The following is a 144,179-nucleotide window of genomic DNA, read 5'->3' as shown; positions in this document are numbered from 1 at the left end:
CCCTCAGACGGGCTGCCTCATCAACATGCTGGCCAACCAGCGCTGTGATCTCCTCCTGCCGCTGTTTGATGGTGGCCAGGTCATGGCCACTGTGTCCTGCTCGTGGGGTGGGTGCCGCACCTTGATCTATGGGTAGGCCATCGGGTGAGGGCACCTGTGGGCTCCAGCTCCCTGCCATGGTTTCATCGCCAGACTGGGCATGGCTGCTGGATAGTGATGGTGGCCGTGGACTTGCTTCTCTGGATTGGGGGGGCTGGGGGTGTGCTCTTGCATGCCCAAGTCACAGGTGTCCTCCACATCGGACAGTGGTGCGGTGGCTGCTGCCTTGCCAATTGAACTGTTGGCAGCAGACAGTGTGCCCTCCGTGGGTGGTTCCTGTGTTGGGGGGATCACTGCAGTGGGTGCAGCGATTGTTGCTGCCGTAGCTTCACGTCTTGGTGACGTGGGTGGCTTGCTGTGTTTGCCCCTCTGCAGGAGCGCACTCCTCCCTGTGCCCCTTGATGTGCTGGCGGTGTTCCCTGGCTCCTTTGCTCTGGCTTGTTTCTTGGCAGGGAGAGCCTGTGCTGTAGTGTCCTGCTCATTGCTGTCGGTCTTTGAGCCTGTGGGGGACAAAGAGGGGGAAGGCATTGGTGATGGGTCAACGTGCTTCATGCAGATGTTGTTCATCATGCTGTTCTATGCATTGTGACTTCATCAGTGGGCATTCAGGTCATGGGACTGTCGGGTGGGTCATTCATGCATGGGTCTGGGTGGCACGTGTCTGTGGTGATGCGTGCATGTGTGTGTGTTGGGGTGTGTCACTCACATGGGCAGGGTTGTGTGCATGTATGTTTGTGGCCGCATCCATGAGCTGATTCAGGGCTCAGATTTGGGGGGTACCTCACCTTTCACAGTGCATTGTTTTATGTGGACACTCACCTCCATCTGACATTGTGGGCGCACCACGCTCCATGTCGCCGACTCCCTCTATGGATTCAACACCAATAGTGCTCGCCAGTTCTCCTCCCACTCCCTAAGTTTGATGGGTGAATCTCCACCACCTCCTGCGGCCATGGCCAGGTTACGATTGGCAGCCAGTATGCTGCGGACACGGAGGCAGAGATCGTCCCATCGCTTCCTGCAGTCTTTCACGGTGCGGGTGGTGGTGCCCACCGCACTGACTTTCTGGCCCACATCTGCCCAGATGGCCTTTTTTTATCAGGGTCTCACGCCGCATGCAATCGCGAAGACAACATTCGTGTTTGCAGCAAGTGTCCACGTACTCGTAATGGCACGCAATTAGCGTCCTCTTGCCAAGGCGGACACGTTAATAGCACCATGCCGGTAAGGGCAGTATCTTACCGCAATCCGTGTAATGAGGCCCATAGTCTTGTGAGACAAGAAATCAGAAAGCTAATAGAATATTGATGCAAGAAGTTGTAATGGTTAAATGTGTGTAAAAGAAACGTGGAAGTGCAAATTAGTGTTCCCCTGATGACATTTCTTAGAAATTGGTCTTAAATAAAGTGAAAGAGGAATGAAAGATGTTGGGTATTGTATGGAATGTGAGTGAATGGTTATAATATAGGTTTAATGTGAAAAGGTTAAATTGAAAACAAAGTGTTTTAATTGTAGGTTGGTGGTTCTTTAGAGAGAAATCATCAAACACTAATGTTAACTCCACGACAATATGAAATTGTATATTAATAATTGTGATGGTTGTAATTTTACTTGCAAACATGAGGAATTAAAATTATTGAATTGTAAGAATTATTTTAGTTTAGTCAGAGTATTGAGGATTCGGCATGTGGCTCAAGAAAACATTTGTCCTGCGAAGAGTAACTGTTGAAAAATTAGAGCTCACAAAAAAGTGAGGTGTATGTTATATATGAGAAGTCACACAACATAAGGATCTACAACACAAGACTGGCAGAATATTTTATAATAACCTAAGTATTGACTATTGTTTAGGGGGATTATTCCAACCAGTCGATGTTAGGGAGAATTCTCATACATGTGCTAATTCCCTTCACCTTAGAGACCCCCAGCAACTTTGCTGGATTTTGAGGACTTGATTTTTTTGTCTAGAAAGAGTGTGAGCCTTTTTTCCCACTCTTTCATGTATTTTGATGTGTGTTTTACTCTTGTGTTCTTTGATTATGGCATTTTAGATAACTCCATAGGCATCATCTTTTCATGTGTGTTACACAGCCCCTTCAGTGCAGTGACACAGGGATGTCTTTTAGATTTCCAAAAGGTTTAAATACCTTCTCTGGGATGAACTACTGTTTCCCAGAGAATGTAAAGTGAAATTGATTTTACTAGTCTTTCCAAATTCCTAGACCCATCACACACTATCCTACAATAGAGTGCTGGAGGGGTTATAGAGTATTCCCTGTGTCTACATACTTATGTAGCAGTCAAATGCTACCCTTTCCTATTGCAATGGCTGGTGGCAGTAGTTTTACAACGAACTAACATGATTTTTCCAGACCGCAAACACCGGTAGCTAAAAATCGCGGGAGCCATGTTTTTCAAGATGGTGCCTTAAGCCCCTTTGTTTAAACAGGCCCCGGTCTTATTTTATCGCCGTTTATTTTTGGAAAGATCCATCTAGAGTTTATCTCTGCACGCCAAACCAGGTCCGTATGCCTTTGGCGGGCTGCGGGACTGAAAATCGCCTCTTGCGTCTGAGTGTCTAGGGTGGGCAGGAATTGAGGGAGGTGCCCAAAACTCCCTGTACTTAGTCTCCTAGGAGACCCAAATGCAATCTGGCGTGATTGGCTGGCTGACTGTCCATCAAGGACAGCCACCTTGCTGGGTGAGTGACAGCTAGGCTGGAATGAAAGGGAGAAAACTGTTTAAAAGGCGAGTCTCTTGGACTGGAAAGCAGAGTCGACCACTGGAACGAAAGAACCAAAGACGAGCTGCAAGAGGATGGCTGCTGCAACTCCTGGACCATTGGTTTGCCCGGTGAAGCTCTGCTGCAGGTCTGGATTGCCAAGTTCATATCGACAGAGAAGCCCCTTCAAGGACGACTTCTTCCTTTCAGTTGGTGGGACTAAGCCACCTGGATACCATTCTCTGAGCTGGTTAGCTTTAACCAGGGAGAGGGACACAAGCTTGTGTGCTTGAACTACAGCTACTGGAACTGAAGTGACTCCATTTTGTCAGCGTTTTCCGATGATCCATTGCAGTGCAGGAGTCCCCCAACGTCCTCCCTTTTGTCCCCATGACTGAGGCTCAGGAACAGCGAGATCTGCAGGAACCTGCCAGGAACCAACGTCTTCAACTGCATTTTGCTCTTCATACTAAGGTACTGTGCCACCCCGATTGAGAGAACTTACCTCTCAAGGTGAAAGTTTGTAGAACTTTCCTAACTTGAAGGCCTAATCAGCTTGTGACCCATCATATTTTCTTTTTCGTACAAACTACTTCTGAGAACTTTTGCAAAGACTTTACCGTTTATTACAAGAACTGTTCTTTCCCCTCCAAGACACTAGTCCATTGACTTTGGCCTAGGCCTATTGAACTGAATCGAGTCCTCTAGTGAACTGAAACCATTTGCACTGCCTAAGAAAGTATTTGTGATCTATTTGTATTAACTTGTGCCCTTTACTCCCATTGAAAGTAACTGAAATGCCATTTTGCTCCTATTTCAGTGGAGCCTAATTTACTCAGAAACTTATTGGTTCAGTACTGAAGGGTGTTTGTGTATAAAATTAAGTTGCCTCCTTCTAGGGAATGTTTTCTAAATGATGGTGTAATAAATTAATAAGTGTTTTACCAAGAAACATTGATGTTAGGCGGAAACCTGTGCAGTTCCCTCTGGGACCACTGCAAAAGATTTAGGACTACAGGTGTTTGGCAGTAAACCCACTTGGTAGCAGTCTGTACCACGCAGATTCACTTGGTAGCTGTGGCTGAGCAGCCAGACTTCCCTCAAGAAGAGTTAGGCAGTATGAGAAGTATACAAAATAGGGCAATTTACACAGTAGGACAAGCAAACACAGAACAAGGCTTCGGTGTAAAGATATATAGTTATTTATTTATAAAAAACACATCTATGGAAAACACACTGCCACTAATACGGCACACAACTTCAATCACAATTACTATAAGTAAATCAATCCCACTAACAATAGTTCGACAAGTCTAGGTTCAACGGCACCACTTATTTGCAGTCAGAGGTGGATGCTTTAACCTAGGTGGCACTCTAGTATTCGTTAGGACGGGAGAGAAAAGGCAGGGTATGAAATCAACTCGGTACCAACACTTTTACGAACAAATGCAAGTCAAGTAAGGCAGGGTCTACGGTAGATCGCAAAGTTCAGAGGCCAGGCCCAGTCGGAGAGAGGCAAGGCGATATGTCCCAAAAAGTATCACAGTGGAAATGCATTTCGAGTCTTTGTCGCAAATTGTTATAGAAGGATTGGACCAGTTCAGAACAGAAAGTTAAGAAGGCTTGGAGGCGACCCAATGGAGAGGCGAGGATTCAGACACCTCACGCTAACCGACACAAGGGAAGCCAGGCGGACACGGAACCTTGTTTGTGGAGAGACAGCTCTGGCGGGGGCAGTTGTTCCTGGTGGTGGATGCACGTCGGGGCTTTACCAAGAGAAGAGATGATCTCGTCGTCGAAGGAAAGTTGAAGATCATTGCACCACCAGGGAAGAGACCAGCCGCGGAGTGCTCCGTCACAAGGCACCACGTTCTGGTCGCGGTACAGGGGTTAGTGGCTATCCGGTTGCCGGGGTGCTCTGCACGGGCAATTCGTCCACTGCGTCCTGGAACGAAGAAAAAGCAAAGGGGACTGTTGTTCCCACCAGTCAGGGGAAGAGACTCTCCGGCGGGGAGATCTCCTCTGTCGTCGGGAAGTGGTGGGTCGGTTCAGCAGGGCTCCACCGGAGGTGTCGTCGTTGCAGGTCGGCTCAGCTTTACCCTCGTCGGATTCTTAGGTCCTGTGGCGACTTCTGAAGATCCAGTCCCAAAAGCCCTGCTTTTATGCAGAAAACCCCCATTCATTCAGCCTAGCTGTCAATCAAAACACGCTAAGTGGTGAGCGGGGTGGCTCACCACTTGGGCCAATCACACCAGAGTGCGACTTGAGTTGGCAAGGCAACTCAGTCCAGGGTGCCTAAACCCCCTCCCACACCCCCTGTGGTACCCAGACAGAATGGCACCACTTTGGAGGACTTCTGTGTAGAAGCCCGCCAAAAGTGGAACAAAGGGCTCAACCTTTGGTTTAGGAGTCACAGAGGCGAACACAGACGCCATTTTAAAAACCGAGTTCTGGCAGAAAATACCAACCGATAGATTTATTTAAGATAAATAAACCGGTGGTATGTTAGAGATTAACGAGAAAAAGTATTAACCTCCAACAATGGGAAGAATCCCATAGAGTTATATTCGGGGTCGAATATAACAAGTAGTTTCCACTGCCACCAGCCAAAACTCGACGAGGGGGGACGGGACAGTGCCCCCTCGAATAACAGACCCAGGAGTAATCGAATTACCCCTACTAGTACGTCCACAATAGGATGGTTTGTACTAGTTCTGTTAGTAAATTTAGGTCTAGTAAAGCCAATGGTGACTTTACATGCCCGGGGAGACAGTAGTCAGTCCCCGGGTATGGAGTCTATGGTGGAGATCCTCTAGGACGCCCCGGTGTTACGGCACGGAGGGTGCATTGTAACACACATAGCAAAACCTATGAGACCCTATGGAGTAAAAGACCCCATAGCCCATAGAACACATTGACATTCAAAGGAATTAACCACATTCATGTCCAAGAGTGGGAGAAAAAGAGTCTCACTCTTGGCAGGATGGAAAAAAAAAAACTCCAGAAATCCAGCAAAGCTGCTGGGGGACTCACTAGGTTAGGAAATTCAGCCTAAACAGAGAATTCTCCCTAACACTCGCCCCCCCCCCGACTAAGGGACAGGAGGATTTAATCCACTCCTGGATGAATCTCATACCTCTAGTCGATGACATACATCCTAGAGAGACCATCAGCATTTTGGTGGTGACACCCTGACCTGTGCTGAATGGTGAAATCAAACCCTTGCAGGCAGATCGACCATCTCAGTAGTTTTGGGTTTTCCCCTTTCATTTGCATTAACCATCTCAAGGGTTGGTGGTCAGTCTGAATGACAAAAGTAGAACCATACAAGTATGGCCTAAACTTCTTCAGAGCCCACACGATAGCAAAGCATTCTCTTTCGAATGTTGCCCACCTTGTTTCAGGATCCTTCAGCTTGCGGCTATTGAAGCAAACGGGGTGCTCCCTACCTTTCCCATCCAGTTGGCTGAGTACGGCACCTATTCCTACATTTGAAGCATCTGTCTGCACAATGAATGTTTGGCGGTAATCAGGAGCTCTGAGTACTGGGGCTTGGCAAAGAGCCTTCTTCAGGTTTTCAAAAGCCTGATTGCACTCCTCGTTCCATCTAACCTTTTTAGGAAATTTGGGCGAGGAGATGACATTCAGTGGAGAAGCTATAGTCCCATAGTTCTCGATGAAATTCTTGTAATACCCATGAGGCCTAGGAAGGCTCTCACTTGGGTCTGAGTAGTAGGTGTTGTCCAATTTTGCACAGCTTCAATCTTACTGAGCAAAGGCCTTATTTCTCCACCTCCTACCTCATGTCCAAGATAGACTACCTTACTCTGTCCAATTTGGCATTTACTCGCCTTTATGGTCAGATTGGCTCGTCCAAGAGCCTGCAAAACATCTCTCAGGTGGGTTACATGTTCTTCCCAGGAATTGCTGAACACTGCTATGTCATCCAAGTATGCCATGCAGAAGTCCTCCATCCCATTCAGAACCTGGTTTACCATCTGTTGAAATGTAGCAGGTGCATTCTTCAATCCGAAAGGCATTACCTTAAACTGGTATAAGCTAACGGGGGTAGAAAATTGTAATAAAGAGGCACACTTAAATGGAGTTGTATTACCATAACAAAAATGCAGTTTTCTCCTTGGCATGGTCTGTCAGGGCTATTTGCCAATAGCCTGACGTCAAGTCAAATGTGCTGAGGAACTTGGCTGCGCCAAGTTTGTCCACCAACTCATCTGTTCTTGGCAAAGGGTGGGCATCAGTCTTGGTGACTGCATTAAGAGCTCTATAATCCACGCAGAATCTAAGTTCTTTAGATCCGGTCTTTGGTACTAACACAACTGGGCTAGACCATGGGCTAGTTGTCATGCCGCCGAGTTCCTGGCGTCGATGGAGCCGCTGGCGACGCGGAACTTAGTACTGTTCGCTTTCAGCCACGCACCCTGTTTCCTGGTTTCTCTTCCTCCGATTCCTATTGGTTGGGCGCTCCGCGGCCCGGGGTTTTAACCGGCCACTTCCGGGTCACGGATGCATCGCAACGCTTCCGGTTTCGTCCGTTAGCCCTGAGTTGCTTGCTGCCTGTTGCTTTCTTCCGAGTTTCTCGCTTGTCTGCCGGTCGGGTCCTCGTGCCCAGTGCGGCCCCTTCTGTTCTTCCTTCGTCCTTCCGCTAGTCCTATCTGCCTTTCTTTCACTCCCTTGGCTTTGCTTTTACTCGCCCGCCTCCCTTGCCCGCCTTCCAACTTGCTTACCCTCCCTCCTTCCCATCTTCACTTACTGCTTTTTCTCCTCTTGTCTGTTCCGCTTATTCCGCTCTTCTGTTTCCCTCTTCCTCTCGCTCTGCTCCGCCCCTTCCGTGTTCCAGTACCCTGCCTTGTCCTTTTGGACTTCTCTCGCCTACCTTCAGTATTGTTTGCTGTGACCTTCCGTGTACCAGACTCCGGCCTGTTCCCCTGGACTGCCTTTGCTTGCTGTATTTGATACTTCCACTTCTAGCCTTGTGTACCAGATCCTCGGACCGCTTACTGGACTGCCTGTGTTCTGGGGTATTCACTCCACGTGTTGCCTCCAGACACTTTCCACCAGCTCTGACCCTTCAAGGATTCCTGGTTCCACGCCTCCAAGACACCCAACGATAACACAGGGGTTTTTTGTGCCTAAGGGCTTTTTCCCCTCTTGGTCGATCCCAGGGGAGGGGCCCCCTGGTCTCCCCTCTTGGGGGGCACGGTGGCTTCCTTCCGGGGTCGTCCCTATCTACATAAAAAAAGGTGCAAGCTCGAAGAAAGGAAAAGAAGGGTTCTTGGAAGGAAGAAGAAGGTGAGGAGTCGGGGGAGGGGGAGATCTCAGAATCTACACTATCGGACGAAGATATCACCGACCCCGGTGACAGTTTGCGACGCCCCAAAGAGATGGCCACCCCACAGCAGGTACAAGAACTCGTAGCCGCTGTACAAAGTCTAAGTCTGGAGATGCAGAACCTTAAGACAGCTAACGCCACCTTTCAACAGCGTCTGACAGACAGGGAAAGACCTTTAACCGATTTACCTCCACTTCCCCTAGTATCTGGGAAGTTCGATGGATCCCCAAAAAAGGTTAAGGAGTTCCTGGACGCATGCAATCTTCATTTTTCCTTTCGCCCTCAGACCTTTGCCTCAGACCACGCCAAGGTGGGGTTTATGATCACCCACATGACCGGGAATACCCTGGCTTGGGCTACCCCTCTCGTAAACCAGCCAGACCCGGTTTTACAGGACTACAATGCCTTTAAGGCCCTGATTCAACAAACCTTTCTGCGAACAGAGAGTACCTACTTGGCCTCGGAGGACCTCCTTGACACCTGTCAGGGGAATTCTGAGCTACTGACATACATCACCACTTTCAAACAGGTGGCAGCTGAGGCAGGTTGGCGGGAACAGGCTCAGTATGCCATATTTCGGCGAGGTTTAAGGGAGGAATTGAAGGACGAACTAGCCCGAATAGAAGGACCGGTGTCTTTTGCCGAACTCCTGACAGCTACCCTCTGAATTGACTTCAGAATGACGGAAAGACGTCAAGAAAAGAAGAAAACCATGTTAAGTGTACCCCCTCTCTTGGAGACTCACTCACCCGCATCTGTACCCTTCCAACGGACAGCTAAGGAAGAACCCATGCAGATCGGAACCACCAGAGCCCCGCTCACACCAGAAGAAAGGAAACGGCGCAGGGAGGGTTCCCTGTGTATTTACTGCGGATCTTCATCACATTTATTAAGTGATTGTCCGGAAGTACCGCCCAGAAGGTCGGGAAACGCTCGCCCTTGGTAAACATTGGGACGCATTACAGAGGGGCTGCTCTTAGTCCCTATGCGCCTCTTTCTGTATCCTCTACAGAAACGTCTGAGGACTCCCGGTTGATGGTGCTCACAGTTTCTCTCAGAGTAGGCCCCAAGGAAGTAACCACTTTAGCCATACTCTACTGTGGAGCAGCAGGGAACTTCATGGATACCCATTGGGCAGAACGACACGGAGTCAAAAGAATAGCCAAACGAGAAGATCAAAAGGTGGAAGGGGTTGATGGCGATTCTTTGAGCTCGGGTTTGATCACTCACACCACTGAAGCACTTACTTTGTCCATCCAACAACACACCGAAAGTATCACATTCGATATCATCAGGGCTGCTCACTTCCCCCTTATCCTAGGTATCTGTTGGCTACGCAGACACAACCCCAGTATTGACTGGTCTAGAAACTTACTTAGTTTTCAGTCCTCACTATGCAAATCGGAATGCTTGCCAGAACCAAGATTCGAGACCGTCAAGACCACAAATAGCTGCAAAGTCAGAATTGTACACTGTCTCCCACACTACCTGAAGGAGTTAAATGAGGTGGCAACTGAAAAGATACCCGTCGAGCTCCCTCCGCACCGGCCTGAAGACTGTTGCATTGATCTCACCCCAGGTGCATTGGTACCCTTCGGTAGGATGTTTCCACTGTCATTAGAAGAAAAACAATACCTCCGAATGTACTTGGACAGCACCATGGAAAACGGGCTCATAAGACCTTCAAAGTCCCCTGCAGGGGCATCCCTGTTCTTCATCTCTAAAAAGGATTCAAAGGAGTTGAGGCTGTGTATAGATTATCGCGGTCTAAACAAGGTTACCATAAAAGACCGGTATCCTATGCCATTGATAACCGATATCCTACAAGCTGTACAGGGTGCTACCATCTTTACCAAACTTGACCTGAGGAATGCTTATCACCTACTCCAGGTGCAGAAAGGAGACGAATGGAAGACAGCATTCCGGCCTCCTTTCGGACTTTTTGAATACCAGGTAATGCCGTTCGGGTTGGTAAACGCCCCGTCGGTATTCCAACGGTTTATGGACAGACTATTCTCCGATCTCCTGTGCCAAACCACATTGGTATATTTGGATGACATTCTGATATACTCTCGCACTCCTGAAGACCATGTGGAACATGTCAGGGAAGTATTCAGAAGGCTACAGAGTAATCAGTTGTCTGTTAAACTCGCCAAATGTGTGTTTTCAGCCTCCTCCATTCCTTATTTAGGATACATTCTGTCAGACCACGGTATCTCCATGGATCCTAACAAGGTGTCTTCCATCATTGAATGGCCCTCACCCACCTCAGTCAAAGAGATACAGAAATTCCTGGGGTTGGCAAACTTCTACCGGAGATTTATCCCTAATTTCTCTCAAAAGATACTACCCATCACCTCGCTCTTAAAGAAGTCTGCAACTCCATTCAAATGGTCAGCGGAGGCGGAAGACAGCTTTGGTAATCTTAAGGAAGCCTTCTGTTCGGCACCCATGTTACAACAACCAAACCAACATCTACCCTTCGTTCTAGAGACGGACGCTTCATCAGCCGCAATAGGGGCTGTGCTTCTTCAAGAAATCCAGGGTACAGAACATCCGGTGGCTTATTTCTCGAAGACCCTAAACTCCAGTCAAAGGAACTACTCGGTCATTGAGCGAGAGCTTCTAGCCATGAAGGCGGCCTGTGTAGAATGGCGCCATCTGCTTCAAGGAGGAAGGTTCCCGTTCACCATAAGGACCGATCATAAGAACTTGCAGGTTCTCAAACAGTTCGAGTGCTACAACACTCGACAGGCCCAATGGGCTCACTTCTTCGCCCAATTCGAATTCCACATAACCTACATCCCTGGCAAAACGAATGTTGTAGCCGACTCTCTTTCCCGCCGGTGTGATTACCTGCCAGAGACAGATATGCATCTTGAACGGATGTTTCCCCAGTCCAGGACTATTGGAATTATTTCTAAATTCCTTCAGCAGGTACAGGAGGATTCTGGAGGTCGTTTTGAAGTTGAAAGACATTCTAAAGATCTGGCCTATGAAATCAGGAACGGCCTTTACCTTGTCGGAGGAAAACTCTATCTACCCACACTGGCTTTTCGCAAGACAGCACTTGTCTGGTGTCATGATTCCAAACTAGCAGGGCACAGGGGAGTGGCTGGCACTCACGACTACCTTCAAAGACATTTCTACTGGCCTACAATGAGAAGGGATGTAGAGCGGTACGTTCAGTCATGTATCGTCTGTCTGCGGAGTAAGTCATCCCGTAAACGACCAATTGGTCTACTGGAACCAAGTGCTGTACCCAAGTGTCCCTGGAGCACGATATCTACTGATTCTATAGTAGATTTGCCCCCGTCTCAAGGATGCACCTGTGTCATGGTAGTAGTGGATTCATTTACCAAATTGGCTCACTTCTCCCCATTGCCTGGCGTTCCTACTGCAGCCAAGATGGAGGAAGTGTTTCTCCAAGACATATTCCGGTTACACGGTCTACCTAACAAGATAATTTCAGACCGGGGTAGTCAGTACACCTCCCGGTTCTGGAAGGCCCTGTGTGTCAGACTAGGTATCGAAAGAGCTCTCACCTCTGGATTCCATCCACAATCCAATGGGCAAACTGAACGCTTGAACAGAACCCTGGAACAGTACTTAAGGTGCTTTATCAACTCCCAACAAGACAACTGGTGCACGCTACTCCCTCTAGCTGAATTCTCTTACAATAACTCCACACATGCCGCTCTGGGGTTCAGTCCTTTTTTTGGTACTTATGGTTTTCACCCTCGCTCCATTCTTCCTGTCTCGGGCCTCTCTACTAGCGTACCATCAGTAGATTCTTCCCTCTCCCTCCTTAGAGAGACACACAAGAAGGTAGAGGAAGGCCTTAAGTCAGCCCAAGCCCAATATTGCATTCAAGCCAACAAACATCGTAGACCTGTACGAGGATGGGATGTGGGTACCAGAGTCATGCTCTCCACTAGATATTTACCTCGCTGGGTACATCCCTCCAAGTTATCTCCCAAGTATCTAGGGCCATATGAGATCATACAGAAAATCAATCCTGTGGCTTTTCGCCTAAAACTACCCAACAACCTCAAAAGGGTCCACCCTGTTTTCCATGCCTCCCAACTCAAGTCATTTCATGCTGACACATGGGCACGACAGGTTAGACAGGCCCCGATTCCTCAGGGTTCCACTCGGGCTGAATATGAGGTCGCCCAACTCTGTGACTCCAGGTATCATAAGGGCAGGCTGGAATATTTGGTTAAATGGAAGGGCTACCCTTCCTCGGAAAACTCTTGGGAACCCATCACACACATTAATGCTCCTGTCCTACTTCACAAGTACCACTTCTTTCATCCAGGGAAACCAGGGGGAGGAGCCTATAGCAGGGGGCATACTGTCATGCCGCCGAGTTCCTGGCGTCTATGGAGCCGCTGGCGATGCAGAACTTAGTACCGTTCGCTTTCAGCCACGCCCCCTGTTTCCTGGTTTCTCTTCCTCCGATTGCTATTGGTTGGGCGCTCCGCGGCCCGGGGTTTTAACTGGCCACTTCCGGGTCACGGATGCGTCGCAACGCTTCTGGTTTCGTCCGTTAGCCCTGAGTTGCTTGCTGCCTGTTGCTATCTTTCGAGTTTGTCGCTTGTCTGCCGGTCGGGTCCTCGTGCCCAGTCCGGCCCCTTCTGTTCATCCTCCGTCCTTCCGCTAGTCCTATCTGCCTTTCTCTCACTCCCTTGGCTTTGCTTTCACTCGCCCGCCTCCCTTGCCCTCCTTCCAACTTGCTTACCCTCCCTCCTTCCCATCTTCACTTAACGCTTTTTCTCCTCTTGTCTGTTCCGATTATTCTGCTCTTCTGTTTCCCTCTTCCTCTCGCTCTGCTCCGTCCCTTCCGTGTTCCAGTACCCTGCCTTGTCCTTTGGGACTTCTCTCGCCTACCTTCAGTATTGTTTGCTGTGACCTTCCGTGTACCAGACTCCGGCCTGTTCCCCTGGACTGCCTTTGCTTGCTGTATTTGATACTTCCACTTCTAGCCTTGTGTACCAGATCCTCGGACCGCTTACTGGACTGCCTGTGTTCTGGGGTATTCACTCCACGTGTTGCCTCCAGACACTTTCCACCAGCTCTCACCCTTCAAGGATTCCTGGTTCCACGCCTCCAAGACACCCAACGATAACACAGGGGTTTTTTGTGCCTAAGGGCTTTTTCCCCTCTTGGTCGATCCCGGGGGAGGGGCCCACTGGTCTCCCCTCTTGGGGGGCACGGTGGCTTCCTTCCGGGGTCGTCCCTATCTACATAAAAAAAAGGTGCAAGCTCGAAGAAAGGAAAAGAAGGGTTCTTGAAAGGAAGAAGAAGGTGAGGAGTCGGGGGAGGGGGAGATCTCAGAATCTACACTGTCGGACGAAGATATCACCGACCCCGGTGACACTAGTAGAGGGCTCTATTACCCCGAGATCAAGCATCTTGCTGACCTCACCTTTGATGTGGGTTTGTACGTTTTCTGACATTCGGTATCCTCTGCTTTTGACTGGCAGACAGTCACCAGTGAGTATGTCATGCTGGCCCCAAGGGGTCAAGCCTGGTGAAAGCGAGAACAGCGAGGCAAACTGATTCAACATAGATTTGCGCTCTTCTTGTTGCTCGGGTGTCAGATTGGAAGAGAGATTTACTCCTTCAATTTTTTCGTCTAAAGGTAAGCCTCTGAGGAGATCCGGAAGAGCTTCACTCTCTTCTTCTTCCTCGGATGATGCTAGAAGCAATGCTCCTACATCAGGTCTTGAGACATACGCTTTGAGTCGGTTGGTGTGGAAGACTGTCGGAACCTCCTTGGGATTGCCCAAGTCCACCAGATAGTTGACCTCTCCGAGTTTACCCACAACTCTGAAGGGTCCCATCCATTTGTCTTGCAAGGCCCTCTGCCTTGTTGGGATCATAACGAGAACGAGCTGGTCTTGAGCGAACTCAACCATGTTAGCCCTTTGATCATGCCAGTGCTTGACCAATGCTTGTCCAGCTTTCAAGTTATCGCTTGCTTCTGTCATCATGTGTGACATTCTCCTCTGGAGACCTACCACGTAGTCAGTCACTCTGACTGGCTTGGGGGAAGGAGCACTCTCCAACCCCTCCTTAATCAGGGCCAATGGACCTCTGATGGGATGACCATAGAGAAGCTCAAAGGGAGAATAACCTACTCCCTCCTGAGGGACTTCTCTATAAGCAAATAGAAGGCATGGCAGTAGAAGGTCCCACTTACGCTTAAGGGGTTCCTCTAAAGCACCTATCATGCTCTTCATGGTTCGGTTGAACCGTTCTACCAACCCATTGGTTTGTGGGTGGTACGCCGTTGAGAACTTGTAAGTAACTCCACAGGTTTTCCACATGGCTTTCATGTAGTGGGACATAAAGTTTGACCCCCTGTCAGAGATTACTTCCTCAGGAAACCCGACCCTGGTAAAAATACCAAGGAGGGCCTTCGCCACAGCCGGAGCTGTAACAGTCCTCATAGGAATTGCCTCAGGATTCCTAGTAGCATGGTCTACTACAACAAGTATAAACCTGTTGCCTGAGGAGGTTGGAGGATCAAGGGGACCAACAATGTCAATCCCTACTCTCTCAAATGGGACTCCCACAACTGGGAGAGGCACTAAAGGTGCCACATTCTTGGAGCCAACCTTACCAGAGGTCTGGCAGGTGTGGCAGCTCCTGCAGTGTTTTTCTACTTCGGCCCCCATCTTTGGCCAATAAAAGTAGAAAGAGAGCCTTTCCTTAGTCTTCTTAAAACTCAAGTGACCAGCCAAAGGAATCTCGTGGGCTAACTGCAAGAACTGTGGTCTGTTCTCTTGGGGTACTACGAGTCGTTTGTAGTCTCCAGGTGCAGACTCGGTCGGTTCACTGTAGAAGAGGCCATATTCCCAGTGCAGCCTGTATTTCCCAGGCTCTTGCCCTTCAGCCTGAGCTTCTGCCTGATGGCGAAGACCTTCCAGAGTTGGACATTCTCTCTGTCCTTACTGAAGTCTGCCCTGCTGGGCCCACCTTCTGCCAGTAAAGACTGCAGCTCAGGATGGTCAACAGGATCCAGATCTCCAATGAGTTCCTGGCCTTCCATTAGCTCTTCTTCAGAGTCTAATTCTACCACACAGGGTTGTACCTCCCTCTCAGCCTCAGCTGGAGGTGGAGTTACGGGTGTATCTTTGGACAACCGCGGGGAAGTCCTTAGTGGCTGCACTCAAATGCTGGCTGCTGGTTTCGGGGTAGAAGTCTTAGGTTTCCCTTTCGCTTCTGATCTCTTTGAGACAGCAGCGGACAATTCCAGTGGAACAGGAGTAATTTCTTTCTTCTTCATCTCCTGGAGAGTACCTCGCATGGTTCTCTCCCTTGCAGGTCTGGTTAGTTCCTGTAACCGCTTACTAGGAGGTCTGGGGGTATGCGATACAACTCCGAGAGTTTTCAAATCGTTACCCAACAGAACGCGTCCTGGTACCTCACTCTGTATGCTGACAGGTATCTTCACAGTCATGTCGTTACACTAGATGAGAACTGGTAATTGGGGAAGCATCTGCACAGGCCCTCCAGCTAACTTGGTGAGGCATTTGGGTGCCTTAGCAACATCCTCGGCCTGAAAAAACGATTTATCCTCCACAGTTATGCTGGCCCCGGTGTCCCTAATGGCAGGAGTCTCCTGACCATTCACCTGGACACTGTCCTTATAATACTCTTTAGTATTATCGGGGATAGAATTATAGACATCTAAATTCTGTTGTTCCCACAACCCCAGAGACACTAAAGAAACGCTGGCTGAGACTCCAATGGGTTCATCAGCCAGCAGTAGAAAGTTTCCACTTGCCATTTGGACTTCCTCCTCTGGAGCGAAGGCTAAGGAGACAAGCTGGACCCCTGAAGGTTTACCCTTACATCTGGGATCTCCTTTCACGTGGTCAGTCGAGCCACAAACAAAGCATTTACCGAAAGCTTTCTGGAATGGTGGCTTGTTCTGGCCTCCTTCCGGTTTGGCACCAGAAGACACACTATTCTGCTGCGGTTTTCCTTGTGGCTTACCCTTCTGGTTTTGTTTGGGGCCCTCTTTGGAATTTGAGTTATTTGAATTCTCTTTTGAGTCCTTCTTAGGCTGTTTTCCCTCATCCTTTTTCTGAGTTGCCCCAGAATCCTTATGAGTAGCCCTGTTGGCAACCCACAAGTCAGCAGCCTTAGCTAGCTTCCTGGAATCCAACTCCTTCGAATCAGCCAAGTGCTGTCTGAGCTCAGGAGAACAGGCATCATAAATAGACTCCAACATAATAAAGATTCTTCATACCCTCATAAGTGTTCACTTTGTGACCCTTAATCCATCCCTCTAAGTTTTTCAACCCTTCACTCACCCAGGTAGCCCAAGGGGTACCATCATGCTTTTTGAGGGTTCTAAACCTCTTAAGATACTGGGAAGGGGTCCTCCCGAATCTAGCTATCAAAGCTAGTTTCACACTTTCGTAACCCTTCTTATCCGCCTCCCCCAACTCCATTACCACATCAGTGGCAACAGGGGGGAGCCTAGAGAACAACCAGGGAAGTAAATAATTCCCGGTGATGTCCTGGAGCCCATGATTGTACTCAAACAGTTTTAACCAATCCAAAACATCCAATCTCGGTTCATACATACCCACTAATTCCTTCGGCATCCGGGGTCTTTTGGGACTGGAGCTTCTAGAGGAACCAGAGGAGAGAGAAGCATTTTCCACAGACAACTTTTTCATCTCTAACTCGTGTTTAAGTTCTATTTCTCTGAGTCTTAACTCAGCTTGCTTCTGCTCAGCCTGGGCATTCATTCGTCTGAACTCGAGCTCTTGGTTTCTTTCAGATTGAGCCAAGAACCGTTTGTATTCTAATTCGAGCTTCATTTTTTCAAGTTCAAAATAAGCAGGGTTACATGTGGGACCTGGTATGGGCCCCGTAGGTACAGTAGGTAAGGCAGACAGAGGCTCAGAGTGGCTAACTTCATTAGGTTCACTTTCCTCTTCTGACTCATTATCAAGACTTTGATTTAGATCAATACCATTACTGTTTTCGACATTCGCTGGAGACGTTGGTTCCTCTGAACCAGTACCCAGACTTGGGTTTTCCAGCAATCTCGCTATCAGTTCTACTTTCTTGCCTTTTACAGAAAGATTCTCTTGTCTACAGAGGGCTCGTAAACTCTCAGTATTTTCACCTCACAAAGATTCTTGTCTGTAATCTTCCATAGTAGACAGGTTTTTGAAAGTTGCTTTTAATGCTTAGCTTTGTGGTTAGCTATCCTAAAGTGTTGAAAAGCACTCTAAACTGTATACTCGATACAAATCCCACCGCTGTACACCAGTGTTAGGCGGAAACCTGTACAGTTCCCTCTAGGACCACTGCAAAAGATTTAGGACTACAGGTGTTTGGCAGTAAACCCACTTGGTAGCAGTCTGTACCACACAGATTCAGTTGGTAGCTGTGGCTGAGCAATCAGACTTCCCTCAAGAAGAGTTAGGCAGTATGTGGAGTATACAAAATAGGGCAATTTACACAGTAGGACAAGCAAACAAGGAACAAGGCTTCGGTGTAAAGATATATAGTTATTTATTTATAAAAAACACATCTATGGAAAACACTCTGGCACTAATACGGCAAACAACTTCAATCACAATTACTATAAGTAAATCAATCCCACTAACAATAGTTCGACAAGTCTGGGTTCAACGGCACCACTTATTTGCAGACAGAGGTGGATGCTTTAACCTAGATGGCACTCTAGTATTCGTTAGGACGGGAGAGAAAAGGCAGGGTATGAAATCAACTCGGTACCAACACTTTTACGAACAAATGCAAGGCAAGTAAGGCAGGGTCTACAGTAGATCGCAAAGTTCAGAGGCCAGGCCCACTCGGAGAGAGGCAAGGCAATATGTCCCAAAAAGTATCACAGTGGAAATGCACTTCGAGTCTTTGTCGCAAATTGTTATAGAAGGATTCGACCAGTTCAGAACAGAAAGTTAAGAAGGCTTGGAGGCGACCCAATGGAGAGGCGAGGATTCAGACACCTCACGCTAACCGACACAAGGGAAGCCAGGCGGACACAGTACCTTGTTTGTGGAGAGACAGCTCCGGCGGGGGCAGTTGTTCCTGGTGGTGGATGCACATCGGGGCTTTGCCAAGAGAAGAGAAGATCTCGTCATCGAAGGAAAGTTGAAGATCGTTGCACCACCAGGGAAGAGACCAGCCGCGGAGTGCTCCGTCACAAGGCACCACCTTTTGGTCACGGTACAGGAGTTAGTGGCTATCCGGTTGCTGGAGTGCTCTGCACGGGCAATTCGACCACTGCGTCCTGGAACGAAGAAAAAGCAAAGGGGACTGGTTGTTCCCACCAGTCAGGGGAAGAGACTCTCCGGCGGGGAGATCTCCTCTGTCGTCGGGAAGTGGTGAGTCGGTTCACCAGGGCTCCACCGGAGGTGTCGTCGTTGCAGGTCGGCTCAGCTTTACCCTCGTCGGATTCTTAGGTCCTGTGGCGACTTCTGAAGATCCAGTCCCAAAAGCCCTGCTTTTAAGCAGAAAACCCCCATTCATTCAGCCTAGCTGTCAATCAAAACACGCTAAGTGGTGAGCAGGATGGCTCACCACTTGGGCTAATCACACCAGAGTGTGACTTGAGTTGGCAAGGCAACTCAGTCCAGGGTGCCTAAACCCCCTCCCACACCCCCTGTGGTACCCAGACAGAATGGCACCACTTTGGAGGACTTCTGTGTAGAAGCCCGCCAAAAGTGGAACAAAGGGCTCAACCTTTGGTTTAGGAGTCACAGAGATGAACACAGACGCCATTTTGAAAACCGAGTTCTGGCAGAAAATACCAACCGATAGATTTATTTAAGATAAATAAACCGGTGGTATGTTAGAGATTAACGAGAAAAAGTATTAACCTCCAACAATGGGAAGAATCCCATAGAGTTATATTCGGGGTCGAATATAACAAGTAGTTTCCACTGCCACCAGCCAAAACTTGACGAGGGGGGACGGGACAGTGCCCCCTCGAATAACAGACCCAGGAGTAATCGAATTACCCCTACTAGTACGTCCACAATAGGATGGTTTGTACTAGTTCTGTTAGTAAATTTAGGTCTAGTAAAGCCAATGGTGACTTTACATGCCCAGGGAGACAGTAGTCAGTCCCCGGGTATGGAGTCTATGGTGGGGATCCTCTAGGACGCCCCGGTGTTACGGCACGGAGGGTGCGTTGTAACACACATAGCAAAACCTATGAGACCCTATGGAGTAAAAGACCCCATAGCCCATAGAACACATTGACATTCAAAATAATTAACCACATTCATGTCCAAGAGTGGGAGAAAGAGTCTCACTCTTGGCAGGATGGAAAAAAAACAAACTCCAGAAATCCAGCAAAGCTGCTGGGGGACTCACTAGGTTAGGAAATTCAGCCTAAACAGAGAATTCTCCCTAACAATTGACTGTAAGTGTCTGCTGACATTCCCTCTTGAGATAAGGCTGGCTTCTCAGCTCGCTACCAAAAACTGTGTAGCACAGACTTATACCAAAGGTTCGTTTTGCTTACACCTGTAGTCCTAATTGTATGTGGTGGTCCCAGAGGGTACTGCATGCAATTCTGCCTAACAGTCGGTAAGCACCCTCAAGTCTCTAATTTTTGTTGAAGGATTTAAACCGTGTCAGGCCAATCGGGTTCTTCCAGCTACTAGACTGCTGGTGTGGGTTCTTATTAGCAGTAATCATCATTGCTCCTTGCCTCTTCTTCGGCTCAGTTTTTCTTTCTTTATTTTCTATCTGATATCGAGTACTGTCAGTAAAATTCTCAAGTTGTTGAAGGGATTGTGGCAGTATTCCATTAGGGCATGATGACTGGATGGAATATCCTTAAAAAGAAAAGGGGGATACCATGTCTCACCTGATGATGTCATGTTATCCCGAGGTTCGTCTCCCACACGTGGTCCTCCCTCAAATTGCCACCCACAGGGTCAGGATCAGGTAATGGCTGCCATACCCTGGTCACATGAGGAAAGGCTACTTCAGGGAAAAGAGTGATGACATTATCAGATTCATCACAGTGTGCTGTATACAATAACATACCAAGGAAAAAAGTCTGAAACTGTGGACAATATGTGCTAATATTTCCAACGTCAGAATTTCATCTTTCATTGATCTCAGTCGGATGAGAGGCTTAATTTTACCTGTGAACCACAAATGAGCATACGGGTCTTTATAACAGGTGCATTGACCCCCACACTGAAAACGGACCAGATGAGGGCCAACAGAAAAATAACGACTTTGCAGGTGCAGCCTTCTTGGCTTGGAATCTGCAAGGTCGGTCTTCTGTTCCTGTATTCGGACCTAGGTCCCTTTTAACATGCATCCATGCTGTGCCTGGTTTAAAGTGCTGTTTCTAGGAGAAGGTTTAACCATTTGAGGCTACAGGATCTCAGCGGCATAGATCTCAGACAGGCAGTCCCTCAGGAAGATGCGTGTCAGGAAGAGAACAGCACTGTAGCTGGAAGGATCATGGTGTGCTTACATTGTGCATGGTCTGAATGGACAGAAAATAGTCTCTAAATCACAAGTCATCAGTCCTGAGGGGAAAACTAGTAGTGCAGAGGGGGGGGAGCATTTTTAGAAAGAGGTCTAGAAAACTGTACTTTTTAAAGCACATTGGACTGGCATGTGGGCAAAAGTATCAGTTGCACAGTAAAATAAGTAATCAACCTGATACATGTATGCCTTCAAAACACCAGAGTCTTCGGAGTGCCCTTGAGGCATTGCCATATTGATCTACATGCCTGCCTGAACGTCCTAAAACCAAAGATGTCTCGCGTATTGGTTTATAAAATGGTAGACTGTAAAGTTAGAATTCTAGAAAGTCCTGTCAGGCGTTGCTAGGGGATGGTTAAGGAGGCTATAGACCCTGGTCTTTTGGTTGTAGCCCCGGATAGAATCTCAGGTGCTGCCGGGGCTATCAGCAATAGTAACAGCCCATTTAGCTCGGTAATATCATCACATTAAAAATGACTGGAATACACACAAATAGCTATTTTATTGCTACTTTTATAGATAATCACAACTGTGACAGTAGCTGAAATGTTCAATATGAGTCAATATGCTTCATACTTTGTTATTCACAGGAATAACAACATCCAATAAATTAAATGGAAGCCATTGAATAAATGTGCCCGAATTATGCAAATGAAAGGAGCGCAGAGAATGCGTACCTTTTACACAAAGATGACCTGAGCATTTCAGGAGGGGCTGGAGAATAGAGCAAAGATATGCTGTTCAGACCCTTTGCATACATTGGTGTCGGGAGCACGCACCTGACACTAATGTATGGCTAATGTATGGCAGGCTCCCAGCATCCAGCCATTTCAACGAGACGGGCATTTAAGGGCCCGTCTTGGTGAAATGACAGAGAAAAAAAAATGATTTGCATCCCCGTTTGGGGGATGGAAATGCTAGTGTGACAATCATGATTTAAGTCTGAAAACAAATAATGACAGGGTCAGAAATGCCCCAGCCATGGTATTCATCTCCTGTTCAGAAAAGGCAAAGTCACTTGTTTCTGCAATTTTAAAGGGCATTTCGTGTGTGAATTCAGAATGTGTTTTAAAATGCCACCTTATATGCGCAAAAGCACAAAGTGGAAAAAAGGGGAAAAAAGGGAATCTGAATGAGCGCATCAAAGATACACTCATTCACAAGCCCTTTGTGAATTGTGCTACCACGCCGTTTGCGCCAAAAAAATTTTGTGAATATTTCCCAGTTTCTTTAAGAAGAAGGCGCTAAAAGTAGGAAATACCAATTGTTGATGTTATGAAAAACAATCAAGAAAAGGTCAAATTCACTTTATCACAGTCATATCTTGTTATTAGGCTGCTCTGTGTGTAACTTCCTGAAGTAAAAAAAGACTGAGGGCCCGATTCTCAAATGGTGTTAAGTACCGAAAAGGTCATTAAAAGCGTAAACGACCATTTCGGTACTTAAGACCTATTCTGAAGGTGGTGCATTCTTCCGAAGTCGGTAGGAATGCGCCACTTTTGTAATACATGTGGTGGTTGCTAGGATGGGTTAGAAACCAACCTAGCAACTGCTACATTCGTTATCTGACTCTTTAGACTGGTATTCTTGTGGCACTCCTGCAGTTTAATATGTGCACTAAAGTGACACACATATACGGTACTATTTTGGCCCCGTTATTCTGGAGGAGTGCCACAAGAAGCCATGTTGCAGTGCAGTTAAGCAGCTTTAATGTTGCAGGATACAACGTTGAAGCTGCTTACTTTGGTGTACATTAACGCGTTCAGATACACCACAGTAAGCAGCTTCAACGTTGTATCCTGCAACCTTGAAGCTGCTTACTTTTTGGTGTATATGAAAGTGTTCGTATACACCTGTGTTCTGAGCAGCATTTTTGTAAAATAACAAATATGTCGTCATTTTACAAAAATGCTGCTGAGATTTCAGGATTGCGCCTGTTAAGCTAAAAACAAGTGCAATACGAAGACGCCCAGGCCCACTTGAGAATGGTGGAGCCTGGGAGTCCTAATTTGGTGCAGTGAATCATGCTCTTTAGTGCATTAGGGATGTGTAAGGAAGACATGGTATCAAACAGTAAAACAGACACAAGTGACCACAGTTCAAGGGTGTTTATTGAACTTCAATGGGGTTTGGAAAAAGCGTATCTAATCCTAAATCTAAAGATGGGAGCAAGCTACGACCATCAAATAATAATAATGCAGTCCTAGTAGAGTCTGTCAAAATAAAAAAGGGCCTATACTTATAAACCTATTGCCAATCCCTACTTCTAAATACAAATAGTGTGGGAAACAATGTTATGCAAAAAGAAATGTGTTCAAGAAATTACATGGCAGGATATTCAAGCCGTTGACCTCCTTTCCCCACGTTTTCAGCACAGGACAAGGCGGCACACTCGAGTTAAGCATGGTCTTTAGCTTCTCTAGCAGGAGGATGCACTTCAGATCTCAGTATCAGGGCCTTCTCTGTCAGTCTCTTTGCCATTCAAAGTCTCTTACTTCAGAGGGCCTTATGCAACAAACAAACCTTCAAAAGTTCCTTTCTCCTCAGGATTCTCAGGTACAACTTCTTGGGTGAGCCCAGTGGTCGAAGTGAGCGGGGGCGGTCAGGAGCAGTGCTCCTATACTTTTTTAAATTACCTTGTACAGCTCCTATACTTTTATTTTAAAAAGAAACCGTTCCGGAATGGTTTTGTTTTAAAATAAAAGTGTAGGAAGAAGTTGAAACCTTCACTTTCAGTGCACTGCACTGAACGTTCCCTTAAACAGCAGGTGCAAGTGTTTGGGGGGGCGTGTATTGTATGTGGAAGGGGTTGTGGCAATGGGGTTTGCGGGGAGCAGGGGCAGGCCAGCAGGGAACATAGTTCCACTACTTCTTTTCATACACTTCGACCACTGGGTGAGCCTCGACTCACCCTGGGCCTCCCTCCGCCGGCCTCAGACCCACTGTAACACAAAGCTTTCACTTGATCTCCCTTTGTCTGGCTCAGACCAAATCCATGAGCTTTTCCAAACTTTATTTACTTCATCGAAATCGAAAGACTTTCGACTGTGTGCCCAATTTAATTTGACCCATCCCAGGACCACTTCGATTCACATTTATGTCTTCTCTCTCAATTGATCTCCCTCCGCTGGGCTCGGACCAACTTAATCTACTTTTCTCACTTCTTAGCTGGCTACCTTATATAGACCTTCGATTGAGCATCCACGCAGTGCTGGACGTTTCTGTCAAAGGTACTGTAGTTTGCTTTAAACTGCCATCTTGGAACAGCTGTTTCCTCTTGTGCTTTGCCTCGATCAGAGTGTGATCTCGTGCTCCACCTTTCATCTGAGTGGGGAAGTGTAATGGAAGTCAGGTGTGTGTAATGATCAGTAATTGCTTGACCTTGCCTGACCATTATATTGGGACACGTCAGGTAAACAGCTCGGGCGTAAGTCTGTTTTCCCTTAGAGCGGGCTGTCAAGTGTTTGTGTTGTAAAAGGGGGGTGGGGTGTAAAGTTCCTAAATATCCTACCGGGTCAGATGGGGTAAAGGTGTTATAAGGAAGGAGATACTGTGTCTCACTGTCCGGTGTCCCACTGCCACTCCCCAAAGACCCCTCACCAAGGTGATCCTACCGCACTGGTACACCCCCAGGAACTAGATCTAAAAGCTATGGCCATGTCCTGGCCACCTGAATGACAGATCTAACGCGACTAGTGGGTGAGACACCTTCTGGTTTCCCACAGATGGGAGGTGCCAAAAGTAAAATGGGCTGTTTTGGCAGCACTCTTTAACTTTGGTTTATCACTGCCCCTGTGATTCGTGAACCAGGGATAACTGAGGCAGTGTCAGAAGTCGCCAGGGAGTCATCAGGGTTATCAGCTTCTACCTCTGGCAACCCCCAAATGAAGTCCAAGCCGTATCTTGTCCAATATGCACTGAGTAATAAACCCCCAATGTTACACTACAATCATATTATAAATCAGTGAAGAGTCCAGAGCCATAAAAAGCATAATACTGCGAGACAATTGCTTTATAACAGAATGGAACATCTAGATGATTCCTAAAAGCCTTACAATTTACTGGATGGAAGTTGCTTAATCTAGAATAGCCTATCCCACATGGAACATTCAAAGAATTGTGTTGGCCACTGAGGATTTTGTCAAAATATAAAGTATGAGGGCGCAAGCCTTGTCCTTTAACAAAATACAAAATAAATGCAAGTTAATCAAGTACATTTAAATCTGTATGCTTAACAAAACGCGTTTCTCTATAGCACCGTCTACATTTTATTGAGGGGTTCTCAACCCCCTCAGCATACCACCAAGATGACAGATACAACCCACTGAAGCAGCCCCACAGACCATAACTGGATAACATCACCAAAGTAATCATGAAGAGGTGATATGGCTAAACCCACACATAGAGATATTAGCCAGATGCAAAAGAGCACACATGAACTGCATGCAGAAACCTCAAAGCAACTACCATGAACAGCCATGAAAATAAAATGGAATCCACAGCTGCATTGAAATGAATGGAAGGCATTGGGAAGGCTTAAAAGGGAGGCTTGACGCACTGATTTCCAGAGTAATGCAAAGCAGAGTTGGCAGTGTAGTCACTGTGCACAACCTTGCCAATGGTGCTGGGAGATAGTGTTTGAGTCATCAGAAAAGATAGAACACCTGCAAGGGCTTGGAGCTGAAATTCTTCATAAATGCAAACAGAGAAAATCAATGTTATGGTCCCTAAAGACGTGATCTGAACCAGAAATAGAACTGTTGTTCCCATCAAACTGAAGACAGAAGATGTAACAATGTAACACAGCACGAAGTTGGAGACTGGAATGTCCTTGCTCAGATCCAGAGGAGTAAGAGAAGTGGTAACAATAGTGAGAAACAGGCGGTTCTCCCCACCCATCATTTTGCTCCGGGGCTGGTAAATGTCCTAAATTGACAAGGCTCGCACTGGCCTCCCATGGGTGGTGCTAGGCAGAGATACCTGGTATGGCCAGACCAATCAGATCCTCTGTCTCCTATAGGATGTACACATGTCTATACTGTTCACCCAATCACATCTCACCTAGAGCCCAGGAATGTAACTTTTGGTTTGATGTCACATCAGCTTAAAAACTCACTATCAGCCTGTAATGAGTTAAGAATGCATTGGAACGGCAGTATTCTGTGTGCCTATCCCTGCTTGTGGAGATGTATTAACAAAAGCAGTAATTTGTCACATATCTGGACCCTTCTGGTTCTTGGCACACGTGATTTCCCTCGAGCCAGCGTCTGGTTTCTAAATTCTGCTTCAATTTGGCAGCAGAGGATGGATGCTAATGCATTTGGTGACAAATACGGTCTCCCCTGCATTCCTTCCTGCTCCCCGTTGGATGGCCAGAGATCAGAAGGTGGGGTTAGCAGGCTGTGGGGTGATGGCCAGTCCGAGAGCTTCATCAGTTGCACTGAGTTGTTTTAAGTATGGTCCCAGAAATCTGCCAAATACAGGTGGGAGGGAACTTGCAGAACAGCTATGTTTTTTGTGTCTGTTTTGTTTTTCTGTGTAAAGGTTACCCGTTCTTTAGGTGGTCAGTTTGGGTGTTCAGCTTAGACAGTCAGCTTGGTTTACGGATGGAAAAAGACAAAATATTATAAAAAGGTTAACTGGAAATGTAGGCATCAGCTTATATTTATGAAGGAAAAACATTAAAAGGGACAACAACAAAAATGGTTTTCCTGTGAGTTAGACAACATAGCTTGTTCATGGATGAGTATATGATGGTTTACCTGGGTATATTGGTTAGCGGAAGAAGCTACATTATATCATGGAAGGTGGATTTCCCCGATATTACCTTGTGGAGGTGCATCTCTACAAGGCGACGCTATAGAAAAAGGGACCATGAAATGTATTGGATTACCCTGTTAGGGGATAGGACGGCAGCCGTAAGCATGTTATGTTTGCATTGTTATGTTTTGGTGTATTGTGGGGTTTCAGAGTTCCCACAAAGTATTGACATTTTCTCTCAAAGTATTAGTTTTTTTTTTGTAGGGTTTGTGACATCACATATGAGGTTACTGAATAGGACTTAAAGTGCTTAGAAGATAGCAGATTCTATCGTAGTGAATTGGCACATGAATTAGCTCGAAGAGCACATGACAGAATTGTATATTGGCCTTTCAGGGCAGAGAACACACAGAGGGCGGTGTGCAAAGCACACCCTTGTTCATGCTGCTGGAAAGCTAGGCGGGCATGTTGTTATTTTGAGACAAGTGGTTCAACATTTATGCTGATTGAGAAACGTATTGTGGTCCATAGTGGAGCAAAGAGCTGGTGTAGAGCATATTAAGGTTTTGAAGTTTTGCAAAACGAAAAAACTTGAATAAAAAGAAATGAAAAAATAATTGAAAAAAGTGTGAGATTATTGGGGTGGGCTCTAGAAGCATGTGGAAGAATGATGGACTGGCCTATGGCAGAGGTCAAAGTGAAGGCAGCTAGTCGTATGTGTGTTTTTAGTGCATATGAACAGTGGTGTGTGTGTTGAGTGCATTTGAACAGTGGTGTGTGTGTGTGTTTTTAGTGCAGTTAAATATGCAGTGTGTGTTGAGGAATGCATACAATTGTGTGTGTTATATGGTGTGTTTTGAGAAATATAGTAATTGTGTATTTGTGTCATGCAGCAGCAGTCAATCTGGTTATTATATTCATTTCCTTCATTATTTGGGTCCCAGTGAAGAAGGTGGATGGCATAATAGGCTTGGCCTCATTGAAGAAAATTGTTTTTAAAGCACAGTATTTGACTATTTTTCTGCCTGCAAATTTTTGGTTGGTACAGTGCCAGCCTGGTGATATGAACTTGTGAGCAAATATACAGACCACTGTTTGTATTTATTATTTTGCATTGGTTTGACTAATGTCAAAAAGGGAAGGGTAGCGACATAAGAAGAAACCTGCCAACCATCTGCCTTTTTGTGCTTATCCCTTGCATAGTGTGAGAAACCTAAGGGTATTCTCCCAAGTAGACCTCGATAATCCCTTATTCAGGTGGCCAAGGAATGGCTGGCGTGCTCAGATCCCAACCCTGGGGGTGGACGAGTGAGGGAGGATCACCTGGGTAGGGGTAATGCTCGGGGGAATCCCCCAGGCAAGGCTCGTATCATACCAGAGGAGAAGGTGAGCCGGACGAAGTCCCTGAAGCTTTTGTAGGCTGTTCCAAATCTACCTCCCTTCCACCCAATTAATCTCTCTTACCCAAATCCAACAAACCTTCCACATCTGGTAAACCTATTAGGAATTCAAACCTTGTAAACTACATCTTCCAGAATCCCTGTCTTCCTGGTACCTACCCAAGTACTCATAGTCATTCTTCTCCACGTCCCTCTGATTATTATTTCCCGAACTCTCAGTCTACTTTGACAAAACACTACCATTCCCACAATCCCCCTATTCGTTTCACAAACCCTACCAAACTCACCCTTCTGAGCTTACCAAACCCCCTAGGATGAGGGATATAATTTCTTACGACACCTTTTCCCCATCCTGCTTAACAGGATATTTAGAAACTCAACCCCCACCCACCTTTCCAACACAAACTCTTTCTCACAACGTAACAAACAACAGACTAACACCGGCACTGTTCACCTGACATGTCCCAACACATCAGGCAGAGTCAGGCAATTGCTGATACCTATACACACCTGACTGCCTTTTCTCTTCCCCACAGAGATTAAAGATGGAGCACAAAAGCACACACTGAGCAAGGCCAAACGTACGAGGAAGAAGCTATTCCAGGACGGCAGTTCAAAAGGAGGTGAGACCAGAAAGGACGACAAGGAGGGAATTGTCCTTGCTCTTTTCAACCCAGACCCACGAAGCCTCTGAAAAGGGAATCATAAGGCTAAGAGATACAGCTGGCATATGGTGTGACAGATGTCAATGGTACACAGGGTCCTCCCGCACTGATAACCAGGGCGGGGAGAAGTGCTTGCCGCTGTGGTTCCATCCTTGTCTCCAGAGGCAAGAAACTCCAACGAATTCAGCACAGCCGGTGAGTCTGAGAGAACTGATAGTAGACCGAACTGTGCTGAGCCCAAGCGGCAACCTTCTATGAACTGTGATTGAAAAACTACAAAGACCAAGAGGCCTAGGGGAGGCTGATGTAAAGTGTCAAAGTGGTCACATGAAGGTCAAGCAAAAGACCTTGTACAGTTGAAAGTCTTTGACACGTTGTGGACGCCAAGTGAAATGTGTTTGTGGCAAATGTGAACCCGACTGAGGGATGCCTACGAATTAGGGTGACCAGTAACACTCCCGAAAACATTGTATTAATAGAATTTTGTAAAGCCTTACTGGGGGCTGAGACCCAGGATTATATAAGAAGAGAACCCAAGAGGTCTAGAGTGACTTTTGTGTGAACTGTGGCAAGTGTGAACCCAGCGGAGGGATGCCAAGAGAAAGCTAGGGGAAGGGAAACCTGCTTTCTGATGAAATTGTGTAATTGTGAACTAAGGTAAGTGTGAGCCTGATGGAGGGATGCCAAAACAAAGTTGGAGAAGGGAACCCCGCTTTTCTGATGAGATGATAGAACCACAAACTGCGTTAGAATGGCTATGTGAACCCGATGGAGGGATGCCAGGAGAAAGGCGGGAAGTTAACCCTGCATTGTGGAAGTGAAGTGAAGTGAACTGTTGAAAGTAAAGTGAACTGTGTTAAACTGGCAAATGTGAACCCAGCGGAGGGATGCCTGCGAATTGGGGTGAATAGTAATACCCCCATGAACATTGTTATGACAAGCGTGAACCCAACTGAGGGATGTCCACAGTGAGTTGTTGATTTGAGCCCGACTGAAGGAGATTATTGTTGAAAGGATCACAGCCCGGCTGAGGGGGATCCAGGGGCAGAGAGTAATCGCCCAACGTGAACAGTAAGCAAAGGAACCTTTTGTTTGTTTATTTGTGGTCCATCAGGCCCTCTGAGGCAAGAGACCCTGGGTAAAAGAGACTTGGCCACAGAAGGTTCTGATATTGTGTAGAGGAACTGTAAACTTGTGCCGGAGAAGCCCAGGAGTGTGCTATGCTCAAATGTCCCACCTTACCCCATGCTAAAAACATTGGGAAGGGAGAACCCAGCCATAACATCCTGACTTATCATTTTGTGAACACCTCTTTCTTTTCCTCTGAATATTATCCCACACTCTTTTGTAGTATAGCAGTAAGGATTGGCAATAGTTTTTTTTAGTATAGGCCCTTTTTATTTGACTAGGACTGCATTATTATTGTTTACTGGTCGTAGCTCGCTCCCATCTTAGATTTAGGTTTAGATTAGGTGTTTATCTCACCCATCTTTACAGTTTAATAAACACCCTTGAACTGTGATCACTTGTGTCTGTTGTCTTACTGTTGCCACCATGAGTTCCTTACAGTAGTCAAGTTAATCAGCATCAGACTCCCGATACTAGAAGACAGACTACAAGTATTTATTGAATCCATTCCTGCCAGGCTGACATAGACCCTGGTGAACTTACGCTGGGTGCAGATGGAGGAGTTAGCCAGCTGGTTCTGCAGAGGACTGGCCCTTAGTATTCCACTAACAGTCATAGAGAACTTTGTAAAAAAGGACGGCTTGAATAGTGTCAGGCTAACATGATCAGTGAATAGACTGCCACAGGAGCAAGAAAAAATTACCAACTTTTTCCCAATGAACCCCACGACAAGACCAGAATGTCTGCTGGTATTGGCCAGCTCACCTAATATTTTGGCAAGCATTGATAATAATAACTCTTTGATAAACATGTGCCTGAATTTAAGACCGGCATCTTTAGTAGGAAAGTCTCCCACCACTGAAGTACAGGTAACGCCACCTCCCACAAACTTGTAGGCCACGCTTGATCTCAAACAAATATTGAATACTTACTTGCCAGATTTGGTAGATTGGAGTTTGGACATTTCTGAAAACACTACCCAGGATTGAGCTAATTTTAACGACTCTAATGTTATGCCACGCCTGAACACTATTGCTGTCACGATGGATGTGATCTTTGGACTATGTTCCACCCTGGCCAATGAACGAAGAGCAATACAGAGGATTCTTTTGAGTGTAGTGGATGTGATATTGAAGAACAGTGTGGCCGATATGGGCTTGACGGGAGTAAGTGTGCCTGACTACGAAGAAGTAGTGGGCGAAGAGACATTGATTGATCCAAGTATGTTAAACACCCCTCGTTCAATCTCTGATCATTCAATGATGTTCTTGGACATGAATCAAGGGAGGGATGGGCCCAAACAGCCTGTCATCAAGCACCCCACAGGTAGTAGTCCGCCAAAAGTGCCACAGACATGCAGAAAGAGAACACATTAAGTTATGCCCAGGCGTCCCACAAAAACCAAGTCCCTGCAAAACTGCTCAACAATGCATCTGCATTGGGAACAATTTCGAAGGCCCTCAAGATGGTAACATCTATGATTGGTACGAGAGCCAACCCGCTGACAATTGCTAATAAACCCAAACAGCTTAGGTGCCAGTGTGGCACCTTAGAGAAATGGCTGCAATTTCCCAAGGAGGGGTCCCTACCTCTTTTGAAAAAGAAAGGTAGTAACCTACTTAGCCAAAGAGATAAGGGTCAAGCCACTAAGGTACAGCAGACAAAAACAGACACAGGCACACAATGTGTGGTGAACATCGATTGGGAACGTTCATTGAATGGGGCAGTGGAATTACACCAAAGGGTAGCCTAAGTCTCTGCACAAAGATGGGATGGCCCATAGATATACACACACAAGGCTGACATCTGGTGACAACGTCGGTCCCCTATCATCATCTCGGGAGGACTGACATCATAAGTGGACTCATCCATATAACCTGTAGTATGCTAAGCTACCCAAAACTACTTCATATTACCCATGATGTATATGTATTGAGGAAATTGAGCCCACTAGTGACAGTCCATTCCTAAATAGAGGAAACATGATGCTGTTGTTTAAGCAATTTGAAGAGTTGTCCATTATGACTTCACAAGATATTGAAAGAGTAGAATTACCCACTTTTCATAGTCAATCTAATTGGGTGGTGGTTAAGCTGGTTAGTATTACGGTTTCAGAAAGGCTCATGACATTTACCAACACATTTTACTGAAAACAAAGGTGAGACTGTATCAGGCTAATTTATAGACCGCTAGATTCAGCCCTTAGCTAGCAAATGGACAATCAAAAACTAAAGAACCCAACAGTCTTCCTCCCTCTTCTTCTTCAATCCATCTACTACCCGACTTGGTCCATGTACCAAATAGGTCCTGAGTCAATGAATTTCTTTAAATCATGTATCATTTATTTAGTCACTGGGGACATACAAACAAATTTGCCAAATATATATATACAAATATAACACACATACCATTTCAGAGGCACTAATTTACAATATTAGCATCTTGCCTATTCTAAAATACATCCTAAAAATAATGGCAAGTGAAAAACATACATAAAAATATTCATAAAACCACACCCTTCCTATATATACATTTCATACCATGGGCTATTGCATGCAACTTTATCACAGCCTTTCGAATGACGAACAATTTGGGTCACCGGTGTATACCATGGAGGGCAAAGGAACAAATAAATCTGTATGGCAAAAAAAGGAGGGGTAATCCAGGTCAACAATTTAAAGTGGCTCAGCGTACTCAATCTAACGAGTGTCAGTCACCATCCTCATAAGAACTACTTAATTGATCTGTGACCCATATCAATCCGGGTCTTGTTATATCATGGAATATGCTGGGATTTAGATTGTTCTCTTGTCATCCAGCAGGTCTTACTACGTTGAGTTTGACTAAAATCTTTACGCTTCAAGAGACGTGGCTAACAATGACTTTTTCACTAGCTGTAATGATAATTTGGATGAACTATGTGCTCTAATTAAGCCACGACTTAACATGGCGGAGAAGATGGCTGTACAAGGCAAGGATAATTTTCCAATCTTTGACTACAAGATCCACATTGAAAAGTGCCAATTACGTATGAAAGGGATAACTACTAAGAAAAATCTAGAACAAAAAACTACGCTTGGCACTATGTATTCAAATATAGGAACTGGCTACGTAGTCATAAAATGAATGTTGTGTTGAAGTCCAATCCTCAGTTTTGTGTTGGAGTACTCTATGAATTGTATTCTAAAATATGCACGCTGAGAGTGATTCCCATGAGTTGGCATAATTCTATACTGGTTCAAACATAAACGTGGTTCAGGAATTGACCCCAACTAGTAGAGGTTGTTAGCCATGCTAGATGGAAGCAGCAAAGTTTTTTCAACAATTCTACTAGGTCTGCTGGACAAGTAGTGCAAAGATAAACAATTACTTAAACCTTTCCAGTAAGGATTTAGGAAAGGCTATTCTACTGTTCAGGCTATATGGTCCCTGTGACTGTTGGTGGCTGGTCGCCATATCCTATAGGCTAAGCTGGAGAGATGGGGTATAGAAAAACATTTGTTATACTTTATAAAGGCCCTATACATGGATACAACTGTTACTATCTGCCTTTCGCAAGAAGGGGATATTTCCTCCCCCGTGCCCACCAACAGAGGATTGAAGCAGGGGTGTGTTCTTACACCCTTGCTATTCAACCTCTATGTGGCAGACATGGGGCAGCATTTAAGTACAAAGCAAACTTTTCCACCTCATATTAGCGAGGTAGCAGTGCCGTGGATTGCTTATGTGGATGACGTTTTATTGGACCGCACCCCACTAGGTCTGCAAAGAGCCATTGACCACCTGGCTCAGTTTGCAGAAGTAAATCGTTTGAAGATCAACTACGCAAAGACCAAAGTTATGTATATCCGTGGCAAAGGGCATCATATTACTGGGTCTGGCTGATATAGTAGTGGTACCAAATTAGAACTGGTTAAAACCTATGTCTATCTTGGTTTACCGTTCTATAGTGTCCCCACAGGTATCCGGTTATATTTTCGAAAACATATTTTCGAAATTCCATTTTGTCGAAAACAATTTGCCGAAATTATTTTTTTCGAATGTATTCTTTTTAATTTTATATGTTTTTTTTGTTTTGTAAGTTAAAAAAAAGTGTCAATAAAAAAAACAAGGGGTTGGGGGGAAGCCCCCCATTTAAAAAATGTTTAAAAAATATAGCATTCGAAAAAGGTACTATAAACCGTTCCCACATCCTCACAATATTATACATACATCAAAGCTAAAGCGATGCAACGATGACTGGTTTTGAGGGTTTTTATTAAGGGAGTGGAGGATAATATGTTCAGTGACTACTGGAAGTGTTTACTAAAGCAATTGTTCCATGTATTTTATATGGGTTAGAAACTGTTCAAAAAAAGCATGTGGGTTTGCTAGACACATTATAAGGAATACTTCTTAGATCACTTCTGGGCTTACCGAAAACAGTTTTGTTGCTTCTATGAGAATGGAATTGGGTACTATGTCTGTACAAACCCTTAGAAAAATATCAAGCTATGTTTTAACATAAATGAAGCTAGTCCAACAGCTGACTTATCTGATATATTTGCGATGTCTAAGGCGCATGTCCAATAAGGGAGGGGTAACCATGCATGGATCGAGCTGTCAGATTCTAAGGTGGGATTTCTCTACCTAAAGAAAACTAAGGATAGTTTGTGTCAGGAAGTCCAAAGCAAATGTCTGTGTGTGTCCAAAACCTATACTTGCTCTCATGTCTAACTGTATACAATGTGTAGGGATGTCAGCATCAATATGAATAGTGTTCAAAGTAACGTTCAGAGCTTCTTCCAGCTCATGGCTTGCAATCAGCTTCCCCTTTCCCAAGTTCAAAACAGTTCACAAGGCACAGGGGTTCCCTTCCCAAGAGTTTAATGCTTCCAGCTTTTCAACGGAAATTCCTTGGGACAGTTCCCAGCTCTCATGATATTGCTCTTGTCCACTAGTTCACATAGACAGTTCTTTTTTCTGGATTTCAAAACACATAAACGTCTGTTTCAATATAAACACATGCTTTATGGCTGCTTTCAGTGGCTTCTCCATACAGTCTAGGTGCAGTTGTCGGACTACACGGTCCACCCATTACAGGTCATGCAACCAGTCCCCCTTTATTGCTGTACTTACATTAACACAAGGCCACTCTTTCAACTTTCATCAGTGCTCCTTGATTTATCCACCTGTGTCACACTCTCTTGACACTGTATGGTGGCTTCATTGCTCACAATGCACTTGTTACACTTTCTCCTGGCTCTTGCCAATGGGTTTCCCTCATAGCATACAGTTCTTTGCCTTCTATTTGCTTTGGCCAATGCTCGCTTTCTTATATAATACAGTTCCTTAGTATTTTGTGGCTTGTGCCAATGCTCATTTCTTTTATAATATAGTTCTTTACATCTGGTAGATTCACAAACTTTCCTTCACTCTGATTACTATTCACAAGTGCCCACAACTTGCTTTCTGTTTGGTATTCAAAATTGCTTATAATTGCTTTCATCTTGTTCGGTATTCAAAAGTACTTTACTTTCATTTCATTCGGCATTCATCATACTGCTTGGTTCAGTTTAAATCAATCTTCATTATCTGCTTCACATATTTGCCTGCCAGCCCGGTGTTCCCCCTTCTTGGTACACTCACCGGTGGGAGCTTACGGCTTGCTGCAAGGTCCCCGACCTTCTCTCCTTCCCGTGCAGTACCTCACTTCTTCTTCTAGCGGCTCTCCATGGCTATCCTCACCAGTCATGCTCTTCCACAGATTGGGACTTCCATGGCTGTTTCACACAGTCAGACCAGCTTCCCTCTTGCCTTCTGCCACCGGCCTCCCGCGTGCTTCAGTACCGCTTCCCACTGCATAAACTCTGCATCCTTTTACCAGTCTTGAGCGCTCTGCTTGCCACACCGCTGATCCAGAGAGGTCTGCCTGCACCCAGCAGTTCGTATCACTACTTCCAAAGCTGAAGACCTCATTTCCACAAGGATGTCATCTTTTAAAGTTCCTGCCACCATAATTAGACCAGAAAAGACTAGACCATGAACTATGGAAACCATAGTCCGGTCTTGCTTTTCTTGTCCTCTTCCTCGTCCCAGTAATAAACTGGTGTTTCTTGGGCAATATCTTACAGGCAGAACAGGGAAGGGGATGACAATAGTCTATAAAGGCTTGTGGTACAGAGGGTTCAACAGGGGACTAAAGACGTCCTCTCCCCACTCCCCAAATTCCCTCCACCCACCCAGGTGATAATCCCTCGCATATCCACCCCTCGGGTCAGGATCCAAGAGCGATGGCCCTTCTCTGGCCACCCGAGAGTAGGATACAGGAGGTAAAGAAGTGAGGACGCCCTCAGTTTCCTCAACCACATATAGCCAATTATAATATTGCAAAGCAAGAATGAAGAAGATATGACAAGGCATGACAGGCATAAGAAAGCATTTGCTGTCATAGCAAAGCTTGTAAAAGGCCCCCTGCACCCCTACTACTGGCCTCTGTAGCTCCCATATTAGATTCTCACTTTGCTTTGCCACTGCCTGCTGTTTTCTCTCGCGCTCTCTCTCCTCTCTCTTTCTCCCTCTCCCTCTCCCACACCCTCCCTCTCCTCTCCTCTTTCTCTCTCTCCCGCTCTCTTGTAATAAATCAGCAATGATTCCCCCAGAAAACATGGCCTTAGACCCTTCTCATGTGGACACGGAAAGGTAGACACTTCCTGATCCTGACCTTGGGGGTGGTGTTCTGCGGGAGGATCACATTAGGGAGGAAGCAGGTCAGGAGGAATGGGAACACCTTTGTTTAACTTTCACCGAAGCCCCGCTCTTCTAAAGGCTTATTGTAAAATAACCGAAATAAGAAAACCTAACTTTTCCATTGGGGACTTCAAGTCCCATAATTCCGGAAGTACTGAAACAATGAAGAGGGCTGAAGAGGTGCAGCGTTGCCAGAGTAGTCAAATCATTAATGAAAATTATCGACACCTGAGGGAGACTGAGAGGCTTAAAAAGTCCCCTCAGGTGCAGGCAATGAGAGAGAAGAAGAGCATTAGCAGTAAGAAGCAGAAGCAGCGTGGTTTGTACAGGCAGCCCAGTCAGAAGCTGGAGGAGAGAGAAGACGCTGGGACCCTTGTGTGGCATAGATCTGCTGGCTGTCCTGAGAGAGTCTGTGCCTCCCGGAATCTGAAGTGCAGCGGTTGTGCAGCAAGAAGCGTGCAGGAGAGAAGCTTGACCATTGTACACTTGTCCTTCCAGGAGGCTGCTTTAGTTGGCTGGCGTGCAAACAAGTGCCTAGGGGTGGTCTCTGGTGGCTGCATGCATCAGAGGGCCTCCAGAGCAAGAGAAGCTCCAAAAGCAGGTGACGCGGATGAAGGCGGACTACAAGAAGCTGTTTGCTGTGTCGCGAGGAGCCACAGCATCAGAGGTCCTATGAGAGGCGAGAGCAATGGAGGTGGACGTCTGACCCGTGAGTTCACAAGTTGGTAGTGACCCCAGAGTGCTCCATCCCCACTCGCATGTCTCAGGCAGGGGTTCGGTGAGTGAACAACGTTTGCATAGAAGTGAAGGAAGTTCAGAACTCAGTTTTGAATGCCAAACTATCAAAAAAAAGCAGAAGCAGCACTCGCGTAGGAGTGAAAGTGATTCCCTAGGTAATTTTGAATCTCAAACTAATGAAAAACAGCAAAAACATATTGTAACCAAGCCAAATTACTGTAATCTTAAAGAGTGAGTTTGGGGAAAACCCAGAAACCTGAGGGGGTGACTTTGTTAAATTGCTAAGACCTACAAGCATTGCCTGAGTCAAGATAGACTAAAACCCAGGCAAATACAATCTAACCAATATTGCCAACAGCAGAAGCGGGCTAATGAAAGGTTCATAAACTGACAAATGTATTGCCCATACTTTGTGCAACATATGGTGAAAGCTGGTATAAACTCACATTGCCAAAGCCAAGGGAGAAGCAGAAAAAAACCCTATCCCTGTCAGTCTTTGGTTACTGGTGTAGTGGGGAAACAAGAGTGGCAAAAAGGCTGCCCTTCTGGGGAAAAGATATCAGAAGAAGAGGAGCACCATTTGTAGAAGAATATTAAAGCGCACCAATGTGAATCCTGTTTTCCCTGAAGAGTTGTTGAAAGTTCTGAAGCTGCAATTTGATGAATACTGTGAAGTTGTTGTGAACGTCTTGTCAGTTGATTTTAACCCCAAAAAAGTAGTGTTGTTGTGAAAAGCTGTTCGGGCAGGGGAGTATGCCCAGATGGTAAACCTTTAGAGAAGTAGGCCTGGCATGGGAGTAAACAAGATGGAAGTTGAAGAAGTGCTACTGACTGAAACAATTTATGTTGTTTATGGTGCTAATAGAAGAGCAGTGTAAAGCTGTTACAAAGGAGCTATATTTCTTTGGAATTTATCCGTTGTGGCAAATCAACCTGACCAAGATAATTATTGCTGCTTTTGATGCAGTGAGAACATGTTCAAGGAGGAATAAAAGCCTTCTCTGTGTTGGAACTTTCTGTTGACAAGTTGAAGTGGCATAGAACTGTGTTGGAACGTTTGTTGAGAACCAGGATTTCCTTATTTTCTTTTCTTGAACTATGGAGCAGAATCCTGTTTAAATCTGGGGATGTGGAATTCAACAAGGTTATAGAGACTGTGGTTACTTTACAAACTCAATCATCATTGTTTATAACTGCCATGTACTTCCTTGTTTATTTATTGTATGTTAATGTTAAATGTTAAAGGTATTTATACCGCGCACCGTCACCAACGGATTTGGTCCCCAGGCGCACTGGCGGGTCTGTAAATCAAGAAGGTGGGCGGGGTTGGGTTAGTCGGGAGAAGAGGGAGTAGGAGAGTGAGAGAGGTGGTGTGCTGTTGGCGGCTTCAGTATGGTATACACCATGCGCTGAGCTTTGGTATAAGAATTGGACCGGGGTGAGACCTCATGTGCTGTTGGTGCTGTTTATGTGTTGTTGGTTTGTTGTTGATGTATGTATACAGGACAGATATTGTTTGTTTGAGTGTTTCCTTTAGTTTATTTTAGGCAAAGAAATCCTTGTCAGGGTCAAGATAGTGAAGTGTTCATCCATCAATCCAATATAATAAAATGGCATATTTTGAGAAACCTTCACTAAGTTGTCTGCCACGCATTTCTGACCTCTCGCTCTCTCCCTCTATCTATCTACCTCTCTCTCTCTCTCTCTCTCTCTCTCTCTCTTTCTCTCTGTCTCTCTGATACATGAGGATTCCAAGTGTGCAGCCACAGTGTCATTGGCCTTGCTTGATTTCCTTCTTGCATTGCATTCCTCCACTTTTACAGTGTACTTTTCTGCTAAAATAAATTACTTCCAGAACCATGACTAGCTGGGTCCTGTTATGTGTGGTGATGACGCCTGCCCCATCTCAAACCTTTCATAGACATCCTGTGCCTGTCTTACACCCTCTGAAAGAGAAGATACAGGTGAATCTACCTTCAACTTCCCCTGAGCCTACTCTTGGGGGACTACCTCTGTCTCCTCTACCTGGTGCTCTTCAGTCTTCTACAGCACCGCTACCTGAACTCTTCCTCATCCTCGTACAGGGTTCCCCACTCCTCCAAAACCTCTGGTGCACCCTCTCCCTTATAGCTTCTGACTTCTTGCTCTTCAACTTCAAGGTACACCTACTGAGAAAAATTATCCCAGAAGTCTCCTAGAGTCTCCACAGCTACTAAGATATAGTTCTGCATTGCCATGAATTGCCATGGTCTCACCAGCCACCTTCCTGATCCTCCCAACACCTTTGGTTCAAGGATTCTGTGTTCTGACAAGCCCAACTCCAATGGTACTGCCTCTTCCAACTCCTCCACCTATGGTGGTAGAATGATCGCCTTCACCAGACCTGTTAGCACTCCTCTACCTGGGCCCCTATATAAAGGATTCTGCTGGTACAGGTAATTACTGTTGTATCTGTGGGCAACAGACAATTCGACCTATCCCCTGTGATGGGTCAGAAGAAGGACACAGAGTCTGACTTTTGATATCACAGATGATTCTATTAACAAATTGAATGAACATCTACACTAAGGGTTTTCCCTACCAAACAAAATCTAATTAAGGTGCTCGTCAGTCATCAGTGAGAGTCTAAATTAGAATCTGTCCACTCTCCCAACTAACCTATTCTAACCCTACCACTATTAGACCACCATAAATTAGAAGAATGACTCCCTTCTCCTGTAAATTGGCTCTTCACCAAGTTTACTTCAGTAAGCAATTCTCAAATAGTTCTTGGTAACTACTTTTATCAAGTCCCACCATTCTGAAAGTGGGTTCTTCAGATCTCTAGCCTTCACTTGATTACTCTTTCATTCCTTCTGAGAGGGTAACTTTACCCAACCTTTAGGACTTTCCACTTGTCCTCCTGGGTTCTTAATCTTTATCTCATAGTCTCTAGTTTCACTTTGGGTTGGATCTTTATTTCCTATTTCAATCCATTCTTCAGGTATTCTCTGTTCACACTCTTCCTTTATTTGCTAAAGCTCAACACTTTCTCTCTCTCTTTCTTGTTTGTAAGTCTTTCAATAACACTTGTCCCTTTGTATTAACTCTTTATATCGACTGGGATGAGTATGAGCTTTAAGGGTGCAGAAGGGGAAGACTGACACACCAGTGGCATGATGTTTGCTATAGATTTTTATTAGTCAAAGAAATAAAGAGAAAACCTAACGTTCCCTAACTCTAAGAGGGGTTTCCCTGCCTCAACTAGAACACAAAGGGTTCTGTCAGAATTTCCGTATAAATCAATAGTCTACCATCCTGTGTCAAAAACCCTACTTCTGTCCCTTACACTTAAAATAAACTATAAATAAAATAGACCTTCTTGGTCCAGAGGAATAACACCCTTCTGGGCCGGGGATAGACATTTCTTTCCAAGTGTTTCCTTCTTCTTAGGGGAATGGCTCCATTCCCTGGGTCAAAATTGTACTCAAACACACAAGGCAATGTTCAAGCAATTTTCCTTGGCAGACACACTGTCTATCTTTTAACACTCTAAGACCGTTCTTACAACTTTGGTTCCCAGGAGAATGACTCCCTTCTCCTGGTATCTTGGTTCAGAGTTCGATAACACAACCAGGGGGAATGACTCCCTTCCCCTTGTCTTAGTTACCACTTGATTGTACAGTCCAACATCACCAAGGGGAATGACGCTGTTTCCATGTCCTCTACTTTATTTTGGTATCACAGTTCAGCACTTCATTCTTTCAGTTCGAGAGTCCCAGACCCAGGCTCCCCCATCTCCAGACGTGGGCCGACTTGGTTCACTCTCCTGCCAACTACTGCCATGAAGAAGATGAGTCATGTCTTACTTTGGGTCCCAGACCCTGGTTTCTCTTTCTCTTTGGTTAAGCCCACTTGGCTCACTCTCCCACCATGTATTGCTACGAGGAAGATACCTCACTTCTTGATTTGGGTCCCAGACCCTGGTTTCTCTCACTCTTCGGTTCTGCACACTTGGTTTACTGTCTCATTGAGTACTGTGATGAGAAAGATGCCTCTGATCCTCCTCTTCATGATTTGGGTGCCAGACCTCTCTTCTCAACCCCCCACTGGCATAGGCATCAAGCCCTTTTCCTTCTTGGGCTCCTGGACGCACCACCAGTCCTCTTTGGGTGCTTGCTGTTGTTCATCAGGGGGAACAGGGGCTCCCCTGCTTGCCTGGTCTGGCCCTGTGCCTCTCCTTCCCGAGACTAGCTTCCAACCTTCAGTTCTGCTCTAGACCAGCCCCACGCCCTTGGTTTCTTTGCTCCCTCAAGCCCAGATGACTTTCCTCTTCTCTGCGTCCTATTTGAATCTCCCGGGCTGGGTGGTCCTTCACTCTGGTCTGCTGGCATGGCTGTGTCTCTCCCAAATGCAGCTCCTTGGGCTTCAGGACAGCTTCTGCAAGTCCCTTGTCAGTTTCTACCTCTGTCTCACAACCATTCCTCGGCAGAAAGCTAGAATGGTCTTTACATGTACACCAGGGGATCTTCATGGCTCTGCACCTTCTCATCATAGTACTTGTCTGGTACACTTCCTTTGGGTAGTTTATACTCTTCTTCAACTCAGTACTTCTTAGAGCAACAGACTTACAAAGTTACATGGGGGTACTAGGTAAAGTGTTAGGGTCTATAGGGTATGGAGGTGGGTAGGGTGTTGTACTGCACTCTTCCGAGATGTGTTCCATTTTCCCCAGAGGGGGTATCTCTCCCCATGAGATCCTCCCATTGAGTACCAATCCAGGGGGACTATCAGGTAGCTGCCTCACCACACTGGCCTCATGGGAAGGGTCCCCCACCCCCGGGGAGAAGTGACGACATCTCAGGATTCATTACAGAGCATTCCAATAATGATTCTCTTTCACACTGTTCAATACCAATACTTTCACTTCATTCATTCTCAAGGTTCTCTCCTTATTCAATATCAATTCTTTATCTGTACTGGGCGAGTTTGAGCATTCCAGTAACAATTCCCTTTCCTCTTCATTCACTGTTAATACTTTTCTAAACTAGGACGAGTATGAACATTGCAATAATGATTATCTTTCTCTTCATTCACTGTCAACACTTTTTCTCGACTGGCATAAATATGAGCATTCCAGGAGTGATTCTCTTTCTCTCTATTCACTGTCAATACTTTCTCTATAATGGGATGAGTATGACTGTCCAATAATGTCCTTCAGTCCCCCTCCCAGGCCTCCCACTTTCCCCATTATCACTTCTACTCAGGGACAGCTGGTCGAGACCTTCGATCTGTCAATGCCTGCCTATTGGTGATACCTAGGTACCGTCTTTCTCGAGTCAGTGGCCAGGCATTTTTTCCACTGGTAAACTGTGGAATGCTCTGCCACTTACGCTCAGATGCTCTCGGAACCACTTGGAATTTAGACATCTTCTCAAGACGTTACCTTTTTAGACTGGAGCTGGCCGCCTTTCTGTGGGTCTCCTAGCACCAAGATGCCTTTGGGCGAAGGAGTGCTCCACAAAACTCGCTAATATAACATAACAAAGCAGCATCACCAAATTTCTTCTCTGTCACTTGTCAGGTTTGCCTCTGGAAGTGCTTCTGGTATTCTTCTTTCCCATAGCCTAATGCACGTTCTCGCTGGTATCTTGTTTACGGGCTCGTAATTCAAGGAAGTGGTGTTGGCATTGTTCCTGGACCCACTAGTCCACCATGGATTGCATATGGTCACACCACCACTTATCTCTCCTCTGGGGTAAGGATACCTTGCATTCAATTGGGTTTCTCTCTTCTTGTCTTCTTCTTGAAGCCATACATCCGTGATTCTCCTCAGCTTTGTCTTTGGCATAGGACGCTGTGCGTACAGCTTCTCATCTGCATCTGTCTGTGATTGGATTTGTATTTCGCAGATTCTCTCTCTCTCCCCTCAGCTTCCCGTTGCTATGTGTCTGGAGTCTCTCACTGTGCAGTCTCCAACTTTTTCCTTTATGACATAGCCTAATGACATTTAGTCATTAGATGTGGCACATCAGTAACAACATAACATACATTTGACCCATCATTACAGCTAATGCAGAAGAGACAAATTATGTAGGATTGTCCCCCTTTGGGTAGACAACCTAGCATCAATAATCACATACGAGCACGATAGTGCTTGCATTTTTAACACAATATTTTTTAACGTATTGCCCCTCCTGAGATGGCCGGTGCAACTAGTTGCGAGTGACCATTTTGATGTATAACGTTGCTATGACAACTGCTATATAGAGAGCGGAAGTACAGACCCCCCCCAGCCTTTACACTGGTGGCAGCGGTGGGATGCTTATGGTTTTAAGAATCAGTGTATAACCGTGCCACTTAGAAAATATCTGCACTTTGTTAAATTAAGGTTTAGCTGTGTACAAGATAACTGCATTACAAGCAATGGAGTCTATTGCAACTGGTAAATTGACTAGGATGAGCTTAGAGGCTTTCCAGAGTGCTTGTGAAGCCAGGGAGTTAGACTTTGTGGATATGTCTAGGGCCGAGCTGATAGTTGCCCTGGTGGACTACCAGACTGAGGGTGAAACTCTTGAAGGGGGGATACAACCAATGAGGACTCTGCCCCTAGGGTTGTTGCTGAATCTGTTTCTGGGAATGCCACCATTCCTGCTGCCTCTGTTCCAAACCCCAGCAATTCCGTGGAACTTGAGTTATTAAGGATGAAATTGGCTTTGAATACTGCAAGTTGGAAATAGAAGCGGAGCTTAAGAAAGAGGATCTGGCACAGCAAGTGGAACTCAAGAATAGGGATCTTTAACTCAAAGACAAGGACACTGAATGTCAGAGAATCCAGCTAGAGAAAGCTAGAGTGGAGACTTCCGCTAAACCCGTTGAGATTGTCAGGTCCCAAGCCACGACGTTTATGAAAGATTTGATTGGTGTGTTTGTGGAGGGTTCAGATATCCTCCAATGGATTGAAGCGTTTGAAATGGCTTGTGCAATTCATGATGTAGATAAGAAAGATTGGGCTAAGTGTTTGTTAAGCAGAGTGCCTCAGACTGGATATGACTGTATTCTGAAACTGATTGTTGAAGAAAGGGGTCAGTATGAGTGCATGAAGTCTGCTTTGATTGCCAAGTTTGGCAAGACACCTACCCAATACCTTAAAAGGTTCAGGGATTTTAGGAAAAGAGAGAATGTGTCTTGGGTTGACTGGGTGAGTGCTGCGCACATGAACCTGATGGGGTGGATTGATGGTTACAAGGTGAAAACTTTTGTTGAATTGTCCCACCTGTTATTTTTTGAGCATTTTTCTGAAGCCTGTTCACCAGAGCTGCATCAGTATGTTGCTGACCAGAACATTTTGGATCCCTTTAAGCTGGCTAGGTTGGCTGACAAGTGGGTATCCCACCGGGTGTCCCCTAAGGACTCCAGTGGGAAGGACAAGGACAAAGAAAAGGGGACCTCTCAGAAAGCTGAGGAGTCCCAAAAGCAGTCACAGTCGGGTAAACCAAAACCTTCCTCTCCTAAGACCCAAACATCTAGTTGGGATAAGTCATCTGTGGGTGGGAATAAGAGTAGTGGTCCGCCTGCTGCAAAGCAGGCTCCCAGTGGTTCCAGTACCGTACCCCACATCCCTGGCACCTGTTAGGAATGTGGGGCTCTGGATCACAAGAAGGGTGACTCCAAGTGTAAAGGTAAGGCACTTGGAGTACAGGCTGTCAGCCTGACCTACCCTTACCCCATGTCTGAGGTGGAGGCCACTGTCCTCCCCTCCTCTTCAGGAATCACCTTTGGTGCTCCTGTAGAGATTTCCTTAGTGTCCGTTGGGGCCTGGGACCAATGTGCAGAAGTACCGGTCACTATCCCACAGAACACCCGCAGGTTTTTGAGAACTGTCCTCTTGAATGGCCAGCCTTCTACTGATTTCAGAGACACTGGGGCAAGCAAGACAGTGGTGGACAGGGCCCTGCTCAAGCCAGAGGTCTATGTAGGTGCTCCTCTGAGAACCACCAGGTTAGCTGGTGGGCCTCCCAAATTAGCGCCTGTAGCCTTAGTCACACTCATGATTGGAGACAAGACAGCAAAACTTCCTGTCCTGGTCCAGGACAATGTCCCTGCAAACATTTTGTTAGGTAATGATCTAGTAGAGTTGGGATTGATCTCTGATGGTCTCCCCATGACTGCTGCTGCAGTCACTAGGTCACATGTGACACAGGGTCTGGCTGTGAGTCAGGTACCCGAGCCAAAGGCGAGGCCTAAGACAAGAAGAGGGAAGAACAAGAAGGCCACCTCTGCGAGGGGGGCTCCTTCTCTTGCTGCTCTTCCTACAGCACCCATTGGGATCCATGCTCTGGACGGGCTGGGTCCAGTGGAAAACCCAAACTCAACTCCTGAGGGAGAAGAGACAGAAGACCCTGCTGTGGGAGAGGTTCTCAACCCGGAGCACCACCCCGACCTTCAATGCCTGTTGGCTGAAGGGGGACAATCCCGAGCAGACTTCTGTAAGGTACAGAGAGAGTGCCACTCTCTCGAGGGTCTGAGGAAACAGGCCCTGTCCCAGGCACAAGGAGAAGTGCCTAGGACATTCCGGATTTATTGGGAGGGTGAGCTCCTTGTTAGTGAGCCCACTAAGCCTGAACCTGGTGCTCTCAAGAGGTTGGTGGTACCCCAGGTTTACAGGCCCTTCTTACTGCAGTTGGCACATGAGGTGCCCTTAACTGGTCATCTTGGTACCAAGAAGACTAAGCAGAGGCTCTCTTCCCATTTCGCTACTGGCCTCGGATGGGAGTAGAAGTGGAGTCCCACTGCAGAACCTGCCCAACTTGTCAGTTGTCTGGCAAGACTGGAGGCAGTGTCATTGCCCCGCTGCAGCCATTGTCAGTGGTTGGCACACCGTTTGAGAGGATTGGCATTGACATTGTCAGTCCCCTTGGCCCTCCCACTTCAGGTGGACATCGGTTCATCCTGGTCCTGGTTGATCATGCCACCAGGTACCCTGAGGCTATACCCCTTTGGACTGTTACTGCCAAGGTGGTTGCCAGGGCTCTCCTGGGCATTTTCACCCATGTTGCATTCCCCAAGGAGGTTGTCTCAGACAGAGGATCCAACTTCATGTCTAGATACATGAAAACCATGTGGAAAGTGTGTGGGGTAACCTATACATTCTCCACCTCTTACCACCCCCAGACCAATGGTCTGGTTGAGAGATTTAATAAAACTCTCAAAGGCATGCTAAGCACTTTGGAAGAGCCCCTAAGGAGGGAATGGCATCTCCTCCTTCCATGCCTGCTGTTTGCTTACAGAGAGGTACCTCAAGAGGGTGTTGGTTTCAGCCCCTTTGAGTTACTCTTTGGAGATCCCGTGAGGGGGCCCCTTGGCCTGATCAGAGAAGGTTTGGAGGCCACCCCTCCAGGTCCCGTCAAGCAAGTGGGGAACTATGTGTTAGGCCTCAGATGGAGGATGACACAGATGATGGGTCAGGCAACAGCAAACCTCAAGGCCAGCCAGGAACTGAATAAATACTGTAATGAGCTTAAAGCCTTGCAAGTGGATTGGACTCCGGGACAGGAAATCCTTGTGATGGAGCTTACCAAGCCTAGAGCTTTGGCAGACAAGTGGACTGGACCCTTCAGGATCATCTCCAAGATGGGAAAAGTCAATTATCTGGTGGGCATGGGAGTCCATGGGGTAGCCCCTCAGGTATTCCATGTTAACAGGCTCAAGCCTTTCCACAGGCAAGCAGAAGTCTCATGTCTCTTGCTAGCTTCAGAGCAAGAAGAGGATGAGAGTGAGCCCCTTCCTGATTTGCTGCATAGCAACCCTCAGGATGGCTCAGTGGAGGGAGTACAACTCTCTACCGATCTGACCACAGAGCAGCAGAAGGCCTGCAGGGCTTTGCTCCAGCAGTATGCCTCTCTGTTCTCACTGACAACAGGCCTTACACCTTGGTGTAGGCACGAAATTGACACTAGTGATAGTGTGCCTGTCAAAAGCAGGTGCTACCGTATGTCAGGTATAGTTAAGAACCACATCAAGGCTGAGGTTGTCAAGATGTTGGATCTGGGCGTTATTGAACCCTCAACGAGTCCCTGGTCCAGTCCCGTGGTCCTTGTACCCAAGGCAAGTTCCAAGGCAGGTACCAAGGATTGGAGGTTCTGTGTGGACTACAGTGGAGTCAATGCCATCACCAAAACTGATGTGCACCCATTGCCATGGGCTGATGAGCTCGTGGACACCATAGATGCTGCCAAATTTGTAAGCACCTTTGACCTTACCTCAGGCTATTGACAAATAGCTCTGACGGACCATGCCAAGGAAAAGACAGCATTCTCAACACCTGAGGGACTACCAGTTTAGGGTCATCCCTTTTGGGTTGAAGAATGCCTCTGCCACCTTCCAGAGATTGGTCAATTATGCGCTCAGTGGGCTGGAGGCCTTCTGTGTGGTCTACTTAGACTACATTACCGTCTACAGTTCCACCTTGGAAGAGCATTTGGCACATCTGGATAAGGTGTTGCAGGCCTTGAAAAGGGCTAACCTCACTTTCAAGGCCACCAAGTGCCAGATAGCTCAGGGGAAAGTCACGTATCTTGGTCATGAGGAAGGAGGGGGTCAAATCCAACCTCTCCGCAGTAAAGAACAGGATGTACATGACTGGATACTCGCACTACTCAAACCCAGGTGAGAGCATTTTTGGGCCTCACTGGGTATTATCGCAATTTCATGGCGGACTATGGAACCATAGCTGCAACACTGACAGCTCTGACTTCACCCAAACAGCCTAGGAAGGTTAATTGGACTGAAGACTGTCAGAGGGCCTTTGATGGCTTGAAAAAAAGTCTGTGTAGGGCACCTGTGTTGTGTGTGCCTGACTAAAGCAAACACTTTATCGTCCAGAAGGATGCCTGCGACACCGGAATTGGAGCTGTCTTGTCCCAGTTAGATGACAAAGGGAGGGAACATCCGATTATCTTCATCAGTAGACAACTCAAGGGATAGGGAACTTAGGTGGGCTAATGTTGAAAAGGAGTGTTTCAGTATAGTTTGGAGCCTTAGGCGTTTTAGGCCCTACCTTACGGGGTCGACCTTCAAGGTCCAAACAGATCATAAGCCCCTGAAGTGGCTTATGCAAATGAAGGGTGAGAACCAAAACTGCTCAGGTGGTCCATTAGCCTGCAAGGGCTAGACTTCACCATAGAGCATAGACCAGGGAAGAGTCATGATAATGCAGGTGGCCTTTCCAGAAGGTATGTTGACCGTCTGGATGAGGGTGTCTATCTCGTGGGAGATTAGGCACCCTAACTTCAGTCTGGGGGTGGGGGGCGACTGTGATGCTGGAAATGCATTGGAGGGACAGGGCCTCCCTGTCCTTGTCCTGTAGACCTTTTTCATTTGTGTTCTGTGCATTGTTTTCTGCCCAAGAGTCCATGTGGGACTCCTGGCAGTGAAGCTCTTCCTGTTTTTGGTTTGGTGTACAGACCCATGGGATATCCTTATGGCACCCATGCGTGGGGGTGCAACACTGTGCCCCTAGTGTATGTTTTTGGGCACCTGTGTGTGGCCCACAGAGCAGGGTATGGGCTGGTAGCATCTCCATGCTGAATTTGACAGGTGCTCTGAGTATCCTCCATTTTGGGATACCCAGGCCCTGCCATTGGGATCTGTGGCCTCTTGCTTTCTATTGCCTGTTACCTTGTTTTTCCAAAGTCCTGGGAAGTCCTGACTCGGTCCCTTCCCCCTGACTGGCTGTTGGGTGGAAGTTCCATATATGGTGTTGTTTTGAAGTCCAGGCCAGACTGGCTGGAGCCTTCCCAGTGACTGTATGTTGTGGGTACACCCTGTGGGTGGGACCTGGGTGAATCGAGTGTGTGACCAATATGCACTTCTTGTTGTAGATGTCTGGTTTCTGGTATGAGAGACAAAGACTGAGACAGCCCTGTCCAAAACTGGTATGAATGCAGTGTGCAGTGTTGAATGGCTGGGTACTTATCCCAATACACATTCCCTGTTGTGAGTGTCTGAGAGGGAGGAGTATGGCCTGAATGCACTGTATGCCTGATTGGCTGACTGACTGCATGAATGCCCTTCTGTATGATTGGCTGCTGAGTGTGACCCAGCAGTGTGGATGAGAGGCAGAATAGTATATCTGGGGACCTCTCACCACTGGAAATTGTTCAGAAGCTGAGTCAGCACTTGAAGAGTAATTGGAACTGCTTATCCTCGATGCCCAGCTGGAAGAAGAAGAACTGCTTCAACCCGATCCGAAAGCTGTCGAGTTCATCGAGGACTGATCCGAGAGAGGACCTGGCTAAGCGCCCTCTTCCCATGCTCTAAGGGACCATCGAGCACCGCCGACCTTCACCGAAGCTCCGAAAGTCAGACCCTCGAAAGGCTGCCGACCGTAGACAGAGACCGCCAAGGAGAACGAAGTGAAGCACCCGGACATCGACGCGTCGAAGTCCATTGCCGTCGACCAGGGTTCAGAGTATTGCCGTAACCGCTGGAGGCCCGTTGAAGCTGTGTTGCCCAGAAGAGGGGACCACTTGACGCCGTGCCACCGACGACCGGAGCTGCCCGCTCCTTTGCCTAAGACTGCTGAATGGAAGGACTCCCTTGTCCACACCGTCGACCGCTTTATCCCGCCAGAGAAAGTCCAGGACGCCGACGCGCCGAGGAGAATCCGCCGGTGGGTTTCCCGCCACCCAAAGACCACAAAGACTTCGACGACTGGACGCCCTTGTCGGGCCACAGTTCTTCAGAAACTCTTTGCGGTCCTGAACTATCCAACGCCGAGGTGCCCCGCACACCTCATCCTCGCAGGACGTCACCGACGATCCATCAACGCCTATTCGAAGAACTCTGCTCTACCAGGTACATTAGGGGGGTAGAAACATTATAGAAGGAAACAAGACTCCACACAGAACTGTGTCTAGTGGTAGGGACCAGTATTCTGCCAATTCTTCTAACCAACTGCTTTCCTCCTATGTCTATTGTTGGTTGCCTGTATTAATTGATCTGTGTGACATTTGTATAGTTGATGCACTTTAATGAGATCTGATAATAATTGTGGTACCACTCTAGAACTGTATATATTTACCTTTGTTTATTTTCTGAGCATAAAGTGAGTTATTGTGATAGTGTACATAACCTTGAATATTAATTATATAACGACTGTGTTTCAACTAATAAAGTGTGTGGACATTCCTTTGTGGGGCCTGGGGACTACACTGTACTTAAGAACCAGCCTGCATCACCTCCTGAGAAGCTAGGCCTTGATTGCTTGACTATGTTACCAATAATAGAGAATCTTGGCTGGGGTCCTCTGTGCCTCTCCTCTAACATATAGAGAGTGGAAGTACAGACACCCCCCTCCAGTCTTTACACAACGGATACAAATTTACAAGAACATGATTGCCGCGGCTGCTCTGTATGCAGCGGGAGCAGCTGTAAATGTAACGATTCCTCACACAACGTAAGAACCTAACCCATCACAATCTTATAAGCCTAAACCTGATACTGACGGATGACGAAGTATTTACAAACAATATCGGCATCGTTTACTTTCAGAAGGACTCTCGCTAAGGCTGTAAACTGCGCGCTTTTAAGCAGGGCAGCTTCCTGCAAACGAGTCAGTGCAGCTGACATGGTGTATGGGTATAAATGGGTATCTATGTACATATGAATCCCCACAAATGGTGTATAAGCATATAGAAGCACACGAGAATCGAAAGGCACTGATTGAGAAATACACGCTTGACAATATGTGAACAATAGAAAGAGAAATGAAAATGATAGAATATCACACATGGAACGTAATTATTCACAGCAAGCCTGATAGAAAACAATTAAAGTCTCATAAAGTAATCAGACTATGAGATACTTGAATGTGGTGCACTATGCATGCAACTGAGTAGCGATCACCTTTAGATATTTATGTTCAGGCAACTGATTTTGATCATGTTAATGTGCTTTTCTCCATATTTTCTCTTATGTGTTATTGTGTTTCTCAAATGTGGGTACCCTGAATTTTAATGTTGCATGATATTGCATGATGTTACATAAATTGTGATTATGGTATACTTTGTACAGTACAATATTGAGATAAGACTGGGCTCTGATGAAGGATCTAATCCGAAATGCATAGGCCATATAGTCATGGTTTGCTGTAAATTTTGTCACAGGCAAATTGGTGATGAATAACCACTGAATAACTTTAAAGAGTCCAAGGAATAAAAACAAGTTTGTTTGAATTACAACTCATAGCTTTTCAAGGTATCATTTTGAAACAATCTCAAGAAGTAATTAACCCCTAGTGGGAAACACAGGAGTGTGGCCCACACCAAAGGCTATTGAGCCTAGGTCTCTTTCTTTTATAGCCATGGGATTTCCCCAGCATTGCCTTGCAGTCAATTTTTTCTGTTTGCTTGACAGTCTATATGCCTCTTTAAAAATGTTTCCTTGTCTCAGTACAAGGTCCCTTTCCATTAAAGGGACCATGAGGGTTTCCTGATGACAGTAACACACTTTGGTACATTCTTCATGTCTTTCTTCACTGGATGTTTTTGGAGGTAAATTGTGAGTATGTTTGTTAGAGAGTTCCTCATAAGAACTGGATTTCTTGTCTCCAAAAGGGGAGTCTCTCACAGTGAGGTCCTGCTTGCCCTTTAACCTTATGGAGGGTATTATGTAGCTGGCTCACTGCCCTAGCTTCACAGGGAAAAGCTCCTCCATGGGGAGACATGACAGATTCCCCTGATTTCTCATATATCTTTCCCCTTAGTTGACTGGCTTCCCATTCTTCAGTGATCGGAGACCGACTAAGGAAGTCCACATTTGCTTGATCACATCCCTTTTAATGTACCACTGTAAAGCGGAAGGGCTGCAGGTCCAAGAACCATCTGGTGATTCAAGGGTTGGTGTCCTTTCTTAGACTCATCCATGTTAAGGGAGAGTGATCTGTGACCAGATTGAAGTTTATACAAGTTAGATAATATTTGAGGTGGGTGACAGACCATTTGAGTGTCATAGCTGCCAATCCAATGATGGCATATTTTCTTTTCTCTTGGGAAGAGTTTTCTGCTGGTATACAGCACCAAGCATTCTATACTGTCGTGATCTTGGGATAACACTGCTCCAAGACACATTAAATGGCTGACGCAGGGGTTTCGCTTGAGACTGCTTCTCAGCTTGAGACGTTGTCTTTGGAAACTTGGCGTATAGCAACCCTCAATGTGCAGGGCCTCAATTCACCTGTGAAGCAGAAATCTTGATGGCATAAGTTGGTAAATAAGGAACTGGTGATTGCAATGGTTCCATGTCATTCCATCACGGGATGTTTTTTTGCAGGTTTTTTACAGCAGATTTTATTACGAAGAAACTAATCACATTTTTATTTGTTTTATTATTGGGAGGGTTACCTAAAACCCCAGCCCCTTTAATTTTTGATATATTCCCGAACACCCACACCCAATTTATATCCGATGAGTTTTTTCAGCAAAAAGAATTGCGGTAAAAAACCCCCGCGAAAAAACATCACACGATAAAAGGACATTGTACCGATTGTAATACTTCAGGAAACGCACCTGTGCCCCCAAGATGAGCATAGATTGTTTCATACGAAGTTCCCTATGCAAAACTTGACTTCGAGTGGGGCAAAGAAGGGTGGAGTGGGGATTTTGGTGGCCAAGGGCGTCCCGTTCATGAAACTTAGTATCTTGAGAGATCCTTTAGGGAGGTATATTTGTGTGAAGGGAACGCTATGCGGGCATCTGTTTACTTTAATTTCTTTGTGTCTCCCAATTTGTCAGAGGTGCCTGATCCAACCCTGGACAAGTCTTATCTTCCTAGGCCGTTAAATATTCTAAATGCAATGGCTTTGGCAAGTGTATTCAGGGAATTACGTATAGTGGATATATGAAGGCTCCTACCTGAAGACATGTGGGACTACATATACTTCTCACATGTGCATAAGAGTTTCTCTAAAATAAATTAACTTTTGGTTTCTCCCACCCTGGTACCATGCTTCTCTGACAAATCTATGGGTCCCCAAGTGGTGTTGGATCATGCTCTCATACTTGGTGACTTGGCAGTGTCAAGTCTTGCACCATCCATCCGGCCTAGATGAAAACTTTATGATCCAATCCTCAGGGATACCATTATGAAACACGAGGTAACGGCAGCTATTTATCTTTATTTTGCAGAGAACGTAGGGGAAGATTGTGTACTGGGGTTGCTATGGAATGCAATGAAATCAGTGATCAGGGTGGAGTTATCAAACGTACAGCAGCCTTTACGAAAGCCCGTAGGAACCATAGAGCGAAGTTAGAGGGAAAGGTCCTGGCATGTGAAATCGAACGTAGATGTACGTACGGGTCATGGAAAACTTTCAGGGATCTTTAAAATGGCATGCACATACCTGTAACGCCTATTGGCTGACAGGACTGCACACGCTATACTTCAGATAAGCCAATATTATTATGTCCATGGGAACAAGGCTAACAGATTGCTGGTACGAAAGCTTAGGAAGGAGCGTACACGTAACAATGTAGTGGGTCTAAAAGATGTTAATGGTGTGCTGCATTATGCGGAGGATGCCAAAGGAGAGGTGATTCCGCAGTTTTTTAAGACCTTGATGGCGGTGGAACAGCTCTGTCCTCAAAGGCAACAAGAGTACTTATGGGGGGTTGGCTTACCATGTGTCTCGGACTTGGATAGTGCTTCTCTTTATAGCCCAATATCAATAGAGGAAGTAGAAGAGGTGTTTACTTCCCTGAAACATAAGTCTTCAGGGCCTGATGGTTTTACTGCACCATTTTATCTATCTACATATTTAAATGTCAAAGGTTGTTTGTGGGTTTGTGGCACGAAGCTTTGTTCCACACGTTTCACCAATCTGCACCAAATATTGATAGTTACCAGTTACGACCCTGCGGACATTACTGGCTACATGACATTTGGACACCACACCCCTTTCTCTAGATTTTAACAAAAGCTAACATTTGTTTGGGGGTTTCTGGCCTTTCTAGGAAGACGTAAACCATGTTCACTGGGAAGGGAAACAAAAAAATGAATGAAAAATGAATGGACCTGAGAGGCAGGGGTGAAGGCAGGTAGCATTCCAGAAGTTTCCACATTTTTGCTGCATCAGGTGAAATTACTTTTCCAGAGGATTTTTGCAAGATGATGCCTGCCGAAAAAGCCGGAAACCATGTTCACCCGGAAGGGAAAAGAAAAATTGTTTCTAAATAAGCTTTACAATGCCTTAAACTGTGTTCCCCGGGAAGGGAAACTAAAATGTTTGCTGAATCAGGTGAAATTACTTTTCCAGAGGATTTTTGCGAGATGGTGCCTGCCAACGAAGCCGTAACCATGTTCACCGGGAAGGGAAAGAATAAATGTTGTGTCTCAACCTGTTCCAACACAAGGAACAAAACTTGATGTCCCCATGGAACCTCATAAACCATGTTTCAAGGCCCTAGGATGCCTGATTTCCCAGATATTTGCACCGCAATGTACTGCACCAGGCCAGGGTAAGGCGGAACAGTGACCTACAGGATCATTCATTTTCAACAATTAATGAGAGTGTTATCATGTCTGCCTGCAGAACCTGTTCGTAGAACCGGTACTTTTGCCAGTAAGAATTCCAAGGACTCAATTGGTTCATCATATGGTTTCTACCTTTAACCTCTTTCCTAGTTTTGGGAATGGTCACGTCGACCATGGCAGATTCTGTAACCATTTTATTGTTAAAACCGGGCAAGGATCCTAATGAATGTGCATCATTCACATTCAGGCCGACAACATTAATTAATGTGAATTCTAAAATATAATCGAAAGTGCTTGCCTCTAGGTTGGCTAGGGTTATACCGACATTGGTGGATTCAGTTCAAACAGGATTTATTGCGCACAGGACCACATTTGACAATGCCAATCATGTAGTGAATTTGATCGAAGTGGCGGAAACACAGGGACTGGACTTGGGGGTGGTCTCCTTGGATGCGATTAAGGCTTTTGACCGAGTTAACTGGCCTTACTCGCGAAGTATCTTGGACGCATTTCAGTTTGGCCCTGTTTTTATAGCAATGGTTATGGCTAATTATCAAAGGACTACTACTTCCATTGTGATTAATGGGAGGAGTCATGGTCCATTGCAGATTACTAGGGGAATAAGGCAAGGATGCCCTCTATCTCTGCTCCTGTTTACTTTATCTATGGAACCTATGGCCAGACAGATGAGAATTAACCTGGAGATTAGAGGTATCTCTATAGGGCTCATGGAATACAAGATAGTGCTAAACATGGTTGACCTGTTACTCATGCTAATAGATACACACAAATCTCTCCAAGCCATGACTCTGGAACTCTTAGCATTTGTACAGGTTTCGGACTTTGCAATATATTATCAGAAGTCAGTGGGACTGGAAGTGGGTATACCATACGATATGAAGGAGCAACTTTGGGAAATAGCCCAGGTCCAGTTTACAACAGACCTGATTACCTATATGGGGATTAGGATTCCTCACACTATGCAAGATATATACAGAGCAAATTTCCCTGCGCTCTTCAGGAGCTTCAAGGAGGACGTGTCCCAATGGAATAGGCAAGAAATATCTTGGCTGGGTAGCTTGACAGGGTATAAAATGAATTTCGTTCCCATATTGCTCCATATGTGTCAGGCAGTCCCTGTTAAAATCCTGATCCCAGCACAACATAGACTACAATGAATCATTTTCTCTTTCATTGGGGGGAAGAGAGAAGGGTCTCTGCTGCTATGGGGTGTCAGGAGGGTGGGTCTGCGGATACCTGATGTGGCGTGTTACATAGTGGCTGCTCAACTGACAGTCATTTTGATTGGGGTTTAGAGTCTAGCAAACCTAAATGGGCGCATATTGAACAGGCGATATCTCCTGTTTCCCTGGGTATTCTTTTGCATATTGATGCATTTCAGCTTCCAGTTTATAAAAACATATTATCTGCTAAGAAAATAGCCCTGTTCCATTGTTGTAGGGGATTGCGCAGGTGGGGGGTAACTGCTGGGCTGAGTCTAATGACTCGAATGTGGTCCAATTCGGTTTTTAATCCAGGCATCGATCTGGCTGACGTTTGACCCTGGAGGGCAAGTGGGGTTCAGAAACTATCACAGTTGTACAGTGAGAGAGTTCCTTTATCTATCAGGGTCATAAGGGTAAATTCCAGATAGGAGAAGGGGAATACTTTCAATACACACAATTTAGGCACTGTGCCTTGCATCCACTGCTCAGGAAGAGCAGCACCAGATTGGTCGCAGCACCAGAATCGACATTAGAAGCTGGCATTAGCGCTGGCAGGATGTTGACACTGTATTTTTTGTTTTTTAACCTTTATTTTTGGAATTGCGACAACAACAAATAGTTAACTTGGTGTCTGGCCCCTCCTTGCCCCCTCCATGGTCTTTGAACAGTATTTTTAACGCGCATCACAGTTGTAGTCCATCTTGGAAGCAGAACAAAAAGGAGTTGGTCGATTCATACCATTTTTCAGCCATTTATCTCATTTATTTTATTAATTTATTTGCATTTTTAAATCGCTCACACAGCCTGTGGGCATCAAGGCGCTGTTACAGGAATAGTTTTGTTTTTGTTGCGTAATTGTTTTTTTTGTGTGTCTTAGTTGCATATTTATCACGCGATTAAATACGAAGAGGTTTCTAAGCGCGGACCCGGGGATCGAACCTGTGTTGCTTCGTGTCGTCTTGCTTCCAAGGCGAACATGTTGCCGCTGAGTTATCCTCCCAGATCCTATCCTATCAGTTTGTAGCTGTCAGCAAGTAGTTAATGTAAGATCGCTAAATGTCTGGGGGACGCGCATGAAGAGGTAGAGTTCTAATGAATGCTGTCTCTATGTCATAGCTATACGCAAAGTCCTGGAGCCAGAGCCGTAAGATGGGTGGGCGACCTCTTCCCCAGGTCATAGCCACCTTCCTACATGCCAGCACCAACACTAGCCCAGCCAGTCTCCAAGCAGTAGGTTGTAGGGCTTTGGTACATCCCAGTAGTGCTATGATTGGGCTCTGCTCCAGCTGTTCTCCAACAATTAGTGAAATCGTGTCTAGTACTTCTGTCCAGAACCGGCCAACTGTCGGGCATTCCCAAGCAAGGAGGAGAAAGCCTGCTGGTGTGCAAAAACACCTGACGCATGCTTCAGATATGGATTGACGTTGTTTGTGAAGCCTGGTTGGAGTATGGTACACTTGGTGAACAAAGTTAAAATGAATCAGTTTCTATCTGGAGTTGAGGGAAACCCTCTGAGTCTACCACAGTATGTATGCCCAATACTCATCTGTAATGGGGCCCCTGAGTGCTAGTTCCCACCTTTCCTTCGGGGTTTCGAGCATGCTCGCCATGTTCGCTTGTAGATATTTATAGATTTGTGATATCAGTCGGCCTTCCCCCTGTGTCTGGATCACCCCGTGTAGCAGTTGCCATTTTGGTGGTTGTGTCGGGAAGGATGGGAAGAGGGACTTAAGTGTATGACGAAGCTGGAAGTACACGAATAAGTCTAGAGCCGAGTCAGCTGCCTGTTCTCGCACTTGTTGGGTAGTGAGGAACACCCCTTCTATGAACAAGTCACCTAATGTTAATTTCTTTAGTTTGTCCGTCCACTGTAGGTACATCCGCTCAGACGTGATCGGTACCCCTGGGATGAATCTTGCTGGGAGAAGGGGTGAGCACGGGCTGGGGACATTGCTTTTACCTGCAATCCTTTTCCATATCTCATATGGGATCAGGACTATGTTTAGTGTGGTTGGTGGGACTCGGAGCTCCCCAATAATCACTGCCCATAAGAGATTGGGGGCAGTCAGGGCATGCTCATGTGCCTGTGTGGCCTAGTAGTAAAGTTCTAGATCTGGTAGAGCCAGCCCTCCCTTTGCTATTGGTTGAGTGAGAGTTGTGTGGGCTACTCTTGCTGGTTTACCTGGTTTACCTGCCCATATTAGTTCTAGGATTAGGCTGCATAGGCGTCGGAAGAAACTCCCTGATAGCAGTAATGGGATGCTGACAAACAAGTACAAGAGTTTGGGCAGTATGGTCATTTTCGCTATGGATACATGGCCCAGCAAGGTGAGTGGGAGGTGCCACCACCTTACTATTCATTTACGGAGCACCTCAATAGTCTCCCCGTAATTATGACGGAAAAGTTCTTCGCAGTTTCTGGACAGCATTATTCCCAGATACCTGATGCCAGAGGTCTCCCACCGAAACTCAAATTCATCTCAGAATTCGTTAGTTTCTGCCATTAGGGGGAACACCACTGATTTGTTATGGTTGATTTTGAGTCCTGAGAAAACCCAAAACCTGAGGACCTCCCGCATCACTGGGTTCAGATTGATTGCTGGGTCGTTAATAAAGAGAGCCACATTGTCAACATGTAGTGATAAAATTAATTTATGGGGACCCAGGGTAAGCCCTTCCTCTATTTTTCTGTATCTCAGGCCTGCAGCGAGTGGTTCCCTCATGAGGGCGAACAGCAAGGCAGACAGAGGGCAGCCTTGTCTGGTCCCCTTTTTCAATTCAAAATGTACTGACTGCGTTTTCCCTAGTACAATTATGGCTAAGGGCTTCTTGTATAGAAGTGAGACTAGTTTTAGAAAGTATGCCCCAAGTCCTAGTTTTGAGATGACTGCAAAAAGGTGTGGACATTCGACTGAGTCAAATGCCTTTAATGCATCCAAAAGGAAAGCGATTGCCTGGGTTGAGGGGTTCAGGGCTTCCATGATGCAGAAGAGGTATCGAATGCCGAATTACATGTTTCGGCCAAGTATGAAACCTGCTTGGTCTGCTAGTACTAGCGCTGGCATCAGTGGGAGCAGTAGCCTGGTTAAGATTTTGGCAAAGATTTTTTTATCTACATTTATTAATGAAATCGGCCTATATGAGGCACACTCCTCGTCTGGTTTCCCAGGCTTGTGAAGTGTAAGTGGATTCAATTCAACACTACAGCTAAGTCAATGCCTAGTCTGGGATGCTGATGGAAGCCCTTATTGATGTATTTTTATGTCCAGTTCGTTTACTCTGGATGACAACCCTTGTATAACACCCCTCTCTTAGAATCCCCCTGACCCCACTGAGCCAAGAAGTAGGCTTGTTTTGCAAATTAAAAGGTTTATTTGAAAATTAAACTATATATATATATATATATATATATATATATATATCACTTTTATAATAAATTAATATTTGATAACACACTTGTGAAGATGATAGTGATCAACAATGGATAATGTTACAGTGGTACACTCTTTTTGATGACTTAGAAGTGATATAGAGAGGATAAAGTAGCTGAGAATGCTTTTATGGCTTCAAGGACAATGCAATGATGAATGAAAATGCAGTACAGAAAATAAACTTGATATGACTTCAACAAAAGACAATGTAATCACTATTCTTTGACAATCACCCCCCCCCCGTCTCTATGCAAGGTAAAAAGATGGGAGGAAAGCACACAGTTCTCAGGAATGCAATTAAATATAATTCAGTTCCCCCCTAGCAAGCTTAGAGGAAAACAGGTAGGTGTTTTAAACACAGGCAATATACTTTGATGTGGTATGCAAAGAAGTGAGAAATATGCTAAAAATGCTATTAATTCCCTACAGGGGGTTCAGGGTGAGTGAGAGATACTTTAAATTAATTCAGGATCACTTTAGCAATGCTCTATGAATGATTGTCAGGTTGCACACGAATTTCAGCAAGGAAAGCAAGGACAAATATTTTTACACGTGGCTGAAATTAAGCAAAATGTCAAATCGCGGCAAATTTAGTCGCGTGCATCAAGCACAATTACGGAGTCACTATAAGGAGTAGGAAGTCGGTTCTAGGCTCGTTGGAAAGCTTAGCCGATCCTAGCACAAACGGTTCCGGAGATACGGCCGATTTAGTAAATGTAGTTTTTCGGATTTGAAATTTTAAAGCTCAGAATGACAGATGACAGTTTTCAGTTTTAAAGATGACAGAATGACACGATTCTAGGAGGCAGTTCTAATAGGCTAAAATAGTTTGGATTAGATTATTTTAACCTAAGAGATTGGTTTTGGCACAGTACTAGCTGGGTACTCACACTAGATTTTGGAAAGGAATGCGACTTTGTCACCGATCAGGTCAGGATTGGCTGGACTTCTGCTAGCAGTTCTTCACAGCGATCTGGTCTCTGGTTCTCTCTGGTTCCGGATACAGTACTGCTTTCTGGATACTGCTACAGGTTCTTGCAAAAGTTCTTGGCAAAGAATTCAAACAGCTCGCCCGGCTGTTGAATAGTTTGGTTGGTTTTGAGGCCTGCTGAAGAGGATTCAGCTTGTGGATTCAGTCCTCTCTGCTACAAATTCTGGAGTTAATTTCTGGTCTCTGGAGATTGATGGATTTGAAGTCTGGATCTCTGGATGTGAAGTCTGAAGTCTCCCGGCAAAGCGTCCCGCAAGAAAGTGGAAAGTGAATGTCTCTAGCTGGGTTTCAATGTTCCTTTTATGTGTTTTGAAAATGGGTATGTGCCTGGGCCTAGCTAAGACTGCCCCTCTCACTTATCATTGGCCAAGCTTTCCTCTCTCCCTTGATTGGGGGAAAGAAATGGAGTGTCAGTGTGATGCTGTAGGTTTTATGGTCAGAGGAACCTCCCCTTGTCAAATTGCACACAAATCTGTTTCTGACCCAAATACATATTTATCTATGTACCATTTTTCTAATATTATAGGTCCAGTTAACATATTTTCTGTAGCACCAAACCATCCGATCCCTGTCTTTGTACGATGTTGTGTCCACTTATGACAGAATTCTCCCCTTTTCATCCAGATAACAACCTCTAAACCTTTCCATATTTTACACACATGTGCACCAGGGATATGGGTTTCAGATGATAAAGTGTCAGATTTTTATCATGCATAAATTTGGAGTAACAACCTTTTTTTCCGCTACTATACCCAAGAACATCCCACAGGGTCCTAACACCTCTTAAAATGTGCACAGAATCACAAGAATGATGATGTTGTTTATATAATTTTGACAAGTCCGCACTGTGAATTATCCATCTTTTTAAAATCATGCTCTGGCCCCAAAGGGGTGTGGTTTTCCAAAGCACATGGTGGAATTTCTGGTTTATCCACTTCCCCCAAGCTCAGCTTGCTCTCACAGGCTGTTAAGTCTCCATGCCCTTCTAATCTGTTAGCTGGGAAAGTAAGCACGGCGTCGCCAGTTGCTCACCGACGCATCCGCGATCAAAGACTGCAGTACAAGACCAAAGACTATCATAGCAGTCAATTGCCTCCATTACCGCGGATGCAGCGCAGGGCTTGGAAGGTAGCCTGGCAACGCTGGCGTCCTCTACACTGCAGGAACACTCGCCCTGCTGTGACGGCATCACGCAAGCCGAGTCACGTGATGCAGTCTTCATAAGCGCCTCCCTGTACTAACACCGGTGCTTCTGAACTTTCTTCGGTGGCGTTCTGGACTTGACTCCTGTTTCCTGAACAAAGTTGTTTCCTGATCCTTCTGGTGTTGACCTCGGACTGCTTTGGTTACTCTTTGGATATTGTCTTGTTGATCGGCTGCCTTCCTCCTTTTTGAACTCGGATTTCCCTGAATTGCCTTGGATACTGAATTGGTCTGCTCTACCCGCTCCCTGCTCGACCTCGGCCTGACATTGGATATTGCTTTCGTATTCTGATTTGGTCTGCTTGCTCGCTCCCTGCAGGACATCGGATTGTTATTGGACTTGCCTTGGATTGTTTCCACGCCGCTACCGCAGCTTGAATGACTTTGGCCTTTTTCTTGATTCTGTGAACTTCCTCGCCTTCGTCACTCACAAGTACACGGACTAGAGACTTCCATTGTGTACGTTGTGGGCTGTTTCCTCTTGAGCTTTGCATCTGAGGTTCTATGGTCTGTCCCTTCCTTATCCGGACCTGTGTTACCACTAGGACAGGAGTCCAATCACGACTGCAGGTGTCCGCTTTACCAGCCGGTTAGCGTCTTACCTGGGTTAGCAGGTTAGTGGCATTTGTGTATGCTTTTGTATTTTCCTTATTGTTATACAAAGTCTGATACTTGCCATTGTCTATCAGCTGGTGGTGTGTCCTCCGGAATACCGAAGTCTACACAACCAAGGTCTACCATCTACGGCGCCTGGATCATCGGTCTCCTGTCTTTCCAGTAATGGACCAATCTGGTTGTTAATTCTAATAGCCAGATAGGTACATTATTTGGAAGACTTCGTCAACTACACGACGAGGCAAGTCGCTCCATATCAAGTGCTCTGTTGATCTGACAGATTCAGAAGCCTTAATAAATGGATGCGAACGAGACCTTGACCGCTATTTTACAATTAGTGGCCGACCTCCGTAATGATATGACTGCTGCCCATTCCGTCACCCAACGACGGATCGATGAACTACAAGCAGGTATACAATCCCCAGGTGTACAACAACCACCACCTGACTTGGCATCTGGGTCAGGTGTTGGGCTACCGACACCAGGGGCTGGGTCTGTGTACATGACGGCACAGTTTCCATTGGCGCCTCCAGAAAGATTCAATGGGGATCCTAAGTCTTACAGGACCTTTTTGAATCAATGCAGGTTGCATTTCCTCTGTAGACCTACTTCCTTTCCTGACTCTACGACTAAGGCCGCCTTTTTACTTTCTCACTTGGGTGGTACAGCGGCCGCCTGGGCTAACCCATTGTTAGAGCAGGGCAGTCATTTGCTGTACAATTGTGATGCCTTGATAGAGGCAATGAGTCGGGTGTTTGATACACGATATGCTACTCAAGCTACAGATCTAGAGCTATTGGGCCTTAAGCAAGGGGAGATGCCTCTTCTTGCTTATTTGGCCAAGTTTAATCAACTAGTGGCAGAGACAGGATGGCCTGAGGATAAGAAGGCTTCACTGTTTTACAGAGGACTTTCAGAACCCCTGAAAGATACCCTGGCCACTGTTCCGGTTGTGCCAAATACCTTCCCTGAACTTCTTGATTTGGTATTACAAATCGATTCAAGACGAGCGGAAAGGAAAGGGGAAAAACGAACTGTTCCCCCCACGTCCTTTTCACCCTCCGTTCCTACGCCTAGCCATTCGGAACCTATGCAAATTGGAGTACTACGGGGACCTCTCTCCACTGAGACAAGAGAACACAGGCGGAAGAACGGATTGTGTTTCTATTGTGGGGCCTCAGATCATCTTCTGCGTGTTTGTCCTAAGAAACCAGCTAAGAAGCAGGGAAACGCCAAAGCTCGGCAGTAGTAGGGGTCCAGCTGCCGGGCATTTCTTCTATGGACTCTAACTCTTCCATCCCTTATTACCTTTCGGTTGCTCTCTCATCTGGCACAGGTAGTCCAAAAGAGGTCTTGGCTGTCCTAGACTCAGGGGCTACCGGCTGTTACATGGATGGAAATTATGCCAGAGAGTTGGGATTGTCTATTATGATTAAACCTTTTCCTGAAACCGTGAGCGCTGTTGATGGGTCCTCCTTGGTGTCAGGTCCCGTAACAGAGCGTACAGCCACGTTGATAATGACTACGAGCTCTGGACATACTGAAGATATAACTTTCGATATCATTGCTGCCCCGCAGCTTAAGTGCATATTGGGACTGTCTTGGTTACGGTTACATAATCCCGTAATTGACTGGCAATCGGGAGAGGTGATGTTCCTTTCGGATCATTGTGAAAACAACTGCTTGGAAAGTACTCCCGATTCATTGAAACCTAGTCGTGCCTTGCTTGATAGCGCTTCTATTGTGGGAGCTGTTATCAACACGGCCTTACCAAAAGAGTATCACGAATACAAGGACGTTTTTGATTCAGTGGCAGCAGATATTCTGCCACCCCATAGGGCTTATGATTGTCCGATAGAGCTGGTACCTGGGGCAAAGATACCATCCGGGCGAATATACTCTTTAACACCCAAAGAAGATATAATTCTAAAAGAATATATTGAGAAATCCTTAAAAACTGGTTTCATTCGGTCATCAAAGTCCCCAGCATCCTCTCCTTTATTTTTTGTCCCCAAAAGGGAGGGGGATCTACGCCCTTGTATTGATTATCGGGCGCTGAATGCGGTTACCATAAGAAACCAATATCCACTCCCGCTGATCTCTGTCTTATTGGACCAGCTCGGAAGTTCAGTGGTGTTCACTAAACTGGACTTGCGTGGGGCATATAATCTAGTGAGAATTAGAAGGGGAGATGAATGGAAGACCGCATTCAAAACCAAATATGGGCTTTTTGAGTATTGCGTGATGCCGTTTGGGCTGTGCAATGCCCCGGCCACCTTTCAATATTTCATTAATGAAGTGTTCCATGATATGCTGGACCGCTATTTGGTGGTCTATTTAGATGACATTTTGATCTATTCACCCTCACTAGAAAAACACATTTCACATGTAACCAGTGTATTGCAGCGATTAAGAGAAAACCACTTATTCGCCAAATTGGAAAAATGCATATTTCATGCACAGGAGGTGGAATTCCTAGGCTACAACATTACTAACCATGGGGTGCAAATGAGTCCCTCCAAGGTATCAGCAGTGTTGCAATGGCCTACCCCTGTTACCCTGAAAGAGCTACAGTCATTTCTGGGGTTCTCTAATTTCTACAGGCGCTTCATTAAGGACTTTTCATCCATTGCTGCCCCTCTCACGGTTTTGACCAGCTCCAAAAAGACCTTTTGCTGGAATGGGGAAGCTCAAAAGGCGTTTGAAAGTCTTAAAACCGCATTTACTACTGCACCTGTACTCCAGCATCCCAATCCGGCAAAGCCTTACGTTGTGGAAGCAGATGCCTCAGGTATTGCTCTTGGTGCGATACTGTCGCAATTATGTCCTGAGACAAATGGGCTTCACCCGGTCGCATACCACTCTAGGAAACTCACCTCATATGAAAGGAATTACACCATCACAGAACGAGAGTTGTTGGCAGTAAGAGACGCTTTCATGGTATGGAGGCACCATTTGCAGGGTACCTCAGAACCTGTCCAGGTTTTTACTGACCACAGAAATCTGCTTGCACTCCAGTCCGTTAAGTGCTCCACAGCTCGGCATGCTCGCTGGCACGAGTTTTTCTCAATGTTTAACTTCACTATAACATACCGCCCAGGAGCCCTCCATTCTAAAGCGGATGCACTTTCTCGTAACCATGGTAATCCTGAGCCTAGTAACATGGATGGGTTTCCGCTTTTGCCGAACCAGGTGGTATGTAGTTGTACCCTCCAACCGTTGTTTATAGACAAGCTTCGAGATTGGGTGAAGACATCTCCCACAGAAATAACCACTCTGGGGCTGGAGATAGTACAATCCCTCCCTTATAAAGGTGGGAAGGTCTATCTACCCGATGTTCCTACTAGACAACAGGCGATACAATGGTGCCACGATTCGTCTATTGCCGCCCACCCGGGTATCCGGAAGACTCTGGATTTACTAAAACGTTGGTGTTGGTGGCCATGTATGGCAAATGATGTTACAGACCATTTGTCCACCTGTGCGGTTTGCGCCCAGTGCAAGTCCCTTCATGGCAAACCGGTAGGCTTGTTACGGCCTATGCCCATACCCGAACTGCCCTGGACCATGATTTCCATGGACTTTGTTGTGGAATTACCGCTGGTGGAAGACTATGACACGGTATGGGTTGTCATTGACTATCTCACGAAGATGGCCTTGTTCGTTCCCTGCAAAGGAATCCCTACAGCTCCTATATTGGCGAGCTTGTTTCTGAAGCATGTATTTAGGCGTTTTGGTCTTCCATCAATCATCATTACTGATAGGGGTTCTCAATTCACTTCTCTCTTTTGGCAAGCGCTAACCTCTACCCTAGGTATTGATGGTAGATACTCAAGTGCATATCACCCACAAACCGATGGGCAAACGGAACGGGTAAATGCAACCATGGAGCAATATCTACGCTGTCTTATCAGTCAGCTTCAAGGTCCTTGGGTCTCACTTTTGTCCTTTGCTGAATACGCCTATAATGACTCTATACATACTGCGACAGGTGTTTCTCCATTCTTTGCTATGTACGGAATGAATCCTAGAGCCCTACCTATTCAGTTTGAGCTTCCATTGAATAACCCTGCAGCTCTGGCTTGCGTGAGGGATTTGTCTGAAACACGCAGAAAGGTTCGGCAACATCTACTCCAAGCTGAAGCAAAAATGAAAGAAACAGCGGACACTCACAGATCTCCGGCCCCGGAATATAAAATAGGTACCAAGGTGTGGTTGTCCACGCGTAACCTACGAATACCAGGTCGCAAAGCTCTAATGCCTAGGTTTATAGGGCCTTACATCATTTCGGAAGTCATTAATCCGGTGGCTGTCCGGTTGAAGCTTCCGTCTACCTGGAAAATCCACCCGGTGTTTCATGTTTCCCTTATTAAACCTTGCCACCCTTCTACCAGGCTTCCATCTCGCCCGCTTCCTATTAAGGTACAGGGGTCAGATGAATATGAAGTGAGCGCTATATTGGGCACACGGATACGCAGGGGTAGGCGGTTTTACCTGGTGGATTGGAAAGGGTATGGCCCGGAAGATCGCACATGGGAACCAGCATGTAATATACATGCTCCGGCCCTAGTGTCTCAGTTCTGGTCTGCCCGAAGGGTGAGGGCCTCTTTGGGGGAGGATACTGTTAAGTCTCCATGCCCTTCTAATCTGTTAGCTGGGAAAGTAAGCACGGCGTCGCCAGTTGCTCACCGACGCATCCGCGATCAAAGACTGCAGTACAAGACCAAAGACTATCATAGCAGTCAATTGCCTCCATTACCACGGATGCAGCGCAGGGCTTGGAAGGTAGCCTGGCAACGCTGGCGTCCTCTACACTGCAGGAACACTCGCCCTGCTGTGACGGCATCACGCAAGCCGAGTCACGTGATGCAGTCTTCATAAGCGCCTCCCTGTACTAACACCGGTGCTTCTGAACTTTCTTCGGTGGCGTTCTGGACTTGACTCCTGTTTCCTGAGCAAAGTTGTTTCCTGATCCTTCTGGTGTTGACCTCGGACTGCTTTGGTTACTCTTTGGATATTGTCTTGTTGATCGGCTGCCTTCCTCCTTTTTGAACTCGGATTTCCCTGAATTGCCTTGGATACTGAATTGGTCTGCTCTACCCGCTCCCTGCTCGACCTCGGCCTGACATTGGATATTGCTTTCGGATTCTGATTTGGTCTGCTTGCTCGCTCCCTGCAGGACATCGGATTGTTATTGGACTTGCCTTGGATTGTTTCCACGCCGCTACCGCAGCTTGAATGACTTTGGCCTTTTTCTTGATTCTGTGAACTTCCTCGCCTTCGTCACTCACAAGTACACGGACTAGAGACTTCCATTGTGTACGTTGTGGGCTGTTTCCTCTTGAGCTTTGCATCTGAGGTTCTATGGTCTGTCCCTTCCTTATCCGGACCTGTGTTACCACTAGGACAGGAGTCCAATCACGACTGCAGGTGTCCGCTTTACCAGCCGGTTAGCGTCTTACCTGGGTTAGCAGGTTAGTGGCATTTGTGTATGCTTTTGTATTTTCCTTATTGTTATACAAAGTCTGATACTTGCCATTGTCTATCAGCTGGTGGTGTGTCCTGCGGAATACCGAAGTCTACACAACCAAGGTCTACCATCTACGGCGCCTGGATCATCGGTCTCCTGTCTTTCCAGTAATGGACCAATCTGGTTGTTAATTCTAATAGCCAGATAGGTACATTATTTGGAAGACTTCGTCAACTACACGACGAGGCAAGTCGCTCCATATCAAGTGCTCTGTTGATCTGACACAGGCACTGCCCCTCCCAGTTTCTCCCAAGAGGAAGCCATTTTACGACCACACCAATATAACATTTGCCTGAGCCAGGGACAGTGCTTTGTTTAGTTTCCTGTAGTCCCCAGGTGCTCCTCCCCTAATCCAATCAGAGAGGTGTCATCTCCTTTTGGCAGAGGCAGCAGAATGCAGCCAGGCCTGGGAAGAGTGGCTGAGCAGGTTTCACTCCTGTCGGGGGTAGTTGCCGGGCAGAATTCAGCTAAATGTCATTTTAGTTCCCAGTTTTCTACATTCAAATCCAACTTACAATTTTTGCACATGCAGCTAGAATGCTGATTCTAAGTTCAAAACTATGACATTTAAACAATTGCAACCTATGTGACACTCACAAGTAGGTCACTCATTTATTCTAAACATTTCGATTTTAGTGGCTTTAAACCCAAATTCACTTACACTGCTGACATCCCCAGCTATTTTTTATATATACATTAAATAATTACTTCCTTCAAGTCATTTCAGAATATAGTTTTACATTGTATCCACCTCTTAGCAAGTCTTTTCATGGCCTGGTTTGGGTTCATTTGTTCAGTTTTACACAAAAGTCTGGTGGTTTTAAAACGCCGGCTTTCTGATAGTGGTGAGCACCAGTATTGCATCCATTTTTGACATTAAGAAAATTAATTCCCCATAGTTCTGGGTTGCTTTTGGCAATCAGCATTGCCATTCCCAATGGTTTCAGGCTACTGTGTGTGTAGCCCAATGGTGGTTTTAGGCAGTGCCCTCCTGTGCTCACAACATAGGCAAAAATGGGTGGCAGCCTATTCTTCATGTTTTCCCTGTGCACTCTCTGGGGAGTTCTGGCCATCATGATGTTTTCAATGCCAGTAATGCACAGTTTTATGGTAGGGCTTGGATGCATGGGTAAAAACATCCCACAGAAGTAATATTATGTTGGCTTTGCGCAGTGTGGGGGAAGGCTCCCTTTCACCAGTGCTTCCTCGTACACCAGGAGAAGGATTGATGCCAGAGTAGGAGCAAGTGCTTTGTAGAATTCCCCAGTTAGCCCGTCGGGGCCTGGAGCTTTTGACCCCAGGAGTTCTTTGATTGGTGCTGTTATTTCCTCTAGGGTGATCTGTGTATTGAGGGATTCTCTCTTGTCCCCTCTTACCCAGAACAGTTATGTTTCTTCTAGGTAATCTCGTAGGGATTCTGGGTCTTTGGGGGATTTGGAGCTGTAAAGCTCCTGGTAATAAAATGCTGAATACTTCAGCTATGTCTTCTTCAGTGTGGACAAAGTCTCTGCAAGGGTTACATACACACTCTACATATGGTGGACGTCTGTCAGTGGCTATTAGCCTTGCCAGGAGTGCTCCCGGTTTCTGGCTTTCACCGCACTGATGGACTTGGTGGCCTTGCGCCATGAGCCAGATTTCACGATCAGCGTTTGACCTAAATTTGTCAAGCTGTTTGCGGAGCCGGGCCAGTGTTTGGAATTCTCATTTCTCGGGGTATGCCCTCTCAATTTCTTTGAGTCGGATTTGTCCTTCTTCAAGCTCCCTTCGAATGGTTTTCAGGATTCCATTTTCTTTGGACATACAGATTCCACGAACATGGCATTTTAGGGTTTCCCATAGGATCCCACTCGAAGAGACCAAATCTTGGTTAAGTGTGAGAAAAGTCTGAATCTCAGCCTGCAGCTCCTGAGCAAACACTGGGTACTGAAGTGTTCCTGCCTTGAAACTCCAGGAGTATCCCTCCAGTTTCAGGTATACATTCCAGGGTCACTGGGTAATGGTCAGAGAGTGTTCTAGGGAGAATGTGACTGTCACCCCAGCAGAATCCCCCCTACCGGGACACTAGTATATAGTCCAGCCTGGAGCTGGAATCATGGACCCAGGAATGGTATCTGAAGTCGCAGGTTTTTATATGGTGTACTCTCCACGCATTGAATAAGTTATAGACTGTGCAAATTTTATGTATTTGAAGGCTCGCTTTGGTCATTCCGCTTGAGGGTGTGTTAGACCTGTCCCACGAGGGGTATAGCGTGGTGTTCAAATCTCCTCCCCAGATGATTGTGGCTGTTCTAAACCCTGCTAGATGCGTCATCACCCAGTCGAATGCATTGGTGCTGTCTGTGTTCGGCCCGTATGAGTTCACCAGAACTACCAGTGTGCCCTCAAGTACCCCGCACACCAGCAGTGCTCTCCCTGCATCGTCCCTGGCTACTGATAGTAGTCAGAACTTCACACTCTTGTTTATTAAGATTGCTACTCCCCTGGCGTAGGATTAGAAGGAGTGATATCATCTATGGCAGCCCCAGCTTGTGGCCCACCTGTCCTAGGAGGAAGGGGTGAGGTCGGTTTCCTATATTAGTGCCACATCAATGTTTGGATGTTGACACTGTATAAGCTACTTGAAAGGTAAGCCACTACATTGGGATCGCAATACATGGCCAAATGGCAAGCAGATTTGGGGTATCCCATTGGAGATGAGGTATGAAATGATGTTTGGTTTCATAGTTACAGAGAGTCCAGATGCATTACAAACAAGGAGTGTACTTTCAAATTGTGATATAGATGGTATCTTCCTCCTACTATGTTGCATAAGATGTTCTTGGGGTATTCCCATGTGTGTTGGTGGAGATGTGGAGAAATGGGGGATTATTATCACATGTGGTCGTTATGTCTGAAGATACATGCCCATTTGTTAGAGATACTGGAAGTATTGAAGGCAATAATGGGATTGAGTCTTCCGATTGACCTATTTCATATCCCAGTGCTGGCAGCATGGCTAGGCTACTAATACATGCATTATTGTCTGATAGGATTACAATGGGGAAATGTTGAAAATCCAAGGAGGGACATGTGCTCCCTATGTAGTGGGTTAAGGTCTGGGAGGTGTTGGTAGTTGAGAAAATCATGGCTACAGTGGAGGAACGGCGGCAGGGGTACCTTAAGATCTGGCAGATGCTTATAGAATACTGTAACAATAATCATTTGACAGTAAATAAACCAATTTTACTATAAACCTTCATTTTAACCTGAAGGGTACATTTACTGTCTCTCTGTGGTTGGAATTGGGAGGCTTCAACCAAGAGATGAGTCAGTGTGAGTCGTCCTATTTTTGTATGCAGCCATACTACGCATGGTGCCTTATATGTATGCATATGTTTTTGATGAGAATAATGTTGTGCACCATGTCAACATTTTTTGTTGAAAATAAAATAGTTTTTAAAAAAAGTAACACTTTTGAACTCTGGCTGGCCTAAAAAATGTCTGTCAGTAAGATAATGAAAGCATTACAAGGGGACCTGCCATAAATCCCCTAATCAATCATTGGTTAATGCATGTGCAGAAAAGTCACTGAAAAGCTATTACATGAGTCATTGTTCTGAGCACAAACCTTTTTAGAATTTAAATACATCTATTAGTTGCAATCGCATATTACATACAGAAACAAATTGGGCTCATCATTTTGAAACCATGATTTGGGGAAAAACCAATGAGTTTATTTCGAGCTAAACAATTCTTCTTTGATTTGACACCATATTTGCAGTCTCCATGACTTGTAATAATTAATAAAATAGTTAATATTCAAAGAACTGTGAATATGTGTTGTACATTTTAAAAAGGAAGGAAAAGATCATGTGGAATTCTGACATTGGAAAAAGCTGACATGTTGCTTTCATTGTAGATAATGTTATTGTGTTAATACCAAAGATTTGTCATTTTAAAAAAGGCATTAGAAAAAGCAGCAGGGCGGAAGAACACCCGCTCCAATTAGATAAGTGCCAAATATTGATACATCTGCAAAACTTGGCTTTATTCATGAGGGATTGAAATCAACTTAACAGAAGACATTTCTAACTACACGGTATCAGACCAGAAGAGCCTTCCTGACTGGGGGATTCCAATTTGAGAGCGTAACTGCTATTCCAATGCCTCAAATGACACAATTCAAATTTGAGCGTGAAAACCACCAAATATAATTAGATACGCCCCCTGGAATTATTGCCCTGATTAGTACCTGGAGTGCAAGTGAATTGTGGTAGCGGTTGCCAATAGGAGGTGTTCTTTCCAAATAATATACTTTATTATAATAGTGGTAAAATACATTGTATCTTTAACTACATGAAGGCCAAGTGAGACTTGAATGTATATCGAAAAGATAGCATTCCTGCACATAGAGCACATGTTTTGATAAATTATTATTCATAAAAGAGAAAAGGATATTGTTGTTGGCTAGTGTGAGTTACATCCTGATTCCAATACATTTAATGCAGACGGAAATCGCATTTAAATAAATTAAAACATGCTTTCGAAGGGATTGTGTCCTCCGGCGTATTCCTCATCTTAGATATCTCCTACCAGCTCTGCTGGCCTCGGAAAATATTTCTCTAGAGGGCGCTGTGCGTCGACGTCCTCCGAGTCGATGTCCCTCGACAGCCGCCGTATCGACGTCGATGTCATCCTGCCTATAAAGGCCGCGCGCAGCGTCCGTTGCTCAGTTCCGTTTTTCTGCGCTTACTCAGTGCCTCGGAATACTGTTGCTCAGTTTTTTGTCAGGATTTAATCTATTTACCTCGAGTTATTCGATCCGTACTCGATGGCTTCTTCGTCGGAACCGACAACTCCTCGATCCGGCTTCAAAAAATGCCGAGATTGTGGGAAAAAGATGTCGCTGACTGACCCTCACAGAGTTTGTCTGTGGTGTTTGGGAGCTGAACACCATTGTTCGGAGTGCGAGGACTGTATGTCCATGACAACTAAGGCCCTGAAGGAGCGTAGGGGGAAGCTGGAAAAAGGTAAGACTTTTAAAGCTTCTTCTTCGTCGACGAAGTCGAGACATTCGTCTCCTCGTCACCATTCGCGTTCCAGGTCTCGGAGTGGGTGCCATCACTCCTCGAGATCGAAGCACTCGAAGAGGAGACGTCGAAGATCCCCTTCTCCGTCTTCCTCTTCCTCTGTTTCACCAAAAAGAATCCCTTGCCCCACGAAACATAGTTCCCGGGCTGAATGGGAGGAATTCCGCAAAAATATGATGAGCGTCTTCGAGAAAGCGACCTCGACCCCCTCGAAGACTGCCGAGAGCGATGCTCTGGTCGAAAGACCCGAAGGTCAAAAACGCAGCGAGTCGCAGTACCCGGCGAAGGAAACCTCTCGAGCGCGTCTCGAACCCTCGAGTAGGTCTATGACCTCCAAACCTTCCTCGAAGGTTCCGTCGACGCTGTCGACGAAGGTTCCGTCGACGCCGAGGTCGGTGTCTTCGACGCCGTTGTCGAAGGGACCTTCGACACACGGGTCTGTCGACTCGACGCCAGCTTCGACACCGGTGTCAACGTCAAGAAAAGTCACGGTCACGACACACCCAGTGACTATCCCCAGGTCCTCGATGTCGATGGCTTCGAGATTGTCGAGTAGAATCCCAATTCTGTCGAGGTCATCGAGGCCTCCGCCTTTGTTTTCGACGCCACGCTCGAAGCCTTCGATGTCGGCGTCAACGACATCGACGTTTTCGAGGCCGATTATGACAAGCTCGGCACCCTCTGCCTTGAAAATGGGATTTACACCCTTTATGAGTTCAGAACAATTGAGAACTATGTCCTCAATTATGGAAGAGGGTGAATTGTCTGAACAGGATGACACATTTGACTTGCAGGGACCTGTAACCCCAATTAGAGAGGAAATTTCCTCTGAAGAACGCAGGTTAAAGGATCTTCATGATTCCTTACATGAGGCAAGTGGGTTAGACACTTCCCCTGAGGTGGAGTTTGCTAGGCCAGACCCGGGGGAGCATGCTGAAACCCCCTATAGAGCCTTAATGGCCAGGATCACAGAGTTTATGGGGTGGTCTGCACCCTCACAATCTTTCCAACAAGATGACCTTACGGATATTCTTGACAAGGGCCCACAGGAGGACCCTGTGGTGCCTTTTCATAAAGCTCTTCAGAGGAAGATTATGACGAACTGGGAAACCCCAGATGTCGTCCCGGCAGTAAATAAAAAACTGTCTACAAAATATAGGGTATCCTCTACAGACCCAGAGTTTTTGTCAAAACACCCATCCCCAGAAAGTCTGGTGGTACAGGCAGCATCTTCTACCGATGTCAAGACGGCTTATCCTACCGTCCCACAGGACAGGGACGATAAAAAATATGAAGCTATGGCAAAGAAAGTTTTTTCGGCATGTAGCATGGCGTAAAAATCTGTTAATGCTACTTGCACCCTTGCTAGATTCAGCCATACACTTTGGGAGTGTGCTTCTACAGCGGCTGACTGCATCCCAGAGGGAGAAGAAAGGGAGGCGTTCCTGAATATCATACAGGACGGTAAAGACGCTATGTGCGAATCCCTCCAGACGGGCATTGATTCGGCTGACAGTATCAGCAGAGCAATGGCGGCAAGTACAACAACCAGGAGATTCGCTTGGTTGAGAAAGTCTGGTTTTGCCCCTGATGTGCAAGCCAGGCTCTTGAACATGCCATTCGATGGCTCTTCTTTGTTCGGGAAAAAGGCGGATGACAGTTTAGAGAAACTGCAAACTTCAAAATCAGCAGCAAAATCCCTAGGCGCTGCAATCCGTCAGACACCTTTTCGTCCCACAGGAACCTCTGCGAGGGGCAAGTCCTTTCGCTTCTACTCCGCATTCGGAAGAGGTAGAGGACGTCCAGCTCAAAGGGGACAAAGAAGAACTACCCGAGGTGGACGGGGTAGATATTCAAAAGCCGCAGCAACAGCAGGTGCCTCTTTACCATCGGCATCCGCATCAGCCGCTCCAAAACCACTCTGAGGACTTCCCTCACAGGACACCTGTAGGAGGCAGGTTGACTCAACATCTGGCGGAATGGCAGGCTATCACGTCAGATGCTTGGGCATTGGAAACAGTTGCCCAAGGTTACTGCCTGCCTCTCCTACGCATACCTCAGAGTCATCCACCGGGGATCAGCTCTCAGAAAGCTCCAGATCCGCTCCTCTTGCAGGAAATTTTCGACCTGCTAGAGAAAGGTGCCATAGAACCGGTACCTGTAGCGGAGAGGAACAAGCGCTGGTACTCCCCTTATTTACTCATTCCAAAGAAAGACGGAGGACTGAGACCCATCTTGGACTTGCGAGAATTGAACAAATTCCTCAGGAAAGACAAATTCAAGATGGTCACTCTTTCTCAGATCCTCCAGGCCCTTCAGTTCCAGGACTGGTTGGTATCTCTGGACCTTCAGGATGCTTATTTCCATGTGCCTATCCATCTCAAACACAGGAAATACCTGAGGTTCGCAATTGGCAACTCTCACTATCAATTTCGAGTGCTGCCATTTGGGCTGACCTCCGCCCCGAGGGTCTTCACCAAGTTAATGTCGGTAGTGGCGGCAAGTCTAAGGAGGGAAGGGATTCATGTCTACCCCTACCTGGACGATTGGTTGATCAGGACTGTCTCTTCGGAACAAGCTCAGATCCACTTAAATCACGTGTGCCACTCCCTTCACAGACTTGGGCTTCTCCCTCAATTTAAAGAAGTCACAAATGATACCATCACAGAGACTCCAATTCATAGGAGCGATCCTGGACACTTCCCTGGGAAAAGCCTCGCCACCAGAGGTGAGGGCTCAAGATATTCTACAGATGGTTACCAAGTTCCAAGATGCCCAACGTCTCCCAGCCTTCGACTTTTTGAGGTTGCTAGGCCTCATGGCATCCTGCATTTTCCTAGTGCCAGAGGCTCGCCTGAGAATGAGATCCCTCCAGTGGGCACTGAGGACTCAGTGGTCACAATTCTCAGGGAGAATGACAGATCTTCTTCAGGTTCCCGACAGGGTGGCTCGAGACCTTCAGTGGTGGGCCTGTCAGGAGAACATTCTGAAAGGAGAACAGTTTTGGCAACCCTGGCCGGAGATAACAGTAGTCACGGATGCCTCGCTCACGGGGTGGGGAGCCCACGCCAACGACTTGACCATCAGCGGTCGTTGGTCTCCATCGGAGTCCAGACTACATATCAACCTGTTAGAGCTGAGAGCCATCAGACTTGCGCTGAAGACGTTCCTGCCAGCTGTACAAGGGAAAAACGTCCTGATAATGACGGACAACACGGTGGCCATGCATTACCTCAACAAAAGAGGAGGCGTAGGATCACTACCCCTGTGCAAAGAGGCGATGCAGCTCTGGTTTTGGGCAATCCAAGAAGGAATCTCTCTATCGGCAGTTCACCTAGCCGGAGAGAAGGACTTGACAGCGGACGCTCTGAGCAGGCAGAGCACAGTCTCCCACGAGTGGGAACTAGCTCAGGAAGTCCTTCAAGAGATCTTCACCCTTTGGAGAACCCCTCAGGTGGATCTGTTTGCCACCAGCGTCAACAGGAAATGCGATCTGTTCTGCTCAAGGGAATTTCCCCCGAGAGGAGCTCTGGGAGACGCGTTCATAGTGGACTGGGAGTTTCCGCTTCTGTACGCATTCCCACCGGTCCCTGTCATTCCTCAAATGATCCGGAGGTTGAGAAGATTCCGGAGAACCATGATCCTAATTGCCCCGGATTGGGCCAGGACAACGTGGTACCCGGACCTTCTAGACTTGTCCATCTGCCCTCCAATTCGACTTCCACTCAGAGAGAACCTACTCTCACAGAAGGGAGGTCAGGTTCTCCATCCAGACATCAAAACCCTCAACCTTCACGCTTGGCTTCTGAAAGGTTGAGGTACAAGGATTGGGACGTCCCTGATGATGTTATGGAGGTGTTGCTTTCGGCAAGGAGGCCAGCAACAAAGTCTTTATACCGCTGCCGTTGGAACAGATTTTGCAGCTGGTGTAGAGAACAGAATATCGACCCTTTTTCATGTGGTACACCAATGGTTTTGTCCTTCCTTCTATATTTGGCGAATTCAGGCATTCAAGTTGGCACCATTAAGGGCTATCTCGCAGCGCTATCCATCTTTAAGCGCACTGCGGAAGAACCATCCTATTTCAAGTTACCCTTGGTAATACAGTTTCTAAAGGGGTTAACCAATGTTTATCCCCCAAGACCATTCCAAGTTCCACTATGGGATTTAAACTTAGTACTAACTTTCCTGATAGGCACACCTTTCGAACCACTCCATTCTTGTTCGCTAAGGTTCCTTACCCTTAAAACTGTTTTATTAATAGCACTTACATCTGCTAGAAGGGAGAGCGAATTACAAGCTCTTTCTTGTAAACCCCCACACACAATATTTCACAAAGACAAAGTTGTCCTGCAAGTGAAGCCTAATTTCCTCCCAAAGGTGGTTTCTGAATTCCATATCACTCAGAAGATTACCCTACCATCTTTCTATCCTCCTCCTCATCCGGGGAAAGAGGAAGAGAGGTTACACAGGCTAGACCCTAGAAGGACTTTAAGTTTTTACATCAGTAGACTAGCCAGGATAAGACAGGCAGACCAGCTGTTTGTAGGTTACACAGGTCACAAGCTGGGGTTACCAATAACTAAGCAGACCATTTCCAGATGGATCATTCTAGCCATTCTGGAATGTTATAAACTGGCAGGGAAAGAGCCCCCTCAAAACCTTAGGGCCCATTCGACCAGAGGTATTGCAGCTTCTTCGGCCCTCAAAGAGGCGTGCCGGTTAAAGACATCTGTGCGGCCGCTACATGGTCGTCTGTCCATACCTTTACACGATTTTACAATTTGGATTCCTCCTCCAGTCAAGAGACTAGGTTTGGAAGGGCTGTACTGCATTCTATTCATCAATAGAAGACAGCGTGAAGTCAGTACTCCCTCCTCCAATAATAGAATACTGCTATGGGAGCCTATCTAAGATGAGGAATACGTCGGAGGACACAATCCCTTCGAAGAACAAGTTACTTCTTACCTTGTAACGTTCTTTCGACGGGATGTTCCTCCGACGTATTCCTCATCGACCCTCCCATCCATCCCCGCAGTTCTACTTCCCTTGTTGTTGCAGCTTACGCTCCTTCAGGGTGATTAGTCTAGTCCAGAAAGTATTATTGTGGGCTACAAAACGGAACTGAGCAACGGACGCTGCGCGCTGCCTTTATAGGCAGGATGACGTCGACGTCGATACGGCGGCTGTCGAGGGACATCGACTCGGAGGACGTCAACGCGCAGCGCCCTCTAGAGAAAAATTTTCCGAGGCCAGCAGAGCTGGAAGGAGATATCTAAGATGAGGAATACGTCGGAGGAACATCCCGTCGAAAGAACGTTACAAGGTAAGAAGTAACTTGTTCTTCTCTGTGCTGTGCGCTGTGTAAAACAGAGAACACTTCCCAGTGCTGACAGTATGGCCCTCATTACAACACCGGCGGTAACCAATGGCGCTATTAGCACCATGGTTGCTGCCGGTATTGTAACGAGTCCGCCATGGTGCAATGGGGAATTACCACCCCATTCCAAGGTTGGCGGGGCGATGATTCCCCATGCACCATTGGCCCTTCCCCATTCCCATTTTTGCCCCATAGGGCTCAATGGGAATGGGGAAGGCGGTAATTACGGTACCGCAAATTGTGGTACCGTAATTACCTTCAAGGTCCCTTTGCGGGTCCCTACTTTAACGGCTGGTGCAGACCAGCCGTTAAGGTCGGGAGCCGCAAAGGGACCTCGCAATTAGGCGCTAAGGGGTTAACAGCGCCGCAGCCTTTTACGGCGCCGTTAACCCCTTAGCGCCAGGGTCATAATGAGGCCCTATATCATTTAACAAGTGATAATTAAAAAGTACTGCAAGTGCTGTCACATATATTGTCAACATTAGACCATGGTCCGAGGGCTCGTACCATGGCCTAATGAAGATGAGTATGATAATGTGTGCTCTGTGAAGGCTCTAAATACTTAAACTAAATTCATCAATGAGAACCAGGTTAATTGTGCCATTTCTATTCACCTCGAAAAGTATGCAGATGTACATTTCATGCAACCCCTCATTCTTGAATACATAGTAAAAAAAAAGATTCTCGCACCAGTGGGACTTCAACAGGATGGGGAATTTATATCTGTTTAATAACATCCCATAACTAATGCTCACAGGTTGATTGGTTAAAACAAAATTATGTGTGTTCTGAATTCATAACATAGCTTCCCTAACCAAAAACCTGCACAAATGTAATGCACGTTATTGCAAGCATATTTTAAACTGCAAAAACGTGTTAGCAACTCATTTGTAATATTGGTAAAATAAGTGTCCTGTATATTATGAACAAGTGTAACTCGATGTGCAGTTTGACGATATTAGTAAGTTAGAGAAACTAAAATGTATTGAGGAATCCTGTTCTTGTTACAACCCATCTGCCTTCTTGATTGCTATGTGGCATATTTAAGCCCAATGACCGGAAAGTGGCAGAGTTACAATTAGAATGTTTTTGTTATTAAGACATCCATGTGTATACAGAATTGATTATGGAAATTAATGCTTGAGTGTCAGAAAAAGTTAGATACATTTAAGCAAGTCAATTTCGGTTTAGTTGGCAAGCTGTCTCTGATTGTGTAACATTGTGCACAAAGCTGGATATCACCATTTCTTGGTTTAAACTTTAATTAATTTACTTAAATGTATTCACCTTCTGATCAAACCGCATGTTTTTTGTCCCAGGATTGTGGGATGGCACTGTATAATTAGGGAGCATTAGATCGAGGTGTCCACTTGATGGAGTATCCATATATAAATCAAAATAAATCTTACACTATCACATCCCTCTCCAGTCCTTCTTAAACTCCCCCAGTGTGCTAGGTGTGCCCTTCCCTTGTGCTCTTTCTATAATTGTGTGCTTTTTAAAATGTATTTAATTTAATTTAATTTTTGTAAAGTGCCAACTCGCCCATAGGCCTCAAGGCACTACAATGTAACAAACAATTAAACATAAAACATAAACACAGGCAATGACATGATAGACCAGATATAAAACAAATCAGTCAATTACAATTCTTAGGCTAGTTGTAAAGGACAGTTTTCCAAGCTTATTGCCACAACTCAAAAAGGGTGTAGATCTACTGCGGCCGAGCCAATGACAATGCAATCTGAGCCATTCATCAAGGACCACTCCCTGATTTGCACTATCCACAAAAGCCTAAAGTCAGTTGTTCTAACACAGCTCTCCCCAACTTTCGATCTAACCAGGCCAACACGTTATTCTGCAAGGCTTCTCTTGGTTTGGGTTTTTCCAGTTTATTAACATTCGCAATGTCCATATTTCTTCGGTCTGAAATCAGACCCTTTAAGAATGGATCTGTGATCTCTGGCATTGATGACTTTCTGATACGTAGGTCTCGACTCTGTGGGGGACACAATGATTTATTCATGGGCTTCCTAGGTTCTGAGGGTTTTGAACAGTTTACGTACATCTTACAAATTGTGGTGGTGAAACCATGCATCATAGCTATGCAAAAGGCTGAGCTCTGCAATGCTTCATTGGTGGGTGTTGAATTAGTAGCATGTTTCAAGTCATTTTAGCTACTTGCCTCTGCCTTATTGGCGACTATCTGTTTTATACAATTATCTGTTTGATACTCTCTGTCCATCCTAACAAGCTGAGAGATTGTCTTATCAAATAAGTCAACCCATATCTGAAAGTCCATAACATTCTCACATTTAACCAGGTTGCAGATAATTCTCTCCTTAACCATCTGCAAGCTATTATTGGCGTTTGTTCCCTTTACGCCCAAGTTAGGGTTGGAGCAAGCGTCCGTAATAACATCATACATCCTTTTCGAAGGGGAGTGCATTTCATCATACATTGTAGAAGTTAGACAGTCGGTTATCTTTGGTTGAAGTTCCATGTTACCCTCTTTAAACTGACTTGAATGATTAAATTGTGAGATCTCGGGGGACCCACCTTGTCACTTTGTTTTCCCATAACAGTCATACAGTCTTTTTTCACAACCTGACTAATGGTTAACGAATCTGATAGTTGACAGGGCATGTCAGTCAATAATTCCCTTTTCTCATATTGTAAACGCTGTCTTCTTTCTGTGCTTCTTGCCAGGATATCCCTCCCGTGGCGATCACCCGACGTTAGAGGGACACCCAGCGTATCCTCTAGGGGCTGAAATGGAGAGGCCACTATAGCGCTAACATGTTTAGGAGTCTCAATGGCCCCAGAGTAGGTGGATTTATCTGGGGTAAAGCACATGTCTACTGGTCTCTGTGTGGCTTTATGCATACCTGCTCTAGTGCCATCCATTTTGGTGAAAAAGAATAGATTTTATCACTTGAACAGGTATCACCAAGGCCCCCATTCCCATACACCAGGAAAAAGATTTTAGGTAGGTGAGAGTGATACAAGTACAGACTGGCCAAGATAGATCGACTTCAGTTGTGGCTAAACCTCAATCACGAGCCACTGCCATGCGCCACTGACGCACAGACTGCAGCAAATCACGGCCTCAGCAGGTTATGTGTGCACTTCACATTACCCTGCTTCTTTGCATCCCAACAGTACTACTTTTCCCCTTCACCCCTGAGAGACACCCCACTTATCTTCCCATAATGCTCCTTCTTTCCCATGTTCCTTCTCTCTGCACGTTATACCCCATCCCAGTACTCTCTCTCCTCAGTGAATGTACACCATACATATTCAAGTAAGATTCAGCTATACCTTCAGCTAAAACTTTGAGAGTACCCAACGTACTAACCACCCCACTCCTGCTCCCCTCCTGCACACAGCCTTTGTACTATAAATGCCCATGGGCTAGCCAAACTAGACACAAACACACACCCAAAATCACTAACACTCACATACAACAACAATCACAGGCACTGGACCTTACCCCTATGGACACAACAAGCCAGTACGTACAACCATAACCTTAAACACCAGCCAATGTACACATAAAACACACAAACACACACCCAACATAGCAGACATTCACATACAACAAACAGCCCAGGCACTGGTCCAAGCCCTTACAGATACACAAGCCAGGGTGCTCGACCACAACCTTAAATACCAGCCAATTTACACATTATTCGACAACCAACGATGTGGTGAGTTCCCTTGTGTCCAAGGTGCTTTTACAACTTTACTAGCGCATTTCTACGGTGCCGGAGCACCCGGCTCCCACTCCCCTCTCCCTTTGTCCCTTCTTCCTTGTTCCTCTACCCTCCTCCCTGGTACCGGGGGGCTTTTACAACTTTATTAGTGCATTTCTACAGTGCCTCAGTGCCTGGCATCTGCTCCCCTCCCCCTTTGTCCCTGCTTCCTTGTTCCTCTACCCTCCTGCCTCTCTCCCGACCGCTGCGCTCTTATTGGCTTAGGGGCCCTTCAACAGCGAGGATATACTCTGGGCTCTGTTTCTTAATTCTTGTACAACCAACACTGTGGTGAGTTCCCTTGTGTCGCTTGGCAACGGGGTGCTTTTACAACTTTATTAATTAGCTAATTTTTACAGTGCTGCAGTACTTGGCACTCACTCCCCTCTCCCTTTATCACTGCTTCCTTATTTCTCTACCCTCCTCCCTTCTTTCCTCACTCCTGCCCACCGTGCTCCTATTGGCTAACAGGCCCATCCACAGCAATGGTCTATTCGAGGCTCCATATTCTTGGACAACCAACACTGTGGTGAGTTCCCTTGTTTTGCTTGGCACCAGTGTGCTTTTACAACTTTATTAGCGCATTTTTATGGCATCCCAGTGCCTGGCACCCACCCCCCTCTTCCTTTGCCGCCGCTTCCTTGTTCCTCAATCTCCTTCTTCCATCCTGTGCGCCACGCTCCTATTGGTTAACAGGCCTGTCCACAGCAAGGGTCTATTCCCTCCCAGGCTCTGTTTCTTCATTCTTGGACAAACAGCGCTGTGGTGAGTTCACTTGTGTTGCTTGGTACCGGGATGCTTTTACAACTTTATTAGTGCATTTTTACAGCACTGCAGCGCCTGGCACCCACTCCCCTCTCCCTTTATCACTGCTTCCTTGTTCGTCTACCCTCATCCTTCCCTCCTGTTCACCGCGCTCCTATTGGCAAACTGGGCCCTTATTAGACAACCTTCCTAGGTAGCCCCTGCCGTGGCAGTCCTCTCTGGCGAAGGACATCGAGGCGAAGGATAGCTCCACAGTTGCAGCTCCAGATGGTGTCTGCCAGTTGTTAGGCGGAAACCTGTGCAGTTCCCTCTGGGACCACTGCAAAAGATTTTTGGCAGTAAACCCACTTGGTAGCAGTCTGTACCACACAGATTCACTTGGTAGCTGTGGCTGAGCAGTCAGACTTCCCTCAAGAAGAGTTAGGCAGTAGGTGGAGTATACAAAATAGGGCAATTTACACAGTAGAACAAGCAAACACGGCACAAGGCTTCGGTGTAAAGATATATAGTTATTTATTTATAAAAACACATCTATGAAAAACACTCTGGCACTAATACGGCAAACAACTTCAATCACAATTACTATAAGAAAAAGATCAATCCCCTAACAATAGTTCGACAAGTCTAGGTTCACCGGCATCACTTATTTGCAGACAGAGGTGTATGCTTTATAGAATATCAAAGAGTGGATGAATAATAACTGGATGTGCCTCAATAGCAACAAGACCGAGTTAATGGTTTTTGGATCTAGCCAGGCTTGCACTAAACTGACTTCTGACTACAAGGCATTTTAAATCAAGGAATCTTGCATTGAAGTAGTTGGTAAAGTGAAAACACTTGGCATGACGCTGGAAGCCAATCTCAATGCAGATGCTCAAGCCATGTATGTCAGCAAAAACTGTAATTACTACATTCGTCTTCTCAAAACAATGAGACCCCTTCTCAATGAAAAAAATGTCGCCACCATTGCTAGAGCTACCATTCTTTCACGATTGGACTATGGCAATGCTCTCCTTGCTGGTGCCAGCAAGCAAAGCTTACATAAGTACCAACTGATTCAAAATCAGGCGATAAGAGTCATTAAACTAAAATCAAGGAGAGATCCCCTCAGCGTACCCAGACGCGACCTACATTGGTTAAAAATGGAAGACCGTGTACAATTCAAGTCCTTGTGCCTAACCCATAAATGCCTCTATGGAAAAGCACCTGCCTACCTTAAGACCAAACTTACACCCTACAACCCTACCAGAACATTAAGATCTGAAGCCAAGAGATTGATAACAACTCCTAAATTCAAAAAATAACTAGGTCTAGGAAGAGCTTTCCCCACTCGTGCGGCAGCATTCTGGAACAAACTTCCTACTAGCCTTAGACTGGAATCAAATCTATTCTCCTTCCGTAAAAAACTTAAAACCTTGCTTTTTAAGTAATTCGAGATATAGCTTTACGACCTCTGATGGACAATCCCTTATATGTAATGAATCGTCCTGTATACTGTTTGTCCCCACTATTTGTCTACGTCTCCATGTAAGCGCCTCGATGCTTGCGAGCAGTTCGGCTCTCTACAAATAAACAAATAAAATAAAATAAAATAAAATGCTTTAACCTAGATGGCACTCTAGTATTCGTTAGGACGGGAGAGAAAAATAAGACAGGTTACGAAATCAACTCGGTACCAATACTTTTACGAACAAATGCAAGGCAAGTAAGGCAGGGTCTACTGCAGATCACAAAGTTCAGAGGCCAGGCCCACTCGGAGAGAGGCAAGGCGATGTGTCCCAAAAAAAAAAGTATCACAGTGGAAATGCACTTCGAGTCTTTGTCGCAAATTGTTATCGAAAGATTGGACCAGTTCAGAACAGAAAGTTAAGAAAGCTTGGAGGCGACCCAATGGAAAGGCGAGGATTAAGACACCTCACTCTATCCGGCAGAAAGGGAAGCCAGGCGGACACGGTACCTTGTTTGTAGAGAGACAGCTCCGGCGGGGGCAGTTGTTCCTCGTGGTGGATGCACGTCGGGTCTTTGCCAAGAGAAGAGATGATCTCGTCATCGAAGGAAAGTTGAAGATCGTTGCACCACCAGGGAAGAGACCAGCCGCGGAGTACTCCGTCACAAAGCACCACCTTTTGGTCGCGGTACAGGGGTAGTGGCTATCCGGTTGCCGAGGTGCTCTGCACGGGCAATTCGACCACTACATCCTGGAACGAAGAAAAAGCAAAGGGGACTGGTTGTTCCCACCAGTCGGGGAAGAGACTCTCCGGCAGGGAGATCTCCTCTGTCATCGGGAAGTGGTGAGTCGGTTCAGCAGGGCTCCACCGGAGGTGTCGTCGTTGCAGGTCGGCTCAGCTTTACCCTCGTCGGATTCTTAGGTCCTGTGGCGACTTCTGAAGATCCAGTCCCAAAAGCCCTGCTTTTATGCAGAAAACCCCCATTCATTCAGCCTAGCTGTCAATCAAAACACGCTAAGTGGTGAGCGGGGTGGCTTACCACTTGGGCCAATCACACCAGAGTGTGACCGGAGTTGGCAAGGCAACTCAGTCCAGGCTAAACCCCCTCCCACACTCCCTGTGGTACCCAGACAGAATGGCACCACTTTGGAGGGCCTCTGTGTAGAGGCCCGCCAAAAGCGGAACAAAGGGCTCAACCTTTGGTTTAGGAGTCACAGAGACGAACACAGACGCCATTTTAAAAAACCGAGTTCTGGCAGAAAATATCAACCGATAGATTTATTTAAGATAAATAAACCGGTGGTATGTTAGAGATTAACGAGGAAAAGTATTAACCTCCAACAATGGGAAGAATCCCATTGGGTTAAATTCGGGGTCGAATATAACAAGTAGTTTCCACTGCCACCAGCCAAAACTCGACGAGGGGGGACGGGACAGTGCCCCCTCGAAAAACAGACCTAGGAGTAATCGAATTACCCCTACTAGTACGTCCACAATAGGATGGTGTGTACTAGTTCTGTTAGTAAATTTAGGTCTAGTAAAGCCAATGGTGACTTTACATGCCCGGGGAGACAGTAGTCAGTCCCCGGGTATGGAGTCTATGATGGAGGTCCGCTAGGACGCCCCAGTGTTACGGCACGGAGGGTGGGGTGTAACACACATAGAAAAACATATGAGACCCTATGGAGTAAAAGACCCCATAGCCCATAGAACACATTGACATCCAAAGGAATTACACACATTCACGTCCAAGAGTGGGAGAAAAAGAGTCTCACTCTTGACAGGATGGAAAAAAACAAACTCCACAAATCCAGCAAAGCTGCTGGGGGACTCACTAGGTTAGGAAATTCAGCCTAAACAGAGAATTCTCCCTAACACCAGTGTCAGCCGGGTAAGCAAGAAGGCTGTAGCCTTCAACCTGCTCTGAGCAATCAGGTAGGTGCGGTGCTGTCAGGGGGGCAGCAATCGCTGCACCCCACTAAATGGACCCACCCTTCCAGTCACTTCTTTTTCTCTTACCGCACCACCCATAATCATCTCATTTAATTGCATTGTTTAGCCAGCCCTCAATTCCCTCTAGGAAAGTCGCATTTACATATTTCTTATGTTTTTGCATTGCTGCTGTGTTTAAAACTAGGCCTCGTCGTCTTATTTTTAGGAAAGTCGAATCTGGGTGTTTTTGCATTGCTGCTGTGTTGAATACCAGGCCTTTCGGTGAGTGTTGAATCTTGCAGTGTGTTGCCCCCTCCAAGCCCCTCCATCCTCCGTCCTCGCTGATCCTGCATTCTCCTGTGGTGTGTTACCTGCTTGTTCCTCCTGTACGCCCCCTTCTGTGTGAAACCATCTCCTCTGGTACCTCCTGAGGTGCGCTGCCCTGGCCTGTGCTTCTTCTCCTCCCTCATTCTCCCCTCCTAGCACCCTCTATGGTGCTCTCAATCTCTCCCATTTTCTCAAACTGCTACTCTATCTTCTCTTATATAATCCATCTCACTAAGTCTGAAAGAAAAAAGTTCAAGATGGATATCCTGGTCTCCAACCCAGGCCTACCTATCGCTGATACCTACACCATTGCTTCCTCCAGAAAGACTCTCACTAACATCCTCTTTGTCATTCCCTCTGCAGACCTATGGGCCCATCATATGGTCTTGATTCTCGCTCCTTTCTCCTCCTCTCCCATTAATGGTGGCACCCAGTGGGAGGCCCTTTTGGCCTGCTGCCAATCCTCTAACACCATCATCAATGTCTGTCTAAATGGTACCGTCTTGGACCAGGGCCCTCAGTCCAATCTCGTACTTCTTGATAGGTGTCTCCCACGTCTTATCAACTTCTTCCCTTCTCCTGCTACTCCTTCTACCACCTCTCTGGCTTCACTGCCACCTCCATCCTCCTCCTTTGCCTCCTCTCTGGCACCCCCCTCTCTGATCTCCTCCACCCCCCTCTCTGACACCTATTCCACATCCATCTACTGCCTCAGCCCACTCTCGGGTCCCTCTGCCACTTCCATTGGGTCTACCTCACACCTGCACCCCAACCCCGAAGTCTTTCAAAAGTGGCAACCTGCTCCACGTCGCTATTCTGAACTCTTGCTCTGCTGTCAAACACTCCTCTGACATCTGCCACCTTCTTGAAGACCTTGACCTGAATATCCTTGCACTCACTGTGACTTGGTTCACCTGGCCAGATTACCCTCTTCCTCTCAGAATAGGCTGACCTCTCCTCCTCCTCTCTCCTTGCCTCTACCTCACAACTTCTCCTCCTCAGAGACCTCAACATCCAAGTGGATGCTTCTAATCCCTCCTTTGGGCTTTTCCGCATCCTTTGCGAGTTTCTCTCCCTCTCCATTCTACCGTCTGGTCCGACACACTCTGCTGGACATTCCTTGGATGTTCTCATCTCCTCAGACATTCCCCTCTCTAACCCTCTTACTACTCCTCTCTCTTGGACTGACCACTTTCTGTTCTCCTCCCACCTGAAACATCTTGTCCCCAAGGCAAGGCCCTCCCCAGCACTGCCAGCCTCATTCTCTACTTCTTGGTTATTCGGCCTTTGAATCGAGTGTCAGTGGCCGTCTTTACTTTCTCTGCCCCCCTACACCTGCGGCTGGCTCCCACTCTGACCCAGCCCCCTCTAACCTGCATCTTTCCATTTCCAACACCTTGTAAATCCTTGCCCCTGTCATGAGAATCCATCTGAAGCCCACCTCCAAGTGCACCTCTTGGTATGTCTTCAACCTCGCCACCCTGAAATGCAATTGCAGGGTGGCTGAGAGGAAGTGGAGGGCTACAGGTGCATCCTCTGATAACTGGCCTGCCGTCTACTCTAAAGGTCATACAGGCTCTCTGTCTTCTGCAAGAAGAGGGTCCATATTCAAGTCTGCGGCTCCACGGCCTCTAATAGCATGGCTGAAATCTTTAAAATCTGAAAGGAGACGGCTAATCCTACTGCAGTCTCCACCTCTCCTGTTCCTTCCCAGGCCCTCTGTATGACCCTGGCTTCTCTTTCCACCACTAAAATTCAGGACATCTTGTCCTCACTTTCCTCCTCCTCTATCTCTCTCTCCCTCCATCTCTCCCAGGCTCCCTGTGGCCGCCTCTTCCTCTCCTCTTCCAGTCTCCTTCTCTCCCACAACACCTGACGATGTTTCCAGACAAGTCAGATCTATGAAAGTGTTGTCCAAACAGGTGCTCCCCTGCTCCTCCAGAACTATTAAGGCCCAAGTTTCCACCCAGGCACCAGCCCTGGCTGATTTCTGTAATCATTCTTTCCCCACTGGATCTTTTTCCTCTCTCCTCAGGAACTCCCTTGTGCACCCCCTACTAAAAAAGCCTCCTGCCGATACTACTTGTCCAGCAAATTGTCGCCTGATTGCTATTACTCCTTTCTTGGGCAAACTCCTGGAAAAGCTGGCCATCTGCCAGCTTACTCTACACAGTGAATCTCTTGGTAGACTCCATGACCATCAGTCTGGCTTCAGAGCAGCCAAAGGCACGAAAATTGCTCTCCTGCACGCCGCAAAGATCTGCTCTCTAATCTTGATTCCAGCTCTCCCTCTGTCCTCATCCTCCCTCTGCTTTTGATATGGCCAATTACGCCACCCTGATCAATTCACTCTGTCAGAACCTGGGCATCACACATCAGGCACTGGTGTGGCTGACCTCCTTCCTACTGGACCGACCCTATCAGGTCCAAGTTGTGTCCTTTAACTCCACCATCTCTCTCTCCACATGTGGTGTCCCCAAGGGCTCTATCCTCTCACCCTGGCTTTTCAATGTCTATCTGACCCCTTTGACCCATTTGATCTCCACCTTCTCTTCTAACTTTCATTGTTATGCGGATGACACTCAGCTCTCTTTCAGGCTTCCCTTAACCTTCTCTCCTTCCTCGCTCATTCTTGATTGTCTATCCATGATTCAGGATAGTGCGCCTCCAACGATCTCTGCCTTTATGCCAGTAAGACTGAGATCCTTCTAATTAGGAACCCTGCTCCTGCTTTCCCTCTCCCTCTCTGACCGCTCTCCTTTGGCCCTCTTCCCTCGCCTTCCTGTGAGGCAAAAAACCTTGGTGTCATCTTTGACTCCACTCTCTTCTTCTCTCCTCACATGACGGACCTTGCCAAGAAGGCCCACTTTCAGCTGCACCTCCTCAGAGGTATTCTACCTTTTCTCACCTTCCCCCAGAAGGTCACTGTCTCCAGAGCCCTGGTTCTCTCCAGGTAGGACAACTGCAACAACTTCTTTCTCAATCTTCCTATCAATAGTCTTTGCCCCCTGCAACTAATCAGAACTAATCAGAACAGGGCTGCAAGACTTATCCTCGGCCTCAAGCCCAGGGACTGCATCTTTCCTGCCCTGAAATCTCTCCACTGGCTCTCGGTGGAAGCAAGGATCAAGTGCATGATCCTCTGCATCGTCCACAAGGCTTTCTGGGGCCGGGGCCCTTACTATCTCCAACTCTGTCTGCCTAAATACCCTCCTTCTAGAGCCCTTCGCTCAGCTACCTCAAACTCTCTGAGGGTCAGACATTTCTCCAAGCAGGGAGTGTGGGGTAGATCTCTGTCCTCTGCAGGTGCCTCCCTGCCCCTCTCAAACTTGAGCCAGATCACCTGAAGTTTCAGAAGCGGCTCAAGGCCTTCCTTTTTTTCTCCTCTGCCTTCTCTCTCTTGAGTCCTTGCTAACTTACCTATCTGCAGCGCTGACTGGTTGCTTGGTACACTCAGATTCTCCTTGGGTACCAGGCTCCTCCATGACCAGTCTTCCTTGCACTGCCTCCTAGCCTACCGCGCATGTAGGGGCTGTAACTGTAACCCCTACAGCCCCCCTGCCTCCTTGCACTTACCCAGAGTTGGGCTGCCCTGGCTGTACTTACTCAGAATCTTGCTGCGCTGATTGCACTTCCCTCTACCTTTCCCCTGAACTTCCCCCTCTCCCTTCCCCATGCACTCCTCTTTGTCACACTTTTCCTATCCCAATGTCACAAGGCCTAGCAGGATTGCTTGTCTTGTCCCCCCTATGTCTCCCGTCCCTTGTCTTGTGGCACCTAGAAACACTTGTGTACAGGCGCGTTATAAATATCATAAAACACACAACCAGCATAACAGACATTCACATACGACAAACAACCCAGGCATTGGGTCTCACCGTTAGGGATACAAAAAGCCTGTGCACCCAAACAACCCATCTGCAACCAAACACACACTGTTTCTCCTGGTTCTGGCATTATCCTATCCCTCTTCCCTCACTAACCAACCCCATCATCTTTCTTGCAGATCTACTTGAGTGCTTGGAGACTGCCCCTCGGTGGTAGTGATGCACGGTATAAGTCAACATAACATAACATACCACCCCCACACCAGTATTCCTCCCTTCTCATGAACATAACAAATGTTAAAACATCCATCCTATTCAGGGTTAAGTAACCAGGGAGTAAGGGAGAAAAGAACAGGATCGGAAAAGGACCATAAAGAGGTTGCAAAATGTGGCCAAGATGGAAACTTAGAGGTAAAGCAGTGAGGAGACCAGGGGATAAAAGATGTTACTTTCTACAAAAACATGTAAGAGACTACATAAACAAAGGGTTAGACTGTTAGGTGAGTAGACGGGACTATAACCTATTGGAACCAGTGTAGAGACGTTGCTAGGCTTCACGGTAATAACGCGTGCAATAAAGCCTGTTAAATGGAAAAACAGTGGAGAAAGAGAGGTTCAATAAACTGTGAAGTGGGGGTATGCAGAGAGAAAAAGCTCAAATAAAAGGAATTCTTGATGGATGCTGTTGTCTCCCAGGTTTAAATCTAACGTCTCATATCGACAGTAAAGGGACATATGAAGACTGGAGGATACAGTGGTTAGAGCTACCCATTGGAACCTTTGGTTGAAATCCTTTGCGTCAGATTTTGCAGTTGGTATTAATAGGCAAATCACTGGCTTTTATAGCATATCAAGAGATGAATTTAGGGTAGTTAACACGGAACACTGGATTGTAAAAGAACTGGAAAAGTGTAGTTTGAAAGCAGACCATGGCAATGTCTTTAGATGTTGTAGTGGAGCTATCCAAATATGAAGGACGCACAATGGTTTTTGCGATGGTGGACACAATGACAACATTGGCACATTTCATTTTCTTGGAGAAAATACCTAAAGCAGTGATTCTGGGTTTTTACAAAAGATATCATACACTTGCATGTATTACCACTTACTATTATCTCCAAAAGGGGATCCCAATTAATATCTCGGTTCTGGCCACTCTGTAAAATATTAAACATCACGTTGAAGAAATCCTCCAGTTACCACCTGCAATCAGATGGTCAGAGGGAGCAAGCAAATCAATCCACAAAACAGTTTTTAAAATGCTTCATGACAAAATTCCAGGATGATTGAGACTTTCTGTTACCATTATCAGAGTTTGCCTATAACAATCTCACACATGCCATCACTAGGTATTCACCATTTTCTGCTACTTGTGGAGTTCACCTTAGAATGTTTCCCACTGTACTACCATCATCAGCATTTCCACAAGCACAATCATGTTCACAAATACTACAAGATACACTGAAGAAAGGGATTGTACATTTCAGAAACAGACCCACAAGACGTTTCCAGACAGGAAATGCTTAGTGGTACCACTGTATGTATTATGCCAAGATCTGTGGTGTTGTATTCCATCTCCCGGGTGAGCGGCACGAAGAGAAGGTTGAGGCAAGGTTTATGGTGGCCTGGGATGGACAGTATGGTGGAGAGGTTGGAGAGGGTCTGTGTACCTTGTTGTCTGAGTGATAAAACCAAGGTGGTGCGTGAGACAGTGCTGATTCCCACTTTTGTTCCCGACCAACCATGGAAGAAGATTGCAGTTGACATCGTGGGACCCATTCAGGATTTGGGTGACGGTTTGAGGTTTCTGTTTGAGATGGTAGACAACCATACCAAATGGGTGGAGTGGAGTCCCATCTGGGAGGTTACGGTGAGGGATCTTGTTCAGTTCTTGGAGGGTGTGTTTTATAGAGAGGGCTTTCCCACAGAAATTGTTACAGACAATGTGGGGCACTTCTGTTCCGATTTCATAAACAGTTATGCCATTACACACACTCATACCGCTCTTACAAACCCTGAGCCAATGGTTTGGTGGAAAGAGTTAATATGTTCATCAAGGGCAGTATCCAATTGGCCTTAAGATCAAAATTACTGTGGAAGGTGGGCCTGACCAAGGTGTCACTCTCTGTTTAATTGAAGGGAAGGGAACGCGGGACTAAGGTATGTCCGAGTTCCACAATGGGCTTGATCAAGAAGAGTCAAAGGCATGCCAAGAGGGTGTTTGATTATGAGAAGAGTTTGAAGGATTACGTATGGAAGATAGAAGATTGGGTGTTGATTTGAACTCCCAGATCAACTTAAAAATGTCTGGAAAGCAGATTTCTGGGCCCTAAGAGAATTTCTGCTGTTAGGAATGGAGTTGTAATTGTTGAGGGAGGTGAAGTGTGTCGATTGGCAGGTTAGTACCCTGTGGTGAAGGTAACGACTGTAGTAGTGGACCTTCATTACAAGAGGAGGGTGAATTTTTGTCAGTAGGAACCTATGGCTGTGATAGGGAGTATGGCCCAATGTTGACAAAAAGAGTGAGAAGGGATCCAGGATGGATGGGGGACTTTGTGTGTGATTGACGGTCAGTAGAACTTTAGGTGTGCAAAGTTACACCTGCAAAGAAATGTATATAGGTTCATCCATCTTATTTGCGTGACACTGTATTCTTTTAATATCTGAGAATGTTATCACTCTGTTCACTCTTTAGCATACTAGATGTTAGTTGATTTTGGACACGTTCTGTATAACCACTTTCATGTTCTTGTTATGTTCTACACCCCATGTGGTTTAAAGTGTTAAAGAGGAGAGATGTGTTGTATTTCATTTCCTGAGCCTTCCACTTGCATGGAACGTGGAAGGCTTGGGAGATCGATTGTGGTGGTTTGTAGCGATGAAGAGAGCTGGCTGCAGTGTCTCTGCATCCGCAGACCCAAATAAAAGGAACCTCTTACATACCGGCTCAGACCTCGTCATTTCATACAGCATTCAACAAACTATTTGAACGTTTTTTTCCCATGTTTGCAACATAATTTATAGGGCCATTAGAAGTGCGACAGATAATCAGTCAACACTTAGAACTGCCAATAAATTGGTATATGCATCCAGTACTCCACTTCACGTTACTGAAACCTTCTCGGATCTCCGGGAGTCATTTTTTAATGTACAAACCATGCTACACACTCAGTTATGAAAAGGTCAGTTACTGTATGTTATAGACTGGAAATTATACTATACGGAGCAATTATCAAGGAACCAGTAGAATGTGTTCATGCTCCCACCTAATTAGTAGATTTCACCAGACATTCCATCTGAAACGCATAACAGGTCGAGATGGATTTTGGAGGAGTGATACTGTCAGGAACTAGAGAACAGGAGGTCGGTTAAAGAGGAAATGGTGGGGGCTAGGCGGATGAAGAATCTAGAGGGCCCTGTTGGTATCTGGACATAGAACGTGTTCATCTACTGCACAATTTCAAGATGACCCCCATAGTAGACATTTGGGTAGATGCATAGGCAAATAACTAGCTAGGGGATTGGACAGGACCAGGACTAGTATGAATATGTTACTTGGCAAAATTATTCGTGGAGTTTTCCTCAGTCCTCTTCCACCCTATTGTGGATTACTTTTGCTTAGATGGATTATTTGTAGTTCAGCCTACTCTTCACCCCCTACTGGTTTGCTTCTTTCACAGCTCCTTATTTGTTCCTCATCTTTTTGTCTGGTTTCTGTGTTAACTCCTCTTTCCCTTCCCAATCTCTGGTTTCACCTTGTCTGCACTCTCAGGACTCCCTCTGATTCAATGTTCCCATCCGATAGCTCCTTTGTTGCACTCCTACTGAGCAGCTCGCCTCTGTGCTTCTATGCTCCTTCTAGCCCTACATTGGATTCCTCTGCATGTCCACTCCCTACACGCACATTCTGCTTTCTTCCCTGGTGACCATCATGCACGTTGAGCTATGGTTCTGTACCTCATGCTAGAATTATATATTTCAATGGCAGTTTTTTGCTGATGCTGCAGGGTTTTCCATGCTCTGTTCCACCAGCTTTCTCGAAATCTCTTTATGATTCTGATTTCGGAGCCTTGTGTTAATTCTCACTTCTCCAGGGTTTTTCTCTACGGAATTCCATTCTTGGTTCTCTATTTAGGTAGGTACCTTGTTCCTTCTCTGGTTCCGGAGTTGCTGCACCCCTTGTGTGAGGTTCTGTGTTTGGTCTTCCTTTTGGGGAGGAATTCACTTCTTCACTCTCAGGGTTCAACTCTATTCTAGCCCTGTGATTTTTCCTTGCCTCTTCTGTTAATTGTTCTGATTGATTCTCTTCTTGAGGAGGACCTCCTCTTTTCCCCCCTCTATGCTTTCACTTTCTTGGGTTCTCTTTTCAGCAAGGTGTTTCTCTTCTTCCCGCCCTAGAGTTTGCACTATGTCCCTTCTACAGGGTTCTCTGCCTGGTTCTCTTTTGTGACCTCAGATATTCCTTTTTGGGTCACTTTCTGGCTCATCTTTAAGTGTCCTCTCAAACCTTTTTTATCCCTAAAAAAATCATCTTCTCTGGTATCCACGCCAGTTCTTCGACTCTGTCTTTTAGTCTTTACTCTGTATGCTCCTTAATTTATTTAATTTAATTTAAAAAAATGTTTTTATAACGCTGCCTAATACCGTACCTGAGTTAATTTTCTAAGCACGGATCCTGGATTTGAACCTCTGTAGCTCTGCATAGTCTTGCTTCCAAGACCAGCGCATTGTCCCTTTGCTATCCTCCATTCACAGTTCTCTCCTTCCTCTGATGTGGTCCTTGCTGTTTGGATAGCTTGCATCCTCTTATTTACTGGCCCATTTTTCCAGCTGCTTCCTTCAGATATGGCATACCAAAGAATTAGGTTCCAGCCTGAGTCAGATGTGCTTGAGTTCCTCTGTGGTCTCTATCCTCGACTGGCTTGTGGCTCCCCTGGCAGGCCAATTCACCTTGTCCAATTTCAGGCTCACTTTTCTGCTGGTAAGTCACCATCTCCGTTTACTGAAATGGCTAACTAAATCCTTTTCCTGGTGCTGTCTTTGTATATCCCTGGCTTGCAATGGATTGGATTTCCCTGGGCTGATGCTGTTGGCAGTTGATCTGGTCTGCCTTTATGTGGATTCTCCAATGATAATTTCTCTTCTGGTCAGTCCAGATCCACTTTCTGATGTTTTTTTAAGGTGACATAGGCTCTCCATTCTCAAGACCTTACTTTCTCTCCACTTGGGTTAGTGTTCTCATTGCAGATTGGGCTTCAAGATTACCAAAGCCTCTTCTACCCCACTGTTTATGGAGTGGAGAATGATTGTTCTTGGAATATCTATGCGCCCTCATCCCTGCAGGTTTCTTTAGGAGACATGCACATGTTTCTTCCTTGGAAGAGGAGAATCCTTGTAGTCTCTAGGTTGGAAGGTAAGGATCTGCTTTCGACTTTGATGCGGGATCCATGAAACCCTATTTCCTAGTTCATGTGACAATGTCAGAAGGGTCACTTCAAGACATTGCACAATATGGCCATCCAGGGGATAATTTCCAGAAACTACTCTGAAATATGATATAAATGAAAGCACTTCGCAGGCAGATAAACAGTATTTCCAGAGATTGCACCATGACTTTGGAGAGTGAGGGAAGGGGGCTTCAGTTTGTTGGCACACAACTTCAAGCAGATAAAATACAGAAATCGCCTAAGCTTGCTAACATCATCTAAGAACACCTCAAAGAAAATTTGTGTGGAATGCCTCCAATTCTCTCAACTTTTTACAGACCAGTATATGGCATGGAAGAAGAGATTGAGAGGTATTGGGACAACCTTGATTTCCTGAAACGTTTCCATTCTTCAAGGGATGGGCTGGAAGCAACAATCCAAGCTGCAGAGATGTAAATACCCTTGAAAGAGATGAACAATTGAAAGATCCCACAATTAGACAGCTTCACAATTGAATTCTACAAATATTTTGGAAGCTTTCTGATAGGTATAATGCAAAGATTTTCCAAAGATTTTCCAAGAGAATGTGATAAAGGAGATCATGTTTCTAAATCATTGTCAGGCTTAGATAACTGTAATATATTAGGTGGAAGAAACTGGAAGAAGAGTGTGCAAACTAAAGGTCCACAGTGCTACTGAATGTAGGTGGTGCAAAGTGTTATGCAAAAGTGATTGCAAAAGTGATTGTCAATAGGTCGAAGGCTACAATGTGGATCCTGACTAAGCTAACCAGGTTGACTTTGTGGGTGGTGGGAAAGGAACACTGACTGCTTCTTGATTTGCAATGTGTGTGTGAAAAACGGCTACATCCAATAATTGTGCTTTCCATTAATACAGAACAGATATTCAGTAGAGTGTGCTGGCACATCTTCTTTTGACATTACCAAGGTGTGGCTTCAATCCTGTGATAAAGTTAATGCTCAAGGCACTGTCTGGCAGCCGTTCACAAAATGTTTTTTAACAATGGTACTAGCCCAAGAGGCAACATATCTCCAATACTAGACATGCTGCACACTGGCTCCCAGTCAAAGAACGCATCATCTTCAATACTATAGCAATAACCCACAAATGCCTCTCCTTTACAGCCCCCTCATATCTATCAGAGAAAGTAGTCAGAGCCAGATCTTCCATGCCTAAACGATCACACTACTCGAACCAATTGAACATCCCCACCATCGAACAAACTAAAGCGGGCAGCACCAGCTTCCCCTTCATTGCTCCAAGACAATTGAATGCTCTCCCAACTACCCCAAGGAATGAGACCTCTCACCTTGCCTTCCGCTAAGCCCTCAAAACAAGGCTCTTCAACTAGTTCTCACATGACATCAAGTCTCTCCCCCACTACACCTGTGTTTCATGAAGATATTAGTTGTCGCCGGTTCACCTGTAACCCTCTGAACCGTAGAGCTCCCCCCATCATCTGTAACATTTTAAGTTAGCCTTTACCTGCCTGTTATTAGGTTCCCTGTAACCACGAACCCCAGACAGGGTGTCATACTATTGTAACTAAGTAAGCCATGCATATAAGAGAGCCACGATGGGCTGCTTTGTGCGCTTTATAAATGTAAAAAATAAATAAATAGGGGATGATTTCTGTCCCTTTTGATCTTTGACCAGTCTCTTCAGCCACTTTCCTAAGCCATAAGAGCAAAAAAGCTATTCAAAATGTAAGATGTAAAGAATTTGGGCACAAGGAGTATACCCTTGTAATTATGTCTGAATCTGTCTTCAATACCTGCTCCTTGACACACTAAAAATGTCTGGCCGAGTAGCAAGCCATGGGATCATTTAAAATACATCTGCAGAACTACCCCCATCAAATGGGTGTTTCAGAATGTATTTAGAGTGAAGCCAGATTAATTGGGAGACAGACAACCTTCGGTACCTGGCAGTGTACCCCCCAAGGGACTTAACAAAGACAATCATTGTGAATCTAGACCACAAGATAGAGAAAATTAGCTCCCTGGTAAATAGATGGGAAAGACTGAAATCATCTCTCTGGGGCAGAGAGAACTGCTTGAAAAGGATGGTGCTCCCCGCATCCACTATAAACTATGAACCCTGTCAGTGAGAATTCTGTGAAGGTTATGGAAGAAGCCAGTGGGACTGCAAAAAAGGCATTCCTGGACCAGCCAGGCAAGCCAGTGGGAGAGGGAAGATCAGGCAGTGGCGCCCGCGTGGCTTCAGCAGGAGGCTGCTGGCAAATGGAGACGTGTCAGCACCTCTACAGGAAAAAACAGAAGGGTAAGGACCAGAGGTGGATAACAGGGCCCTTCACAGGCCAACTAGTGTGCCCTCTGGAAGCGACATGCTGAGGAAAAGACCTGTACTAGAATTAGGAGGCACCTATACTGGAGACTCCCCAAATAAATCTAGGCTGCAGGACAAGGAGTCCGTTTTCTACTGCAGAGAATCAGCCCAACTGGGTGGAAGACCCATTGGATGGTGGCAGTGTGGTAACAAGGGGTTATATGAGAATGAGGTGCAGCATAACCATTGAAGATACAAAAGGTACCCAGAGTGGGCAAACCGGTGTACCAGGGTGGACCTCGGGGACCTGTCTCATAAAGACTGTGCCAGACCACTGCTAAGACCACTGCTAAGAGTAACATCTTCGGAGAACGACTGATGGGCTTGGATAGGTAATTGCAATATGCAAAAGGACGAGGTAGCTATGGCAGATAGGGTTATGGGTGTGTACACTAGATAAAGAATGGGAAGATATAATAGAAATGTTAAAACGAGCTCTGCATACCTGAACATTTGGCTAATTCTGCCAAAAACTGCAAGAATGTTCAAAGTTGGGGTCAAAAGTACAGACATTGGTGGGACTACATCAACTCCTTTTGAAATGAAAGGAAAAAGGAGTGAAGCGGATATAGGAAAAGTACATCATAGAATCAATCAATCAATCTGCTATTTATATAGTGCTCTTTCACCCAAGGCATTATGGTGCTTAAAACAACTGGTAACAAGACAGATGTCAGAAATCAGGGGTAACCGTGTGAGGCAGCATTTATCTGAAAAGGAAAGTTTTCAAATTTGTTAAACTAACATGCTACTCATGCCGGAAGTTCTGAGGCTTTAGGCATCTGATGGTCAGAAAGGGTTAACCTTGTGATCATTGATACTATAAAGATTAACAGTGGCTACTTGTTCTGGGTTCAAAGCAATAATTGGACACCCTTCAAGTTCATTAGGTTCAATGTCTTACCTGTGCAGTAACATACACACAGAAAGTAATTCTGAGATTTTGGAGGGTGAAAAGAAAAAAACCTAGTTGACACTTGGCTGGATGATCTTCTAAAACTAGTTACGCTGGAGAGATGGTCTTAGGTTAAAGAAGACAACATAGACAAATACAATGATGTTTTCAGAGTTTTTTTTTAGAGCTGTAGGTTAACTAAAAATATTAACTGTTACTATTCTGAGGCACCAACATAGCTCTTAGTTTGAGTGATCCCTCCCTCAACCTTTTCTTCCCTCCTCTACCCGCTCTGTTTTTTCCATCTTCTTGCTTACTTCTGCTCTTTCTTTAGATGGTGCTGTTGCAAGCGTTCTGTGATTTGAGACGTGTAGCTAAAAACTAGAAGTAGACTAGGCTGTGATGCACAGGGGATCGGTCATGCTGCTGGATCTTTTACTGCTGGTGAAAAGCTGGTACTACCCCCCCCCCCACAACCCCCCACCCTGTATATTCTTCAATCTCATTTTCTGTTTTAATTTTCAAAAAGGACATGCAACAAAGTAATTATCTGCCCAGGAATGATTAATTAATCAGTGCACTGGCTTGTCTGATGCCAGGACCCAGTTTGCTCCTTTCTTTATCGATCTTGCCCGGTACATCTCTCCCCCACCTTGTCACCCCCATTCACATCTAGAAAGAGTTATATTTTTAATATGTCAGTGTACGCAGTGTTTCGCAGCATCATTTCTAACACAATCTGCACTGTGCTGTTCTGCAAATCCACTCGCTTGGGCAAAAGCTGTTGTCCTTTCGCCATCCTTTATTGTCAATTGTTCCTGATTGCTCGCAGGTGCGCCATATGCTCTGCTCTGACAGCCTTGATGACATCATCCAACCTTTTTGAATGCTCTGTGCCCTCGCTGGGGGATATTGTGCTTGGAGAAATGTTTGTTATTTTACTCGTTCCCACGGCCCTGAGAGAACTGCGCGCTTAAGCTGTTTATGTAATTCTATATCTGTTAATCAGCCTCAGGAGAAAGTACACCCTGAGGCTGGTTGTTTCGCTGCTAATATGCCACTGGGGGTCCGTCCCCCAGTGAGGGTGGCAGTTTATTCTAAAGATTATTGTTCGTGTGCATCCGTTAGATCTGAGTGAAAAGGCATTGTGAAGCTTTGTCTGTGCTTTTACATTTTTCTTCAACCTCTCCAACATCCGTATGTGAAAAAGCTGTTTGGGAAGAAGCACAAATTAAACAGTTCTTGTCATGCTTCTTCACAAGGTCTTAACTGTCTCAAAATAGAAAGAAATTGTCAATTGTGATGAGAATTGCCCAAAGGTAAACGCCCCCGTTTGACATTTGCCTGAGCCCTGCTAAACACAAGTCATTACATTTTCAAATGAACTTGTATTAGAAAGTGTTCACGCAGGCTGTTATATCACTAAATCCATGGATGTGGTTCTCCGGGATATGTGTTAGCATTTCCACTAAAATACGCCATTATACGCCATTTTTCAGATCAAGACCCCCATTCTGAGGTTGGCGGTGCGGAAAGGTGGTGGTAAAGAAATTACTGCTATTTTACGGTTCCGCCAAATTCCGAGATTTCTGGGTGTGTTTCCACCATAATGCCACTAAAAATGGCTGATTTACCCAATCTAGAGTTATCACCTGTGTTACCGTAAATGCTCCACATCCCCACAGTAGTCTGATGGATTCCATGAATGGGGACTAGCAGCAGATTATCACACTGCGCCATTGGGCAGATTTTCCACCCCATTGATCTGCACTAATGGTAAACAGGTTTGGCAGTGTTTCCACCAGAAATAAGACCAAACTTGTAATGAGGCCCCACGTCTGTGAAATGTTTAAAATGTAAACTAATAAGAGTGGGCTTTCCTGCATACACATTCGAAAACATTAAAGTCACTTAAATTAAATTGAAAACAAAACACTATGGGGTGGCATGTTCTTAAAAGTGCATATTACATGCAGAGGACCAACAACGTTTGGTCCCCTGCGTGCAATTTGCAACTTTCAGAAATGGAGCACAAAAGGAAAGAAAACGTGCGTGTGAAACCCCCTTTGCTCTTTCCTTCTACTCTCTATTTTGTAAAACATTTTAGGTAGTCATTTCAAATTGGGTGCTGCAGGAAATTGAGACATAAAAAGCAAGGCATATGCTTTTATTTTTCACTCCACTGTTGTGCTCAGACAAGGTGGCAGATGGGCACGGGTTGAGTTAATCTATTTGCCGTGCTTCCTACCTCTATGTGAGCACTTGGTTTTGCGCCTACATGAGATTTTAATCCAGGCATCAAAAAATTGATTCAAAATGGAGCGTTATTTTGCAGGGGGTGTTTTCTTTTTTGCAAAATGGAACGTTTTACTGAAGAGTAAAGGAGATATTACCTTGTTGTTCTGTTCAGTTTTGCATTACACTGGCAAATGTTGAGCATGCAGGAGACTCAAAAGCACGTACGTTCAAACTTTGGTGGTTCACTCCATGCAATTTGCATTTAATAGAAAATGACTCCCTAAATGGTGCCTGCAAACAACGCTTTGCAGAAAGCATTTGTAATCGATTCCTAAGCACTCGCTTGTTTTGCGTCTACATGAAAATATCATGCAGGCGTTAGAGGAATTGTACTTGGAAGATAGAGGACAAATACATAGCGGAAAGGTTTAATCAGCTTAGTAGCCCTTCTCTGCCTTCAAAGTGGTGGGTGGGACTCCCAGGTATGCCACAGCGATGCTGGGTGTCCGCGGACTCAAAAGGCCCAACACCCTGTTGTACATGAACAAAGAGACACTTCCCCTTTAAGAGCACCAACAGAGAAAGAGCGGGAGGAAAGCGTAAAGGGAGGGGGCTGGAGAGGGAAACGGCAGTTAGTGTTAGGGTGTGAATAAAGGAAGTTCACGACTGAGCAAGCTCCGTCTCTTCATTGCACGCGTATGAATGAGAGAGAGTGAGAGCCTAAAACTGGCGACGAGGCCGACAAACTCTTGCGTGTCGGCAGCAGTGGAGGGCTAAAGCCCAGCAGGTGTGAGGAGCGAGCTGCTCCGGAGTAGAGCAGCGGCCCGTGTGCCCTGTTGGTGGGCCTGCGCGCCATGCAGTTTGGAAAGGCCCGTGTGCCTTAGCAGTGTGCAGCGGCCCGTGCGCCCTGCCAAAGGGCTGTGTGCCCAGCAAAGTGAGTGAGCAGCCGTGTGCCCGTGGAGGGTGTGAGGAGCGAGGTGCTCCGGAGTAGAGCAGCGGCCCGTGTGCCCTGTTGGTGGGCCTGCGCGCCCGGCAGTTTGGAAAGGCCCGTGTGCCTTAGCAGTGTGTAGTGACCCGTGCGCCCTACCAAAGTGAGTGAGCAGCCGTGTGCCCGTGGAGGGAGTGGAGGCCCGTGAGCCCTGACACCGGGCAGTGGCCTGTGTGTCCTGCCAGTGGGCCTGTGAGCCCGGCAGTGGGAAGGATCGGGAAGCCCGCAGCAACCTGGCAACCCGAAAACACCAACGACCAGCAGAAAGCGACCTTGTGAGCCCGAGGACCCAACGCTGACCGAGAGGCCCGTGTGCCTCCCAGCAGAGAAGGCCCACCAGCGGTGGGCCAGCCCTAGCGGAGAGCAGGAGAGCGCGACCGCTACACTCCGGCACCACGCAGCAAGACCGGAGAGCAGGAGAACGCGCCTGCGACACTCCAGCACTACGCAGCAAGCCTGAGGGCACCGGAGGATCGGGGGGGGGGGGCTGTGTGCCCAGGAGAGAAGAGCCGACACCACAACGCGGAAAGACCCGCTGGACCGCGGCAACCACAACAAGTAAGGTGTCAGAGAAAGGGACCCTCGCGTCTCCCGCACGTGACATTTAGAATATTACGGGAGGATTACAATACGGAAAAGGGGAATCCCCGTGTCTCCCCACGTGACATCCCAGGGGATATTTAGCCAAGAAGGCCACGACAAAATGGAATCCCTGTGTTTCCCCATGTGACACTCAAAGGGATAATACGCCGAGAACGCCACGGCCGTGTCCCCCCCCACACGTGCAATTTAAAGGGACATAGAGCCAAATCAGCCCACAACACAAGAAAGAAAGCCTGTGCCTCACATGTGAGATCTGCACAGGAAGCCACAGCACCAAAAGTGACTGTGACCAACGCCCACGTACCACCTACCCAACCAAAGCAAACCAACCGGCAACATCATGTCGGCCCCGGATGCAGCGGACCCCAATGCCCAACCACCGTCACCAGGGGCACCCTGCCCTCACGCAAGCCTAATGAGGAGACCCGCCCCATTCACATTAAACCCACACCATGACCAGGGCCAACGATGGGAAGAGTGGATGGAGGAATTTGAGGACTTTGTGGGTGCCATCGGCACACAAGAACCTCCCAACATACTAAGCATCTTCGCAAACGTCGCAGGGAGGGAAATCAAAAACATCATACGCACGATTCCACTACAGGACCGCACTACATATGCAAAACTCCTGCAAGCCATAAATGAAAAAATTGTCATCTCACCCAATCGTGACTATGAGAGATACACGTTCAACCAATGTGGTCAATTACCACACAAATCAATAGGGGAATTTGTCATTCGCCTTCAAAGAAAAATATGGAAGTGCGATTTCGCCAACTTTAATGACGAAGAAGCCATCAGGTTACGCATAATAGAAGGTTGCGTATCTTCGATGTTCCGGAAACACCTCCTAAATAAACCCCTATCCCTAAAAGAGGTACTGGACCTAGCCAGAGTTTACGAGCGAGTGGACATTCAGGCAGCAGCCATTGAGAACCCCAAGAAAGGAGAAGTAATAGCAGCAATACACCCCTACACCCGACACCCAGCTCCACAGACAAGGATAAATCCGAGGTACCCAACACAACGGACACAAAGCGACCGCCAATACTATCGCTGTGGATTCGAGTATCCACACAGAGGTCCATGCCCTGCCATCGGCCAACGCTGCATGAGATGCGGAATGGAAAAACACTTCCAAGTGATGTGCAAGGAACTACTACCGGAAGGAGGATCAACATGCCCACGGCCTGCCACTCGCATGATGGAGACACACACGGAACAACATCGCCAGACAGACAGGAACGCGTCATCCCCCACAAATACTTATCAACGCCCAAACACCGTAAGAGCCCTTGAGGGACTTCAGATCGAGCCAGATAGGAAAGACCACGAACTATATGACATCCACCAGAGTAACTTCATGCAGAACCTGGAACACGAAGAGACCTACAAAGCGGAAACTCCAAACCTCCTCCCCAGAATAAACGGAGGACTCAGTCAGACGGCAAGTACAAACTGTGTTTTATTGCAAATAAAACCAACAGGGACCAAAACAAGAACACAGGCAGATTCTGGTACAACTCAATATTCCACGGCGCACACGCTGGTTTTGTATGACTCTGGCATCATCACTTGGCCCCCAGCCATGGAGTAGGACGTGCTTCCCGTGTAGCTCCGGAGTATCTGACAGATGATCCGTTAAAACTACCTTTGAAAGTGTGCCATTGGTTCCAGAATTGATCACACACGCGCGGGAATGTATGCTCTGCTCATTGTATGAAGATCGAGAGGATCGTAAGCGGGATTCTGAAGGAATGGCTCGACGAACGACGGCGGCTGTTCGGTCCATTGTCACACAAGATGGCCGACAACAAAGGAAATGAAACTGGGGCACCCGAAGAGGACGAATAGAGGCGGCGGCCACAGGGAAAGAACGCAATGCCAAAGTGAAGACGGAGCGAAACCCCTGGGGGCTGTGGGCCTTGGGTCGCGAAGGCTTGGGTGCTGGCCCGGACGGCAGGAGCCCGAGGGCAGCAGAGGTGTGAAAATGCAGGCCGCACCACGACAAGTACGAGAAGCGCTCGCTCGGCATTGATGAGCAACTAGCAGCGGTGAGAGGAGGTGGATGTCGCGGCTGCCTGAAGATCACCACAACAGTCGGGAAAGAGCGGAAATTACCCAACAAAGGCCGGAAAATGGCGGCACGAGGGGCCGTGGGTAAGAATAAGAACGAACAACCCACAATGGATATTTTTGCGAAAACACAACAGTCTCCTTCGGCCATCGCAACCAAATGCCCGATGGCACAGGCTGAGGGCGCCACAGCGGCTGATAATCATCAGATTTTAGAAGCCATTACGGAGCTGAAGGAATCTTGGGGGGTTGCGATGTTGAACCTACGCACTTCCCTGGAGGCTAAAATTGAAGCAGTGGGCCTCGAAGTCTCCCTGCTGAGACAAGATGTCAGGGGGCTGGCGGAATGCACAAGCAGCCTGGAGGGTGCAGTGAAATCTAACACGGACACCAGCACCAACAATGCAAAGGAGATCCATGTCCTTAAGCAAAAGGTGGCCAACCTGGAGTCTCGAGCAGAAGAAGCAGAGGGGAGAGCGAGGAGAAACAATATCCACGTGGTGGGTTTGCCGGAAGGTGAGGAGGGCCAGGACCCGACTGATTACATTGAGAACTTACTCCTACAAGGAATTGGGGCCGGTACACTCTCGCATGGATTTGTGGTGGAGCGCGCACATAGAGCCCTCATAAGGAAGCCGAGACCAGGGGCCCCTCCACGAGCGATAATCGCCAAAATACTGAAGTACAAAGACCGAGAGAAAATACTGGAGTACTTTCGAAAAGGCGGAACAATTGAGAGGGCCTCGAGCACTATCACGGCATACCCGGATTATACTATGCTGGTCCAAAGGCAGCGGTACAGCTATGTAACCATCAAAAGGAGGCTGCAGGCGGCTGGGATAAAATATATGCTGCTGTACCCTGTGAAATTGAAGGTCATGCATAAGAGCAAAATGCATTTTTTGACACTCCGGAAGAAGCAACAACATGGCTGGATCTGCAGGGCTGCCCGGATCAAGACACGGAAGAGACCCAAGATGGACGTGAAAAGTGACTCAGATACGGTATGCATACTGTTATGGCGGCGAGCGAACATCCCAAGGGCGCCTAGGCGAAGGCTAAGAACGATGGGCCTGGCTGTAGGAGGCTGATATTCGATAACATATTGCTGATTGTGAGAGACTCGATGGACTGGAATATAGTGGCGGTTACATATATTTAAACTGTATGGCAATGTGTAGTTATTCGAGGTGCTATTGGAGTGGCAGGGCAGAAGCAACCTACCCCCCGAATTATAGTTGTAGTAGGTTGGCCACTAGGGCGGCCTCACCCTGCGGAGCTTCGAGTACAGGCGAAATCCGGAAAGAGCTGGATGCGGGGGAGCCTGAGATCCAGGGATGGAGCTGGGCAACAGTTGGGGGGGGTGTTGGGGAAGGGATGAGAGGCGGTGGGGAGAGGGAAGTATGGTGTGTTTTTGGTTAAAGGGGATTTAGTATGGGATGCGAGACTATATAGATTGGATTGGAACTCAAAGTTAAACTGCACCTGGAGGGGAGGGAATGGGATCATACGAGGCCATGGGGGACCTTAAAATACTCACATGGAATGTGCAGGGGCTTAATAGCTATTTAAAAAGGAACAAGGTTATGCTGTTTCTGCGCAGGCAGAAAATAGATATTGCATTGCTGCAAGAAACCCACCTTACACGTGAGAGGATGGACATGATTGCGGGAAAGTGGAAGGGGGTGTTGGTGGGCTCATCGTACTCGGCCTACGCAAGAGGAGTTCTTATATGGGTGGCGCCACATGTCCCGTTTCAGCAGTTGCAAGTGGTGGCTGAGACAGAGGGGAGAATGGTTATGCTGAGGGATTGTTAGAGAACAGGGAGATAAGTATTGTTAACACGTACGCCCCGAACCAGAACACAGCGGCGTACCTTAGGACACTGAGTGCGAACCTGAGCGTGTGTGTGGGAAGCGCAGTGATCTGGGGAGGGGACTTAAACTGTGCATTGAACCCGAGGTTGGATAGATCGGACGGGAAATTGGATAGACCGGCCCCTGCAGCCAGGGTGCTACAGACCGTGCTTGATGACTTTGGGTTGGAAGATGCATGGAGAGTGTGGCACCCTGGGGACAGGCAATACTCACATTATTCTGGCCCAGAGCAGTTATCAACAAGGCTGGACTATGTCTTCGCATCACCTGAAATGATAGCGGAGATTGCACACATAGAGTATAGGGCCAGGGTCCTCTCGGACCACTCGCCCCTGATTCTTGCGTGGCAATACTGCCCCCCGAGGGCGAGGATCCTGACATGGCGCCTACGAGCAGAGGCGTTGCGAGACCCCTTCTTTAGAGAGGATTTGCGGGAGGAGATACTGAACTATTTTTAAACTAATGCTGGGAGTGTGGACTCGGCAGGGACACTAAGGGAGGCCTTTAAAGTTGTCATGAGGGGGGCGGCCATGGTGAAATCCAAGGGCCTACAGGGTGGGGTTTCGGCTGAACTGAGGGAGACGGAAGCAAAATTGGAAGAGGCCTTAAAAGACAGTGACGATACAGCAGAGAAGCTAGATTTGATACTTAAGCTACAGCAAAAATGTGCGGAATACTGCGAGAGGTTGTGTAACCTTAATTCTAAAAGGTACATAGAGAGACAGCATGCGGGAGGTGATAAACTGGGGAGACTTTTGGCGTGGTTATATAAGAGCGAGACCCCCAGAGCCACAATTAGAACTATAGAGAGAGCAGATGGTAGCGTAGAGGACACCCAGGAGGGAGTTTATCAAGCGTTTGTGGATTATTATAAAGTATTATACGGGGAAGATGGGGAAAGTAGCCGTGTAATGATAGAAGAAACCCTTGATGATATGGGGCTGCCCAAGATAAGCGAGGAAGAAAGAGAGGAATTGGACACCCCGATTACCCTGGAAGAACTGGGGGAGGTGGTGAGGCATCTGCCTACTAGTAAGATCCCGGGGACAGATGGACTCCCAAGCGCATTTTATAAGGTATATATAGAAGAGGTCCTCCCCCCACTGCTAGAAATGATAAACAAAGCGTTCGAGAAGGGTCGCTTACCGGAGTCACTGAGAGAAGCTGTCATAGTACCTCTCCCTAAACCTAATAAACCTGGCCACAGCTGTGGTTCCTTTAGACCTGTGTCAATGCTGAACCAAGATGGCAAGATATTAACTGCTGTCTTGGCGAATAGACTGAAGAGGGTCATTAGCAAGTTAATACATCCGGATCAAACAGGCTATGTCCCCCATAGAAACATTACCAATAATCATAGGCGACTCCAGAGGATCATTGAGTTTGGCAGAGGAAGTGATGAGGAAATGGCAATCATGTCCTAGGATGCGATCAAGGCCTTTGACTCCGTGAAGTGGCCGTGGCTGCTGGCGGCCCTGAAACACTATGGGATAGGGCCTGGCTATGTGAGATGGGCAAAGATTTTGTATAGTGAACCGCTGGCTAGAGTTAAGACAGGATCTGTGATATCAGAGAGGTGGCAGCTTAGTAGGGGTACTAGACAAGGATGCCCGTGGTCTCCTATGCTCTACATACTGGCCCTGGAGCCTCTCGCGATCTATCTGAGGCAACAATATGACACCATAGGCATCGAGGTGAACGGGGAGCGGCATTTGGTCTCCCTATATGCAGATGACATGCAGTTGTACGTGCGGTTCCCAGAGGAAAACCTCCAGTACATTTTGGAAGTGCTCTGGAGATATGCTGTGCTATCCGGCATAGCGGTGAACCCCCAGAAGTCTAGCCTGTTCCCGTTGGGGGGATATATAGGGGTTCCAGCGGAGAGGTTACCAGTTTTACAGGTACCGTGGGCGGTTAGTACTTTTCGGTACCTGGGGATAGACATATATCACACCGTGGAGGAGGAGCATAGGTGTAATACAGAAGTAGCAATCAAGAAAATTGTGAAATGCATGCGGTTTTGGGCAAAGCTGTCTTTGGCGATGATGGGGCGGGGAGCGATGCTAAAGATGGTGGTCCTGCCGAGGCTCCCTCATTACTTCGGGAATATACCGTACCTGATTCCTAAAGGGTTCTTCACCAAACTGAATAGCATGTGTAGGGACTTTTTGTGGCATGGCACGCGAAACAGAGTGGCGCTATGGAAGCTTCAGAACTTCCATGACAAAGGGGGAAGAAAGCTGCCCAATTATGAGGGTAACCATGTGGCGAGCCAGTTGCAGTATGCTGCCAAATGGCTCTCTGAAAGGGAGACCTCTGAATTTAGGCTGTTTGGGAGTGATTGTGCACCTTTTTATTTGAAAGAAGTTATGTGGGCACCCAGGGCGGAAATGATGGGGCGCCCTAAAATGATGCTATTAGGATGGAAGGTGTGGCGCAGGGCATGTCAAATGATGGGGGACCCGTCCCCTTGCTCACCGCAGATGCCATTGGTTGTATTGACAGGGGCAGACGCTCAGCTGCGACTGATACTCCGGACCCACTGGGAACTGGCTGGGGAGGCAACGATGGGGGATATTTGGCAGGGGGGCTCTAATGTTACCTTTGAGGGGCTGCAGAATGAAGCTGGGTTGCACGAAGGCCAGTACATTACGTATCACAAAATGGTACAGAGGATTAAGAGAACATGGCCTGAAACTGTGCTGGAGGAAGAATTGGACGCCACCATAGACGTGATATATGATATAGCTGAGGGGGGTCATGAGATTTCTAGACTGTATGAGATGTCAATGTCTAAAGTGGGGAAGGAGGTCACGCAGTTGAGACTGGACTGGGAAACGGAGGTTGGGGCCCAAATGGGAGATGGGATGTGCGAACAGGTGCAAGGGTATCACAAGAAGGTGTCTAGAAATGCGAGGCTGAAACAGATACAGCTGTACATAACACAAAGGGCTTATATGACGCCTTAGAAGATATCGAGGTTTAAAAATGCAGGTCGGCAAGCATGCCCCAAGTGTGACGAAGAGAACGCGGGCATGGTGCATATGTTCTGGTCATGCCCAATCATAGAGAGGTTCTGGAGGGGAGTAAAAGAGAAATTAGGAGAAAGAGGGGTCAAGATAGTGGTGGATACGGTGTGTGCCTGTCTGCTGGGGGGGTTCCCCAGACCACAGAAGCTCAGGCAGGTAAGCAAACTAAGGTAGCTGGCTTATGTGGTTGCAAAAAGAAGGATTGCCATGGGATGGAAGTCATACCATGTGCCGAAGATAGAGGTGTGGTGGAAAGACTTGCAAAAATGGGCAGAAGCCGAAACCATGGCATGGCAAGAAGCATGTAGCAATGGGGGGAGGAGGATAATGAGTCCCTGAAGGCCTGGAAATCACTGATAGCCGGACTGTTTGGGTCATTAGACGACCCGGCTGAGCCTGTGGAGGAGGAGACCGAACCACAGGATGTGGAAACTGAAGGTTTAATGCAATAGACTCGCAAGAGGGGTGGGGTAGAGGGAGTAGTGGTTAGGATTTAAGAAAAGTGTAATGAAACTGTTGGAACATGCACTGTTTGTTTGTTTTTTTTTGTTTGTTTGTTGTTTGTAAAATTTAATAAAAACTTTTAAAAACATTTTTAAAAATATCACTTGGCCCTTCTCCAAAAAACCTATCAGCCTGAGGGATTGGTTACAGAGAGATCAATAACCTATACGGTCACCTATATATGTTATTCTACTGGCTCTTCCATGTTAGGTGGCTGGCCTGTTCCGTCCCAGAGGAACTATCTATTACGTTGTTGCAGAATATTGAGCTTACTATTGGTTCTTGCCCATTGCCATCCACCCCTGGGGTTCTAAGCTGTGATTGATTAGAGCTGATGCTGCAAGGCCTCGGACATGATTGAGTTCTCAGCTCGCTGTGCACCTCTTCAAGGATGTGTGAATGATTATGTGTCTGTATTGTAACTTGTCGGTACCACCTTTGTCTATGAGAATGCACTCCTTATGTCACAACACTTGTTGCAGTCGGCGTCTGGCTTGCTGGGATTGGTTCTTCTTTTCCACCACAGAAGACTGTCCATTGTCTCATTTGGCTGTACCACGTGTTTAGAGACCACAAAATTGAGCTCTGCAGCTTACATTTATGAGGATTTATTCTGCTTTTCTGTAGCTGGTCCCCTTGTCGTCTGGAGATTGGAACGTGTCTTGGTATCTGACCATGGCGGTGTGCCTGTCTTGCACGTCGTGCTCTCTGGGCACCCTGAGTCAGCTCGGTTTGTCTCATGTTCAGTGTCTTGAAGCCTGCTGTGATTTTCTTAAACCGTTTAATGCGGTTTCTACCTTGTCCATGTTATGCTACATTCCCTATAGGTTGGTTGTACGCCGTTCAATCAGGTTCCATATATACTCCTGTATATCCACGTGACTATTGGCTTTAAGCATCAGCAAACTTGCTCAGGATCTCCTGTGCTTTGTGGTTCTGTGTTGCTGCATTTGGCTAATGGCAAAATAGTAAAAGCATTGACATTATGTGTATGTATCTGTCCTGTAGCTGCAGAACTGTGCACTTATTTTCTTCATGTATACAAGTGTGTGTTTGTGTGAAGCAGTGCAGGACTGCAAGTGTGCTTCATGTATATTGCTGCTACGTCTTGGGGTCACAAGTGACGTCAGCACCGTGGCTTCTTGGTGCTCAGTCGGGGCTATCCATATAGGTGTCTCTGTCCACGATCACAGGCTCTTCTCCCACAAAATGAAAGATTTGCATTGTAGGCTGGCTGAGAGGATACCTTCAGTGTACTTGTCAATGATGGGTGCACTCGAGATTCATCCGAAATAGGATGGGTGGCTGTGAGCATTTCTGGCCTTTCGTCTCGTCCTGAACTTCGGAGGGCGTTCCCGGGTCCCCTGGCAAGTGAATGAAAATGGGCTGGACCAGAAAACAACGAGTGAAAACCATTCCGCATTCTTTTATTTTTTTAAAGAACACTAGCACAGTTGTGGTGGGGGCTTATACTGCTTATAGTGTTGAGGGAATCAAACTTTCTTCATTTCAATGCCTGTTTATTTCAGCGACATAAACCATTTCATTATACAAATACAGATAATGACAAGAACAACACATGAGTAGACAAGCAATATAAAATAATTCTTAATCTTGTATAAACATCAATTGGCAAAGCCAATTGTTTTGTTGTTTGCAGTTATGTATTGCATTTTACATTTATATGTATGGATACAGTAAATATTTGGGCCCTATCTACCGAGTAATTTCTTTAAAACGACAAAAATGCACTTAACATTAGAAATCAGTGATGTATATCTGTGTTTCTTTACCAGTGTGATTTTGGGGACTCATTACCGAAACCTTGAACCGGTGGAAGGGTTATGTTAAACCATATTAGCAAACGAGTTATTTCAATACATGTGTGTACCATCGCAGGGTTAGCCCTAGTGCTAATAGCATTCCATCTTAGCACACACTGGCCACTTTTGCTTGTCTGTCTTCTGGAATCACAGTGAGAATAGAATGGTGTGGGAGCTTCACAGCATCACTTCCAGACAAGAGATACTTGACAGGTTAGATGGATGTTGACATCCCCTCAATGTTTAGCTAGACTACCTGTGTGCCTTTTCCTGGAAAACAGACATAAAGCCAGTATGACTAAACAGCACCACTGATCTGAGATTGATGGAGGATAAAAAGAACCAGAGTACAAAGGTTCTCCAAAGCTGCCGTGGGCCCAGTACACAGCCAGGAGGGGAATGTCATTCAATACAATGTGAAAAATTAGCTGCACTAACGATAATGGGGGTACCTGAATTTATACAATTGTGTTACAAGGACACGTATGCGTCTTTACGGACCTCGTGCTCTGGAAGGCCATCAGGAACCTTTCCAACAAATAAGGGGGTAAAGCAGGGCTGTGCCTTAGCCCCCTTGCTATTCATTCTGTTTCACTAAAGTTCGAGTTACAATTATTATTATTATTATCGTATTTATTGAGCGCGGGTATTTGAAAGAACAGTGTGCAGCAGCATTCAATGAAGTGTGGATCGTGTGGGCCACAAGGGTTGTTTTAACAGTCAGTTTGATGGCAAAGACGTCGGCGACTGAATGTGCAGTTTGAGTGGGTAAATCAGTGCAGCATTCAAAGGTCACAGTTCTAGGAGGTTGGGTAGACTGATGCAGAAGATCAGCAACAAAGATGCTGGTGTTTCGAAAATGCAGTTCGAAGATGGCAGTTCCAATGAAAAGCTTTAGGTTCAAACCAAGGCAACAACGCACTATGCTGGTGCAGTGTGGCAGCAAACTGGTTTGAGAGTGCAGTACAGTGGCTCAAAGATCAGTCGAGTGCCAAAGTCAGCTCTGCGTGTTTTTTTGTAATTGTAATTGGTTGTTTATAACGTGTTTAATACCCAGAGGTTTTTAAGCATGAACCCAGGGATCGCACCTGTGTTGCTTCGCGTTGTCTTCCTTCCAAGGCAAGCATGTTGCCCCTGAGCTATCCTCCCGAGCTGGTTCTGTTGGTTCAGCAGGGTCGAACGGGCTTGAGTCACGGCTCACAGTGGTTTTCTGGTGAAAACATAGGGATCCTAGCTGTCATGACTCTCAGGTTGTGAATCCCAATGCAGTTACTCAAGGATAAGATTAGCCTTTGTCCTCATTCCCAAACATGGGGGATGCTGGCACACAACTGCAGTCGCCCTACAGGATGTTGAGGTCCTGGGCACTGGAGTGGCTGACAGAGAGGCAGGTCTTGCTCCAGCAGCAGGTCACCCCCAATGTGCTCTGGGGATGGTTAGGGAGCAGAGCTTTATTCTGCCTTTGGCACTCAGTCTTCATCTACTGTGGAGGGCTTTTGGAAGTCTTATTCTACCAACAAAGGTCCAGTGAATGCTTCCTCAGGTTTTTGTTCAAGAGTAAATTAAAGAAGGAATAGGAGACTCCCTCTTTTATAGGAAAAAGGCCACAGCTGATTGGATGGACTAAAGAAAGGCTGCTTTTAAGGGGTCCAATCCCTTTCCTTGAGACAAGTGGTCTTTTCCTCCAGACATCATACAAAAAGTGCTTTGTTCTAAAGGAAGTGGAGGGAACAGGAAGGAATGGAGAATATAGAGAGAAACACGATGGTGGAATCTTCCTCCAACTATGCTGAGCTTCCTCTGCCTACACTAACTCTGCCCCCTTCCCTTGCCAATATTACAAAGGGCCTTTTTGGTATGGCTGTGCCTTTTGATTCCTGTTTTCGAGAACAGCTCCTGCTGGAGAGAGGTGTTACTAGACCTCACAAAGAATCAAAAGGAGAGGTCCAACATTCAGTCTCCTATCCCCAGCTGACAGAGCCAGGCAGTTTGGCATGAATACACACAACTGGGCTCACAGTGATATCAATATGATGTGGCTGCTTAAAGTTATGTGAATTTCTTTCCAACATACCCTACACTCAGGTATGGCACTAAATTTCAAAATGAAACTTCCACCAGATTAGTAATCCCTCATTGCTATGTGGCTTTGGAACAGAGGAGCAGACTTTAAATACAGCCTCTTTGCTGAAGTGAATTTCTGCCACATCAGCTGTCAAATGGGTCTGTCTGACCAATGAACCTGCTCTCTGCAGTGGGGAGCAGGTTCTGCAGCTCAGGATACTGATCCAGCAGGGCATAGAAGCATACTATGCTTTTGGCACTGAGTTAATGGGCCTCATTCTAAGTTTCACAGTCCTGTAACTACGGTACTAGTAAGCTTGCTGGTACCGTAGTTACCGGACCGGCAAACTACGAGTTCTGGTTGTGGGTGCCTTCCCACTTGCCAGGACTGACCTGGCGGGTGTACCGGCACCCGCCAGCAGAGCATGTTGGATGCACCGGCACCATTCTGAATGGTGCCGGTGCATCCGGACTCCCCATTCCCATTGAGCCCTACTGGGTTCAATGGGAATGGGGAGCATTTCATTCCGGCACCCGCAAATGGGCAATTACTGGGTCTGGCAGGGCTGTAATGACCCAGTAATTGCCTATTCCTGGGTGCTGGAATAATTTGCAAGTTTGGAGGCAGCCTGCCGGTTTTACCGGCAAGGCTAACTCCAAACTTGAAATGAGGCCCAATGAAAGTGAGCTCTTGTTAGAAGATCGCCCTTTTTTAAATGGATTTATCCACATAATTGTATTAATTAATACAAATATAAAAAGCCAGGGATTGTACACACGTGCCAGATGGCAATCCATCATAACCTCATTTATGCTTTTCTTTCATCCTAGAGCCCCCAGGTGTCTAGAATCTCTATTCACTTTAAACAAGTCCTGGGAGTGGGTGTGTTGTTATAATGCTAGATTTGGAGGCAATTCCTTGTCTAGTGTGAATTGTGGGGCATTGTAATGTGTGGCCAAAATGATAGCTGAAATCGCCTTCCTAAAAGCCCATTTATGTTCCCCCATGGAGACATCAGTCCTTAAAGTAAAACCTGTGTTGGGGGTCAAACCCATCTAGATGCAAGCTATACTGAAACCCGTTCTTCTATGATTCCACATCCGGGTACTGGTTCAGAATCTTTTTTTATAAGCAACCACATTACATCTGGCCATGGTGGAAAGGATTTCCTGGCTGAATCCTATACAGTTTTGTGTTCGGAATTTCCAAATGGGCCATGCCTGCCTAAATCCTCAAAGGTAACTCAAGAACATTTAGAATTAACATGGCAGCACTTCCATGAACAGGAACAGAATTGAGGATTGGAAACTAAAATATGTAACCTCTCAGTGGGTTAATAACTTGCTTATAAGAATCACTTGGAAGAGAGGGTTATATTGAATTAATGGTGACCCCAAAGATGCACCACCTTTCAGCAAAATTTTGCCTGCATGTGGGCAAAGAGTCCAGTATTGCCTATAGTGGTCTTCTGAGTTGCAAAACAAATTTACACATTTGGAGGGCATGGATAATTAGGTTAAAGGTGTGAAAGACATATGACTCAACCATTTCAGAACGAGGACTTTAAAAATGCGGTGGAATCTTGGGAGTTGTCCAAAGTTTATACCTCTTCCGTCCCCTTTTCTGGCATGTGGTCCGAATCCATATAAGATTTTATTCCTGTAACTTGTTTTATGTGTGATTTTCTGTTTTTAATTAGTATCTGTTCAATCATTATTATAACGTATTTAAAAACTGTAATGCCTTGTACTGTGTTTTTTAATTATGCTTTAACCACCCGTTCAAAGGCCTGGCATTGGTGGTAATGCCCCAAGCCTGAGTTAAAGGCCTGAGCACAGCAAGGGCGTTTAACGAGGGTCCCAGGATGTTACCACCCGTTGCAGCCTTTGGAACGGGTGGTTGACGCTTATAGCACCCATCCCATGAGCTGGGACAGGGCTAATTTAAAGAATGTTTATTCTGTGAACGGTCGACCTTGTGGAGTCTCGGTCATGGAAAGAAAAGACTGTACAAAGATGGCTGCCATGGAATGGGAAGGCGGGGCTCCGTGCAGAGCCCCTCTTCCCTTTCCATTGTGGTCATCCGGGGCACAGTGGAAGGAGCGGCAGCAGCTGCAGCGCCAGCACGTGCTGCCACCGCAATGAGATAAGTGAGGAGGGGGGAATTCTAAAAAAAGGGAACAGAGGGTGAGGTTAAGATGGCTGGGGGGTGAACTGGCCATCAGGCAGCTTGGAATGCGAGCTAAGATTGCCAGATTCAGCCCGCATTTCTGGCCTCCTGATTGGCTGACTCCCCACTGTAGGGTGCTAATAAGATTTTGCTATGCGAATAAATGTTTGACTCACTGACAAAGTCTTTGATTGAGGGTGTGTAGTGATCCACTGAGGTCCAGCATTCATGGAGGTAGATACATGTGCATTATGCCTAGTTTTGAATAGTCACTACCATTTCTGAAGCCAGTGGGAGGAAACTAAAATGGCAGTTCAAAGTGCATAATGTTTGTAGTTCATGTACGTGTCAACATAATGGGAATCAGGGATGCTGGAGAGAACAGCTTCTTGCCATTTCCGGAGTGGATGTGAGTGTTTCTGTGTGGGAGACATGAGAGGGGTGAAGCAGGCACATTGTAGTAAGACTGGTCCAAAAATATGTATGCTAAGAAGGGGATTCAAAGTATGCAGGAGCAACTTAAGATCAGAGAAAGCAGAAACCAGGGGCTATGGAGGAGGGGAGTGAGAGCTGAATGAGCACTGAGAAAAATGCGGTAAGGGAGTCAATCAGGCAAAGTAGAAGTTGTATTTCCAAAGCAGGATTACCATGGAAATAAATGCTCCGCTGGGGTACTTGTATCAAGAACTGAGGTTGACAAGTATCATGGCATATTGGGTTGATCAAAGAGACTCAGAGACAGTTCTGGGACATGAATAATGCTGGGGTGGGTAAGGAACTGCTTGGGAGCACAGAAGATGGCGACCAGAGTCTCAGTCCCAGTGGGAACATCAGCATGATGCAGCGTTACCATATGAGCAATCAAATTAGGCAGGGAGTGGTGGAAAATAGAGAAGGAATGAGAGGATGAAGTACTGGGTTGGGAGCCCAGGTAGCCCATCCAGGATGGATGTGGAAAATGCTTGGAGAGGTGTTTGCGTGCACAACAAAGATGGTGTCCAGTCATTTGGTCGACTGAAAACTGGTCGAATGACATTTGGTCGATGCAATTTGGTCGAAAACCAAATGGTCGAATTCTTTTTTTTAATTATATATTTATTTTTCGGGATTTCATTTTTGAAAAAAAGGGTTTTTTAGAAAAAAAGGGGGTTGGGGGGACCCCCCCAAAAAAAGGTGTGAAAATAATAATTAAAAAAAAATCGACCATTTGGTTTTCGACCAAATTGGTTCGACCATTTGTCCAGTCGACCAATTTTTTTCGACCAAATGACTGGTAACCACAAATATCAGAGGGTGAAGCTACAAAGGCAACATGGAAAAAGGACAAAAAAAGGAGAAGAGAGCTCACTTACAAAATGAAGTGAAAGCAGCAATCCTTCCTTATTTTATTAGACCTATCTCCTGCATTCGACATGGTTGATCACTCACTTCTACTAGCTTCTCTCTCATCCTTTGGTTTTTCAGGTTTTGTTCTTTCTTGCTTTAGGTCTTATTTGTCCCATAGGACTTTTTCAGTTTCCTGGGCGCGGACAACCTCTGACTCTCTTTCTCTTGCTCACGGTGTTCCACAAGGATCTGTTCTTGGTCCTTTCCTTTTATCTCTCTATACTTCGCCCCTGGCTGAAGTAATTTCTTCTTTTGGTCTATCACATCATCTCTACGCTGATGACACTCAGCTTTTTCTGCCTTTTTCTTCCTTTTCATCTGATATAATTTTTATGTTTTTATTTGAATTTATTTGTGTTCATGGTTGCACTAAGACAACCTTACACAATGTTGAAACAATCAGTGATTGAATACATCAAACACTAAGTAAAAGAATATAATTAAAACAATACTTCATAATACAATAAAAATTAATCCATAGGCAGCATGTAAAATACATTCTCTGATCGCATACATTAATTTCATATTTAGACTTCCATTAATTTGAATTTAACACATTTGCTTCTTGTAAAAATGTTAAAAACGCAATTGTGCATAGAATTTCCTCTCCACTGGAGATTCTGCTGAAAAAATAGTTGATATCCAGGGCTGCTGAATAATGTATGTATCAAGATAAGTAGAGAGATCTCATTCACATTAGTGCCGTACAGAATAATATATTTCCTGGTTTGGACTGCCAATGGATCGTGACATAAATTAGATCCCACATTCACTTAATTTTTAGCTCTCACTTGGCAGATCTCTATGGACGAGGGGATCTTTAGGCGATACTGCAGAAACTGGTCTGCCAAATATGAATTTGGGAATTTTGTTAAATAGTTCGGAAGTCTCCCTGGAGACTTATCAAGTGGAGACAGACTGTAATAAAGTTTATATTGTCGCATAGTTGATATTGTGGTTATCCAGTCTGTTCTTGGCATAGCCTTTTTAACGTCACAGGGATAGTTTATTAAGTCGTCTTTTGATAGTTCCAAAATGGAAAGAATGTTTTCAACGCTTTTGTTTAATTGATTTGCTGCCCTATCCTCCAGCATCTAAGATGATCGCCAAGTCGGCATACAAGGAGTTTTATACAGGCACTGTACATTTCCTGTACAGTGCTACAATTCTTAAGTCTACTATGCAGCTTAGTGAGGATAACCCTAACTCGAATTGCAGGGCAGTCATTGGAACTCACATTGGTAATTCTAGGACAAGTTTCCTTTTCATAACATAGATACAATTTTAGTGAAAGGTAGAGAACACAATTTGTCATTGATCTCAATTCCATACAGAATACTAGGGATCACCTTCATTGTATAGTAATATGTCAGAGGAAGGAAAGAGAATTTGCAGTATTTAGCTTTTATTTTCCTCATCTGTGCGCTTGCTTGAGTGACCTTCATCATCATTTTGTTCAGCCGATCCTAGGAATTGTCAGTTGAGGTCAAAGTAAATCCTAAATAGATCAGAGATGGGCTCTATCTCTTGCTCCCCTATATGCCATGTGAATCCCATTTTCTTTTTACTATTGTAGGTGAATCTTATTATCTTAGTTTTCTGTTTGTTGATACATAGGTCATTTGCTTGTTCATATTCTACAGTGGGGTCTAGCTGTTTCTGTAGACCAAGTTGGGTACGGTCCATCAGTACAACATCGTCAGCATAAGCTAACTATGGTATTTTCATGTTAAGTTTTCTCAGTGGAGCAAGTAAATGGTTTGCCAAAAAAGGGCCAAGATCAGAGAAATACAAATGAAACAAAAAGGCGGCTAATACACATCCTTGTCAGAGACCCCTATGAGCAACAAAGGCCTTTGAAATATTACATGATCCATTAAGCCAGACTCGTAGGATGGTCTGATCATGAAGACTGGTCAGTATCATAAGTAGATGAGCAGGTATAACCCATGCCTTTAGCTTCGGCTATAATAGATTATGATTGATGCAGTCAAATGCTTGTGTGAAATCAATTGCGGCGAAGTAAAGGGGGTAAGTGCTTCATCTCTTAACCAATTTATTACTAAAGCATTCAGATCAGTACCCATCACACAACAGAAGCCTGTTTGAAATGTCAGTAGGCATCCGGTCTTGGCTGCCCATAGCTTCAACTCCTTCAAAACCAGTCCCGAAAATATTTTATAATCATAATCAGTAGAGATATTGGGCAATAGTTTGCATGACTTAGTGTATCGCCCCTCTTATAGATTGACATAATAATAGCAGACAACCAAAAGGGCGGTATCGTTTTGGTTGCTATCACTGAGTTGAATAGTTTAAACAAAATATTTGCCCACAATTCCGGGGCCAATTTGAAAAGGCCATTTGATAAACCATTCAGTCCTGCAACTCTGGATTTAGGTGCTCTTTTTATAAATATGTCAGTGTCTTCTACTGACATCGCTAAATTCCAGGCTGCTGTACACTTGGGATTATGTATGTTAGATTCTGGGGGTTTGTATACTCTCTCAAAGCGTTTAATCCATTTGTTCTCTTCAATGGGGTTGGATTGCACTAAACACAGTGTTTTCCCTTAGGAATTTATTAGATCCCAGAAGCTCCTAGTGCCTTTCTTGGCAAGCATTTTCCAGCCCTCCTTCTGAAATCTATGAGCTCTGTAGCGTTTTAGCCAGTTTTTAAACTGTTGCTTATAGAGCTTATGTAAGTGATTTCAATCAGGCACACACCCAAGTCTCGCCCAGCATGTAGTGCGCCTTATTTATAAACCCTTATTTATTTTTATCTATCAGTTCAATTTTCTGAATGATATACCACTTATATTACACCCTATTCAAAATACCCCCTAGGTTACACTGAACCAGGAATCAGGCTAGTTGTAAAGGTAAATATTTGTTTATTTATTTAGAATTTAAATCACAATATTTTTTTAATAGGTAACAACAATCACCAATGGGGTGACAGGAACAATGAATAATATGTTTAATGCACTAGGAATCAAATAATGGACACAAAAAGAATGCAGCAAAGAAAATAATACTTTTGGGTTTGTTTGGAACAGATAGCACTATGGTTAGAGGTTCCCCCTGCAACACCCCTCAACCCACCAATAGCAATTTAAATAGATGTGAGGAGAGAGCAGGTACTCAAGAATAACACAGACCAAACCAAATATCACTCCCACCTTCCCCCTTTAAACACAAGAGAAATCCAGATTTGACTTTTCAACTGTCAGAATGGCTTTGAAAACGGCTCAGCAAAACTGCAAAATATGTTCAAAAATGCTTAAATTATTATAACTTCCTACTGGATCTGCTTCAAACAGATGCAAGCAAACACAAGCAATGAGTTCATCAAAATGAAACAGTTGGGATCTCAAAGGTCAGATGGGAAATAATTTAAATGTAATTCACACGTGTAAAACTTTTCTACATGTCAATTCGTGGCAAAGGTTTACTTATGAGATTTTTGATATAACGGGTCAATCGCACTGTATGCTTCTATATTAAAAACTGAGTGAGTTATGAGGTTTTAGTGAGAGTTGTTTATCGAAAATAAAGACACGAATTTGGACAAGGATTTCAGTTTAGAATCAGAAAATATGGCTTATGCTTTCACTCAAGGCTAGAGCGTTCAGGCTAGACAACCAAGTCGCGACAAAGTAAGCTCTGAGACTGATTCATGACTTCAGTAACAGATCCCCATCACCTTCCCCGGCGGCACCAGTCCAAACACTCAAATTGGGATTTATGGGATTTAGGGATCAGAGTTACACAAATAAAGATGACTATGAAAACGGCACTTTAGCAACTAGACAGAATAAGATAGCACCAAAGATTTCGACACTGTTACTGGCTATGAAAGTAGGGATAGTTCAGAGATTAGAGTGGAACAAGATAAGCAAGGTATACAATGGTTCGCTTTGCATCCTGTTAATACTCACAATCCACTGGGATTTAAGATTTTTGGACAGTCACGTTTCTGGTCAATGGATTGGGTCTATCAAGGAAAGACAGCACATCAGGCACGGGACTGGATCAGCTAGGCCGGTCACCGGAACTGCACAGGTTCTGCCCTTCTTGTTTCTGGGTATTTAAAATCAGCGGGATGGTGAGTTCATCAGGCAAGCATTATGGTAGCAAGCCAGATAGTTTCAGGATGCTAGTTTCAGGATGCTTTCTCACACCACAGCGCTTCACTGGGTTGTAAGAATTAGTTTGAGGATTGAGGCCTTGCTGAAAATGGTTCAGCTACTGCTTGGCCTGGTCCTTAACATCTGGATCTGGAAGGATGTTGAATACTGGATGTTGAATGCTGGATCAGAGTGCTTCGCTGGATTCAGAAGAGAGAGTTCCTATGTGTTGTCAGCTAACTCTATTTATACTTTCAAATGACATCGCAAAAATAGGTGTATGGGCCAGCTTAACTAAACTCGCCCCTGTGTACTGGGATTGGATCAGAGCCTCATCCCCGCCTTGCATATGAGTGATTGTCTCAAACACAGGTGATGTCAAGTTTATGGTTTGGTTTTTACAATCCTTAGAAACCTCTTCTAGGCACTTGTATCAAAATCAAATTTTGTCCTAAATACATAATTATACATTTGTAACCTCTATGAAAATTACATACAAGGATTCCATATTTTATGGAGTATCTGTTCATCAAAATCCCGCAGCTGTGAGATCGTGTTTCGCTTTTTTGCAGCATTTTGTCCATTTCATCATGAAAATAATTTCCAAACTTTCTCCAAATTTCCACAAATATGTGTTTTTACCATAGGGATGTGTGTGTAAAGTTTATCAATTCTAGTATAAATACAGTTCCCATAAAACCACATATATCACCATTCCTATTCCGAATATGTTACATAGTTCCACTACGTTTTGAAACGTAGTACCAAAGAGTAGACTGACAAATCTGCCCTTTTTATATTTTTCACCATTTCTGATAACAAGTTATGAGTCTCTAAGAATTGTTCATTACATGTTCTTAATAGCAAATGGTCCGCCTTTTGTCTCTCCCTGGAGCTCAAGGAGTAGCCCCCACCTTTGGGAACCTTCTGCAAGCCAAGTTTACGACCTATTCACACGTCCATCTCCTGGCTTGGAAAATCTTCCATTGTTCAATCTCTGGCTGCTGACAAAATTCTGTGCTACCCCACAATTATCATATGTCAGTGAGTATCTGCTGAGAGGAATGCCCTCTCCTTGGGGGAAACCCGTTTTTCTACTTCTTTCAGCCCAGCCAGGCTAATTTATTCTTAATTTCTTGACTTAAAATTCAGCAGAAAACAAACTTGTTGCATCAAATCACATAGATAAATTACTTTTTTAGATTTAAACCTATGGGATAAAAAAACTACTGAAATCTGTGTTTCTTTCAGCAACAATCCTTTCATATTTGCTAATTCGGCTGACTTTTTTTTTCAAATTTCAGTTTTATTAGTTTTCAAAAGGTAGAAGTTTGGCAATCATTTACAAGCATTTTCCACCAACAAGACAGAGAAAAATTATTACAAAAAGAGCAACCGTGTATAGAACATATAAAGTCTTTGCAGAACACATACATTTCCAATAGCAAAGTCCAAACCAATTGCCTACACCCCGCTCCCCTCCCCCCTATTCCCATATCGCTGTCTGACGGGCTAGAAGAAACCAGATGTTACATTAGAACCATTTTCATTTACATAACATAGGACACATAAGCACAAAATGACCTGCGAATTCGACATAGCAGACACCGTGAACCGTCGCATAGATTGTCTCTGAGTCTAGTAACACTTTGCACACATTGGGCCTCATTACGACCCTGGCGCTAAGTGTTTAACGGCGCTGTAAAAGGCTGTGGCACCATTAAACACTTAGCGCCTTTCTACGAGGTCCCTTTGCGGGACCCGACCTTAACGGCTGGTCTACACCAACCGTTAAAGTAGGGACCCGCAAAGGGACCTTGGTGCTAAGTACGGTACCACAATTTGCGGTACTGTACTTAGCGCCTTCCCCATTCCCATAGAGCCCTATGGGGCGAAAATGGGAATGGGGAAGGGCCATGGTTCAATGGGGAATTACTGCCCCGCCAACCTTGGAATGGGGTGGTAATTCCCCATTGAACCATGGAGGACCTGTTACAACACCGGCACCAACCATGGTGCTAATAACGCCATGGTTTAGCGCCGGTGTTGTAATGAGGGCCATTCTGTTTATGTGACATATTTAGCACGAAATTCAGACCATGCATTCTCAACTGTGGTGCGATCCCCATGTAGGGCCGCAGTCAGATTGTCCATTCTGTATATGTTCAGTGCAACACCCAACCACTCAGTTTTGATAGGGAGCCTGGGTTACTTCCAAGCCAGGGTGAGACAGGCTCTTGCGGCCATAAGAAGGCCTTGTATCATTTTGGGTGCTTTCAAGGTCGTGTCGTCCATTTCAACCAGGCCCAACAGAATCAGCAGTGGTTGTTTCTCCCATACATCCTCATCTAATTCCTTGATCCAGCTGAGAACCTCTGACCAGTAAGCTTGGACCACCTCACATCCCCACCAAATATGTCAATAGTCTGCTCGCTTCCCACAACCCCTCCAGCAGTGTGGGCTTACTCCTTGATACATTTTAGCCAGCCGGATCGGATCATACTGCCATCTATACATCAACTTGACGGCATGCAATTTGTATTGGCAGGATATAGATGATTTCGCCGTTCGTCTACAAATTTGTAGCCATAAGTTTTGTGAGATCTGCCTGCCCATATCTGATTCCCATCTGTTCTTGAGTGTGAGAGATGGTGTAATATCGACCTTAATCAACACCGAGTACATAGCACTTATTAAACCTGTAGAGGTCATACAGGTGTTGAGAATTCTCTCGAACGGGGTGAGGTCCCTTTGTAGCTGATCTTTCCATATCGCCCTTGTCCTCACCCCCTTGAGTCTAAGGTAGAGGTAGACCGACAGCGGGCCTATGCCAAGTGCCTCCTGAAACTCCTGAATAGTAATGAAGGTGCCATTCCTCCAGAGTTGACCAGCCCTTTCCAATCCCGCGTCATACCAGGTCTCAAAGCTCCCTGGGTCCGGGATTGCATCCCAGATCCCTGGCGCCAGAGGTGGCCCAACGGCGAGGGCCATGTCGTAACTCCCACCATTCTCTTGCCTGGCTTCCATATTGCCCATATTGTTCCAATAATGGGGTGATTTTTGACACTATTACGTAGCTGGGGACCCGGAACCCATAGCCATTCACCCAGAATGAAAGGGCGGAGATGGTAATTGTCCAAGGCTATCCATTGTGGTTCTGACTGCTGCCTGGCATACGGAACAAGGACACGCAGCTGGGCTGCCCTATAATATGTTTCTATGTCCGGGAGGCCTACCCCTGCATTGTCTTTTCGAAGCTGGAGCAAAGATCTGGGGACTCTCGCCTTTTGATTTTGCCACAGGAAGGTTAAAAGGGACTTTCTAGTATCCATAAAGTATTCTTGGGGCATTTTGATGGGGAGCATTTGGAACAAGTAGAGTATTTTGGGGAGAATCACCGTTTTTATTGCATTTAAACGGCCCAGCCAGGAGATGGTGAGTCTTGACCACCTTTGGATATCGTTTTGAAGGACAAGTGAAAGAGGGGGGAAGTTAGCCTCGTATAGGGATTCCAAGTTGCGAGTAACATTGATGCCTAGGTATCGGAGTGTGGAGAGGCTGACCTTTACTCCTAGAGGGGCAAAGTGTTCTGTCTCAGAGTCTCTACTTTTATCAATTGGGAGGAGGATAGACTTTACAGTGTTGATTTTCAGGCTGGCCAGTTCGCCATATTCTTCGATTATATCGATCACAGCTGGGACAGAATTTAGGGGATCAGTTAGATGTAGTAAGATGTCGTCAGCATAGAGGCCTAGTTTATACTCACAATCGCCCACTATGATTCCCTTAACTTTACCATCATTCCTTAACCTCTGAGTCAGTGGCTCAAGGGACAATACAAATAGTATTGCCGACAGTGGGGGATGTGTACAGTGCTTTGATGGCGCGGCGGAGCTTCAGCCCGAGCCTGTTCCAGACCAAAACCCTTTGTAAGAAATCCCATGACACCCTATCAAAGGCCTTCTCGGCATCCAATGACAGAAGAGACGGATCCCCTCCCATTCCCTGTGGTTCATGATGTAAATGAAGTGTTTTCCTCATGGTATCCGCACCCTGTCTCCCAATAACGAAGCCAACTTTATCGGAGTGTATTAGCCGAGGTAAGTGCAATTCAAGCCGGGCCGCAATGACTCTAGCATATACCTTAGCATCAATGTTGAGAAGAGAGACGGGGCGATAGGAGCTACAGTATTTGGGGTCTCTACCTTCCTTTGGAATGACGGCGAGCAGGGCCTGAGAGAAGGACGGGGGGGCTTGGTCTGTGTCAAAGATGTGATTGAACAAGGATGCAAGGAAGGGGGCGATGAATGCGGAGAATGTCTTATAAAAACCAGGCGTGAAACCATCATCCCCAGGGGCCTTTCCCGTCTTCAGGCATTTTATGGCTTCCGTGACTTCCTCTTCTGTGACTGGTGTGTCTAAGGATTCGGCCTCAATGGATGTGAGCGTGGATATCTGCACTTCTTTGAGGTATGTGTCAATACTCTCGGGAGGAGGGGGGTTCACATGTATATAAGTCTTCATAAAAGAAGGCAAATGCTTCTTGTATGCCTTTGGGGGGTGTTACTAACGTGTCTGTGAGGGTGCCGTCAGTCATCTCGATGAGATCGACCCATCTCTCTGCCTTTTGTGTACAGAGACGAGCCGCCAGGAGGGCGTCTGCCTTGTCGCCTTTTTCATAATATTTTTGTTTGAGGTATTGTAGGGTTTGAGCTGTTTTGCCAACAATAAGTATTTTCAGCTCCTCGCTGAGCTGTTTAGCTTCGGCAAGATACTTGGGTCTCTCACATGGGGAGGACTGTGGCAACTTTTGGGCTGTAGAGAGCTTCTCCCTAATATTCTTTTCTATCAGGGCACGTTCTCTTTTTTTCGGGCCCCTTCCCTAATGAGCACCCCCCTCCAAGTGGCCTTGGCTGCTACCCATACAGACGTCTTCCCAATCTCTCCCGTGTCATTAGTGGCAAAGAATTGTTCCATCTCAGTTTCAAGAGTTTCTTTGAAAACCGAGTCAGCCCATAAGGAGTCATTACATCTCCATTTACTATTCCGGGGGGCCAGGTCGTTCCAGCATGTATCCACCGTAAGCATGTCGTGATCCGACCATGCCGTGGGGTGTATATTCGGGGCGCGAAGTATTCGCAGGAGGCCATCGGAGAGGAAAATGTAGTCAATACTTGTGAGTGTGTCATGAGGGAGGGAGTGAGAAGTGAAGCCCCTATCTGCTGGGGGCAAATGGCGCCAACTGTCAGTGAGGCCATATAGGTCCAGTGTTAATTTGATTTCAGCTTCATCTCGGGAGGTGGGTGGGTCGTGTGCATCGGATCTAGTCTGTCTATCCACAGAGCTGTCCATCCATGTATTAAAATCTCCACCTAGAGCTATGTGTCCCCTGGTCATGCTAAAAACCTTCTCAGTGATTTTGAGGAGGAACCTATTCTGCCCTTGGTTAGGTGCATAGAGCGTGGCAAGGGTGACAATTGTGCCTCGAATGTTTCCCACAACCACGAGAGCCCTTCTTTCCTTGTCTGACCAAGTCTCAAGAGTCGACATCTGGCGGCCTCTGCGAATTAGAATCCCCACTCCCGCCTTTTTTGAGATACCAGAGCTCCAGTAGGAAGGGCCTCCCTCATGTGATGGAATCACCCTCTCCTCCCCCCTTTGGTATCGTGTCTCCTGCAGAAAAAGAATATCTACGTTTGACCTCTTGAATTCTCTGGCCACCATGGATCGTTTCGTGGGGGAGTTTAATCCCTTCACATTAAGTGTGCATATGCGTAGTGTGCCGTTAGAGAATATAGGTGACATCTTGAGCGTCGTGTGAGTGCTTAAGTGACCATGTCATCTGCATCACGGTCCGTTTCGTGTTCGATAATGCAATGTATGGTTAATTTCTCGTGAGTCTGGTCTCCGCGAGTCCTGAAGAGGCCAAGGGATGACTCTTCCAATTCTCGCTTTGACCCTTCATGGTCCCATTTTGTGTTCTTCCGCCCCCCAGGTCTTTCTTCTTATGGAGCATGTGTCTTCTTCCCAGCCCACCCTTTCCTCCCTCCCCTCCCCCCAACATTCAGCGTCCGTCCCGTCCAGGTTGACATCACCCAGTCGGTCTCGGACCACCAATGGAAACCGTGAAACAAGCGGTCCTATCCTAATGTAAACATATTTAACAGTGAGCCCCCTACCGTGTATTCTTAACCCCGCAAAAGCAATTTACAAGTATTAATTCTGACCCCCTTCTTAGGCATCGTTCCAGTGTCCGTTGTACCCCACATTTCCACCAAGGCACCCTAAACATGCAGGCCCCAGTTTGTCGATTGTGTAACAGAAATTAAATTAATTAGGTCTAAAGTCTGACCCTGGGGTCGGGTGCACTGTTGGCGCATGCTGAGCTTGAGCACCCCATCCGTCATACCGAAAACCCTCCACTTTCTCGCAGGCGGCGCCCGAGCGCTCAGCTTCATCCATACCACTCATCCCATTGTTCCTTTGCTACGTGCGGCTTAACATGACAGCCTGGAATCCGGGTTAATGTTCCATATCTTGTGAATTGTTCATTCTCTGGAATTTTCTGGATCCCTGAATCCTCCTGCGCCGCAGGCCCTTAGTGTGCCACTCACCCTCCCCTTCTTTCAATTCAGCAAGGGTGGATCCTTCTCCCTGGGGACCCAACAGGTCCGCTATACAGTCCGAAATGTCCTTTTCCGAAACAAGTTTCATTGTCGAGGCCTCCCACTCAAAGGTGAGTGAGAACGGATAACCCCACCGGTACCTGATACCTTTGTCCTTCAGCATCCTTGTAATTGGGGAGCATTTCTTCCTCATTGCCAACGTGAGCGATGATAAGTCTTGGTAGATTAAAATGTTTGCTTCGCCCAGTGAAAGTTGTGGTGCGTGTCTGGCCTTTTCTAGGATCCTAGTTCTGTCCGCATAATTGTGAAAACGAGCCAGTACTGATCTCGGACCTCCTGGTCTGCCTCCAGCCCTATGGATGCAGTCAATTTTGGGTTCATCCACTAATTCATCCCTAAATAGGAGCTTCAGAATGGTGTGTAGGGTCTGTTTTAGGTCAAGGTTGGTTTCGCCTTCCTTTTCGGGCACGCCGAACACACGAATGTTGTTACGGCGCTCCCTGTTTTCGAGATCATCAACCTTTAGGCATATTTCCTCTTCCCTGTGTTCTATTTCTGCAATGCGGTGGTCCATTTGTGCCTCCAACGTGTTCAGAGAGGTTTGGTTGTGCTCGAATTGTTCCAGCCTGTCGTCCATTTTGTCCCTTCTTTGTGAGATTTTTATCAATTTTGCTGCCTATATCTGCTCTCATGCTTCTCATCTCGGTAAGCAGGTCAGCAACATCCGCCTTGGTGGCAGCGGCGTAAGATCCTGCAGTCGACATCTTGGACTCTGCGGGTGGCCTCAGGGATTTGTGGGTTGGTGTAAACCTATATTTCGCCAATTTGCCCTTAAGGTCCATGGCTGGCGGGACCTCAGTGATGAGGTGTGTGGGTCTCAGCTATACACAGATAGCCCCGCCAGAATGGTCTGTTGAGAAGTATATGCCTGTGTATACAGGCTTTGTCCTCCGGTGGCGAAGCGTGGCGGGGGTATGTTATTAAAAGCTCCGATAACAGATAGCCTCTCTTATGTGATTAATTGCCCTTCGGTTCTTCCTGTTCCTACTTTATCCAACTGGGGAGTTTCCCGTGGTGTAGGACATCACGAGGCTCCGGGACAGTTCCCAAGGAAGAGAGATATCAGTTTGAGGCCTGCGCAGCCCACCCCAGACGGGGTCCTGGGGTACTGTTCCTGGGTCTGGTAAGTTCAGGAGTATGCATAGGTTCCGAGGAGGGCACACGCCCTGACAGACAGGGGCCCAACCCTCAAACTTTTGTGGCCTGGTTAAGATCTTCTAGCGCCCTTAATAGGACCCGAGGCGCATTGGCTTGCTCATTCTCTCTGGGGTCCAGGTGCTCCGTGCAGCCCCCCATCCAAGTTGCGACTCGGGAGAGGGCCCGCCGCCTTCCCTGTTCATGATGCAGGAGGAGAGTCCACACGTAAAGAGCCGCTGGGACAACTCGAGCGGATGGAGCAGGTCGTCTCCTTCTAGAGTGACCGGGGCGCGCGCTCATATATGAAGCGACAGCGGAGGCCGCGTGAACTGGGCCTGCTCCACAGCAGTCCTCCCACAGGCGCACCCGGTGCCTGATCGGGCCCCCTCCGGGTCCCCGGCCCACGGAGGTGGGGGAGTGCGTACCTGTGTGCTTGTACTTGTCAGTGGGCCCTGGCAGCGGTGTGCGTCGCTGAATTCCCCCTGGTTCTGCGCGTATCACGGCTCTGCGATCGCTGGAGGGCGCGGCGGGATCTCGCAGGCCTGCTCTGCCTTCGCGCGCCCAATCTTCCAGAAGGGGTTTCTCCACGAAAAAAGCTCTGTTTCAGTCCGGGTTTTCTCCCAGTATGTCCTGAACACTTCCGACGCTAATTTCCATCGAAATTGTAGCCGGGGGGTCTCGTGGTGGGGGCTCATTCCACTTTTCGGGACCATTTCACAGAGCCTACACGGAAAGTAATCCCATCCGTGCGCCCCCTGGTGGCCGACCATCTGGCTGACTTTTAGTTTAAATAACTTTAAAGTTTAATCAGGGGAGCCCATTTGACAGGAACTGTCATTCACAGGTAGCCCAGTGTGCTGCACTCAGATTTTTGACAGGAGCTTTCATTCACAGGCAATCCAGTTTTGCTGAAAAATGTTTTGCTCTTAACCTTTCAGGACTTTGTACATTCACAGTCCTTCATTAGGTTAAATGGATTTTAGCGCCAAGCAAGATTTTGAGTGTTGGGAAGTGTTGTGTACAGGTATTTCAGAGTTTCAGCAGCAAAGTAAATGTCATTTACAGCAAATTTTGGAGTTTCACTTGCAAAGCGCTGCTTTTCCCTCTGCACTCTGTTTCTTGTCATGGAGCCCATGGGCACTTTGGCTGCAGCGTGTGCTCTGTTCCACCACACATGCACCATGGGTGGCAGGTTGTGCCGCCATCTTTTTGTGCTTTGAAAAATGCGGTTTTGGAGGTTTTGGCACGCACAAAGATATTTGCCGCCATTTTAATGTTTCTTGCACCACGGATAGCAGAGTGAGGCCACATAGTATAGCAAAGTGGGTCAATACATCCCACACTTAATACTAGTCAGAAGTGAAGGCTCGCCAATTGCTCTCATTTTTATATGTCGGATTTCTTTTTTCAGCTGTTTCTTTTTATCTTGTATCACTACATCGAAGGGATATACTCTACCCGAAGTCTGCAGGATATTCTTGTTTATCAACCTTTTGCACATATCTATAAAGGCATCGAAATTACATGGAGTCAAGTAGTCATCTGTATTACGATCAGAGAGAGTTTCGAATAGTTGATGGGCTCACTCATTAAACTTGCTCAGGTTGGCTACATGCTTCGAAATCCTATTACCTGCAGGATTTACCTTTTGCCCACTTTTACCTTCACTAACATTTGACTGAGAATATACCTCAAGAGTTACTAATAGCTGCCTGTGATCACTCAGCTCAGTATCCAACACGATTAACTCCTCACATTGAGAAAATAGTGCTGGTGACATTGCAATATAATCTAAATGTGCAGAGGATAGACCAGCTATCCATGTTGCTCTCGCTGGGGTGTCACCTATAATTGCTCCATTGAGTTGATTCAGATTCCAATAAGCAAACCATTCTCTCAATTTTCTTCCTGATGACATTACTTTCTGCTGCCCTCTGACAAATTGTTTCCCACTATCCATCTCTGTCCTGCAATCTGCATTGAGATCTTTGGCTATTATAATATAGCATCCTTCGTGCTCAAAGAGAAAGGTTTCACATACTTCTCCACACTTTTCCCGAACAGAGTCCAGTCCAATTTAAGTGGATTACTCTATATATTTCCAAGTAAAATTGGTTGTTGATAGCAAACATTTTTTAATTCTCATCTTTATTGCTAGAACCCCATAGCATTGGTCACTATGAACCTCAAATTCTAACAGATCTGAATTATTTACAAGAATTACTATCCCACCTGAAGGTCTACCCATGGGGCCTTTTATGGCCATTTGCTGAAACACTATATCCGTCTACGGTAATCAGGTCACATAGCCAAGTCTCCTGTAAAAGTAGAATGTTATAAACTTTGAGAATGGCCCTTCTATCCTCAGACCTCGAGTGTTTCAGCTCATGATCTGTAACTTATGCTTGCATATTAGAGATGTTAGAGATAGGGCGCAGCTCCAGTTCTGGGCACGTCCTTTGTTTCTGATAGATTACTTAAGAGGTGAGTTCTACTTCTTTATATCCTACTATCACAAGAAGTGGGTACATTGGCAACACATGCAGTTAGTTTAAACCCTAAGTCATGCAATGCATCCACACGCGTGCATAGCAGTGAAGTAATTGCGGGAAAAGACAACTTCATTATAGCAGTTTGCATTGCTCTGCCATTTGGGAAGTTCCACTAAGACTAAATCCGAGTTACCAATTGCGGACAGCCAGGAAATTGTCTTCCACATATTTAGTAGGTGGGATCGATTAATAAAAGGGCTTTCATGACTTGGATAAAGTTCCTCTATTTTTATCAAGTTGTTCAAGGCAGAGAAGGTGTTACGATCGAAATACATGCAGGAGTTTGGATTGTGGTTCATTTTATTCCACAAGGTAGGTTTTGATTGTTGTTGTGATGAATTAACTATTTGTCGACTTGGCCTGGAGTCAGTTCTTTCACATGGGTTTTACTGAGGGTCGGATTATATTGGCTTCAGTATTTACAGACTCTATAACTGGGTCTTTCGGTTGTAGCTTCAGCAAATTATCTAGTGGGTCCCTCAATTCTACTTGTTTTCTGGTACCATTGGCTCCGACTTTAGATACTACATAATGACTAGAACTAGCCAGAGCTTTCTGTATACTTAAATGGGCAGTTATATTCCCAGGGTCCAGATTTGGAAAGGCCACTTGCTTTAGGTCTTGTGGTTGATGCTTCTTAGCTTTCTGCTTGACTTGTTTTACTATTTTCCTGGGACTTCTCATCATTGAGATCCCGTGGCATAGGATTTCCATAGCATCTTCTTCCGTAGCTGTGACATCTGAGAGTGAGTCTTTCTGCGGAGGCAATGTATTTGATCCTATCACATGGGACATGTACTTGGTTAGAAACTTGGACATATATCACTTTTTCAGTTTCATTGTCTAATGTTTTGCTTAGCTGACGGACTTCTGCTTCTACTTCCAGTGATATTGCAGATGAATTGAAGTGTATAGGTTAGCTTTATTTTCTAGCAACACATCAACCACTTTTGTTACAAGATTCTTTATATCTTGTTGGTCAGTTGGGAGGTTAGAACACAACACAAATAGAGCCTCCATTTTTGCCAGGATCCTTTCCAGGGATGAATTAATATGATTTATTGCAGTCGACTGATTCATTTGAGATATCTGATAGCTCATCTCCACTCGAGTCTGAATCCTTTGAGGTCTCGAAGGTGGAGTTTCAGTGCCTCCAGGGTTGGGCTGGCAGACAAAATGGTCCCAATAATGTTATCAACATCTTCTAAATGCAGTCCTAACGACTTCCTCCTGAAGTCTAAACACACATTCAACAATTGGTCACCATTATCAATTGTAAATGAATTGTGGTTAGACATCATGTTGTCTGCATTTCCAGTGGCATTGTCTAACACCTCGAGTATTGGTGGGGATTGGGTATTTCTAATGTCAGCTACTGTGGTCGGTGCATTCCGCAATATTTCTATAATAGAAGGGTGTGAGGTTTTATTTTTATCGTTAATACTTGCTTGGCTCGTAGTGGGCATCACAGAGTTCGCTGTACTGTTGGTGCAGCCATTTGTAGAGGCTGGGTTGCTGCGTAGGCCATAGCGATGCTGTTTTGGCTATTTGCTGGCTTCCATGCCAACAAATATATTAGAGCTGCCAAAATAGGGAGCGGGCGATTACTCACACTCTGGCACCTCAAGCAACTCCCAGCCAATTATGGCAGAACACTCACTGTCCCGCTCCACGCTATATCATCAATGTAAAATAGAAATCTGGAGACAACAGAGATTGGTACAGACCTCAAGAGAATCCTTAATTGCTGTTATGACCATCCAATTGCGATTTTTACTTCAGTTTCCTTTTCCGCAGATCACAACCCACAACCCCTGGGCCCCACAGGACAGAAGGCCAGGAGACCAGGGAACATCGAACAGCACTTCTACAAAGCACTTGATAAATGTACACGCGCAAATGCACGTGGCCAGATCTTTAAATACTTCCGGGTTGTACAGGGTGGACAGACCTAATTAAAATAAAACTAATATTAAAAATTTGCTAATATGAAAGGGCTCTTGAAGTCATTGAGTTCATTCAATTCATGTTAATCCTATATGATGGAGTTTGTAAGCAGAGGCAGAGGAAATGCTGAATGTCCCCAAATGCTTCGTACCGTGTGATTTTCTTGAAACGCCTTCCAACTGTGGAGAGAAGGGGGGGTCCAACTCCAGCTCCAAACAACGAACAGCACTTCTACAAAGTACTTGACAAACGCACGTGCCTGATATACACACTCAACTGTCTTCTTGTCTACTTGCTATTAAATCCTGGAACTCTTCTCATCATTTTACACTTAACACTGCTAAACTGAAGTTATTTTCTTCCCTTCTAATACCATTCCTTCTCCTCTACCTCTTCCTTTAATTCTATCCCCTCCCTCTCAGCTTCCTATTTCATCTACTGCTCGTAATCTTTACTTTGATACTGCTTTATCTTTTAAACATCAAATTTCTAATTATTTGTGCACCTGTCGCTTTGACTTATATAACATTCGAAAAGTCTGTTCCCTACTGACTTTCGAGGCTGCTAAGCTACTGATATCGCCCTTAATTTTCTCACACCTTTTTTACTGTTCTATTGCGCTCTTTGGTCTCCCACTAACGCTACTTGCTCCCCTGAAATCTGTTTTAAATGCCTCTATTTGTGTACTTTTCTGTTTGGCACCACGTGATTCCATTTCTTCTGCTCTTCTCATTCTTGACTGCCTTTCTTTTCAAACTCAACTCAAATTAAATTTTTTGTGTCTTGTTTTCAAATCTCTGCATGGTCTGGCTCGTGACTATCACTTCGCTCTGGTTTCATTCTATTGTCCCTCCCGTTCTCTCTGCTCTAGTTCTCAATTCCTCCTTGTAGTTCCTCGTCCTCCATGTGCGCAGTCACGCTTTCTCACATTTTCTCTGCTTGACCCTTTGCACTAGAATCCTTTTCCTCTTTCTTTACAATCTATCTCTGTCTATTCTATGTTTTGTTAATCACTGAAGTATCATCTACTCCAGCATGGTTGATGTAACAGACTGGTTTTGCTAAAACTCCATATTATTGTACCGTTTTGTTGCTATGTACAGCACTTTGGGTTAAGGCGCTACATACATTTCATATAAATACAAATACAAAATACAAACACTGAGACATGCCATTTTGGAAGTCCACAGCAGGGCAAGTTTTCCCCCAGAACAGGCACACTTTCTGTAAACAGATACATTGGCCAATCACGTGGGGAGTCACCTGCCCAGTCAAGGTTCATGGTCTTGGGTCTTGTACGTTTTGTCGCAGTATGCTTTATCTCTGGCAGGAAGGAAGGGGCAGAGCTCAGCTGAACCTAACGTGTAAACGTTAGAACATTCAATTCACTTATTAGTCACACACATACCAGCAACGTAGCCTATTCTCACTCGACATGCTCAAACTAGGCATTGCAAAGGGTTGACAAAGCATTGTCTTTCCTTTTGTTTCCAATTTAATTCTTGAACAGCACGATGCATCATTTTCTCTCAGGCTCATTCATGCTCAAAAAATGTTAAGGAACATTCTTTAGTGCTGTTATTTCAATTCCAACAGTTTTGGAAACTTAATTGTAAATACCTTGGAATCATTTAACTGTGGGAGATTTTTGCAGGACATCATTCTATGCAAGATATTTTGGGCAGTTGTGCTCACTACAAGGAGTCATTTGCTGCACCGATAAGATCACGCGAAGCCCAATGGTAGGCGTGATAAAAAAAAGAAATATACTGTGAGATATTTTTATTTGCCGACTGCATGCTGGGTAAAGGCAGCAGTAATTCAGATGCTCGTGTTTAGCTTACTGTGGAACTTTAGTTACACAACGTATTATTTACAAAATACAGAAACATTTATTTCATGAAACTTTTACGGTGCGTCATTGTAATCACGACCTATCGCCGTTTTTCTCATAGCCGTGTATTTCTCAGAGCCCTGATAGCTCCCAGTCAGAATTTAGTAGGGGGAACTGGGTGGCCATTGTGCACGAAGAGCACTCTGCGCGTTTCCGATGTGATAAAGAAGAAATGCAGGCAGTGGCTGCCTACAGGGGTGAAGCACGATTAACCGCTGGGCATGATTAACCATTGGAGCCGCCGTTACTACTTGGTTGGCAGATTTCAATGTTTCACTCCCCCGTGCCAAAAGCAAGCCTACGCACAAAATACTCAATCAGGCACCTTAAACGATTTGAAAATTATAAATCTTTACCGCACTGACGTGATGAGGAGTTTATCTTCTATTAATGAGAATTGCATATTATGTATCGCCATCTCTATGCACTCATCAAGCGGTAAAGAAAAACGTAATTTAAAACGTTAACAAGCAAGTTTAAAGAGTTGTAAGCATGGATTGTGTTAGGGAGAATTCTCATTGATTTCTAATTTCCCTCACCTAGTGAGTGCCCCAGCAGCTTTGCTGGACTTCTGGAGTTTATTTTCTTTTCCACTTGGTAAGAGTGTGAGCTTTCCCCCACTCTTAACTGTAATTTGCCAGGTATATTTCTCTGTTTTTGTGATTGTGGACTCTGAAATACACCACTTCAGTAGCCCCCTTCTTTTGTGTGTCACACAGCACCTTCAGTACCGTGGCACAGGGTTGTCCTTGAGACTTCCCCCGACTCCATTTCTGAGGCTGACTACAGTCCCTCAGAAAAGGGTACAGTTCCCATTACCTTTACCTAGTCAATCTACCACAGATCCAGTACACCCCATGTTCCATGGAGTACTGGAAAGGGTTACTTTGTATCCCTTTTTATCTGTACCTCCTAGAGCATTGTTTCGCTCTTTTAACATTTAGACTTGGCTGATGGCAGTGGTATCTACCCTAACGTTTCTACCGCGATTATATTAGATAAGCGTGGTATTGTTTTAGGCTATATTAGCCTCAAACATAAACCACTTGATCAAATTGTCTTTCTTTTGGCTCTGGTTGGGTTTATTTGCCATTCCTTTTTGTTAAAGTCCTTCTTGTGTTTTACTTTGTGCGGCAAACTAGGTTCGCCTTCTTCGTTCACCGTATTTTGGCAGGCTTCTGCCCAAAAGCCCTCCACCAGGCGCCTGGGTGTCTAGGTGGGCTGAATGTGAGGGAGGGGTGTAGTCACTCCCTGCACAGGGTCTCCTAGGAAACCCAAGTCGCGCTTTGCCATGATTGGCTGAGGTGGTTGTCCCAGCTGGACAACCCCACTGCTGGGTGATTGACAGCCAGGCTGTGTGAATGGGGGTTTTGCGCATAAAAGGCTGGTCTCTTGGACTAGAATTCAGAGTCGCCACTGGAACTACAAGGAACCGAAGAGAAGTGGAGAGAACAACGACTGCTGCAACTACCCCGTCCCGGTGAAGCCCTGCTGCAGTCCTGAGCTATCTACCCTTCAACAACTAGAGAAGATCCAGTCCGGAGTCTTCTTCCCTTGAGCCTGGTGGGGATAACCAGCTCATCTTCTTCAGCCAGAGGTCGCCTTTGTGGTTGAAATCACTGCACACTGCTGTAGTGGTCCGGATAGCCACCTGAAGAACCTCTCCTGTTTTTAAGGAGCGCACCTTTTATTCATTGTCACTGCTGTCGACTTCATCTCTGTGTGGTGCAGACCCCCTTCAGACGTCCTCCTTCACCTCGAAGCTTCAGGAACCGTGGGTCTGTGGGACACCAACAGGAACAACTGCCAGGGCACCAGCTGCACCATTGGAATAAGGTACTGTGTTCTGCTTGAGGAAACAGGGTGAACCCCTTTTCTTCATCTTCAAGGCTTGCGCTGGTGTCCCTTCTTCTTATAACTTTTGCTTCCGAACATTGACAATATCGAAGTACTCTTGGCTATGTTGAATCGCGAACTGTCTGACTGTGTGATCTTCGGCAACAGGTCCCCAGTGTCACTTAACCGGCCCTTTGACTCTTGAACTCCTGTCTCGGAGTGTTTCTCGAATCTGTCTACCTAACCAAAGTATTGCCTGTGATTTTTGCCTCCAACTCCCTCTGGGGACCTCAGGTGCTAAGTGTGTTTTTGCCCCGGTAGCATTTCATGTCACGGATACGCGGTTAGTTATTAGACCAAACTGTCAAAAAGTGATTGCAATCGTATTCGCGGTAACATGTTTTGTTCGTAACACCGGTCCATTCAAACACAGGGTACTTACCTTGAGATTTACAGTACAAAGTAAATTGGTTAGTTGTAATATATTTTTTGTGTGGTTTTAATTTAATAGAAGTGTCGTGTTTACAACAAATGGTTTAAAAATAAATGTACTTATATTTTTCTACCTGAAACCTTGAGTCAGTGTTTTGCTTGAGTCTTATTAATTGTTGTCCCTTTGTGTAATCTCTGCTACTGCTCATATACTCTTGAGATAAGCCTGGCTGCTCCGCCACTGCTACCACTCTGACATAGTAGTACAGGCTTGTACCAAAGGTAAAACTTGTATTGCCACCTGTAGTCTTAATTGTGTGTAGTGAACCCTAAGGGCACTGAACAGGATTCTGCCTAACAGAATGTAAGTGAAACACTGCTCTTGCTGGGGAGGGATAATAGCCCCTGACTCACCGATTATGACGTCACTTGCCATGACTAGGTCGATCATTAGGCCTTCTCCTCTTCTTTAATGCTAGTGACCTTGTAGAAATGCACACCAAAAAACAAACGAGAAAGGCGACACATCCAGCCATTGAAGACCATGGAAATGGGGTGTGTCTGGGGCTCTTCGTTGATCTTTGATTAGCACGTGTTAAAGATATGGGGAAAAGCGTGTGCTGTGGGTGGGAAGAATAATGCTCGCTTTCGAGTCTTTAATATAATCGAAACCTCCTGGCGCGTCAATGAGAAAGATTAGACATTATTCTACAAGACAGGAGGCTTCTTATCATGCGAATGTGAAGCATTTGTAACACATTGTATGAGACATGCGTGATTCATTTTAGCTCATTGTCTTCAAGGTAGATTCTTGAGACCAGTGGGCAGACCACCAGGTCAAGGGATGTTGCCTCCATGAGAGGTGTCAGTTCATGCTTCCCCTTATTCAAGGAACCCAACATGCCAAAGTGGTTATAGGTACCTGGCGGTGGGGTCTTATAGGAATAGACGGTTTGGGACACTGAGTATCGGCTGTTGGGTGACGGTTAATGTTTTTTTTATTTCTACTTTATTAGAGCCCTCGTGTATTTGAACATGGCACCTTGACAGTGAAAGACAGGAAAAAGATTAAAACATAGAAATAGACTGGATGGAAAGTAACTGGAAGAAAAACAACAAAGATGAAAAGCAGTTGACAAGTCATTTGGCACTGACCAGAAACACAATTGTCTCAGGAGAAAAGGTAAACCCACGTCTAACTGGGGCTGTGTTACAGAAACTTTGCACCAGGGCAATCGTGCACTGCACTAGCACTAGGACAACGTTTGCACGAGTGCAAAAAACATTGGTCCACATTAGAAAACCTTTGCACCAAAACATGTGAATTGTGCACGGTATTAGCACAAGGGCAAAAACTGTCCTTGTGCAAAAAAATAATTCCAATGCATTTTTGCACCATGGCGATATTAGCCCAAGTGCAAATAGCATTATGTATTATCACTCTAGCAAACTTTGCCCAGGTGAAAACAGGCATTAATAGAAGAGGTTTGCCCTAGTGCTATTACCATGCAAAATTGCACTTGTCTGCTTGGTAACTGGGTGACAGTAGCCTGGGCTGCAAAGCTCGGCAGCCCATGAACTGACAAACGTTAGGGCAGTGCCTGCCAGTGACCTCTGGGGACTTAGATGCTTGGGAAAGCCCAAAGTTATGTCCTTATGTTTTTAGTGGTCGATGAGAGCAATTCAAATCCGCTAGAAAAGGATTCCAGAAGCAGAAACCCATCATGAAATCTGCCTCTTGAAGTCTTGATGTTCATTGGATATATGACACAGTGCCACATAGAGGTGCAGTAAGAAATAGGAGTAGCTATCCATTTGGGATGTTGCGTAAGAATGCATGTAACACCATCTGTCAAAATCCTACAAATATCCCAATCTAGTGCTTTGACCACAAAACCTCAAAGCAGCATAGTCAAACACTTAGGGAATGGTTGCTGTAAAGAAAACTGGTCATTAGAGGTACATTATTTAAACAGACAAAGAAATAAGAAAACATCACACAACTGATTATCTAGGCCTGGGAGAAATTTGACATTTAATAGAAAGTGTATGCCAGTTGGTTCACCTTTAAATGGTGTGCTAAGATGGCTGAGCTGAAAATGTTTATGATTCTTTAAGTCTTACATTTCACACAAAATGAACAACCTCTACTGAAGAGGCTGAAATGGGATACCTGCCCCGATCCATTCACCAGTTAACACAGCACACGTTACTTGAATGTGACATTTGTACAATTTGCTCTTTTTTATTGGCCCATTCGGCAGTGTCGCTGACAGATTTCAGCTCTATGTAGGGGCCACCTCTAATACATGCTGGGGAAAGCCTTCTGAGACGCTGATTATCATGTGAGCACTAGGTGGCCTCTTGCCATTCAATGGGGGTTAAAGCTCCCATACCTGCATGAGCTGGACATGGGCACACAATCACTGTGAATTGCAGGAATGTGTGACATAAGCACCCCTTCAAGCTCATAGATATTCAGGTACTCATGGTCCCTGATTACACTGGCATTTGCTGAGTAACATTAGCATACATGGTCTTCCTTTAGTAGATTGGGGAACAGGGCTCAGGCCTGGTGAAGGCCGCACCAACTGAGTGAATGCCTAATCAACTGGATGACCCCCTCAATCAACTTGGATCCTTGTTTCGATCTGCTCAACCCAATGTTATTTTATTGTGTACAATGGACTCTGCTTTTTATTTATTATTTATTGTTTTAATGAATCTCCTGATTATGTGTACAGTGAATTCATTCATTATACATTAACTGTAACAGCTAAATTGTCCAGACATGTGACATAGATGTCCTTTTAATGTTTTTTTTAAATCATTTCTTGTTTACATAAATTGTGTGACACCATTAGTGTATTGTAGACGGGGCAAGAAAAGAAAGGCTGTACTCTGCTCTACTGAGCTTGTTGTAGTTTGTTGTTATCTATTTCTGTATCATTTTGATGTCATCCCATTTTTTTGGGTGCATTTTTATGCAATCTAGTATTATTTTTGGTGCAGGAAAAGCTTGCCATGCCTGTGAACGCTTCAGTGTGTGTTGTTACTTATGGATTATTGGTTTGCTTTCACAGGAAATACGGAAAATTCTCTTTCAGACCAATCATTGCTTACTACAGACTAAAATACATTCCTATAATAACCAACGGAACAGAAGCAATGATGAACGCCGGAAAAGTCAACTTGATGAAATTTGAGGCAATCTTTTGGCGCAAGATTCTCCACCTTCCGCAATCGTATCCAATGCCGAGAATACGACACTAAATACGACACGAAATGGCAACTCAATCAATTGCATCCATTGTACTCTGAGAAATTCTGAGAACTCAGTCGAACACCTTTAACAACACGGTACTACAAAAATGGAAATAATCTATCAAGAAGGAAACGGAAAATGAAGAGATATCAGAACAACTCCTAACCCTGCACCCACAACACGCCAAAATCAAACTTCTACAGAACGATTGGATAAAAAACATCCAAACGTAAAACGCCTACAAACAGACCCTTCAATGCAATACAGACAACAGAAAAATCCACAAACCACCACCCTATCTTCTTATGTTCCCAGACCAATCCATCAGGACAATATTTCTACGAATTCGTCTGAACATCTTCCCAACAAACTCTTATCTCGCAATAACGAGGCAGATTGCTAGCACACAAAACCACTGTCGATTCTGCAAAGTTGAAACAACGCCAGAAACCATATTCCATCTGGTCATGCAATGCCAGTCACTTGCATCCCAACGTAAGCAATTCCGCACCTTTTTTTATATTTCATCTCAACAAATTAACACAGAGGAAAGATGGGCTGCCATACTCAGCGTGAAAAATAACAAATACATATACACAATCACCCTTTTTCTCACCACTATACTCGAACTCAATAGAAGAAAATTCTGAAACACACTCTCTTCACTTTTCTTTTCCTTTCCTTTCGCTTCATATCCTAAAGAGATAGATGAAAAAGTTTGCAAACAAACTAAAACATAAAAAAATGTTTTGCTTTTATTTATTCTCTGCTGTTTTTACAGTACCATCAACACAGTACCTTGTGAAGGGGTTTGGCAAGGCAAACACAAAAAATCGGAACTTCCTATGAACCCCAACGTCTGCCACAGCACTGGCTCGTTCACTCACTCAAGTGCTTTTGAACTTCATCTGCCCTAGTCTTGCAGCCCTTCTCTCTGCCACTCATTTACATCCGTTTGAGTACTGAGAGATGAGCGGGGAGTGCAGCTTCACCCCACTCCCTACATATACAGTAGTGTTCTGGCCACTCGTCGACCGCATTTGCGCTGCAAATGATCATGGCACCTGCAGGCTGCCTCTGCCCCAACAATCCAGGAAACATCGCATTGCACTCCTACCAAGAGACAATGTCCAAAGTGAGAATGATACATGATCACATCATTGTTTTCATTCGTCAACGTCAAATAAAGAACCTTAAACCCACTTTACTATAAGCAGAAAGGCGATGGAAGCCTCACTCACCCTGCGCAAGGCTATTCACAAGAACTATAAAACGGAATTATTTAAACCCAAAAAATACTTCTTACATAAACAAATTCTTACAGCAGATAATGCCCAGAGAAAATTATTTCAAACCATTACTTCAATCCTAAACCTAGGGCAATGGCACAGAGAATTCCGATCTTGGAAGAGCACCTCACCCTCCCTACCCCTCAGGCCAAGCCACTCCCATCACTGCCACCCATCTTCTCGGTCATCCGACCCATGAAGCATGTGTCAGTTGAGGCTTTCGCTGCCACCTTCTCTCCTCCCCCTCCTCCTTTGGCTAACTCTCACCCTGACACAGCCCTCTCCACGCTCCACTCTGCTATATCTGATACCCTTGAAATGCTTGCCCGTCTCATGAGGATCCGCCTGAAGCCCAAAGCCAAGTGCAATTCCTGGTACAACTCAGACCTTGTCACCCTTAAACGCAATTGCAGGGTGGCTGAGAGGAGATGGTGTGCTTCATGTACATCCTCTCACAAACTGTCCTGCCACCTGCTACAAAGGCAATACCGGCTCTCTGTCCTAACCAAGAAGAGAGCTCATATCCAAGCCCCTGTCTCTGCAGGATCTAACAACTCGGCTGAACTCTTTAAAATTGGCAAGGAACTGGCCAATCCTGAGGCAGTCTCTACCTCTCCTGTCCTTCCCCAGGCCCTCTGCATGGCACTGGCTTCTCACTTCATCTCTAAAACTCAGGACATCCTGTCCTCACTCTCCTCCTATCCCCTCCATTCCTCTACTCCCGGCTCTTCCTCTGTCCCTTCTGCAGCCACCTCTCCTCCTTCCTTCTTAGCCTTTCCCCTGTTCTCCGCAGACGAGGTTTCTAGACAAGTCTGGTCTATGAATGTCTCGTCGAAACAGGTTCACCCCTGTTCCTCAAAAACTATCAAGGACCATATTGACTCCCTGGATGATTTCTGAAATCACTCTTCACCACTGGAGTCTTCTCATCCTACCTGAAGCACTCCCTTGTGCACCCTCTTCTAAAGAAACCATCTGCTGACCTCTCCTGCAAGGCTAACTATCGCCCAATCTCCATCACTCCTTTCCTGGGAAAGCTCCTGGAGAAACTGGCCATCTCCCAGCTTAATCTCCACACTGAATCTGTTGGTTGTATTCATGACCATCAGTCTGGCTTCAGAGCTGCCAGAAGCACGGAAACTGCTCTCCTGAACATCCATGAAGACCTGCTCTCGAACATGGACTCTAACACCCCTGTGTCCTCATCCTGCTTGATCTCTCTTCTGCCTTTGACACTGTCAACCATGCCATCCTGCTCAACCTTCTCCGTGATAACCTGGGTATCACTGGTCAGGCCCTTTCGTGGCTGACTTCTTTCCTCTCTGACCGACCCTCCGAGGTCCAACTTGGATCCTTCCTCTCCGCTATCTTTTTCTCTACCTGTGGTGTCCCCCAGGGGTCTAACCTCTCTTGCTGCCTGTTCAACCAATACCTGGCCCTCCT

Source organism: Ambystoma mexicanum, chromosome 1p (assembly GCF_040938575.1).
Source record: "Ambystoma mexicanum isolate Mex_15411 chromosome 1p, UKY_AmexF1_1, whole genome shotgun sequence".
Classification (NCBI taxonomy): Eukaryota; Metazoa; Chordata; class Amphibia; order Caudata; family Ambystomatidae; genus Ambystoma; species Ambystoma mexicanum.
Note: the sequence above shows the minus strand (reverse complement) of the source record.